Source organism: Dermochelys coriacea, chromosome 5 (assembly GCF_009764565.3).
Source record: "Dermochelys coriacea isolate rDerCor1 chromosome 5, rDerCor1.pri.v4, whole genome shotgun sequence".
Classification (NCBI taxonomy): domain Eukaryota; kingdom Metazoa; phylum Chordata; order Testudines; family Dermochelyidae; genus Dermochelys; species Dermochelys coriacea.
The window spans coordinates 89,701,676-89,829,237 of NC_050072.1; the positions used below are offsets into that span (position 1 = coordinate 89,701,676).

The following is a 127,562-nucleotide window of genomic DNA, read 5'->3' on the forward strand; positions in this document are numbered from 1 at the left end:
TCGCCCCAAGAGCCCGCACCAAATAACTTCCTTCCCAAAATAAAAGCCACTTACCGGGAACCTCTTCTGGTGTCCTTCCCCAAGCATTGGCCGCCACTACTGGCTGCCTTCCTCCTGGCTTGAGAACAGCTCCTGGCTGCATGTATCTAGGGATTCCGGGGTGTCTTCCTCCGCCGGAGTTCCCTCGCTCCCACTTTGCTCCTCCTCCTGCCTTGTTGCACTGGGCTCTGAGGTGTCCATGGTGGTACTTGGTGTGGAGGTGGGGTCCAGCTCTTTGTAGAAATGGCAGATCACAGGAGCAGCACCGGAGCGGCTGTTTGCCTCACGGGCTTTGCGGTAGGCATTCTGCAGCTCCTTCTTATCTCTTTAATCCTGCACTGCAGTGCGTCCCAGTAATGGCCCCTTTCCATCATGTCCCTTGATATCTTCCCAAAGGTATCGTAATTCCTACAGCTGAAGCGCAGCTGGGACTGGGCAGCTTCCTCCCCCCGAATGCTGATGAGGTCCAGCACCTTGCCATTGTTCCATACTGGGGCTTGCCAGGCGCATGGAGGCCTGGTCACCTGGAAAGATTCGCTATGAGCACTCCACGCCTGGCTGAGCAATCAGAAAGGGGATTTTCAAAATTCCCAGAGAATTTAAAGGGCGGGTCTGACGGTTGGTCACCTGAGGGCAGGGCAGTAGAGTTCAAAGTGATGACCGGAGTGGCTAGCACAGGCATTGTGGGACACTTCTGGAGGCCGATCACAGCGCACTATAGGACCAGGGCATCCACACTGGTGCCGCGGCGCTCCCGCAGGGATGCAGGAAACCTTATTCCACTCGCCGAGGTGGAGTAACCGCGGTGCTGTAGTCGCGGAGTCAGAGCGCTCTACGTGCCTTGCCAGTGTGGACGGGTAGCGAGCTGGTGCACCAGGGGCTCCTTTATTGCACTGTAACTCACAAGTACGGCCAAAATAAGTTTAAAAAACGCACCGTAAGTTAAATGGGTGCAATAATTGTGTAGCGAGAGCTTAAATATTCAATCACTGCTTTTCAAATTCCTTACATTTAATTCATGTTTAACACTGGTGAATATGTACATAGTATGTATTTCTAGCCACTCAATTCATCCTCAGAAACAAAAAACTGCCACAAGCGCATACCCTAACAATCACTAAACTCTAGCTTTGCACGTCCTTTTCCATTGTGGGGGTTTGGGTTTGTTTGCTATCATACCTACAGGCCCCATGCTGACATGCACATCGCACACAGACCTAGGAGTCAGAGTAGCAGCCGTGTTAGTCCGTATTCGCAAAAAGAAAAGGAGTACTTGTGGCACCTTAGAGACTAACAAATTTATTAGAGCATAAGCTTTCGTGAGCTACAGCTCACTTCATCGGATGCATTTGGTAGAAAAAACAGAGGAGAGATTTGTATACACACACACAGAGAACATGAAACAATGGGTTTATCATACACACTGTAAGGAGAGGTTTCAGAGTAGCAGCCGTGTTAGTCCGTATTCGCAAAAAGAAAAGGAGGACTTGTGGCGCCTTAGAGACTAACAAATTTATTAGAGCATAAGCTTTCGATGAAGTGAGCTGTAGCTCACGAAAGCTTATGCTCTAATACATTTGTTAGTCTCTAAGGTGCCACAAGTCCTCCTTTTCTTTTTACTGTAAGGAGAGTGATCACTTAAGTACTCCTTTTCTTTTTGCGAATATAGACTAACACGGCTGCTACTCTGAAACCTGTGATCACTTAAGATGAGCCATCACCAGCAGCAGGGGGGGGGAAAGGAGGAAAACCTTTCATGGGGACAAGCAAGGTAGGCTAATTCCAGCAGTTAACAAGACTATCAGAGGAACAGTGGGGGGGGAGAAATAGCAGGGGGCAATAGTTTTACTGTGTGTAATGACTCATCCATTCCCAGTCTCTATTCAAGCCCAGGAGCGGACGTGTGGCGCTGAGAGAGAGGAACGAATTCGGAAGGCAAAGACGCCCACCTGGCTGGGACGCGGGCGGAAACCGCTCAGCTGGCGTCTCTCTCCAGCGCCGGGCCGGGCCCGCGGAGGCGCTAGTCTACCCAACTTTTCCAGGCTCCAGCCTACGCGCTGGAGCTGCTGGGCTCCATCCACGCCGGGGCTCAGCCCGAACCGGGCAAAGGGCCTGGCAGCGCAGCCGGGCGACGGGACCCCGCGCCCGGCCCCAGCCACACGCCTCCGAGGCGTCAGCCGGGCAGAGGCAGAGGCAGCGGCGAGGCGCCCGCGCCTGCGCAGGGAGGGCGGGGACTGGCTGGGCGCGAGCTCTTCCTGTTTCGCCGCCTTGGTGCTGAGGAAGGAGGGGCTGGGCCGGCGGCGCTTGCCCTGGGTCTCTCTCCCCCCCCCCCCCCCCCGGGCCGCGGGCATGTCCGGCGGCGCGGCTCGCCGCTCTCCAGGGGCTGGGGTTTGTCGTCGGCGGCCCAGGCACGTTGCACGGCCGAGGAGATGAGCGCTGGGCAGCCCGAGGAGGAGCCGGCTGCTGCCGCCCAGCCGCCGCTGGCCAGGCTGCTTTCCGCCTTCTTCTATGGAACCTGCTCTTTCCTGATCGTCCTGGTGAACAAGACCGTGCTGACCACTTACCGGTGAGACGAGGGGCCAGGGCTCCGGTCCCTCTGCCCGGCTCCTCCCCAGCTTCACTTCCTCCGCTCCCCCTCGGACAACGCCGCTCACGCCCACGCGCGATTTGCCAGCTGCAAAAGGAATATTTATGCTGGGGCTGGCCCTCCATCCTCCAAAGTGGGCGCGGGAGCCAGCCCCAATCCTAGCTGCTGCTGCTGCCCCCCCTTCCCCCCCCCGGGCTTTCTTAGTTCTCCGTCCTGTCTGCAAATCCGTGGGTAGGACTAGCCGGCTTTTGGAGGGGCCCGAGGAGGGATTCAAGGTGTCTGCACCAAAACATATATATATATATATATATATATATATATATATATATATATAACTAGGGTTAGAGAGACACTTCCTTCGTTCAGGGTGTGCTGGCTCGCTGGATAACTTGCTGTGTTACACACATTATATACCTGTACTTTACATGCTCACTTTCATTCTGAAGGATCCCAAAGCGTACATAAGGACCATGAGTGAAATAATGGAGCCACATCTTGGGTGGAGGTCAGAGGCAACCAGCCAGTGAAGTGCACTACTGTGGAGGGGGGAAAATATACTTGTATATAGAGAAATATATTAAGATTTTACTTATGCCAGACAACTCTGCCTATTTTAATGGGAGACACCAACATCCAGGGTTCCCATAGATTATGTAATTTAGTTGGCCACCTACATCATCTATATCTAATGCTGGTTCTGTACAGAGGATAAATCAGCAGTAAATTACACGTGCTAGGTTGAGGAAAGGTTATGTTCTTTGATTTTCACCTATAAGATAGCATTGGTCAAGTGATACAATTCCAAGTTTGTCTTATCAAGGAATCTCTAGAGTTGCAAAGGAAACACTTTTTCCATTGCAAAGCAGGTTGGTTTACAATATCAGTACTGTCAAACAACGTTCACAGACTTTTTCATCACTGTAAACGATGTCTGTAGTTTTAAGTACAAGGATGTAGTTGTGATGCTGACGGAACAGGTGCCAGCTCATGCCCAGCCTCACTGAACACTTACAAATGCAGAGCTCGAAACCAGTCTTGTTTACTTGTGTGTTAACATCATCAAAATAGATATTAGATATTATGTTGATAAGATATTAGATGTTTTGTGTTTGTATTTCATAAAATGCTTGTAGGATGCTGCATGTATTGATCTCACTTATAATCTCTATAGCCCATGGTGTAAAGCTATATTGAGTGCTTGCATTGTAAACCTCTGTAATTGTATAATTCAACAAATCAGAAAAGAAGCATTGATTACGGTAAAGTGCTCGCCCTGCATACAAGAATGGTCCACTAAAAGCAATTGACATATTCTGTAGCATCAGAGGGCAGAGACTTTGTTGATTGCATTTCTAACTGCCTCCCTGAAGAAGAGAACTCATCCCATCAGTTTTGGGCTCTGGAGAGAAGGGGATAAAAATCCCTGACAAGGAGAAATTGAATCTTTTATGCTGTCTGGACTCTGAGTGGCAAGGATTCCTAAACATAAGTATAGAGATATCCATGCCACTTGGCGTGGGTTAGCCCTGAAAAAAGACATTTTGCATTGACCAATCACTACAACACTGTCATTCTTAGGATTTAGACTGCAACTCATTTGTGTTATATGCTTACTTGCTTGCTTTAACCTGTAAATAACTCTTATTTCTTTTTCTTAATAACCCTTTAGTTAGTTTATTACAGAATTGGCTACAAGGGTTGTCTTGGTGTGAGATCTGAGATACCAATTGACCTGGGATAAGTGACCTGTCTCTTGGGACTGGGAGCAACCTGAATATTTTGTGCTTTTTGGTGTAAGTGACCATTTATCACTAAATCCAGCTTGCCTGGGTGGCAAGATAGACTGGAGAGCCTAAGGAGACTGTCTGTGACTCCATGGTAAGACAGTTATAGTGATTCAGGAGTTCAGATTATATACCAGGTTGGTAAAATCTAATTATAGAAAATACCACCAGTTTGGCGTGTCTGCCCTGTTTTTGACAGTCTGCCCTGAGGTAGGCACTCACAGTCCTGAGCCACTCCAGACAGCTTGTCAATAGTAATAGACTTATAAATGCTCAAGCACTCCCTGAAACTGACATTTACAAAGATCCAGGCCGGGTGTGGTTAATCCATTTAATTTTAGATCAGATTTAGTTCCAATATGCACAAATAATGAAAGCAGTGTGGTAAAAAAATAAGGGTTTTTATTGCTTTTTCCCCTCAACATTTTATCATAATGTTTTTTCAGAAATGTCGACCATCTCCATAGCTGGTCAAAACCCACCTGAAACTGTCAGGAAAAATTTAGGCTCTTTTGAAAATTCCTGCTTAAGTGACTTATTTGCAGTCACAGAGGGAGTCTGAATCCAGATCTCCTGAATTCCAAATCAGATCCTTACACATAAGATCATTCTTCTACCTACGTGCTCACAAAAAACCTCAGGGCAAATTGAAGGCCTATGTCCTACATCGAGGCTCACTAACACAGATCCCTGTGGCCAATGGAATCCCATTGATTTGATTAGAAAACAAAATCAAATACAGAATTAATCCCAGTTCAAGTAATAGAACAAGTCTAATAAAAAATTAGTAAAAAAAGTGAATAAGGTCAACGAGTGAATATGATTATTAGTGTTGTAATCCCATCACCAGTAGCAGCACAGAAGTCAAACAACTACTGTTGTTAAATCTTTCCCTCTTAGGTATGGGAGAAAAATAATAAAGAAGCATTTTCCTGATTTGAAGATTCTTGACAGTTTAGCAGCAAAACCACTGTTCCGTCACATACAAAAGATTGGAATTCCCCAAACACCTGTTTAGCGCCTAATTATCTGTATACCTGAAAGTCCAGCTATTTGTAGGAATCATTGTCTCTCACAGACTGACAGATAAATTCTGCAATCAAGAACCACAACAATGTACAAAACTTTGTGTTTTGAACTAGGGATGGAAGAATTTTTTTTGATATCCTGCATTTTAAGGTATACAAAGGAAAACAGTTGTAAAACTAAAAACAGACTTCTATTAAATTAATAATAAACAAAAGATATTACATCTTTTGGCTTGAAACAATAATCACATTCAGTCACAGTCCTCTTGGCCAGATGTTACTTCTGGGATTCCTCACCCTTAGCTAAAGAATATTGCCGTCTTTACAGAGCCCAGTCTCTCTCTTTAAACTTATTTATTCCAATATTTATCAGAAGCTGAGGAAAAAATGGTATACAATTTCTCCTGCATTTGCTAAAAGCTAGTGCTCTTTGAAACATACGACTATGGTCTATTACGTGTCTCCCAGATCTTCATATAATACAAGCTTTCATTTGTTGTATAGATGGATACAGACCATGTACTCATATAGTGATGAACAGAATATGCTATACATCTATCAGTAAATATCCTGTCTCTTCCTTTCTGTATTTCCAGAATCTCATCTCTATTTCCCAGAAGTTTTCTCTCTTGTGGACCTTTTGGACCCTCTCTTTATATTATGATTTGAATATAGTTATGACATTCTTCCTGCTCTGTTCAGATTGTTTCTACTGCTAACCCTACAGTTCTGGTCTGAGGTCACTCAGCTGAGAAGGGCACTTCCTAGTACTTGCTCAGTTTTTAGTAACCTCTGTGATTCATAATCACACTGTCATGGAGTGCTGGATGCTGGATACTGGCACAGTTAGAAAGCTTGCCAAGAAATCAGATGCTTGCTTCCTTAAGCTACATGCAGACTTGCACCAAAATAGGGTCTAATTCATGTTTTGCTATTGTGGTGAAAGTTTGTGTGCAAAACAACCCTGGTGCTGATCAGTCCTGCGAGATGCTAAGTGCCTCCTGAGAAGCAGTGCCCTATTAAATTCATGGAGAGTTGAGGTCTTTCAGCACTTAACAAGTTTGCACCCACAGATTCTGGCCTGTGTTGCTATGGGATAAGAAGCATCTGCAGGAACTTGTTGCTAGACCCATCTCCTAACATCAAGATACCCATGGAGAATTAGTGCCTTAAATTTTTTTAAAAATTAATTTATTATGGATTAAAAAAAGGTCCTTAGGGGCTTTATGATTCTACAAATATCCTACTCAAACTGCATCCCTTCCTTTGAAGTATCTTTTTGCTTTGGGCTGAAGCCAATCCAGAGGGTGGAGAAATAGGCTTTTTTTTAAGCAGCCAATGTATGTTTCTGCAACATTTATACAGCCTGTGATATATTGTATTTTGGGAGGGTGTGGAGGAGGGAATTGCCTTTGATTAGAATAGTACAAGATTACCTGGGACTTCAGTGACAGATGTCGGTTGCTCAGCACTTTTGAAAATTTGGCCAGTCATGTAGGTATCTAACATGGATTTAGACACCCATTTTTGATAAGCTTGGCGTAAAGGAATAGGTACCCTATTGCTTCCTCACACTTTTGTTGTTGTGGTATGTGTGTTTATAGTTCTCTTTTCTTTTCAGATTCCCATCTCCAATGGTTCTTGGAATTGGACAGGTATGTTCAACAATAACACTTAATATACTGTAGTTAAGATTGATAATAAAATTAAGTGCTTTCATCTTACAGTGCAATACTATTGTTATGGAAGAAATCACTCTTCCTCACAGTTTATTTTATTTTAATGCCCTGGAGGAAATTAGGATCCAATTCAACCCTTATGTGGGAAAACCCATGTAGAGGACTGGAAATGCCACAAACTTTTCTCTTGAAAAATTCAGTCAACAAGATACTCAGCCCTCAAAATCTGCTAGTTCCCCAGATCCATATGGATCCCAGGGGATCCACTGAAGACCTGGAATGTATGTGTGGTGGCACTGTCTCTGCATTCCCTCACAGTTCTGTCTAATTCCCTTGCAGTTTGCTAATAGGGATCCACATAATTTTTATTCTTTGCCTACAGAGGCCGAGGGGACAATAAAACTGAGGACAATGGTGTAGTAGGAGAAAGGGAGAAATCTTTGTTGAAACTGGTAAAAGAAATATCTAACCATTTGTCTACACTGGGAAAGAAAAGAGTTGATTACTCAAAGAAGGAATGGGTGGGGAGAATAGAGCCTTAGGGGGAAGTCTTATTTGTTGTTAATTTAAACAATTTAAGAGAGAGCTGTGATTTTTAAATGAGGGCAAGAAGGTGCTGAGATCAGAGAACAAAAGGGAAACAGTGGGCCACAAGCACCTCTCTGCAAATTGATATAGAGGGAAGCAAAATGGCCAGAAGAGAGCTCAGTTATGTGAAAGAAAAGAGCAGGACTGCAGTGGCATGCTGTCTACCTCCAGAGACTGTGGGAACATCTCCATACAACAAATGCATCTTTGGGGCTCCTCAGCCTTGAAATGGGAGTAGGGAACTCTTGTTCTCCATGGTATATTCTCCTCTGTACCATGCAGATTTCTGCTGGAAAGTTGGTGAGGTGATAATTTCTCCTATGTACGTAGGGTAGTGACTGATCTCCCTGACCTCACTGAGGAGGTTGAAATGTAGAGGTGCTGGTGAAGTCCCAATGGCGCCAGGGCTCCTAAGGGAGTCATGTTGCTGTAAAAGAGCAGAAAAACCAGGGGAGCACTTCAGAGTGAGCCAAGTTCTGCACGGATGCAGCCAGATTTCCTCACAGAACCTAAGAATCCATGGGGTTTCCATGCTTTCTCTCCATACATACATGGATTACTAATTGCTTTGCCACTATATTGGTCCACACACAGCCCTCTCTCTCACACATCATTAGGAAAGCTGTAGGACTGGGTCTTCTTTATTCATCTGCATTCTGATTGGTTGAGAGAATCCACGAGTAATAAGACATTTGCATAGAGCATTGATCATCTGTTTTCTTTGGTCAATTACCCAATGAGCATATACAGTATGTTAAGGTGTCACTAATGTTCTCATGCCAGTAAAGCATGTCATATTTGTATTGTAGTTTCAACCAATATGGTTGGTAAAAAAAAGAAAAATATCCCAACTGTTTCTTTGTACTCTGTTACTGTCCTTTGAAAGTTACACTTAATAGATATGCTGTCTAGTATTGTACTTGTCAAATATGTGTAATGAACTTGTCTTGAAAACGGTTATTATATATGTGGGTTTAAAATAGCTTTTGGCTCTTACATTGTGTCTTGCTTTTCTTTTCTTTTTTCTTAGATGGCAACCACCATACTTATTCTGTATGTGTCAAAATTAAATAAGATTATTCACTTCCCTGATTTGGACAAAAATATCCCTGTGAAGGTATGAAATGTCTGGATTTTGATTTAGAAGGAAATTATACTTTGTCAATAGTCTTCTTACTGTAGTTTTTCAAAAATGTTTTCTTTGGACAGAAGCTACAATGGAAAAATTGCAAACATTCTGACTTTTCCAGATGTTCCATGAAATTTTGATTTTGTGTCTTTATTTTATTAATTTGTTGTAAGTAGATAATTTGATTTTATGATAACAATCTTGCATTTTATAGAGACAGAATTAAAGTGCAGTTTGATTATGTAGTTTGTGTTTGGCATGAGAGAGGATGCGTTTGAGACGGTAGTGTCTAACAATAAAATTATCTTCTCAGATCAGCCCCACAGTTTGACTCCAGTATTCTGCAGTGGGAAAACACTATTATTATTATTATTATTTATTATTTATTATTTAAATATATGCAAATAGGACCCATTGTACTACATGTGCTACATACACATAGTAAGAGTGCTTATAGTCTGAAAAGGCAAGACAAAGAATAGGAGAAAGGATCTAGTATCTCAATTTGTCATACTGGGAACTGAGACACAGAGTGAATAAGGCACTGATCCTGCAGTGACATGCACATAGGCAGACGCTTGCACCACTGCAGAACGCCATGGAAGTCACTGGGACTTTTGATGGGTGCAGAGGTCTGCCCGTGTGCATCTTGATGCAGGATCAGGGCCTAAGTGCTTTGCCCAAAGTCACACAGGAAGTCTGGGTTCAATTCCCAGTTCTTCCATTGATCTCTTCTGTCCCAGCCTGGCACCTTAATTACAGAACTATCCTTCCTATAGGGCCTAAGAAGTTTTAGCATGAACACACCTTACAACTAAAGAGCCTGATCCCAAGAGCCCTATTTACATGGAATTCCCATTGAAATCAATGGCCCTTCTATGTATAGAAGTCTTGCAGGAACACCTATGACCATGGGGGACACCTGTTTTTCTCCTTAATGTGGTCAGGGAAGAAGTCTCAGTGGGTAGGTTGGTACTAAGAGCAGTAGCTCAAATGTCACAAACGTATCGGATCCTTGAGACAAACTTGTTCCCCATGCATACTGCTCCCCCACATACATTCTTTCCTTGCTGTTCCCTCGGTGCGAGGCGTTTTCTTTTATATTTTTCAGTATTAATGCTTTGGAGGTTTTCTGGAACTATATCTTGAGCAATCAGTGTTGCAATATTTCAGCAGCTATGTACCAGCCATAATACCGGATTTTCCTAGTCTCAGCACGTCAGTTGCGTTTATATTTGTTGATTCTTTTAGTTTGTAAAGTGTATTTAGGCTGTAATTAACTGTAGCACAGTTAGACTCCCTTTCACTTTCAAGTTTTCTTACATCACTGTGGCTTCTCATTCCCAGTATAGAGTACTCTAGCATTGCTCTTATCCATCATGCTGAAGGAGAGCCAGAGGCCACAAAATGAAACAAAAAGGCCTCCTGCTAGATGCCAAGCGCTCTCAGCTCCTCTAGAGTTGAGGGTGCTCAGCAGTTGGCATGACTGGACCCACATTTGAGATGGAGAATCTTTAAATTACAGATAAATTTAATCCGAACTTTGAATTTGAGACCTGTGCCTGCAAACTGCTGATTTCAGTGGGAGAAGCTCTCGGTATTTGGCTTTTGTTCGGCAAATTTTTCACTGCCCTCTGGGATTCTGCTAGTTGAGCTGCAGTTGTCTGTGTTTTTTCACCATTACAATAAGTGAAAATATATTCTCTTTTCCATTGCTCTCAGTTCCATTTTCACCCCATATCTAAAGTTCTCTTTCTGGATAAAATACTGCAGCAGGGGGTTGTTATTGCTAAATGTTTGCAGGGTCATTTTATGAGAGATTTGTAGGCTGTAAATATACTGTCGCTCCGTTCCGCTTGCGTCTCCTTTGTTCTTCCCTTCCACTTGAAAGCAAATATGGCATACTTTTAAAAATAAATAAAATGTTCATGTCTATATGCTTTTGTCACATAGAGCTTTAAAAGCACATAATTCAATGTCTCTTGGGGAACACACACAGCAACACCAGGCATGGTTGTGGTATGTCCACTCCCCCCTCCATGCCGGTCCAGGTCTGCTAGCTCATGTAGAGCCAGGCCAGAGCTATGGCTCCTCTCTGTCCCCTCTGGTTCCTCTGTTGGCTTTAGACTCCCATGGTCTTTCTGTGTCAGGGATACATAGCTCCTTGCACGCTCTGTTCAGGCTAGATGCAATCTGTTGTTGTTATTTGTTTGTATCGTGGTAGGGCCCAAAGGCTCCTGTCAGAGTCATAGGGTTGTCAACTTTCTAATCACAGAAAAGTGAACACTCCAGCTCCAAGGCCCCGCCCCCTCTCACTCCATCCCCCCTTCCTCCTTTGCTTGCTCTCCCCACTCCCCCTCACTCACTTTGACTGGGCTGGGGCCGGGGGTTGGGCTGGGGGTCGGGTCGGGTTTGAGGACTGTGGCTGGGGGAGTAGGCTCTGGGGTGGGGTCAGGCATAAGAGTTTTGGGATGCAGGAGGGGGCTCAGGGCTGGGGCAGGGTGTTGGGGTATGCAGAGTGCAGGCTCCGGGAGGGAGTTTTGGTGTGGGAGGGGACTCCGAGCTGGGACGGGGTTGGGGTGTGGAAGGGGCTTGGGGTGCAGAGTCCTGGCAGTGCTTACCATGGCTTTCAGGAAGCGGTCACCAGGTCCCTGCCCTGCAGCCCCTAGGCACGTGGGCGGCGAGGGAGGCTCCGTGCGCTGCCCTCGCGCTCACAGGTGCTGCCTCCGCAGCTCCCATTGGTCGTGGTTCCTGGCCAATGGGCACTGCAGAGCTGACACAAGGGGAGGGGGCGGCACCTGGAGTCTTCCTGGCTGCCCAGGCGCCAAGGGGCCACAAGGACCTGGTGGCCACTTCTGGGAGCCGCGTGGAGCTAGGGCCGAAAACCGGACACCTGGCAATCCTACAGTGTCAGGACCACATTGTTATAGGTGCTGCCCTAAAGGACCTACAATCTAACCTAGCCCTAAACATCTAAATTTTCTTTTCAGCAGTCTGTATAATTTATATGATTGTTCACTAGGACTCCTCAATAGCTGTACTTAAAATAATCTCTTTTTCTATACATAGTAGTATATGCTCTTCTGTGTACTTTACTGTGTCCTTACAGAAGATCACTCGTGCTTTCATTCCACCTGCTCAATTGCTTTCTGTTTTAAATCTAAATAAAAACAGAAGGTCTAGGCTAATCATCAAGTATTAATTTTACAAAAGTGAAACCAGTCAAGTGCTGAGTATTTCTTTTTTAATCTATTATTGAGTCAGATCCTCAGCTAATGTAATTCAGAGTTGCTCTATTGGAGTCAATGGAGCTATGCCAATAAACACCAGTCGAGGATATTGTTTAATAAATTCAGTGGATGTGGGGTTCTTTTCTCCCCCTAAGAAGAATAATCTCTTTTAGGAATTTTACACAAGTAAAATAACTCAAAGTTCCTCAACAGTAGTTTAAAGCTTAGGGTCTAATCCGATTTGTGCTCTGACTTTATTGCAGTTGTTTCCTCTGCCTCTGCTTTATGTTGGAAATCACATAAGTGGATTAACAAGCACCAGCAAACTAAGGTACAGTAAGCGCAGGTCATAGCAGACCATTTGGTTTTTATTATTTTATTCTTGTAGGTACAAAGTTTAAGGTGAAAGGTGAAGATTTTCAAAGCAGTGCTGGGAACTTAGCTGCACATTAATTTTAATAGATGATGTGTGACTAAATCCCCAGCACTGCTTTGAAAATCTCAACCAAAGCCGCTGGTCAGTTTACAATCTCTGTGCTGCCTTTAGGAAGGGTTAGCATGGTTTGTACCAACATAGAGTGTGAACGCAGTTTCACTGCAATAATAAATGTTTGTTAAATGTTTCTTCTCTTCACGTGAATGGCCAGCATTCCATGGATAGCCCAACAAGAGGGGTGAAACCTGTAAGAAAAATGCCTTTACATGCATATGAATAGTTTTGAAATCTATGGTGAAAAGCCATATATAAGAGCTAGGTATTTTTATTTATTTATTTATTTATTTATTTATTTTTCTTTGTAAACAAAAGTCTTGCATGAGTTACGTAGAATGGTACAGGGGATGGATGGAATTCACATGTAGTGGAACCAGCTTGGTTTCACTGGATAGGAAGGGCAGGCTGTGGAGAGGACATACAGAAGGCATACATATTTACATGTTCTGTATGCCCCTGAACACTACTCCATGGTGGTTGCCTTCACACTAGGGCTCCAGGTATAAGGATTATTGACAGGACTGAAATGACTTAGGATCTGCTATATGAATTGAGGGACCAAGCTCCCTGTGGAAAGGGATCATAGGCAGCATGGTTGTAGTAGCACCTGAGGCTGTAGTGGTGCCCATGGAGCAATTTCCAATAATGTTGGAATACTGGAGGGTCCCAAACCGTAGTCTGTGGAAATGGGGCTGATGGTCCTTGTTTCCAGCTGAGAGAAACAGAGTACATGTGAGAGGGAGATGAAATGAAGGAAAAAAGAAGGGCTTAAATTTTCTCCAATAGAACTAAATGCTTAATGCATAGAAGACAACTAAAAACCACAAATACTTTCTTTAATTAACTTTTCCTTGTTTACCCATAAATGGCATTCAGTTGTCACTGGGAGGGGAAGTGGTCTGTGTGAACATAAATGGGCAGGGCAAGTGCTCTGTGAGAGAACCTCTGGTAAAATGTGGACCAAACTTAGAAAAAAACATGAAAACCCCCATCATAAACCTTTCTGTATTTTACAGTGTTTTAATGGTAAATTAAAATAGATTAAAATTAGGAATTAAAAAGGGTTTGGATGTGTGTTTCATATGTTTGAGAGGCTTTGGTGGCGTATATATCTTGTTTTTTTTCTTTTTAAGATAACAAATGAATTTTCTATAATTTAAAGAGAGTGAGGACCTGATTCTGAAACCCTTTACCCATGGTGTATAGCATGTAATCACCAATAGTCCAATTAAAGTCACATGGCAATTTTCCAATGTGACTGATCCTTTTATAACTGTTGTACGGCCGGCAACAATATGGTAGTTAATAATTCATTTGCACATGTGAATTTGGAATTGCTTTCAGCTCAACAAAATCTAACAGTACGTATTGTTGTAGTTTGGTTCACAAATTATTTTGAAATACAAAGGTATTGGTTTATTATAATTCCAAATGCAAGACACCCATCTTCCACTGCAAAAATATACTTTTAGATTTACTCATCACAATTTTTCTCCATGATTTCGTATAATAAATTAAGGAATACTGCAGTGTTTTAATTGTTACTATGTTATTCACCACATGGAATTTTCCACTTCACATCTGGTTTTTGAAAGAATTTGTCCTGAAGACAAGATATAGATGAATAAATCCAAGATTTCAGTGAGTTGTAAGCCTGAAACTAGGATTTGTATAATTTTTTAACATGATCGCTAGTCATTACCTTGTAAAAGGGCTTAATTGGTCCAGATGGCGGAGGTGTCTCATTTCAAAACATCAGCTGCAAAGGCATAATCAATAAACACACAGAATGATGCATTCTGGGGTATTGTGTATCCTAACAATCTGTTGTTCAAATGCCACCATTTTTTTTAATAGATAGGGTTACTACCGACTTACATGTTTCTAGTTCCATCTTTTTGGTTACGTTTCATTTTTTAAACACAAAACCTGTTTGATGTTAAGCACAATCCCTTGAATTATATTTCTTTTATTCATGTACAGAGCCACATTCACTGGTCATCTTTAAACTTTATAATAAAGGCCGTCATTATTTAACATAACCAGGATTTCTACAGAAATCATCAGTTCATAGGGGCTTCATCAGGTAGAATTTGAAAATAACTATTTCTCTTCCTTTTCCTCTTTTCAAACTCTGAGGAGCTTTGTAACAGGTAGCCGGGTTTGGGGTTTTTTTGAAAAATTGGCAGGCCTCTTTATTTGCAGTGATTATGTTATCTAATCTGACTCTGGTGTCAGACTGACATTTTTATGTGTGGTAACAGGCTGAGAATTCATTTTGCTAACTTCTTAATGCTAGTCTATTTAGTTCATCTTCTGCTTAGTGAAGTTAGGTAAGAATTAAACGAATAAAAATGCCTTGCATTTGACACAGTGCTTGGATCATTTTTTTTCTTTTTTCTTTTTTCCTTTTTTTGGACAGTTTGCCGATGTTTACAGTGCTCAGGAAGTTTACCATTCCACTTACATTACTGCTGGAAATCATCATACTTGGGTGATTTTTGTTTATTTGTTTCATTTGCAAAATACCTTTTATTTGATATCATTACCAAGTGGAGGATTTGTCGTATTCAGTCAGGCTGTTGCATGGCTGATTTTCACTGATTAGAGAAACTCAGAGGAAAAAGTATAGAAACTAGTTAGAATTTATTTGTGAAAATAAAAAATATATACATTTTTGTGGATCTAGGACAAAATCCACTCACTTTAATTCATATGAGTGAGTCTAGTGACTTCACTTCACCTGAGTAAGATAAGCAGGGTTTGGTCCAAATTGTTGTTTGTTTGGCTAAGGTCTGCTCTTTTTAGACACCAATCCTGCAAACTGCTCCAAACAGGCAGAGCCTTGTGCCCACATGGAGCCCTGTTGAAGTCAGTGGAGCTATGCAGGAGTTCTGCTCATGCAGATCAGCTTGCTGGGTTGGGCCTTAAAATGTATCTGCTCAATAAGGCAAAGTGGGCATCTACCAATCTGTGTAAACAGCATTCTTTGGCCAAATTAATTAAAAATATATCAGGTGTTTGGTATAAAAGAAATTTGAGTTGTAATAACCAGTCCCAGAATCAACAAACCAAATCATACAGTCAGTTACACAAATGCCACCCTATTGAAGACTGTGGGTGCATCAGTGTACCTGAGGCAGAATTTGTTCCACTGTCACCAGCATTGAAACATATTTTTCTTGGCTTTACTTTGGAAATTATGTAACAGTAGAGGACCTTTGACAATTTGTGACACTGTTTATCAAGCTGTGTTTACAGAACCCAAAGTATTAGAGTATTAGCATTGTTACAATAACAATATCTGAAGAAAAACTATACTTAAATTATGACAAGATTAGCAAAGTAAAACATCAATAAGAATCCTGTCAGACTGCAGATTTTCTTACTTACTGGTTTTATATATTCACAGGGTCAAATCCTGAAGGCCTTACAGGCAGAACTCTCCTTGATGTCAGAAAGAACTTTGCTTGCTTAGGGCCACCAAGATTTGTCCTTCTGTTAGCTATTTTCCAAATACTAATTGTTTTTGAAGCCTTTTAAATGGACTGGAAGCCAATTAGATTCTCTTCTAATATTCTAAATATGAACTTGTCTGATTTTTGTTTACAGGAAACGATATTCTCTGGGTATTATAGTCAGTGTATTTGCCATCATTCTTGGGGCTTTCATAGCTGCTGGGTAAGGCTTTCACTTGATCTCATTAAGTAATGTTTAGAGGGGTTTTTTTGTTTGTTTTTGTTTTGGTTATTCAGGGGCTAATCTGCCCCTAGATGAGTGCAAATCCTATTAAAGAAATAAATTAGAGATCTACTTAAAGTGGATGGCGGGGGGGGGGGGAGGGTCACAATCATATAAGGGCAAAATCTAGATCTAACTGAACAATGTTTGTGTTAGCCACATTTTTACTAAGTTTTGCATATACATGCTAATATAAATAACATCGCAAGCCAAGACTACACAAGGGCAACTGTTTTTCCTTGATAAAATTCTAAATATAATCAAACATAAGAACCCTCCCACCCCAATCCTTGATAGAAAGGGGGTGGTCTGTTGGTTGTCATGTAATTAGAGTAGGCAATGTACATAGTTCATATAATTTTGTACAAGTTTAAATTTGAGATGGATCACTTTGGCGGGGAGGGGGAAGGAGAAGCTGTATTCTGCTGTCTCCTCTGCCTTTCCTGTTAGAAAATTATTTTATTCGGATGGAATTCCATGAGAAATGTAGCATATTTTGGTTAGCTACATACAAAGTATAAAGCAGTTAGATATAGTTGAGTGAATGATTTCCATCTGGCATGAATTTAATGGCTCCACCATCACTTAAACAAATTGCCCTATTTGAGAATAATAATCAAACAAAACAGAAGAGACAGTTATTTCCTGTCGGATTCTACTTATACAAATTGGTATACAGATTCTAATCTGTAGTTACTGCTTGTGTGAAAAAGATCAGTAAGTATTGGACATGTTGTCAGAACTGAGCTAGATGGAAAAACAGGGCAAAAGTAGAATGGAACAGTATTGATAGTCCTTTATTGTATGAATTTCTGTGAAGAGCTGACTTGTTTGTAATATTGACATATTTGTGGAAATGTAAAATAGTTCAGCATACAAAAAAGACTTAAGACAAAACCCTGAATTTGCTGAGGTTTTCAAGGTTTATATTCTTTTGTGTGTGTGTGTGTGTGTGTGTGTGTGTGTGTGTGTATGTATGTGTGTGTGTGTATATATATATATATATATATATATATATATATATAAAAATAATTTTTTTTCCAGATCAGATCTCTCTTTTAATTTGAAAGGCTACACCTTTGTGTTGCTAAATGATATCTTCACGGCAGCAAATGGAGTATACACTAAACAGAAAATGGATCCAAAGGTAATTTTGTGGTGATCAGGTTGCACTTAGTCATTTTGTGTATGTGATAATGGAAAGTCATCTACTGTTATGTGACTTCTTGCGTACGAGCAGGGTAACACCAAATTTAACAAATAGAGTTAATTTCTTTTGCCTTCATTATTCCAGTTAATTTACATACTCTTAATATAGATTGGCTTAGGGAAAAGCTGTTAGGAATTTCTCGGCCTACGCCTGGGTGAGTAACATATTTGATTTTCACCCAATTTAGCCTTTGAGGCAGAGGGTAACATAATCTTGTTTTACTAAAGGAGGAAAAAATAAACTTCACTTTCTCAAAAAGTAATTATATTCAGAAACTAGAGTAAAAGCAAAATGTGTTTGATACCATGCGTATCTAGAAGAGAACAATTTTTTGGCCACAAATGATCTTTATCAAAGCAAAAGATTATATAAAATGATTTGGGAATGATGTTAATCTCAATCCAGTTTTTAGTAGCCAAGTGTTTTATATCACTAAATGTGCCAACTGTTGTGGTGATGCTGGTATAATAGGTGGCATTGGAGAGCCCCGGAACTGAACGTGCATGAAAAATGAACCATCTTGCCCCAGTGGGTGGTTCCACAAGAACATGTCTGAAGCATATAAGTAAGGACTTTGTGGAAGGTTGCCTCTTTCTATGCTGTACTCACCTGGGTGGTATTGTGACTCCATTAAGCAATTTAATCTCACAATCATTTTATATTTTTTTTTCCAAACTAACAAAATCTTTGAATTTTACTCTGTTATTTTTAAAAAGAAGCCATTTTGGAGTTACAATTCTTGTTTTCTTCAGTTTTTCTTGTTTTTTTCTAATGCAGAAATGACCAAAACAAAATGGTGCAAGAATAAACTAACACAAAAAGAACAGATTATGCACTAATCCCTTGTAATTCAAGAAGCAATTTGTTCTTCAAAACAAGAAGTGCTATAAAGCTGGCAGGTTATATAGCCTTAAACACCAAGCATTAAACACCTTGGGTGAAATCCTGGCCCTACCGAAGTCGATGGGAGTTTTCAGGATTTCATCCCTACACCGATTATATGTCCTTTAGTAATCACAGAGGTCAAACTGAATTTATTCTATGCATTGTACTCCATCTATTTCTGCAGAATTTAAGCTTTCATTTTAAAGCAAAAATTAAAACCCAGATATTTGGCTACAGTCAGGGACCACACAGTGTCGCTAAAAGGTGACCTTTGGACTCCACTGATTCTTGGCTTCCCCTGTACCAGGCAAATCTGTCAACAAAATATACAGCAGCCCCAGGATTGCTCTAGGTTACATCAGTTGCCAGTGACTCAAAGCGCTCCATATTACCACCCTGGGATCATCCAGGGTGGTAGATGTGGTGAGTTCTCTCATGGACAGGCTCTATGTCAGGCTAAATTCTTCAGCTGTGTAACACAAAGCAGTTAAAGATTTAGGCCTAACTGAGTTTCTAACTATATGGTTATGGATATGTATGTTTGAATGTGAACTAGTACAGTGTTGCTTTACTGAGTCTGCAGACAGGCTAACTGAAATGGTAGGTCAGCTCAGTGTTTAGTTTTGAAACCTAATGATAACAAATTTGTCATTTAAATTGTATTGCATGAAGTTTTGCACATTCATAAATAGATTGCCTGAAGGGATATTACAAGGATGTTGGTTGTTATCAAATGGTCCAGGTTTCCAAAAGGTGTGTTTCATTTTTCACAGGAGCTGGGAAAATATGGAGTCCTTTTCTATAATGCTTATTTTATGGTGATACCCACAATGATTCTTAGCTTCTCCACTGGAGACCTTCAGCAGGTGAGCAGCACCATTAGACATCTCACACTACTACGCTACCCTAATTATTTCACCCCTTTTAATTATTTTGCTTTATCTACAGTTCCTTGAAACAAAATGCTCTAGCCTCGTTCTCCAAATTTAGGGCCACATTCTGCCCTGAACTACATCCCTAGGCAATCCTGTTAATTTCATTCGGATTGCACATGGTGTTAGTCCAGCTATGTTCTGGCCATGAATTTTTCAGCCAGCTAGGAAGATTTTTTTTTTTTTTCATGTAGTGAAGTTCAATGACATAAAGTGATGAGTAATCACATGGTAAATTCACTTTCTCTCCATGATAAAGAACAAATAAAGCTACCGTAATTAGCACAACAGTCTTTCCTTTTGACCTTTTCCCATTACAGTTAGAATTATGAGATTATTGCTTTCAGTATCTCTCATTTTGACTCTCTGCTTCATGGGTTTTTACAAGGCACCTTCCCCTCTGTATTTGGAGGCCAGCATTTGGATTCCATATAGCTTGGGCTTTCTCTTCACCAGAAAGATCCTGCAAACCCTTACTCTAATTAGTCCTTTTTATATATTACTAGTCCTCTTCCAGTCAGTGTGTAAAACTTACTAATGAATAGCAGCTGGAATTAGTGTGCCCAAAATAAGGTCCCACCTGTGTCATGTGATTTATATGAGCTTTCAGTTTTGCCAAATGCTCTAAAATGAGGCTGAGAGTAGCCAAAGCAAGCAACTTCCATGCCATCTAGTCTTCTATCAAAGAGAGAATATTCAGAGTTAGCTAGACCCCATTTCCACTTGTGACCTACATATCACTTAGTTATAAACCCAGGATAGCTTAGTGGCCCTTCATAGACAATTATAGCACATCAGTGGAGGCAGTGTTGTACAGTGGATAGAGCACTGGAGACCCACATTCTATTCCTGGCTCTGCCACTGGCCTGCTGGATGACCTTGGGTAAGTCACATCGTCACTGCTCTGAGCCTCAGTTTCCCCATCTGTAAAATGGGTTAATGATACTGACCTCCTTTGTAAAGTGCTTTGCGATCTACAGTTGGAAAGTGCTATATAAGAGTTTATGTATTATCATTATTATTTATTATTATTCATTATATTGTTCTTTGCTGCATGTTGGGCACTTAGTTCTTTGTGTCATTCATACTGGTGTGTTCTTAAAATTCTGCAGTTACGTGGAACATTGTCACCCCACTACAGATATATTATGGCTTAGTTCAGTCCTCTGTGCAAAACATCATCTTGTGGCTTCAGTCCAGTGAACCCGTGTCCCCATCACAAAAACACAGCTTACCAGGGCCCTAGTTGGCAGTCTCAGTGGAGCCTAAGCTTATGTGGTTATAGGGATTGAACTGCTCTCTCACTCTTAGATGTGATCCCTGTAAGCAGGGTTGAGGCATTTTGATGGGAATGCATGAGGAAGTCTGCTCTGCTGCAGTCTGCGCTATGCTTGTTCTGCGAATAAATCAAGGATTTCATTGTCCTGGGCTGTTGCTCTGGCACCTTTCACAAGCAATTTCATGCACAGTTTGTTTTTAAAAAGACCCCACCCCACAAATATATCATGGCTATTGAGAACACATATTTGTACCTATTAGAATTAAGTTCTGTTACTATGAATAAGAGACACTTGTATAGCCGACCCAGCATGATGAATATTTACTTCAAATAATGGAAAATGCCATGGTAATGTGGGAACATTGATGAATGATCTGTAGATCAAGGGAGATACCTATTTTTACCTGGTTGTCATGTAACAGAAATTTTTGTTGCTTTGGTGCTACATTACAAGGTTTTCTGCTGTAATCCAACATGGGCACTGTGCAGTCTATGCCCTGTAATGAGAAGAGACAACCACATGCCAACCAAAATATTTGTGTTCAATCTGTGTGGAATGGAAACTGTTCCCACTCCTGCTGACTTATACAGATCTGGTAGAATAAAGCATCTCATAGGCTGCTGTGAGGAAGAGGTAATCTAGGAGTGTCTGTTATTAATTTGTCCTTAACACAGCTGGCTGATTGATTGTTAGTGGAGTATGAACTAACAAAACAGAAATGAAGTCTCTTCAGTAACTGTAACAATCATGATTCCAGTTTATCATCAAAATTAATGCAAATGAATCTTATTGACACATTTAGTAGAGACTGATATGTGAATTTTGTGTTTAGTTGTGTTTCTTCCCAAGGAACAACCTTCAGAGCGATACATGAGCCTTTTGTTTGACTAGATAAATGAAATTTTTGAGATTCAGAGTAGTCCTACCCTTTTGCACACTGGAAACAAATCTTGTTAACATAAGCGAGTGTTTTGATCTCCCCACACAATACACAATTGCATCTTTTTAGGGAGCAGAGTCAGGGCTTCTTTTCACCTCAAAGGCAAAAACGTGTGCACTTCCAAGAAAATATTGCCCAACACCCATTTGTGAAAATGGTAGAAAAATGAGTGTTCAGTATAGCTAGCCCTCCCTTTCATACAGCTGTGCATAATGAGTGTTGAAAGGACAGAAGATCAAATAAATTATTGTTAATTCCCAAAGCAGCTACAGCTAAGAATCCAAACAAGTCACTTGCGGGGTCTGATTTTCAAAATGAAGAGAGGCCAAATTGCAGTCCTTCTTTGCGTGCACATTTACCATCTGTGCCCAGTAACTGGAGAACTGCATGTAAACAAGGCTAGCAGGTGCCTGCCTGCTGGTATGTGAGTAAATTCCTGCTTTGCATGCAACATGCAGTAAGTATGCCTGTAAAAGAAGGTGTGGCTCCACTTATGGAAACCAATCCCTGGTTTACATCTGTAAAAGGTAGCATAAAAGAGGGTGGGCTATTTTAATTGTTGAGGAAGTTTCCAAAGGTTAAGATTTTCTCCCCCCTCTAAATTATATTGTATCTGCATGCTGAATCCTGCAAACACTTTCTCATATGAGTAGTCCCATTGAATTGTCAGTAGTCTTTATGTGGGTTGAGTAGAATGAGTCTAATTAAGTGAATAAGGATGATTTGCATGATTGGGGTAATAATCCCTTCTATCCAAGGATCTCCTCTAGTGCTTTACAAATATTTACATATTTTAGTCACAAAATACCCCTGTAAGATTAAGAATTATCATGTCCAGCTGTACAGGCAGAAATTGAGGCCCAGGCAGGTTAAGTGATTTGCTCTGGGTCACATCAGAAGCCTGTGGCAGAGAGGGGACTAGATCCCAGAGCTGTTTATATCTAATCTCATACTTAAAAACCTTCTAAAGACACACTAGTTTGTAAAATTTCACTGAAAAGAAGGATTAGGGTCTGATCCTGTATCCAGTAATACCTGTAGCAATCCTACCTTTGCTTTCAGTGGATGCAGAATTAGGCCCTAAAGGCTGTAAATATGCAATACATTGATATAGAATAGGTGTCTTTTCTGGAGAAGGTTTAATTCTTTATCCTTTCACTAGTTTAGTGTAAATTCTATTTTGTTGCATATTAATGATATGCACTATAGACGAGCATCCATGAATGAGAGTTCAAACCAAGATTCTGTATAAAGAGTTACTCATTTGTTGCATAGTGTTTGCAACATGCAGTCTAATGTGACTGCTCTGTAAAGATTGCTATAACAGACAAAATTGAAGAATATGTTACAAATCAATTGTACTGTTAGCCTGCTAAATGTATAAAACTATCTCCCATGTGAATATAAACCCTCCATAATACTAGCATGAATTGTAATCAGTTGTTTTTCTTATTTTGAATATTTTCATTTTAACAATGTTTCCATGAAATTATATATTTAATTACACAGTATTTAATTGCATATTTCTTTCTTTTTAATAGGTCATGGATTTCAAGCACTGGACAAATTTTTTATTTCTCTTTCAGTTTCTTCTCTCCTGCTTCTTGGGGTAAGAAGGCAGTGATAAATGAAGAGGTTTTGGCAGCAATTTTATTTCATCTCTCAGAAATGTAGTTAGTTAGGCAGAAAACAGTAAATCCTCAAGATAGTTCTCTGGGAATTTCTAGGAGAATGTACTTCATTGAAATGAAGCTCAGGAGATTTCTAAGAACACGGACTATGATCAGAACACTTGCTGGCATTTTTATATTTATTTTTTATTTTAACTGTGGTGGTCAGAAACATGACTAAAATGTCACCTCTCTCCAAATTATATGAGATTATTTCATTGAGTTTAATAGATTGTATACTCTTTAGGGCAGGAACCATGTTTGTTTATTCTTTAAAGAACCTAGCACAATCTGGGTGCTATAAACATTCTGAATATTAATAAAACACGAGCCTTTGCTACAATTAGCAGAGCAAATAAAAATATAGGAAAGTGAGCAGGATTCTATTGTGTCTCACCTCATCACCAACCAGTGTCAAGTAAGCACACATAACGAAATTGGTACTACTGGTTGTGATTTCAGAGGCAGAGAAGATACAGCCTGACGTGCATCTCGGGTGTGGCTTGTACAGCTGACATTTATAAAAATCAATTTGAGACTTGTAATCTGAAAAAATTTGGTCATTAAAAGAAACTAAACCATAACCCTACCATGTCTTCTTTTAGAGCTGTTTTTTTCAGAATGTTAAATGCACTTTTAAGGAACTGATAAGTTTGAGGACTTCAGTAGGGTGTTGATCATGCAAGGTCCTGAGCACTTCAAAGTGCTCAGGGGCATCCTAGACTCACATTAATGTTAATAAGAGATAAGGATGCTTAGCATCTCTTAGAAGCTGTCAATGCCTTGAAGGATCATTTAGGGGTCTAGGTCAGTTTAGGGGTAGTCCACAAACCTATGAACAGAGCTAGAAACACAATCTCTATAAAAGAAACTATAGCACAATTTAGCACTAGAAGTGCTAATGTAAACCTCACTATCCTGGGTCACACTGAAGTGGGGCTATTCTGTATTGTATTTAATGTAACCCAGTGTCAGTCATATGTTTTTTACTTTAAAAGTCATAAACCTTTTACTTTTGATTATCTGGAATACCATTGTATAATGCTGAATTGTTTAATAGATTCATGTGGAATGAATTTACTAAGATTTGTTTCTTCGCCTTAGGTTTCTCTTAATGTATTCTACGGTCCTGTGCAGCCATTACAATTCTGCACTTACGACATCAGTGGTTGGTGCAATCAAGGTAAGTGGTAGCAGGAAAAAAGAGTGAGAACACTGAAATAGTGAAGAATATTCAGATGGTGAAGAGTATTCAGTCACCAACTGTCTTGCTGATGTTGTGAGTGTCTGTATGTGCTGGAAACTCAACAAATGGCTAATCCATGTCTTGGTGGCAGTGCTACATTTGTCAGTACAGGAGATCCACATTAGAAGAATGAGTATAATTTCTCCCGGAACTAAGTGAAGCTGAGATGTATTGCAGAAATGAACATGACTCAGGCCTTGGCTGCTTGATAAAGCTGCACCAGTATAACTAAAGGCCTGATTTTAAACTGATTTAGTTAATCTGATGCAAGCTCCTGTGTGAATACATTTTATTTCAGTTTGAGTGACTTATTTTGGTTTATCTTAAACTGATTCCTAATTGACTTAAGATAATACAAACAAAGCATTGTTTAACTAAACCAATTTAAAATAACAAAAATGCAAATCCCTCATGTAGATAAGGCCTGAGTGTCCATGAAGGTCACTGACTTCACAAGCACCTCTTACCAGCCAATTCATGGAGGAGAACACGAGTTGTCAAATGAAAGAAGAGTACTGGTTTAAAAAAAAAAAAAAAAAGCCTGGTAAAATGGTTCTCAGTCTGAACAAAGGAGAGAACACCCTAAGCACCTCCTTTAGAATGGCCTTGGTTGGACTGGCGGCAAAAGCTTAGAGAAGCCACAATTGGATGGCTCCAACATGTTTAAATTTGTCAGAGGAAGATTGAAGTTGCTGTCTTCTGAATGTTTTCTTTTCTAATTCTGGCAAGCATTGAAGTGGAAACCTTATCTCTCAGATCTGATCCATGCATTGTTGTTTTAAATTTTGTACATGTGCCCTGAGACATCTGGGTAGGGCACATTACAAATCAGAAAATAAATAATATAAATAAATAAATGCAGATCATTACAGGCACAGTAAAATCAATGCCACAGCCATGGCTTTCCGTACTGGTTCACATATACCCACCCCAAATTTGCAGTGACATAAGAATCCTTTATGCATTCCATTATATTCAAGGAAACAAGGATCTTACAATACATGAAGATGCAAATAATATACCAAAATTCTGACTCAAATCTACTAAATCTTTTTGGCTTGCACTGCAAGAGCTCCGAAGACTTAGATTTTCCCTGGAAAATCACTGGTGTGCAAGGTGGAAGGATGCCAAAGGCCTGAACAAACACTTTATCAAGGACCCAGTGGATTTTTGCTCCCCTAGGAAATATGGTCCACTTTGAATTCCCCTAGGAAATATGGTCCACTTTGAATGACATCCACACATCACAAGGCAGATGCTCCTACCTTCCCCATACATGGGGACTGAGATGCAATCCAATTTGTGACTGTGGAAATGGACTTCAAATTAGGGAACACATAATCAATTAATGTCCCAAATGATCTGATCCTATCTCTGCCATCCATTCCACGTCACGTGAAGCAATTAATTGGATTGCCAGTTGAGACTTGGATAGCTAACATTTCTGTTTTAAGCCACACGAAAGAAGACGACTAAATAAAAATTGCATAACTAATTTCTGAAAGGTTTTTTGAATTTGAAAGGCACTTAGTGACTCTAACTCCCGATAGAAACAAGGTCATTGACCGTACTAGATGCCAAAACTTGTGAAACAAAAGTGTTGGCAAAATGAGCACAGTGCATAATACCTTCCCTTCTGTCTCCAGGAAAAAAATTCATTTTTTGAAACTTAAAATTTTTTTTATTAAAAGATGTGTCCATATTGACCTACAGCCAAACGGTCTGACTGCCTTTTAATTCTTCAGAGCAAAACACTGAACCTTGTAGAACAACAATAAATCATTTTTATTTTATTTTTCAACATTCCTCCCCCCTCCCCGCCCACCCTTTTTTTGGAGGACATGAGACCTATTTTCAGGAAATTGGAGGTGAAATGAATCCTAGAGAATGTCTTCACTGTGAGAAAGAATGTGTGCTTAGGCTACCTAATCCATGTTAGTGAACTTGACTTAAAATGGCAGTGAAAACACGGCGATTTAGCTTTTAACTCAGGTTAGCAGTGCAAGTTAGAGCCTAAAGGGGAGGCTGGCATTGAACTTGAGCGTCTAGCCCAAATTAAAGGCTGAGTTGCTGCTGCATCTTCACTGCTATTTTAACCTGAATTAAGAATACACCATTTTGCTGTGAAGAGGAACCCTCCTTATATCCTTATGTCCCCCATTTTGGGGGGGGCAATTTGTGCCTACAGTTGAATAGCCAGTGCAAATCTGAATACTTGCACTTCTACACAATTGCAAATGTAAATCGAGAAGCTATAGACACAGATGCTGAGATTTTCACCTGAAAAAGAGAGGTTGGGCTCAGCTGAAAATATACCCTGCAAAAAAGGTACATAGCAAAGTATTAAAGAAATAGTCTTTGGAATTTCCAGTCCTTCAAAAACATTCTACCCAAATCAGCTTGTAGTGAATTGTTCATATTTGGGAAAACGATGAATGTTTATTATATAATGTTTTTACATTATCAGTAAACTTGCCACACTGTGAAACTGATTTTAGTAACAGTTTTTGAAGTGACAACAGCTAAACATGTTCAAAAGCAAATTAACTTGATGACATTTAAGATCTCGGAGGCTACGATTGTTTAGTAAATGCATGGCTTTTGATTTCTTTTCAGAATATATCCATCGCTTATATTGGAATGTTGATTGGTGGTGACTACATATTCTCTATATTAAACTTTATAGGGCTAAATATTTGGTAAGTGGAATCTGAATAGTCTTCATTTGGTAAAACTGAGAAACTGTTCCTTAATGAGGACTAGTTTGTTTTCATTTCAGTTGGCCAATTTGGCTGAGATAATTTTGAAACCTGTGGCTGGGCAAGTGCTATATGTTGCCTCAGGATGTAAAATTCATTAGGATCAGTTCTAATTTTTATGTCTATTTATGTTTGTTTCTGTATATTTTGTCATGTTAAGATTGTAATTATGTAGATATGCCTATCATTTTACTACTGGGAGCTGTAGCTCATTAGTTTTTATGAGCAGAGCTGGGTCTTGTCAGTTTGGGGATAAGCCATCTAAGGAAACTCCAAGTATTGCAGGAAATGGGAATGTTGATTCAGTAACAAGTCACAGAAATGAGCACATCTCATTGAATCTGTGTGCCAGGATGGTGTACTTTCAGTAGGAGTGATCATTCATTTCTAGTTCTTAAAATCTGTTGTGTTACCTGCATCCCACCCCATATGGGTGCTATAGAGTGGTTATTTATTGATTTCTCCCATATAGTCAGGGCCAGATTCTCTGCTCATTTAAATCAGTGTAGCTCTAAACTATATACATTTACACCAGCTGAGAATCTGGCTCTCTGTCTGTAAAGCACTTTGAAATCTTTTGCAAGGAAAGTTGTTATATACATATACGATTTTTATCAGCAAGTATCCCTGATCCTGTGTCTGCTCTCTCTTCTTTAGCATGGCAGGAGGACTGAGATATTCATTTTTAACATTACGAGACCACAACAAACCTAAGCAGTCCACAGATGAAGAAAACATGTCTTGATTCAAAGAGCTAGGAAAAATGAATAATGTGAAAGGCAGTGAAGATGCAAGCTCACTAAACAGCACTGCCACAAAGTTAATCAAGCACCTGCTGCAGGAATGTATCTGAAATGAGAAAAATCTACCTCAGTTACCATTACACACACACATCTTATAGCCTCAGAAGTGTTCTTACACACAGTGTCACAACTTATTTTTGTTTTATAACCAAGCTTCACTTATAATATTGGAACATCTATCTAAAGTAATTAGCTAGTTGTGACTGTCTTTATTCTTGCTTCAGAGTAGCAGCCGTGTTAGTCTGTATTTGCAAAAAGAAAAGGAGTACTTGTGGCACCTTAGAGACTAACAAATTTATTAGAGCATAAGCTTTCGTGAGCTACAGCTCACTTCATCAGATGCATTCAGTGGAAAATACAGTGGGGAGATTTATGTATACATCCTCCTTTTCTTTATTCTTGCTAATGACAATATTTGTACTCAGCCAAATCTTAAATTTCTTACTCAGTTTTCATAAATCCTTGTGAGGCAAAACTCCCACAAAGACAATGGGGGCTTGATTCATTTCTGTCCAGTACTGTAGCAGATCACCGGCGTGGTGCCTCTTGTTGGTCATCCAGGAATTAGCTCTCTCAGGACTGGAGCACTATCTATGGGCCGGTGGCTCGCCCTCTGTTACCTATCTCTCTGCAGTCCCTTTATCTCCACCATATATAGGCCTCATGTCCCTCCCAGACCACAGTGCCCCTTATCTTGGGGTGCTACCCCTCATCCAGAGAACCCCACTCCCTTGAGCCCACCTCGTCTGAGTGACCCACTGCCAGTCTTCATCTAGCCCCTTTATGCAGGCGCAAACTGCAGTGTGCAATGGCCAGTCATCATTGGCTAGGGGATTGGACCTGCTCTCTTTCCCTGCAGCCCCTGTACCTCAGGCCTTCCTGTCGGGCCTCAACCTAGGAAGTCACCAGGCCTGAGCTTCCCAGCTCAGCCTGCCCCTTCCCCAGCACGGCTCTGTTGAAGGTACCCTGTGCTTCCAGGCAGCCCGGTCCTTCCCACCCCAAGGCTGCAGTGAGACTGCCTGCCTCCTAGATCACAGTCCTTTTTATACCAGCCCTATGAGGCCCTGACAGCAAGGCCTATGCCTGGGGATTTGCCAAGCTGGAGCTCCCCCAGCTCCTCCTGCCCTTCCCCAGCACTACACTGTCCAGGGTACCCTTTTCCTCTTTCAGACAGCCGGATCCATCTCTCTCCAAGGCTGGAGAAAGACTGACTGCCTTCTGGCCCTTTTATAGGGCCCAGCCTTGCCCTGATTGGCTGCTTTGTAGCCTTTCCTGGTTGGATCTCAGCCCCAGCCCTCTCCAAGGGCTGGCTTTTAACCCTTTCAGGCCCGGAGTGGTGTGACCACCCTGCTACATATACCTTGTGGACTTATTTATACCTACAAAGAGGGTGTACAATGCTACCAAATCAAAATGGTTTTACACCCACTTTGCACTAGTGTAAATGACTACACAACTGGATCCTGGCTCACTACAAAAGCAATTTTTCCTCTCTTGGTATTGACACCTCCTCATCAATTATTGGGAGTGGACCACATCCAACCTGACTGAATTGGCCTTGTCAGCACTGGTTCTCCACTTGTAAGGTAACTCCCTTCTCTTCATGTGCCAATATACTGTATTTATGCCTGTATCTGTAATTTTCACTCCATGCATCTGAAGAAGTAGGGTTTTTTACCCACAAAAGCTTATACCCAAATAAATCTGTTAGTCTTTAAGATGCCACCGGACTTCTCATTGTTTTTGTGGATACAGAGTAACACAGCTACCCCTCTGATACTTGAATCCTGGGTGTTTGTCCTGTATAAGGAGTGATTGAAAACTGAATAAGGAAGTCAGTGTACAGCCCAGAATGTTTTGAAAAAGGAGTTCTCTCTTATCCGACCAATTCTCTGCTTCATTCTTCCAAAGAAGCTATCCTCCTCTGTGGTATCACAGTCTGTTGCCACAATCATGGTTGTTTTGTCATCGATGGATTATTCTGACTTTCTGCTGGATCAAATGAAAGGAAGAGAAGGGCAGTGAGAGAAATATTTATTGTTTAAAGAGAAATACCTTGGCTGATTAGCCAGTACTGCATGGAAAAATCTGAGAGAGACCAGAAAGGGAAATGCATTTCTGTTCAGGTATGCATACTTAGATATCAAAGGTTCCCCTCTGCACATTGTTTGTCAGCGCGTAGCTTGGAACACTACACAGCAAATGCACTTATTATGCGCTGACTGGAGCAGAAAAAAATGAATGGCACACTGAAGACTGACTTTAAGCAATAATGTTTCATTGATGCAGAATTGTTGATGTCCCACGGTGTGCCATAGTACATAATAATAGTTGAAACCACCTAGAATTCATTTAGTTTTGTTCTGTATTCTAAACTCAGACTGTGTTCCCAAAGATTCACTAAGGAGAGGAAGGATAGTCTAGTAGTTGAAGTACAAAACTTGAAATTGGGTGAGCTGGGGTCTGTTCTTACTTCTGCCGTAGATGTTGGACAGTACCGTAACTGCTGTCTGTCTTTTCTTCTCTGAAAAGGCAGAAAATATATATTTACCTACATCATATAGTTAAGTTAAATTCATCAATTATTACAAAGCATTTGAGATCCTCAGATGGTGCCATAGGGGTGTACAGTGATTATTAGGGTTCTCAATTTCAGATACGCACAAGCCAAGTTATGATTTTCTGTTGAAATCATGAGAAGTGTTGAAGTTTCACAAGATTTTGACATGGAACCAGGTAGATCTGGATAGTATTGATTGACTGAGTTTCAGTTTGAGATTTGAGGTTCAAACTCGGCCAAACTTGGAGAGTGCAAACCCATGTGGACCATAGGAAGTAGGCATTGCTGCTGACTCAGAATGCCATCTAGTCCAGTATCCTCTCTGACAGTGGCCAGTATCCAATGTTTCAGAGTAAGTTGTCAGAATTCCACAGTCTGCAAATGTGGGATATCTGCCGGTCTCACCCTGATCTCTAATAGATAGAGGTTGGCTTAAGCACTGAAACACAAAGTTCCTAAATGTTTGTTGTCATTAATTATAACTCTGGATATTCTTGATAGCCATATAATTATCCACTCTCTTTTTGAATCTTAAATTCTTGGCCACAATGACTTCCTGTGGCAAGAAGTTCCATAGCTTAAATCAGGTGTGTGGAAAAAAAGTATTTCCTTTTATTAGTTTGAATTTCCCACCTTTTTAGTTTCATTCACTGTCCCCTTGTTCTCATGTTGTGTTGTGAGATAGGGAGAACAGAAGTCCCCTCTCTACCTTCTTTATACAACTTGCTCTTTTATACAGTATAATTCCAGTTATCCAAATATCGTTTTTCAAAAAATCCTAGTTTATCCAAATCCACAGTGTGGCCCCCCCATGTAGCCCTATCTTAGTGAATCACCCACTGATAAGTTCTCACTTAGCCTCTTAACACCCGCTAGTGCTACTCAACTGCTTTATATCTGTATAGTGGTTCTTAGTGGTTACTGCAGCTAGTGAGATCTAATCTTGTTTGCGCAGCTTGGCAGGACAATGTAATAAAAAAAAATGTGTGTGTTAGGATCTCAAGCAGCAAGTACACATTCTCAAGGTCCTAGGCCTGGCCTACACCTAAAACTTGGTCAACCTAGCGACATTACCAGGGCTGTGAAAATTTTCATGCCTCCAGCACTGTAGTTAGGTTAACCTACCCCCCAATGTGGACGTGGCTAGGTCAACAGAAGGATTCTTCCATCTATCTACCTACTGCTTCTTGGAGGGGTGGATAACTACATAGATGGAAAAAATCCTTCTGTTGATGTAGGAAGCATCCACACTATGGCACTACAGTGGCACAGCTGCAGCATTTCTACCCCTAGAAATATCAGCATTACTCCCTGTGTTCCCTGTATTTCTGAATCTGTGAAACTGCAGCTCAGAATAGCATTTCTGTTTATCTGAATGCCCAGTTATCTGAAAGTTTTGGATGTACCCCAGGCCATTCAAATAAACGGGAATGTATTGTATGCTTCATGCCCCCGTTTATCCATTTCCTTTCTAAGGTCCGTGTGGATCAAACCAAAAATAGTGTTTGTATGAAGCTTTGTAAAGTGAAACCACTGCACTTTGAACAGTTCAAAGAACTGCCTAAGAGCTTGTTTACACAGCTAAGATAATAAGTTTCATATACTGGTATTATTACATTGGCATAGCTATCCCAGTAAATTTCCCTGTGCAGATAAGCCCTAATCCAGAAACCAGTATGTGATCTTTCCATCTCCATTCTGTGAACTATTAAAGAAAAGCAGAACGGGTATTGAAATGCCTTTTTATCATGATGTTCAAACAACACCCTGGTATTTTGTTAGTATTAGAGAGCCATGTATTATGGATGTAGATTTAAAACATCCTGAAGTTTGGGGGGTATTTGTTTCCATGGTTATGTTTCAGCCTAGAAAAATGGAGGCCATTTGCAAAAACCAGAGCCATGTTTGGATTTTAAACCCCAGAGGTTGGGGGTGTTAGATGCAGCATTTGGACTCTGGTCCATCTCTAGTCAGTGAGTTTGCTAACTTAATTTAAAATATAAGCCATAATGCTTGATTGTTGAAATCTTTTTTGCAGGGTATTAACCTGCTGATAGATAGTTTTTAGCATGAAGCTGAAAATTACCTCAAATTCTCACAGGTACTGTATAACCCTTTTCTGCCAGCCCTACATCTAGGGCCAGACTGGAGAGCAAAGAGCCTCTCGCCGCTCAAGATCAAACACAAGAGTTGTCCTTGAGTTCCCAGGACCTGTACTGTCATTAGGGCAAGTTTCTCGAAAGTGAGGAGAGTAGAGACACTGCCCCTTCCCCAAATGTGGCACAGTTGGTCTAGCTTTCTAGCTTTTGCCTGCTAGAGATACAATATCGTTCATCACTCCTGCTGGGTGATGCAGCCCTGCACTTCCACTGTCTGCAGGTGAGGCTGCATGCCATGAGCAAGCCTATATTGTAATTCTACCTTTCATATCCCAATCCAGAAAGCAGCTATGACTAGATTGTTTTCTGGTTGAACTAATTTCCCTTAGGGCTTGTCTACCTGGTAGGTTCCTTTCAGTAAACCAGGGTGTGGATCCACAGTTTCCAAGTTGATTGCATAGTAATGTCCCACATGGACACTCCTACAGTGCACGGAGGTTAAAATTAAAAACCTGTGGCTGGCCCATGCCAGCTGACATGGGCTCAGGCTACGGAACTATTTAACTGCAGTGTAGATCTTTGGGCTCAGGCTGGAACCTGTGCTCTAAGCCCTGTGAATTAAGAGGGTCCTAGAGCTTGGGCTGCAGCCCAAACCTGAATGTCTACTTCACTATTACATAGCCCCTTAGCCTGAGCCCTGTGACCCCGAGTCAGGTGACCCAGGGCAGCCACAGGTTTTCAGTTGCAGTGTAGACATACCCCAAAAGTCCCAGAGTGTGACTTGGTATACTACTACTTGAAAGCATGTTCATCACTTTCACTTTTACTTTCTGGCTATTATGATCCAGTACAATTCTGCCAATTCAGGGAAATACTTTATTTTTTAAAAATGTTTTCTTTTATATTTTAAAAAATTCTTGAACATTTTTCTGTTCCTGGTGTCTAGTAAAACTTCCTTTGCCCCACCACTACCACCAGAATTTTGGGCCTAAACTACCTGACAATTCAACTTTAAGTAGGTGGGCAGGATGGATTTCACCGATAATCAGAGGGTTAGCACAGAAGTGGGATTACAGCATTGCTTGATATATAGCAATTGCACCTACTGAAATGAGGAACACTTAGTTGTTTTCCTTGAGGATCTCTTTCTATGTTCAACTTGGTATGTGGCTTAATTCTGCAATATTGTTTGCTTTATGCTTGTATATAAATAAATGAAATTATTGTTACTATTTTTGTATTTTTATTATTGGGTGCAGAGGGAAGATACTTCTAAGTCACAAGTGAACCCTAGGTCAAATGTATTACAGTAAAAAAAAAAAAACCCCATCATCATAGCTGAAGTAATTTTAATTAGCCAATTATGCATACCAGGCTTCTGATAAAGTCTTTGAATTTTGGGTTGCTTAGCTAAAGTACAAACCTTGATCATTCTTATACATATGTATGTTTTATTAATCAAAGTAGATGTAAAAGATCATTAAGAAATTAAGACAATAATGTAGGATGTCAAAATTTATCAAGAAGAAATCAAATCTCAAATCCAAAGTCTAATCACACAGTGGCAAACAGTAATCTACTATTTTCTTTCTATATAGAAAATTTTTATCCCTAATTCTTGTGCTTATCCATTTGCCAGTCAAGTTTTAGATCAATGAAAGCTACAGGAATGTCAGGGACTGTTCAATCAAATGTAATTCTTAAGTTAGAAATGTAAACAAATATTGAATTATTGAAATGCTAATTAAATTCAGAATTATTTTGACAGATATTGGTAACTTTACATACCTCACCCCAAAGTATCCATTTACTATATCAAAACTACTTTTAATGTCTCTTGCCATACACTAGTTGATAACCCTACTCTTAGTTTTATACAAACTCATAGGTTGTTCTAACCAAGCATTAAGGTGTTTTGTAAACTCTTAGAACTCACTGCTCCAATCTTTCTCTTTTTGTGGACAGGCCAAAATTTTAAAAAATAGGTGCCCAATTTTAGGCTTCTAAGTCCATATTTAGGTACCTAAACAAATGGCCTGATTTTTCCAAAGTGCTAAGCAGCTGTATGCTTAGCACTTCTGAAAATCAGGCCACATGTTTAGGTAACTGTAGGGAAAGATTCAGTACACAGAGCTTGATAAGCAGTGACTGGGTAAGGGGGGACATTATAATTGGACAAATATTTATAGGTTGTAAAGATCAAGGATGGATAAGAATTGATTGTCATAGTATTAGCAGTAATTGGATGAGAGTAAGAAAAGGAAAACTGATGCTGAATATCAGGAGACGCTTTCTGACAGTACAACCTGTAAACAGTTGTAAAGTGAGTCCCAGAAAAGGGAAATCCCCAAGGTCACTGTCAGTCATTGGCAGAAATAGACCCTAAGAGTCCTGAGGCTCATGTTCCAGATCTGACAGCAAGAAAGACAGCATGTTTAAGAAAGATGAATTCAAACTGGAACAGGTACAGAGAAGGCCTACTAAGATGATCTGAGGAATGGAAAACCTGTCTTATGAAAGGAGACTCAAGGAGCTTGGCTTGTTTAGCCTAACCAAAAGAAGGTTGAGGGGAGAGATGATTGGTCTGTATGAATATATCAGAGGGATAAATACCAGAGAGGGAGAGGAATTATTTAAACTCAGTACCAATGTGGACACAAGAACAAATGGATATAAACTGGCCATTGGGAAGTTTAGGCTTGAAATTAGACGAAGGTTTCTAACCATCAGAGTGAAGTTCTGGAACAGCCTTCCAAGGGAAGCAGTGGGGGCAAAAGACCTATCTGGCTTCAAGATTAAACTCGATAAGTTTATGGAGGATATGGTATGATGGGATAACATGATTTTGGCAATTAATTGATCTTTAACTATTCATGGTAAATAGGCCCAATGGCCTGTGATGGGATCTGGGTTTCTACAGAGAATTCTTTCCTGGGTATGTGGCTGGTGAATCTTGCCCACAAGTTCAAGGTTCAGCTGATAGCCATATTTGGGGTCGGGAAGGAATTTTCCTCCAGGGCAAATTGGAAGAGGTCCTGGGAGTTTTTCGCCTTCCTCTGTAGCATAGGACACTGGTCACTTGCTGGAGGATTTTCTGCACCTTGAAGTCTTTAAACCATGATTTGAGGACTTCAATAACTCAGACATAGGTGAGAGGTTTATTGCAGGAGTGGGTGGGTGAGATTCTGTGGCCTGCATTGTGCAGGAGGTCAGACTAGATTATCATAACGGTCCCTTCTGACCTTAAAGTCTATGAGTCATTAGAATATCATAGAATCAAGGGACCTCAGAAGGTCATCTAGTCTAGTCCCCTAAACTCATGGTAGGATTAAGTATTATCTAGACTATCCCTGACAGGTGTTTGTCTAACCTATTCTTACAAATTTCCCATGATGGAGATTCCACAACCTCCCTATGCAATTTATTCCAGTGCTTAACCACCCTGACAGTTAGGAACTTTTTCCTAATGTCCAACTAAACCTCCCTTGCTGCAATTTAAGCCCATTGCGTCTTGTCCTATCCTCAGGGGTTAAGAACAATTCTTCTCCGTCCTCCTTGTAACAACCTTTTATGTACTTGAATATAGTGTAGAAAACAATCTGCTTTGGTAGGGAGATAGTCTTGATAAAAAATTTCCATCTGTTGTTATGGAGGTTCTGGTGGCAACTCCAAAGTCAAAGTTGTATTGAGATTTTGACTTAAAGAAGGGATTCAATCTCCTTGTTATGTATGAAGAACACTTTATCCTCTCCAAACTTACAGCACTCTGAGTACATAGTGAATTTCATGAGAAATTGCAAGTATTTTTTAATAATTTTGAGTTGCAAGTAGTTAAAAAAGGAGTACTTTAGGAAATTTAGCACTCAGATTGTTTTTGAGAATGATCTTAATTGTGGAATAACACAAATATCAAACACTTCAAACTTTCCATTTTGGTAAAACTCACTGGAATCTCATGCACAGTTTACCTTTGAAGAAATCAGGTTGCAATTAAGTGAAATTATTAATTATTGTTATTGTTTTAATTAGAAACTAATAGACAGGGCTTGCAGTAAGACCATTGTGATCAGTCATCACCTTTCCTCTTTAACTAATCTGCATACTGCAATTCTCTTGGGGGAGAGTCAGCAGTGTGAGGGGAACTATGCACATGCTAGGATTCCTCAGCCATAAATTATTTGGCTAAAAGAGTTTTAAAATTTGAAAGTAATCCATGCAAGTTAAAATATGTAAATGCATAGTTCAGATACATAAACAATCTTTATTCTGCTCTGTAATAAGCATATGATTAATGCAGTTTGGTGTTTCTGGTCCCAAATTAGATGAAACTGACATTTAAAGATTGGTTTTTCATTTCTTTTCCCTTCATGTTGCTACAGAGGAGAGTTAACGTTGTCTGAGTGCCTTAAGTGTGTATTTCCATACTTCAACATGTTTGGCTTTATAATAAGTTTAAACGTAACCCTGAATATTCTATGTTTCTAGTGATTCTTCTTGGGATAATTACAACATTCCTGTATATTTCTTATCCTTAAGTTACTCATATATACTCTCAACCTCAAAAGCAATTTAACATAGAGGATTTTGTCTGGGAATTTAGACATAAGTCCAGGCCACAGAGTAGGATCCCAGTTGAACATAAATATGCCTAATATTTTGAGGTGTGTGCATCGAAGATTTTAGTTTGTCTAGCAGCAAAAGATCTGGATGTGAATGTCCCCCAAATTTGAAGGTGTTCTCATCCAGGGTTTTGGGTTAGGCCCATCTTCAGTCTCTATGAAAATTCTTTTTGTTCCTGGATGTTTTCCCAAAAAAGGAACCTTGTCTAAAACAGGTATTAGAAATCCTAGTTTGGTTTTATTTTTTCCAGTAATTTACCAATCTGAGTGTAGTATAGGGAAATTACTTTAATCTAAACCCTTGGCATTCAGTGGGGAAAAAAAAATCACATGACCCAGTGGATTTGATTAGACTGTACACTTCTCTGCCAATGCTCAGAGAGTAGAAGTGCGCTAGAAGGCAGTTAAGGGGAAGATAGTGTCGGTATTTCATCCAAGCTCACTGGATCTATTCACCATGGGAGAGTTCCAACAGCAGCTTTTCACTCTTTTGGGGGGTCTAATTTGTCTGTTTACTCTGGTGAAATGCACTAGATTTTTGAAGTATTTTTTCCCACTTGTATGGAATGCTTTGCCTCAGTCTTTCTTTCAGTCAATGGGAGAATGGGCAGGTAATGGAATTTTCTTCACATTTTTATTGCTATAATTGAGTGATGAATTTCTGTGTTATTAATCATGAGTGGTTCTCCCCCTAACCCTTTTAAGAACTAAGCTTGTAACTTTTGCTGGAAGGGTGGGTTCCACTGATTTTTGTTTTTATGAACCAGAAATTTCAGTGTACTTGGGAATACAAGAAAATAATCAGCATGGTTAAAAAACACAATATGTTCTTTTTTAAAATACATATATATGGAATTTAACTCCCTCCTCATCCTTCCCTATACTGCACACATCCCAGTTCTATCAGCTTTTCTCTGCTGGAAGTGCTTTAGTTTTATAATATTGCCTATATCCTTAGTTTCCTGATGTAGCATTTATGAAGCAACTAATTTACCATGAACATCTGTCCCCATCCTTGGAAGGTAGTTTCCTATGTTCGTGGTAACTTGGTTCTAGTGTAATTTGCCTGAAGTGGCTACCTGTCAATAATAATATCATTGATGTCCACATTTACAGTAGACTCAAAACTTGGCTGCTCCATTTTAAAGGTACCACATGTCCTCTAAAGAAGAATATCAGTGTTTAAAAATAAAACATTTTCTTGATATTTAATGCAGAGATTTTTTTTTAGGGTTGTTAAACTGCTAGCATTAAGCAGGATTGAGGATTTATTGCAGTTTCTGAATTCCTGTATTACAAGTGTAACAGATGAGGTCACTTAATAGCAAGATGCCATCATTAGCATCAAATACCAATTTTAGTGTAAACACTTTCCCCTCCAGATTGCAGTCTCAAGAGCCTGGTCTCATTTACTTTAATGGGAGTAGATCACATCTCACTGTACATCTTACATTTTGTTATTGATGGGTGGCATCCACCGCTTTTCTGAAGGCCAGCACAATGGCCAGGCACTATTGAATAACCTGTAAACCCTATATGGAAGAATTAAGTGGGACTTCAGTGGGGGCACAAGTCTAGTGCTGACTCTCTGTGTAGGGAGTGGATTTCATTAAGTGGAAGTTCTCTGGTTGAAATCCTGACCCCATTTAAGTCAATGGGCTCAGTGAAGATTGGTAGGTTTATTTAAACAGTTCATTGTATTACATGAAGCAGGATATTCTAAGGCACTAGAATTAAAATTGGCAGATCTAGACCTGTCATGTCTGCTGCTTTGCCCAGAAGACTATATGACTTTTTAATTATTGGTCTACTGGGAAACCTAACCCCAATCACTGCTTGTTTTGTTGAAGGGCTCCTGGCTCCATATGAAATAGGGGAGTGATGTGTGTATTAACAGCTAATCTTGGCATTAAAAACTCTCTCTCATAATTCAGGCTACCCAAATCCATATTTTCCAGAGACTCTCATAAAACAAAATCCTTTAATGCTCATATTGCCCATTTCATTCCATTTATTATGAAAACTTCTTGGGGCTGCCTGGGAATTCTTCACTTCGTTCCCTATGGTCAGATTGTTTATATGGCACCCAAAGCATTCTAGTTGCTGTGTCCCTGCCCCAAGGATATTTCAAGCCAAATGAAGAGGGAGAAGGCTTGAAGGTAATGATGGGAGGTTTGAAGACAAAATTGAAGAGAATGGGTAGGAGAGTGGAGGGAGAAGGGTTACACGTACGTGATGGCAAATTTGATTTGGTTGTGGTCTGTGTATGTCCTCCTTGGGGATTGTAGCATCTTTAAAGTTGTTCTCTAAAAATTTAAGATATTGTATTTTAAGGTTTGGTGGGGTAGAAGTGGACTAGATGGGACTGGAGTGGTGTGGAAGGATTTGCCAGAACAAAGGAGCATGGAGGAGAGACTGAAGGGAAGATGGAGACAAAAAGAGAGGGATACAAGGGGACAGGGAGATGAGGATGAGGAACAGGAGAATGAATGGAAAGGGACATAGTACTCAATTGTGCGGTCCATGAGCAGAACGTGATAGTTCAAGAGGGGTGATCCATGACACCAATAGCTCCTCACTGGGCTGTGGGGAATAGTGGGGATTGGCAGGCCTGGATTCACTCCCTGCATCCTCTGCACTAGCTGGAGACTGGGGGAACTACACCTGCTATTGGCACCTTAGAGACTAACAAATTTATTAGAGCATAAGCTTTCGTGAGCTACAGCTCACTTCATCGGATGCATTAGGTGGAAAAAACAGAGGGGAGATTGATATACACACACAGAGAACATGAAACAATGGGTTTATCATACACGCTGTAAGGAGAGTGATCACTTAAGATAAGCCATCACCAGCAGCGGGGGGGGGGGAAGGAGGAAAACCTTTCATGGTGACAAGCAAGGTAGGCTATTTCCAGCAGTTAACAAGAATATCTGAGGAACAGTGGGGGGTGGGGTGGGGTGGGGTAGGGGGGAGAAATAACATGGGGAAATAGTTTTACTTTGTGTAATGACTCATCCATTCCCAGTCTCTATTCAAGCCTAAGTTAATTGTATCCAGTTTGCAAATTAATTCCAATTCAGCAGTCTCTCATTGGAGTCTGTTTCTGAAGCTTTTTTGTTGAAGGATAGCCACTCTTAAGTCTGTAATCGAGTGACCAGAGAGATTGAAGTGTTCTCCAACTGGTTTTTGAATGTTATAATTCTTGACGTCTGATTTGTGTCCATTCATTCTTTTACGTAGAGACTGTCCAGTTTGACCAATGTACATGGCAGAGGGGCATTGCTGGCACATGATGGCATATATCACATTGGTAGATGTGCCGGTGAACGAGCCTCTGATAGTGTGGCTGATGTGATTAGGCCCTATGATGGTATCCCCTGAATAGATATGTGGACAGAGTTTGCAACGGGTTTTGTTGCAAGGATAGGTTCCTGGGTTGGTGGTTATGTTGTGTGGTGTGTGGTTGCTGGTGAGTATTTGCTTCAGATTGGGGGGCTGTCTGTAAGCCAGGACTGGCCTGTCTCCCAAGATCTGTGAGAGTAAACACCACCCTGTATCGGAAACCTACTGACCGCTATTCCTACCTACATGCCTCTAGCTTTCATCCAGATCATACCACACGATCCATTGTCTACAGCCAAGCTCTACAATATAACCGCATTTGCTCCAACCCCTCAGACAGAGACAAACACCTACAAGATCTCTATCATGCATTCCTACAACTACAATACCCACCTGCTGAAGTGAAGAAACAGATTGACAGAGCCAGAAGAGTACCTAGAAGTCACCTACTACAGGACAGGCCCAAGAAAGAAAATAGCAGAACGCCACAAGCCATCACCTTCAGCCCCCAACTAAAACCTCTCCAACGCATCATCAAGGATCTACAACCTATCCTGAAGGACAACCCATCACTCTCTCAGATCTTGGGAGACAGGCCAGTCCTTGCTTACAGACAGCCCCCCAATCTGAAGCAAATACTCACCAGCAAACACACACCACACAACAGAACCACCAACCCAGGAACCTATCCTTGCAACAAAGCCCATTGCAAACTCTGTCCACATATCTATTCAGGGGACACCATCATAGGTCCTAATCACATCAGCCACACTATCAGAGGCTCGTTCACCTGCGCATCTACCAATGTGATATATGCCATCATGTGCCAGCAATGCCCCTCTGCCATGTACATTGGTCAAACTGGACAGTCTCTACGTAAAAGAATGAATGGACACAAATCAGACGTCAAGAATTATAACATTCAAAAACCAGTTGGAGAACACTTCAATCTCTCTGGTCACTCGATTACAGACTTAAGAGTGGCTATCCTTCAACAAAAAAGCTTCAGAAACAGACTCCAATGAGAGACTGCTGAATTGGAATTAATTTGCAAACTGGATACAATTAACTTAGGCTTGAATAGAGACTGGGAATGGATGAGTCATTACACAAAGTAAAACTATTTCCCCATGTTATTTCTCCCCCCTACCCCACCCCACCCCACCCCCCACTGTTCCTCAGATATTCTTGTTAACTGCTGGAAATAGCCTACCTTGCTTGTCACCGTGAAAGGTTTTCCTCCTTTCTCCCCCCGCTGTTGGTGATGGCTTATTTTAAGTGATCACTCTCCTTACAGTGTGTATGATAAACCCATTGTTTCATGTTCTCTGTGTGTGTGTATATAAATCTCTCCTCTGTTTTTTCCACCAAATGCATCCGATGAAGTGAGCTGTAGCTCACGAAAGCTTATGCTCTAATAAATTTGTTAGTCTCTAAGGTGCCACAAGTACTCCTTTTCTTTTTGCGAATACAGACTAACACGGCTGCTACTCTGAAACCTACACCTGCTATTGTGATTTAGAGGCCACCTAGGCAGGGTATGTCTTATTGCAATGAATAATCCACAGCTGGCCTGGGTCAGCTAACTAAGGCTTAGGCTGCTGGGCTATAAAATTGTGCTATAGTCATTCAGGCTTAAACTGGAGTCTGGGCTCTGAGACCCTGCAAGGCGGGACGTGCCGGTGTCCAAACTGCTATAGTGCAACTTTATAGCCCACAGCCTGAGTCCGAATCAGCTGACCCAGGACAGCTGCAGGGTGTTTTATTGCAATGTAAACATACCTGTAGGCTGGTCTGAGCCATGTAGAGTGGGGAAGAGGCAAAGGGCCTGGCATGCTACTCAGCTCCGGCTGTGTCTAGGATGGGGAGAAGTGGAGAGGGGCAGGACCAGATTCATTCATTACACCTTTTGGTTTTGCTACTAGTGGGTGTGAGGAGGAAACCTGTGGCATTTTTATAGGTCACCTGAAGATTCCTCCAGGCTGGTGGTATTCATGACAGGTACTTAAACATGGGATAAGGCTGGAATTTTCAAGAGATCCACCTCCCATTACTTTCAATCAGGTTGTGCTCCTAACTGCCCCATTGTGCCACTGAAAAATCTCTTCCTCAGAGATTAGAACATTTTGCTCAAATTCTTTTGCAGAAAAGAATTTAGTCCATTGGTTTGGTTTGGTATCCTCTCTCCAACTGCTCAGAAACTGATTGTTCAGAAAAAATGCAAAGCCGGCATAATGGACAATTATGCCACAACATGCCTACACAAGAAATTTCTTCCTAACCACAGGCATTTGGTAGTTGGCTTGTCTCTGACTCAGTTTCTCCATCTATAATGGGGATAACAGTTATCTAACTATACCTAATAGGGTTGCTATAAGGATTAATCAGTCAATGTTATTAAAATACCTTGACATTGAAAAGATCTAAATAAGGTGATAATTATACTTAGTTGAAAAAGTCACAATGCCAATAAATGAAATATTTAGAATGAAACACCATTGGTACAAATTATTGTTCTGCTTGCACTTTAAGGGGAATTATAAGCCATACTTTCTGTACAATGTGTTTAATCGCTGATTAGTGGAAGCAGGTTCCTTGGAAAAAAACTAAAAAGAGACTAAAGTTTGCACTTTTAGCCCAGCTCTTTGAGCACTGGACATTAGTGTTTAGGAAATTCTGAAACACAAAGATTGAATAATGAAAGGACGTATAAAAGCAGGTTATAAATTTATTTTTTCCCCCTAGTGGTCACAGGAGCAGGAGATGGAATTGGAAAAGCATATTCCTTTGAGGTAAGTAAAGCCAACTCTCACAGTTTTATTGCAAGTTCCATGCTGGGTTACTTCATGCCCCTGCTCCTGGAAACAAATGTTTATGACAGAATCTCAATTTTAATTGAAATTTTTTTTTCTAGTTTTCATGGTTGCAGAGAAAAGCTTGAAAATGTTATCTGATGGCACAAAAACCATAAGGCATAGAAAAAACATATTAAAAGGATTATTTTTAAGCCAATCTTATGGCATTGAGGGCCTGACGCATGGTTTTGAACATTTGGGGTTGTCAGTATTGTAGTTTGTTTGAACATATAAAGCATAAACAAAAGTGTCTAGTATTTATAATGTAATATTCATTGGTAATTATTATTATTGTGTCCAAACCAGCCCCCGTGACCCATGGATCACACCCTTCTCATGCAGAAGAGTGGGTCAGTTTCATTCTCTGCAGCATTCCTCCCTCCCTTGTCTTTGGTCCAGTTCTCAGTGAGTGGGCGGCTGTGGGGAGGGGATCAGCTAGGAGAAGAATGTGCAGACTAGGAGGCATAAGCATGCATGCCCAACTGTATCTTCAAAGCCACATTTATTAGTGCAAATGCCTACACGTGGAACTTGGGGATCAGTGCATATAAGTGAGTGTTTGGATGACATTTAACCAATGTGTCGTTACAAATGCTGTGTTGCCCACACAAATGTGGGTTTTGTATGCATACAGAGGTGCACATGCAAATGTTATGTGTCAGTCTCAGTGCACACTGCCTGCTTTGTGCTACTTGAGCAATAGAAAGCAACTGTAAACCCAGCTTAACAGGAGAATTAAAACACATTTATGGCTGCTTTGTGTTACTGGGGACGAGGAGAACAGCTTGAGTGTGGTTTTGGAAACTTTGGCTGTTACTGACCAGTTACTGTGGAGCATTTGTTAATTATTTTGGCTTTTGTTGTATGAATAAGAGTCAGATTCTTCCATCTTTATTTATGCTGAATAGGACCTTACTCCACAAGTAGCCTTATTGATTTAAACCCTGCTCAGCTAATCTACAGGACAGATGCCAGGCACAGGCCTCTGTGAGCTCACTGCTCAGCATCTTCATTTGGCTGGCACAGGATTTTGTGAGGCTACTGGTTAAATACCTCTGAACCTTTGAAGTTTCTGGCATGGCTCCTCTGCCTTGCTGTACTGATATCAAACTATAAGTTCCTCTGAGGTTACTGACTCTGTGCCTCATGTTCTCTGGGCAGATGTGAAGGCACAGGTCTCACTGATGTCTCCTCCTCAGCACCTCTAGTTTGTTGGGTTGAAGCCAAAAGGCCTTTATATGGGTATTGGCTCAACACTTCTGCACTTATGGGTTTATAACAGAGGACAGATCTCTGAACATAAGAATGGCCATACTGGGTCAGACCAGAGGTCCATCCAGCCCAGTATCCTGTCTACCGACAGTGGCCAATGCCGGGTGCCCCAGAGGGAGTGAATCTAACAGGTAATGATCGAGTGATCTTTCTCCTGCCATCCATCTCCATCCTCTGACAAACAGAGGCTAGGGACACCATTCCTTACCCATCCTGGCTAATCATTGGCTAATCCTAGCCATTAATGGACTTAACCTCCATGAATTTATCCAGTTCTCTTCTAAACCCTGTTATAGTCCTAGCCTTCACAACCTCCTCAGGCAAGGAGTTCCACAGGTTGACTGTGCGCTGAGTGAAGAAGAACTTCCTTTTATTTGTTTTAAACCTTCTACCCATTAATTTCATTTGGTGACCCCAGTTCTTATATTATGGGAAGAAGTAAATAACTTTTCCTTATTCACTTTATCCACACCACTCATGATTTTATATATCTCTATCATATCCCCCCTTAATCTCCTCTTTTTCAAGCTGAAAAGTCCTAGCCTCTTTAATCTCTCCTCATATGGGACCCATTCCAAACCTCTAATCATTTTAGTTGCCCTTTTCTGAACCTTTTCTAATGCCAGTATATCTTTTTTGAGATGAGGGGACCACATCTGTACTCAGTATTCAAGATGTGGACATACCATGGATTTATATAAGGGCAATAAGATATTCCCTGTCTTATTCTCTATCCCTTTTTTAATGATTCCTAACATCCCGTTTGCTTTTTTGACTGCCGCTGCACATTGCGTGGATGTCTTCAGAGAACTATCCAGGATGACTCCAAGATCTTTCTCCTGATTAGTTGTAGCTAAATTAGCCCCCATCATATTGTATGTATAGTTGGGGTTATTTTTTCCAATGTGCATTATTTTACATTAAATTTCATTTGCCATTTTGTTGCCCAATCACTTAGTTTTGTGAGATCTTTTTGAAGTTCTTCACAGTCTGCTTTGGTCTTAACTATCTTGAGCAGTTTAATATCATCTCTAAACTTTGCCACCTCATTTTTTACCTCTTTCTCCAGATCATTTATGAATAAGTTGAATAGAATTGGTCCTAGGACTGACCCTTGGGGAACACCATTAGTTACCCCTCTCCATTCTGAAAATTTACCATTTATTTCTACCCTTTGTTTCCTGTCTTTTAACCAGTTCTCAATCCATGAAAGGATCTTCCCTCTTATCCCATGACAACTTCATTTACATAAGAGCCTTTGGTGAGGGATCTTTTCAAAGGCTTTCTGGAAATCAAAGTACACTATGTCCACTGGATCCCCCTTGTCCACATGTTTATTGACCCCCTCAAAGAACTCTAATAGATTAGTAAGACGTGATCTTCCTTTACAGAAACCATGTTGACTTTTGCACAACAATTTATGTTCTTCTATATGTCTGAAAATTTTATTCTTTACTATTGTTTCAACTAATTTGCCCGATACTGACATTAAATTTACCAGTCTGTAATTGCCAGGATCACCTCTAGAGCTCTTTTTAAATATTGGCGTTACATTAGCTATCTTCCAGTTATTGGGTACAGGAGCTGATTTAAATGACTGGTTACAAATCATAGTTAATAGTTCCACAATTTCACATTTGAGTTCTTTCAGAACTCTTGGGTGAATGCCATCTGGTCCCAGTGACTTGTTTTTGTTAAGTTTCTCAATTAATTCCAAAACCTCCTCTAGTGACACTTCAATCTGTGACAATTCCTCAGATTTGTCACCTACAAAAGACGGCTCAGGTTTGGCAATCTCCCTAACATCCTCAACCGTGAAGACTGAAGCAAAGAATTCATTTAGATGAATTCATTCATCCATTTCTGCCATGACTTTATCGTCTTTAAGTGCTCCTTTTGTATCTCGATCGTCCAGGGGCCCCACTGGTTGTTTAGCAGGCTTCCTGCTTCTGATGTACTTAAAAAACATTTTGTTATTACCTTTTGAGTTTTTGGCTAGCTGTTCTTCAAACTCCTTTTTGGCTTTTCTTATTACATTTTTACATTTAATTTGGCATTGTTTATGCTCTTTTCTATTTACCTCACTAGGATTTGACTTCCTCTTTTTAAAAGATGCCTTTTTATCTCTCACTGCTTCTTTTACATGGTTGTTAAACCACGGTGACTCTTTTTTAGTTCTTTTACTGTGTTTTTTAATTTGGGGTATACATTTAAGTTGAGCCTTTATTATGGTGTCTTTGAAAAGTGTTCATGAAGCTTGCAGGGATTTCACTCTAGTCACTATCTTTTAATTTCTGTTTAACTAACCTCCTCATTTTTGCATAGTTCCCCTTTCTGAAATTAAATGCCACTGTGTTGGGCTGTTGAGAGGTTCTTCCCACCACAGGAATGTTAAATGTTATTATGTTATGGTCACTATTTCCAAGCGGTCCTGTTATAGTTACCTCTTGGACCAGATCCTGCACTCCACTCAGGACTAGATTGAGAGTTACCTCTCCTCTTGTGGGTTCCTGTACCAGCTGCTCCAAGAAGCAGTCATTTAAAGTATCGAGAAATTTTGTCTTTGCATTTTGTCCTGAGGTGACATGTACCCAGTCAATATGGGGATAATTGAAATCCCCCACTATTATTGAGTTCTTTATTTTGATAGCCTCTCTAATCTCCCTTAGCATTTCATCGTCACTATCGCTGTCCTGCTCACGTGGTCAATAATAGATCCCTACTGTTATATTCTTATTAGAGCATGGACTTACTATCCATAGAGAGTCTATGGAATATGTGGATTCATTTAAGATTTTCATTTCATTTGATTCTACATTTTCTTTCACATATAGTGCCTCCCCCCCCACACCCCTTGCATGACCTGTTCTGTCCTTCGATGCATTTTGTACCCCAGAACGATTGTGTCCCATTGATTGTTCTCACTCCACCAGGTTTCTGTGATGCCTATTATATCAATATCCTCCTTTAACACAAGGCACTTTAGTTCACCCATTTTATTATTTAGACTTCTAGCATTTGTGTACAAGCACTTTAAAAACTTGTTACTATTTATTTGTCTGCCCTTTTCTGATGTGTCAGATTTTTTTATGTGAATGTTTCTTGTCTGATCTGGCCCATCCTTTATCCTCTTTCATCCTCTCCTCCTGACTAAAACCTAGAGAATCTCTATCAATAGACTCTCCTCTAAGAGAAGTCTCTGTCCAATCCACGTGCGCCTCTGCAGCAATCGGCTTTCCCCCATCTCTTAGTTTAAAAACTGCTCTGCAAACTTTTTAATGTTAAGTGTCAGCAGTCTGAATCCACTTTGGTTTAGGTGGAGCCCATCCTTCCTGTATAGGCTCCCCCATCCCAAAAGTTTCCCCAGTTCCTAAACCCCTCCTCTCTACACAATCATCTCATCCACGCATTGAGACTCCGAAGCTCTGCCTGCCTGCCTACCTGGTCCTGCACATGGAACTGGAAGCATTTCTGAGAATGCCACCATAGAGGTCCTGGATTTCAGTCTCTTTCCTAGCTGCCTAAATTTGGCCTCCAGAACGTCTCTCCTACTCTTCACTATGTCATTGTATCTACATGTACCACGAGCACCTGCTCTCCCCAGCACTACACCATAAGTTTATCTAGATGCCTCAAGAGATCCGCAACCTCTGCGAGGGGTGGCCCCTGTGAGGGTTCCTGGCTCAGCACATCTTGTTTTCTGGGTTGATGTAAAGGCATCGTGTTACTGGCATGACAGTTATAGCTTGCTAATGTCACAGGGCTTGTGGAAGCAATTGACTCAGCACTTATAGTTTTCTGGATTTGTATTAAACTTCAGGCCTCTGTGAGTCCACTGGATGAACACTCTAGCGTGTTGGGCTGATGTGAAAGTCCAGACTCCTATGAGGTCTTTGAATCAGCATTTCCAGCTTCTTGGGCCTCTGTAACAATACTGGCTCAGTTCCTCAAGCTGACTAGTCTGATATCAAGGCAGAGACTGCTCTGAGGTTACTTGGCTCTAGCTTGCTGGCTGATTTCATGGAACAGATTTCTGTAAGGTCCTCTAGTTTGGGGGCTGATGTCAAGGCTTCAGACTTGCTAAATTGATCTCAAGGCACAGGTCTCTGAGAATTACTGGCTCAGCAGCCACAGCTTGCTGGGATTATGTCAAGTCTTAGGCCTCTGTGAAGTCACTACGCTGCACTTTTAGCATTGGTACATACATGTACCATTACGCTGCACTTTTAGCATGTCAATGTACTGGCCTTTGGCAATTTACAGTCTTGACACTTCTGTCTTCCTGGAATGATGTCCAGGGACAGACTTCTGTGAGTATTAGTGGCTGAGCACCTCTAGTTTGCTCGGCTAATATGAAGACCCATATTTATGTAAGGCTTGTGGCTCAGCATTTCTAAACACCCTGAACCTGCTGAGCTGAAGTGAAAGCATAGGTCTCTGGAGGTCACTGGCTCAGCTGAACTGGGCAATTTTTGACTACAACTTTCCTTGTTTATTAATAGCTTCATATCTTTAAACATTTAAGGTTGATTTGCTTAAATCAGGGTTTCATTAGATCATTTTTGAGAGTGAGGAATTTCATATAATATAAGCTTTGGTTTTGGGAAAACCTTTGTGTGATTTGTTAAAACTTAGCATATTATTTACAATCTGGTGAAAATTAATTATAGCTTGAGTTGCCCTATTCCAGTTGATTCACTATTTTACAGTGTTGCAGGAGTCTCCCATTACATCCTTCTGCAGACACAAATATTTTAGGTTTGTTTTAGCAGTAGCACCGGAGGAAACATTTTAAAGCATTTTTGCAGAATCCATTTCTCCTTTTGGTGAGCTTCATTTTTGCAATCCTGCTCTCCTATCCTACTTCCTCTGGGCCACATAATTGTTGAGAGATTTGTATCAGACAGGTCTCACAGGGTTGAACCGTGAGAAATTAAAAGAAAAAATAATGAGTGGGGATGGCAGTCCTGCCAAAAATCTCACTGTATAGACCTTAGAGAAAAAAAATATCTAATAGCTTTTAGAAACTTCTAGAAATCTAGAACAACTTTTCCATAAATCATCATAATCCTGCAATTTTAAGTTCTTATGATCTAGTCTGAGTATGGCCAGTTTGTGTGTGCAACGGCAGTAATAACGTGCACAAATGAGGCCCAGAATCTGTGCAGTTTTGCATGTGGCTCTAGCTATTTGAAAACTTGGCTCATTCTGGAAGCTGCAAAAATGCACTATAAGGCATATTGGTTTTTTTACTAGTTTGATGTGTGTGAAGGCCTTTCGTTGCACACTACAATGCGTGCCTAAGCCTTCTATTAACCTGTTTCAACATGCTTAGACATTTGTCACTGCTGGAAGTAGTCATGATGATCTTGCCTTTTAGGAATCCCAGAAGTTCATGAGCATTTAAATCCTTTACCACTGGGAGTCAGGATTTCCTAATACAAACAGGTTTATGTTGCATAATGCTGGAAGCTGGGGCTTGCTCTCATCCGCAGTGGGAAATTCTATTCTCTAGCTGCATCACTGGTCTGTACTAGGAAAATACATTGTCTTAGAAAGTATTTTAACAAAGATGTTTTACTAATAGAATGTTAAACATGACTTTGCCCTTAAACATGACTGATTAAAAATGAATTTTCTCAATACAGAAAAGGCCATAGTATACAAACCCAAGTAGAGTGGTATTTTCCAACTCTCTTTTGCATTAAAAATTGGTCATCATCACATCACATTTCCAGCCTGCTATAGAGAAACTAAAATGATGCCTGCTCTTGTCTAATGATCACTGTTTATTAGGGTTTATTAGCTGGCCATAAACATTTATTCTTGGCTGAAATTTGGCATGCAAGGTCTTAGCAATGAAAATCATTATCATTTACTTTTTTCAGCAAACTGCAATAAAAATCAGTGAAACGCATTTATTAAAACCGAAGCTCAGAAAAATAGCTCAGTTTTTTGATGATGATATTTATATTACTAGCATGGATCTGAATGCTTAAAAAACCCATCTAAATGGTCCCCAAATTACAACTTGGAATGAGTGACCATGGAAACAGCGACCATGTCTCAGTTGCCTTCCGAATGGATTGGAAACAGCTTGAGTCAAGCTTAATGTGGACAAAGGGAAATTTGCCAGTACATAGACAATTAGAGTTCTCTTCCTGAGTACTTCAAATGCAGCCCTTAAAATGAGCTTTCAAAACGCCACAGTGTCTAAGTGTTTGCATGTCTCTTTGTGGCACCGGACAATTATGTAAGAGTCTCCAAAAGCTCAGAACTGTGAGAATGGTCTTTGTGCTTAAAATGCAAATGGTTGTTTCCACTACGTTTAGTGGACAATCTGCCCCTCATACTCTCGATGTAGCAAATTTTTAAACAAAGGTCCTTATTTCTTAACATTCTTTTCATTGTTTCAGGGAAGCTCAATGGAACAAACTGTTTCCCTCAAATAGATTTAGGGGGAAAGCATTGCAGGGAGTCAGTTACAGAAATGAATGCCTTTTCAGTGTGTGGGGTTTGTCAGCTAGTTTCTTACTCTCTAAATAAAGCCTGGTACTTTCAGATGAAGTTGGCCTTATCTTTGTGCACATTCATTTAACTCTGCCTCTCCCTGTTTCTGTGGGCAGCTTTCTAGCTTCAGCTGAACTCTCTCCTCTGATCATGCACCCAAGCTCTAGTGCAACTTCAGCTTGTTAAAAACATACACTCCACAAGCTGGGGCATATTCTCCTTTCAATCTGTGCACAAAGCTCTAATTGGGAGTGGAAATGTTTATGTTCATGGTATATATGTACACACAGAGAGAAGTTAGATAAAAACAAAATACTCTTGCTGGAAGGTTGCAACCTAACACTACTTTATTTCTTAGACTTCAGAATTATAACACACAAGACCTCAAAAACAGAGAGAGAGAGAGAGACAAAACAGGCTGCTCCTTAAAACAGAGAGCTACATATCACCCCACTTTACTCTAGGCTGGCTGCCTGCAAACTGACTGCTGCTAGGCCAAGAGTTACTACAAGAAGCCATAAGAATAAGGGGAGAATATGACTATTTGTTTTGCATTATTTTCACATTACCTCACCAACTATAAACAGACTTATGTTAAGAAGTGTTTGCATCTACAAACCTAAATTCTTGCCAACATTTTTATGGATGTGCTTTTGTGTGCACAAAAACTCTTGCTTGTTTATTTACTTCACTTTACTTAAAAATTCTGTCATTCAAGTTTTGGGGACATGCTATATATATTATATAATATAAATTCTAACCAAAGTCCAAAATATATAATCCTTTTAAAACTCATCCCAAAGTTAGGACCCTCCCACTATTCAATACAGCCCATTTAGCCCCTTTTCTCAGGGCACGGGGGAAAAAGCATGTTGGAAAAAGATGAAATATTATAGAGTGACCTGGAGGTCAACAAATTCAGGTTCTGGTGAATTAATGGGGAAGTCAGTTCTACAGCAGAAGGCCCCTAATTGGAAATATCAGGTGGAATTGCTCTCCTTGTGTCAGTTAATTAGAGCCTTTCAGAGAAGGGCTCAAGGGACATCGTTTTGGTAAATCTTTTGTTTGGCTATAGGTTGATGCTCAGAGGGTTTTGTTATGATGGGTCAGGATCATATAGGGAGGGGGATGTTTGTGCAATTTAACTAATGTGTTGCTTGGTTTTAATTTTTGTCATGTCTCCAGGTAGTACAGCGATGGGTACTTGAAAGTAAATGAAATATTAAATAAAATGCAGAGTCTTGAAAGCTAAAAAAGTCATGTAATGTTCTCATCACCAGAACATCATTGGTTTTAATAATTTTAAACACATCTTTTGTAGCTGGCAAAACGTGGATTAAATATTGTTATGATAAGCAGAACACTTGAAAAACTGCAGAAAGTAGCCACTGAAATTGGTAAGTGTTTAAATCTGAAGAAAACTGAGACAGGCAGCATGGTGTAATAAGGCATTGGATTCAGGAGACACAGGATTCTGTTCCTAAAGTGTTTACAAAACATTAACTCTCATACCGCCCTGTGAAGTAGATGAGTATCATTATCCACAACTGATGGATAGGAACACAACTTTGCGAAGGCACAGAGATTAATTTTTAAACAGTCACATAAATGTGTGGCAGCGCTGGTTATTGAACCTACACCTCCTTATTCTCAGTCCAGTATTTTAACAAATAGCAAACACCTCCTCCTCCAGTATAGGAAGTGAGTTGAAAAGGATTACTCTTTTGACACATACAGCCCCATGAGTTATAGTTGTGCCATAGGAGTTCCCAGAATTGGAATTCAAAATGGGCAGAAATCCAGAATTAAAAAAAACATTTATCTCCAGTGTTGGAATGTAGAGTGAAATTTCCACCTATACAGACAGGAAGGCCTTTAAAAAAATCAAGATAAGATTCGAGAGAAAAAAAAGAGATTGAGTCTGTGAAGAGTAGAGCTCTAACAAGTAGAGCCGTTATGTCTATTAGGCTACTAATGTAACACATTTTGTGTCGTGTGTGTAAAACATTGATCAAACCACAAAACGAAGGCTATGTTTACACTATAAACCATGGGGTGGCAGTGTGTAAAGTATGTATAGCTAGATGTCACATAGGGGTTGCCAACTTTCTAACCACAGAAAATCGAACACCCTTGCCCTGCCTGCCCCTTCCCCGAAGCCCCACCCCTGCCCTGCCCCTTCTCTGAGGTTCCACCCCCCACTCACTCCAAACCCCCTCCCTCTGTCACTCGCTCTCCCCCACTGGGCTGGGGCTGAGGGTTGGGGTGAGGGCTCTGGGGTGGGGCCGGGCGTGAGGGGCTTAGGGTGAGGAGGGGGCTCCAGGCTGGGCCAAGGGGTTTGGAGTGCAGGAGGGAGCTCAAGGCTGAGGTTTGGGGTGTGGGCTCCAGGAGGGAGTTTGGGTGCAGGAGAGGGTTCTGAGCTTAGGCAGGGGGTTGGGGTGCCGGAGGGGATTTGGAGCGCGGGCTCCAGGCAGTGTTTACCTTAGGTGGCTCCCAGACCCTGGGGGCAGAGGCATGTGGAGCCCCCAGGACCGTTCCTGAGCCAGAGGGACATGCCGGTCTCTTCGTGGGAGCTGCGTGGACCCTGGCAGGGAGCCAGCCAGCCCCGCTATGGCCAAATGGACTTTTAATGGCCCTGTCAGCAGTCCTGACCAAAGTTGCCAGGGTCCCTTTCCACACTATGGTGTGCAGCTACATCTGTCAGCGAAAGGTTCTGGAAGAGGGGAGGCAGCAGAGAAAGGCTTTGTCAGCTCCATGCCGCCTGAGACTTTCACTGTAGTGAGGAAAAGTGCTGCTGCTGGAGTCTTTCCCTGTACATTTAGGGCTAAATTCTGCAATTAGCTCAGGCTCCTTTGTGCTGCTCAGTTGCAGGAATTCAGCTGGCATAAACCTGATGGAGCTGGCTCCTGCACCAGCCATTCTCACCCTACAGCATACTGGGCGGGGGCAGGGAGGGAACAGGTTGGAGCTCTGCTCCACTCCATAACACTGGTTCTCTAACTCATGCCAGGCCTGGCACAGTCCGGTCCGCAGAATCACGGAGCCATAACTGGCTTCCTGACAGCCTCCCTGCTGTCCTGCCCCAAGCAGAGCTCAGATATACAGAAGAAGCAATCTCTTGCCAAATCTGAAGATATGCTGATAAATGAAGTGGAATTACAAACTTGCAATTTCTGGGGAAATTAGGGTCTCTCCCTTCTCCCCCCACCAAAAGGCCAAGCTCTGATGACACTAGCGGATGACATAAAAGAAACACATAGGAAAGTTAGATACAAAGTCCAATTCTGTATAGCTATAGAATCAGTTTCAATTTCACTGAAGGAAGCTCCTAGACTTTCTGGAGTCTGTGTGCACCTGAAATGGTCTCTGCATTTCCATTGTTGACAAATGTATGTGTTCAGATCACCATTCAAGAAAGGGAGGAGGAGAAAGCCTTTCAACTAGTCCTAGATTCACTTAGCAAATCTTTCAACAAACCTGGTCGGAGGTTCAAGATGATCATGAAACCTGAAAGCAGGTTTAGTAGTAAATATTTCTCATGTGAGCCCCCTTGTTAGCAGAGTTATAATTTGAGCTCTCCAACGGAGAATTTCAGCTTTCATTTGTGAAGTCAGTCAGTCAGCCTCTCTTCTATGTGAAGACAGCATTGAAAATGTAAACGGGATATAAACCAAACAACTCAAGACGAGATTCTGCAGCTGAATTCCACTTCTGCAGGAGGAGGGGTAGGTGTTGGGCAGAGGGAGAGACTATAGATTCTCCCATTTCCCTTTTATGTAAAATGAGTCAAAGATGAGGTGTTGCCTCAATAATCTTTCCCAAAATCCTTAGGCTGGCCCATCTTACAGTGGTGTAATTATGAATAACACAAATAGGCTATATTTCAGAGGGAGGCAGAAAAATATTGTTTCACAACCTGTCCCCAAAATGCAAAGTCCAGTTCTGCTTGTTAAAATGTTCATCTTACAAAGAAACAAACTTTTTAAATAATTGTATAAAACAGAGTTTACATCAAAGATCTGTCAGCATGTTCTTTTTCAATAAATTGCAACCCTTCTCTTATAAACATCAAAATAATTGGGGGAAATGTTAGAAGTTTTGCATTATTTATAGTTAGGGGGCTAAATTTTGATATTTAGGCAGTGCTCCCACAGATTTCAGGGCAGAAACTGACCCTACATTTTCCTTAAAAAATGTGTTACAAAAAGTGCCTTTTGCTTATATTTTGATTACTGTTAAAAAGCAAGGGAGTTGAAGTAGTATGTAGTATAGAGTGCAATACAAAAGGGTGAACCAAGTTCTTTGGCTCATTCCTCTTGATTGCAATTCTCTCTATTTATATATAAAGACATTTTGTGTTGTTAATTACAGAACAGGCCACAGGTAGAAATGTGAAGATCATACAAGCTGACTTTACAAAAGATTACATATATGAGAATATCGAAGAAAGTCTTCAAGGCTTAGAAATTGGCATTTTGGGTAAGTTAATTAGACCCACTAATTGAAGAGTATTTTGATAATACATTATATAAATACAAATGCATTTAAGTAATTGCAGCTTACTATGGAACTACAAATTGGCATCACTTGTTTTAGAACATGGTGTATATGATACTAACAGCTGTTTTTAACATGCAGATGTTATTAAAACTAAGTGTGCACTTGCTTAATAAACTGATTTTGGTTGTTTATTATACAGGTTGTAGAGGTGAATCAAGGCACTCTCTCTGGGTTCCCTATTTCTCTAATAGGGTACAGTAATTTATTTACCATCTAAGCCAATCTACCACCTGCTGAGTAGTATCCATTTTATGTGGTGACTTTGCCTGTTTAGTCTCAATGAATTCATTTTCAGCATTTGTTTTACAGCTGTGTGGAATTGAACCTGAAAGCCGCTAGAAATGAACTTTTTGTTAAAGCTAACTGGAGTGATATGAATAGGAACAAAGTATTTTTAAGTATCCTTTAATGAATCAAAAAAATCCAGTAATAGCCTGATTTTACTTCTACTGAGATCAATATCAATGGCTATGGTTTCAGTGGGAACAAGATGGGTCACTAACGTAGCATTTCTCTTCACATACAGCTTAAAAGCATTTTAAGGAGAAACCTTTTGTTTAACCAGCTAAACTATGCATTTCATCCAAATATAGTTCTTCTTGTTCTGTTTTCTTCCTGACTAGTTAACAATGTTGGAATGCTTCATAATCCTCTTCCATGCCGTTTCCTTAATGGAGCAGACTCAGATGAGGTAGGATTATGTTGTAGTACTGTTGTTTTTTCTTGCAATGTAACAATTAGGGCCGGAGGTTCCATTTACTAAGGGACAGGTCCTGCATCCATTGAGGTCAGTGGAAGTTGCACTGTTGAATTCAGTGGAAGGAGAACTGGGGCCTAACTAAACATACTTACAAATGAACATACAATGACAAATTGGATAATTGTGCAGGAAAATAGATATTTGCATGTACAATCTTGGTAAATATGCATGCATTTTTGCAGCCTCCTTTTGAATTATTTTTACCCTGGATGTTCTGTTAGAAGTCTTCACAAACTGAATCCTCATGTTATAAATGCCAGCTAAGTGACGCCTCAAAATGTGTTTAAATTTGCATTATTTTCTTGTTTCCAACAGAAACTCATCAATTGCAACATTATCTCTGTTACCAAGGTATGTACAACACACATTCAGTGTATAAAGAAATAAATGTATTTATACCAGAGAAAGATGTTGTTTCAAACAGTGACAATGAGTTTTCTTATCTCCTTGCATTTTGGCTGGCTTCTTAGCTGCTCATCCTGAGCCATAATAGAAGCATTATTTTAGGAGTCTAATTAACATGCTAGGTTCTGCTACGTGTGAAACATTTTGATTAGAGCTGGTCAGAAAGTTCTCAACAAACTATTTTTGGTTGTCTAAATAGGCTGTTGTGGCAAAACCAAAACGTTTTGCAAAAAATGTAGCAATTTTTTGACAATATCTTTGACAGGAAATCTTCTTGTCCACACTGGTCGGATAGAGAGAGAGATTGAAAATCTGATTTTTTGCTTCAAAAATGGATGTGATGCAATTCCACCTTGTGAAAATATTCATTGCAGATTGAGCAAATCTTCTGAAGACAGATTTCAAAACCTCATAAGTTGTTTCAAAACAAAACTGTTCTGTGGCCAGCTCTAATTTTGATTAGCTACTTCCCTTTCAAGCACAGTTAGTATTTCACCACCTCCCCAGCTCTGATTAAGGTTTGTTGCTCTGCTGTTTGGGGCAACATGTTAACCTGAGCTACAACTAAATGCTTCATAGCTCATCTCAACCTTAACTAATATCTTTATAAACATGACAAGAGAGGCCTTTATCGACAGACTTTCCACTTTAATTGTTGAGAGTTTCCTCCCCCTATCTAACATACCTACCTCCCCCAGTTTGACCTGTTTGATCACACCACATACTTTCTCAAAGAATTGCTTTGACTGCTTACCAAAGAATCTCTCTTCTTGAAAGGTGTCTGGATTTTAAAATGCAGCACAAACCCCAAAATAATTCTTGGGGGAGGGGGGGAGCAGCTAAAAGGCTAAATTCAAGTGTGTAGAAGTGGGACAAGCCAAAGTAAGCCGTGTTAGCTGGTTAGGCAAATGATTTCTTCTTCAAGGTTTGATGTATAAATCCTTTCATATTGTTCAACTAAAATAAACTATTTATTTCTGCCATTTCTTTCTATAAAACTTCCATAAAATCTGCCTATTCTTCTCTACCCCTCCACCACAATAATTCCCTTTCTAGGCCTGGATGATGCCTTCCCCTAATTACTGCAACCTCCACCTCTCTGGCCTCTCACAAAGCCACATGCCCCCTTCAGTCTATTCCAAATGCGGGTACAAGAATTAATCATGTCTCTGACTAGATCCATCCTCTCTTCAAATGTTTCTGCTGGTTTCTCATTTTTGTCCTGATCATATGTAAGCTCTTGACCTCCTGCAAGCTCTAAACATCCTGAGGTGAAATCCTGGCTCCAGTGAATTTAATGGAATTTTTGCCATTGTATTGGATAGGGACAGGATGTCCCTTGTGGCATCTGCTTTCATTGATACTGTATCCGAGTAGCAGCCGTGTTAGTCTGTATTCGCAAAAAAAAAAGGAGTACTTGTGGCACCTTAGAGACTAACAAATTTATTTGAGCATAAGCTTTCGTGAGCTACAGCTCACTTCATCGGATGCTATAGTCTCTCTCTTCTGCCCTCCTTGTTCCAGTGAAACTTCATGGCAAATTTCCATATTGATGTCTGCCAACCACTCATCTCTCGACCTTTTTTCACTTTGTCCATTATGACTGGCACCTTCTCCCTTCACCCACTCAGACACGAAATGCTTCCATCCTTTCTTCCATAAATTCCAATTTGAAAATGAGGCTTAAACCCCCGCATGCACATTCTCACCCCCTTCACGCTACTGACCGGAACTAAGCACCAGTATGTTTATCTGCACTAGTTTACAGTGTTAGCCTTTCCTTTCTTTGTAAGTTGTCTATCAAGGCTCTTCTCCTTAAAATCTAAGCACATGTGTAAGTCTTTGAACACTGAGGAGTCCCATTGAGTTCAAAGGGACTCAAGACCATACTTAATGTTAAGCATGTGCATAAGTGCTTCACTAAATAGGGATGGACTTGAGCACATAACTAAGTGCTTTGCTAAAACAGGGTTAGAGTGATAGAGATGGGTGACTGAATATTTAAGATCCAACACAAAGCTTTGAAATTCAAAATGAACCTAAAGCTTTTATGCTGAGGTTTGAAAAAGTTGAAAAGATAAGGAAAAACATTGTGTTTTTGCACTTTCTGATCCTAGTTGGGACCAGAAGTGGAAATGCTGAAATACCAAGAAACAGACTGAGATATTTGATCCAATATTACAGACTCATGAAATTCAGATACTTTGGAGAAGATTTGCATAAGCTGGAGAACGTTGCATATCAAACTGACCCTTGGAAACTTTGGACAACAATTCAACTCAATGTGTTCTAATCTGTGCCAGTAAAATTTGTAGTCTTTCCCCAAAATTTCAAAGTATTTTTTTTAACCTACCTGCTCTGGCTCAGACGCCCTGTGCTTTCAGAACTTAAGGTGTTAGCACATTTTCTCTGTTTAAAAACAACAACAAAACAAAACAAAAACAAAAAAGACACAAAGCACAGGGAGAGGGAATGTAACTCATAGCTCTTTTATTTCTTGTAGATGACACAGATAATTTTGAAACAAATGGAGCCAAGGTAAAACTCCATTTTTTCCCTTAAGCTTTCTGTGGGTTCTAATTCTAGCAAATACTTGCTAGCTCCAATTAGTTCTGAAATAACTACTCAAGTTCTTGGTGTGTCAATGCTCAGTATAATTTATTTCTCCCGTTGCTGTGTGAACAACTGGTAGGAACTGTAACAAAAAAGTAAAATATAGGGCAGATCAGAAGATATAATATACTGGGTTAAGTTTACAAAAAAGATATGCTTGTATAGCATATGTAAACCTGCCTTTTATGAGTCTAATTAAGCATTCAAATGTCTTTACGCACATAAGTATTTTTTAAAGGTAGCTGTAGAGTTTGGAATAGTAAGTATTTAAGTGTTAAAGATAAGTTACAATAACTGGATTTACTAAGAGCAATTAATTCAGCTCCATGAGTAAAGGGTTCCTTTTCTTATCTGTTTCAAGGGAACATATATTTAAGACATAATTTTGATAATTAAATTTCCAGCTGTTAGAATTTAAGAAGGGTGAGGAGAAAATTTTTATTTTAGGATACAGTAAACTTTTTTGTTTCAGCAACAATAAAGACAAGCTTTTATCTTTTACTAGTTTTCCCTTTGGTTATTATGAAAATAGCTGAGAGATGCTTTTTATTGCGTATAGGGAAAATTAAGGCACAAATGAAGGAAGTGGGAAGAGGAATGGTTTGGTTAAGGAGCAGTTATAAGCATAAATTCTTTTCTCTGAATTTTTCAAATATCTGACAATATTCATGCTCAGATGCAAAATCCCCCATGGTTCCAGTTGCACTATTCACTTAAATTACACTTCTACAATCTTCTGTCTAATTAAGCTCTAAAGACTCTCTTTGAGAATGTAGCCTATTCTGTTTGTATAATAGAAAAGTTCTGCCTTCTAGAGGAAAAGACTGCAGTTTTAATCTAGTGCAGGACCCAGATCCTACTGTAATATAGCAAAAGGCAAATTTAATTTAACAATTTAATTTTAATTTCAGACGAAAAGGACTTATTCTGAACCTTTCTTCTGGTTTGGGCACCTTTCCTTGTCCATTATATACTATATATTCGGCTTCTAAAGTAAGTCTTTCATATTGCTTTGTAAATCAGGGTTGCTGAAATGTTCACCCAAAACACCATATCCTCAGCTGGTGTAAATCAGTGTAGCTCCGTTGAAGTCTATGGAAGCAATGCACTAGCTGCGAATCTGACTAATATTGTGATATTTTCAGATACAATTAAACACCACCACTACAATATTCATAGTATCCCTTTAAACTAAAGCAGAGAATAGGGCAATTGTGAACTTCTGTAGGGACAGGCTAACTGGCTTACTCAAGACTGAAGATGCACTAAATGTGACAGATTTTGTGGAGGGTAAAATTTTGTGTAGTGGAAGGATTGAGATCGGAGATGCGTGGGGAGGGACGGCGGGCAGGGTCGGCCCCCCCAGTTTCCATCACTCCGCTGCCCCACCATCAGCAGGTAGGGGTTGCCTTGCCTGTGTTTCATTTGGAGGCTTCACTTTGAGTTAAAACTCCCAAAATTTTAACTTCATACTGATATGATTCACTTTCATGATTTTCATTCAAAACCATAAAATGCTGAAACTCAGCTCTTGTTTGGGTGACATTCCACCCAAGCTCCCTCAAAACCCAGACAAAACTACACAAATCTAGCCCAAGTTTCAGCTACGTTGAAACCTGAATTTTTAGGTGGGGTTTTTTGGTTGCCTAAGTTTCTCATGGCTCTACACAAAAGTGAAATCAAATTCAAATAAAATATTTTTAGATTGAAAAAAACGTGGTCAGCATTATCTAAAAATTTCTGATGACCGACTGGCATGTTTCTTTTTAGGTACTTATTATGGAAACAGAGACCATATATCTGAGAACCTCACACTCCAATATATTAATACTCACAAGACCCTTGTAAGATAGCATTTCCCTATTATCCCCATTTTATAGATGAGAAACTGAGGCACAGAGAGGCTGTGACGTGCCCATTGTTACACGGATGTCTGTGGTGGAGCAGGGACTCGGACCCAGATCAAGTCCTAGGCTAGTATCCTAAAAACCAAACCATCCGTCTTCTCTACTTGCACTTTGCATAGTCATTGATCTGTGCAAAGTGGGTGTAAAAAATGTTACCATTGATGTAAATGAGTGGAGAATTCTGACATGATAGTATTTTACACCCAGTTTTGCTCAGTTTGTACAGGAGTAACATACTATACAAGGTGCAAGGCAGAAATCAGGCCCAAAGTTTCCAGACTAGAGATGGTCCCAACAGGAACAATATTGAACTATGGGTACGTTGGGATCTAGATTCATCTGTGGATCTTAATTTTGCAATTTGGGTCCATGAAATATGGATTTCAATCCAGAGCCACACTTCCAGGCTTGGGTTCTTCTCTACTCCAGAGTTTTTGAATTTGGCTCTTGTCACTGTTACATGATAAAGAGAACTACAATATGTGACAGAAAATGGAGAGGATATCTTTAATTTTCAGGTTTTTTTCGAATCTCTTCTCTTGTTTTTCAGAGGGCCTGTCTACCAGCCTCTACTTGAGAATCACACACACAAAATGCAACCCTTATTCTCTGGTGCCTGGAATGGCTCATTCAGCTATCTAGCCTTTTGGTGATTTTTATTTTTTAAATAAAGTGAACCTCAATTCTATTTAGGGATTAAAATGGCATTATGGGCCAAAAAAAACATACAAATGATTTATCGTCTACCACTATATATAATTAATTCCAGTTTAAAAAGGGACCTTTCCTCTCATGGCTCATAAGTAAATTTTCAGATGCTGGAACGAGAATATTGAGGTGTAAAACACCAGTTGCCCTCTGCATAATATCTAAAAAGCACCATAAAGCATTGTCTTCAACACTGATTTTGTTTATCTAATTACTGATGAACGACTCAGTGTTGCCAAGTCACTTGATATTTGGTGTGTCTCCATGCCCCAGCTCCTGAAATCTTGAGACTACTCTGAAACCTGAGATTATGTGAGACTCTTAACTACTTTTTTTTTTTTTTAAATGAAAGCCAAGTTTCTAGCCCTTCTGGTATGGAGAGAAGCCTGGAAACACTAAAACACTAAAGGATCAAGCAACAGAAAGTATATATCTCTTTCCTCCGCCAAACTTACTATTTTTAAAAGTCTAATTATTTGTAAGCCAGGCTCATGATGTTATGGAGCCTGACTCATGATTTTTGGCAAGACATTTGAACAGCAGCAACACAAATATGTCCAAATTCCAGCCCTGATTCGGATTTCACTCACAACAGTAAATTGGGACTAACTCGAGTGGAAACAGTGATTACTCTACTGTACATGCATTGGCCCAGGGACTGCACTACTCACACTTGGCAGTGCCTCCTTGTGGCTCAGATGGGGAATTAGCTCTGCTATCTGGTCTTAAAACCCTTCCTGTAGTTACTCAGTCAGTCGTTGTTCTCACTCACTCACTAGCCTCTCATGCTCTTGGGCTGCAGCACTTTCCTCTTCATAGCTTAGCCTGCCAGTCAACTCACATTAAAGTTCTCCCCCATCTAAGGTATGGTAAGGCAAACTGTCCCAGGTGCAGTCTGCTCCTTGCTGCCTGTTCTGTGCCACTCCTCCAGTGGCTGGTAGGGGAACCTGGACCTACCCTTTACACTGGGTTCCAGTCCAGGGACCCTCAACCCAGCAGCTCTGGGCTTTTACTCTTCCAGCCCTTACTGCTTCTTCCCTGGACTGCTTCCTACTCTCTCCTTGCAGCTTACCACTCTTCCCCCTTGTATAGGGTTGCCAACTTTCTAATCGCACAAAACCAAACACCCTTGCCCCAACTCCTGCCCTGGGAACTCACCCCTGCCCTGCCCCTTCTCTGAGATCCCACCCCTGCTCACTCCATCCCTTCTCCCTCCATCAATTGCTCTCCCCAACCCTCACAGGGCTGGGATAGGGGGTTGGCTAATAGCCATTAATGGATTTAACCTCCATGAATTTATCCAGTTCTCTTTTAAACCCTGTTATAGTCCTAGCCTTCAAAACCTCCTCAGGCAAGGAGTTCCACAGTGGACTGTGCGCTGAGTGAAGAAGAACTTCCTTTTATTTGTTTTAAACCTGCAGGGTGCAGGAGGGAGTTTGGGTGTGAGACAGGACTCAGGGCTGGGGTTGGGATGCAGAAGAGAGTTCCAAGCTGGGGCAGAGGATTGGAATGCAGGAAGGATTTTTTCAAAGTGGGGGCTCTGGCCAGGCGGCTCCTGAAAATGGCCGGTATATCTGGCTCCTGGGCAGAGAAACCAGGGGGTTCTGCATGCTGCCCATGCCTCCCCCCGCAGCTCCCATTGGTTGCAGTTCCTGGCCAAAGGGAGCTGCAGAGCCGGCTCTTGGGGCAGGAGCAGCATTCAAAGCCACCATGTCTGCCCCTGTGCCTAGAAAGCAGACATGCCGGCTGCTTCTGGGAGCCATGCGGAGCCATGTCAGGCAGCCTGTCTTAGCCCCACTGTGCTGCCGACCAGACTTTTAGCAGTCAGGCATTCCAGTCAAAAACCAGATGCCTGGCAACCCTACCCTTATATCAGGAAACGCAACTGCAGGTTACCCACTCCACCCACCTCCTTCCTTTCTTTATAGATCCTGCCCAGCTCCTCCCCTGAGCTGGACTTATCTGAAAGTAGGCCCTCGTACACCCAAGGTTTCCTCCAGGTGCAGCCTATAGGTTATTGGCCTAATTTCCCCCTGCAGGCCTGATGTGGGGTGGATGTCTCAGCACATGTGTCAAAAGAAGAATGTGTTCTATTCCAGCAATGGTACAAGTGCACCTATGCTAGCAACTGGTGTAAACACAGCCCAGGCTTTTTTACCACTGTGTCCTCAAAACTGCATTTTCATAACCTGGGATACTTTTGAGTCCCTTGTACACTAGCACTTGTTTCATGTCTGACTTGTGCTGGAATATGGGTACAACTTTTTCTGTGTAGAAGATCCTGTGGGATCAGATTCAGGCCCCCCTTTTCTAAATGTGGTACAGCAGGTGGATGCACTAAATAACTCATTGCTAGATTTTGCAGACATATTTGTGCTCTAGCTTGGATGATAGTTGGGTCATTTTGGTAAGAGGTATGTGTTTATATGCATGCATGTTTGCACACAAGTAATTTCAGTTCCTTATGACTAAGTTTATTCAATTTTGTTATTCTAGGCTTTTGTATGCACGTTTTCCAAAGCACTTCAAGCAGAATATAAGGCAAAGGGAATTATCATACAGGTGATATAGTATCTTTGTTAATTGCCGTCATTTTCATGAATATTTGAAGTCCAGTCACAGAGCCCAATCCCAGGAAGTGCTGGACACCCATGTGGAAGCGTTGGGTGGCCCAGTGTCCCTGCTAAAATTTCCTCCTCACTGTTGTGAAACAAAAGCTTCCTCTTCTCACTCCACCTCAGAGGTGGCTGCCCTTTCACTGATGCTCCATGTACCTTCTATAATGTGTTAAGGACCCTTCTAAATGAAAGGCACTAATTATTGTCAATAATGATCTTTTATTTCAGGTGGTGGCTCCTTATGCTGTTTCTACTCCAATGACAATGTACCAAAAACCCAATCTCATAACAAAGACTGCAGAGGAGTTTGTTAGAGAATCACTGATTTATGTAACTGTTGGAGAGGAGACATTTGGTTGTTTAGCCCATGAGATCTTGGTAATTAAATTTAATAATTATTACAGGGCTCCCAGGGACTGATCCCAAAGTCCACTGAAGTCAACTGGAGTTTTCCCATTGATTTCATGGGGTTTTGGGTCAGGCCCCAAATGAAAAATTCTGTACAGGCTTAATGCTGATTGTGAATTGTTGATGCTTATATATGTCAACAATTAACCGTAGTGGGAGTTAGGTACAAGCACTGATATGAGTAGATTCCATCAGTTGGAAACTGAAAAAAAACCCTCCCCCCACTGAAATATTGACTGTAGCAGTATCACAAAAGTTTTCAATGCTAATTATTATAACCTACGTGAACACTGATTTGATTTCTTTATAGCTGCCTGTAATGACTTTTTTTTAAACCATCCCTCCCCTTTTTGTTTGTTTGTTTTGCTTTTTTGTTCCACTGTTTGTAAGGCATGCATCCTGCAGCTCATTCCGTTGTGGGTATTCCACAGTGACAGACTTCAAGAGGTGTTCCTGAACGCATTTTCAACTTACCTGAAAAGGAACTGGAAGAGGCCCTAACAAAATCAACTTTTTAGACCATGTGAAATTGTGAATCCTAGCTTCATACACTATAATTCTGGGGGCTAAATTCAGCTCTGGATGAATTTGGCCCAGCATGCTTACTGAAGAAGTTTACTAAGGGCCTGATCCAAAGGACATTGAAGTCAATGTTTTTCCACTGACTTCAATGGGCTTTGGCTCAGTTACAGAGAGATGGGATGCTACAGCTGCTTTTGCTTCTTTAAACTGAGCTTGCAAATGGTGGATAGCTAGACCTGTTTACTGTTTACAAATAAGACAATTTGCATTATTTCCAAACATAGGTTTGTTTGCTTTGATGCTTTTAGGAAGACTCACCTGATCTGTGAAGGGGCTTTGGATTTTTGTGGTAGGACACAGAGATTTTGCTAGAGACAGAGGAGATAGTGGGAAGAGGTTTTAGAAGATGAAGGGAATCTGTGCATAGGGGTTTTGGAAGTTTGCAGGAACAGAGTTTATTAGTGGAAAGGACTTTAGAGTCCTCCAAAGCATCTTATGTGAATCACTGTCAGAGACAGGATACTGGACTAGTTTGTCCTCCAGTATGGTAACTTTATTCCTGTGTTTATAGGAAGATGAAAGCTGAAGGTGAAGACTTTGAATCTAGATAGTTATTTGGAAAACATTACACATTCAGAATTTCTCTTTATTTTGTGTAGAATTAGGAAGTGAGAATCTTTGCACTTTGCAACGTTGTTTTGTTTGTGCGTTCCAAAAAGCTATTCAATAAAGAAACAATCAAATATCAGAAGTCTTATTTAAACCAGCAGGAGTGAATATATATTTGCATTTGTTGGCCAAATGTGATCTGAGGATGTCCCTGTAGTGTAAGCAAGATAGGAGGTAAAGCTATGCTACCACTTAATTCAACCACTAAATAGATCCTAATGACTCCTGCAGTTCCTTTAAGATGCCATGTGACAAAAAGCTATATAATGACATATGCCAGATACTGCCAACGCACTGACATAGTACAGCATAGCAGCTCCTTTCCATAAAATACAATGTTAAAATCTCATTGAAAGTCTGACTTACATCAGAAGGACGAGACAGGAAAAATCCTAACTCTCCACATATGTCAGCACAGAAACCAAATTATGCACTGTTGTGAATCTTCATTCAAAGGCACAGTAGGGAACACTGCAAAGCATACTACATGTTATGGTGTTTGTGTGCATGTGCGTGTACACACGTGTTTAGAAATAGTTGATTCTGACGTTTACATACTAATATCTATATTCAACCCCTCTCACACTGAACATCATCATTAAAATAATTACTTCAACCTCCAGGAAACAATGAGCATTCTTCACGGTCATGTAATACACACCACACCTCCTGTAAGGTACAACAAACTATGTTCTATGGAAATTGTAAAGCAAGGCCTTACAGAAGCACACTAGTAACTCTGTAAATAAGTCATTCCACTGAGTTCAATGCGGCTATTTCACATGCTTACATTTACGCATGTGCATAAGGGTTTGCAGGATCAGGGGCTAAGGTAGTAATAGGTCACCCAGGTCAGGATTGCCAACTCCAAAGCATTCCAAAAAATCATGAGCCAACCCCCCAAAACCATAGAGGAAACTCCACAATTGTGACACTTGGCAACACTGCTAGGTCCTTCCTACTTTGACTGCTGAAAATGAAACATTGAGAGAAAAGTGAGCCAGATGCCTCAAGGACAGCAGAAACACAGTTAAGGCATGAGAGCACTAGCTATGAATTTTGGCATCTCCCATTGTTTGGACTTCTCTTGAAAGGAATAGTTACATTTCAGTAAGAGATTTGGGGTTAGTAGATTTGAATTCTAACTCCAGAAGAAGTTTTGCCAAAGTTTTAGGAATGCAGATAGCAGTTGTACAAAAGGCACTGTGTATTAAAAGATCACTCTGCTGTTTTGTGAAGAAAAACAAGTGAGAAATTTAATTAAAAACAGTACTGTATGTAGGGTGTTGTATAACTGTTCGAAAAAGTCTAGAGAGACTTTTCCAAAGCACCTACATGACTTAGCTGGTAAGTCCCATTAGGACTTCGAAGTCATTTAGGCCCATATCTTCAAAGGTATGTAGGCTCCTAGCTATTGATTTCAAGGGCAGTTCTATGACCATGTATTCTGTGAGCAGCTCAGTCATAGGAGCATCATTTCATGATGTTTCAATGGGTGATATTATCCTAGCAGTCCCTATCTTCTCTGGGATCCCTTACTGATAGGGAACTAAGGCATAGACAGCCTAAGTGACTTGTCCAACACAGGCAGTCCATGGCAGAGCAAGGAATTAAACATGGGTCTCCTATGTTTCTCCTATGTCTCCCCAACTGCTGGGTCATCCTTTCTCTCCTCAGTGGCAGTTAGGAGCCTAATTACCTCTCAGGAGCTGGGACATAAGTGCTTTTGAAAATGTTACACAATATCATAACACAACCCAAAATGAATATTTCTCCTGTTTATGAAATTCACATACTGTACATTGGAACTGAATACCTTGCCTGTCTTTCTGAGTACCCTGTTATATGGACAATGTTTCCTACATTTTATGCCCATTGAACTTGCTCAGTTTGTAAATTAAACAGTCTGTCTACATTACTTATTTGGTTGTTTCATAGTTGTGTTAAACAATTCATAGAATATAAACTACTGAATATTCACACCCAGTATAAAAAACATCTGCAACTGGCAATGAGACATTGGTATTATACATATTAACTTTGTTTGAAAAAATGAGGAATGGACATGGTTTGGTCATCATTTCATAAATTACCGTTTTATATAGATTAAAAGATATTCTCTAAAGTATGCTACTTGTACAGCTTTACAATAAACCAAACAATACATGATAAATATTACATGTGAGCCAAAGCCTGTAGGCCTTTGGGAAATCCCCTGTTCAATTCAACAATGGAGGGGGACAGACTGACTGATACACTCTCTCTCTTGAGATAAGGAAATAATAATCTTTCTCTAGCCCTACATCCATCTAGAGCCACAAGTAATTATATACATGCTTAGTTTATATACATGCTTAGGACAAAGCCTAAATGCTTGCAGGACTGCAGCCTCAGAGTATGTCTACACTCAGTACAAATAAAACCCTACAGCAAGTCTTGGAGCCCAGGTCAACTGTCTTGTGCTCATACTACAGGGCTAAAAATAGGAGTGTTGACATTTGGGCTTGGGCTGGAGCCCAGGCTCTGAGACCCTGGGAAAGTCTATGCTGCATTATCATTCAGGCCTTCAGTTTCCTCTAGCGATGACAGTGTTTTTTGCTTGTTGGTAAATCAAATACTACCTTATTCAATAACGCACACTCCGCAGCCCCCACACACATGCTGCTGGAAAAGGGTGGGACAGAAATGGATATTTTGGGAAATTGAGTGACCTGTTCAGGAAGTGACTAGAGCATCAATAAAATTAACATATCAAGTTCTCCAGGAGTGTATAATGCAAGAAGAAATATTTGTTTCTAGCAGATAGGATTTAAATTAGAAAAATTTGGATATTTGGCAAATTCCCTATTGAGTTTCAAAAGTGAAAATGATCAGTCTAGTTTTGTTACCCAAGCAGAGCGAAAATAGAAAGCTAGATAAGATGGGCATATGACAAGAAGAAAATAAGGTTTTTTAAAAAAAGGTAGTTTTAAGAAACATGGGTAAACAAGAATGTGTATTTGTATGCACAAACACAAAGTCATTAGTGATCTTGGGTGCCTTAAATTCTGGGTGTCCAAATTGAGGCATTTTAAAGGGCCCTGACTTTCACAGGGTGGGTGCTCAGCACTTGCTGAGAATCAGACCCCATTAAAGTGTCTCAATTTGGACAAAATCAGTCATTTTTGAAAGTCTAGGCCATAATATTTTATCTGGACAGACTTTCCTTAATAGTAAGATTGTGGTCTTTGCTAGCTCATGCTCTCAGTTAATGAGTGAAATGCTGATTGGCTCTACTGAGTCTGGTCTACTGACCTAAAAATGTAATACACAGTCTTGAAAATGTGAACAACCTTTACATACAAAACATTTCAGTTATTAAATTAGCCTCATGCATGTTTGTACAGGCAAAGGGGACATTGTTTCGGTAAAAAAAAAAGTGCAGCCAGTCACCAAGAGTACTACATTAAGGAAAAAAGAAGCAGTTCAGGGCACGATTGCTTTTAACAACAATGTAATCCACTGATTGAATAGATCAGTGGCATAGCACTAAGTCAAAGTCTTACTTTTAAAGAGATTGGCACTGCAAATCTGTCTAGACAAGCCATTTAGAGCACAGTAAAAAAAAATCGAATCTCAGTGTTGTAAACACTATTATCAAGACTGGTAATACTGACAGGACCCTACTGTTCTTAAGGACCACCCACAACAGAAAGAATTTTATGTGGCAGCTTGCCCAAAATATTTATTTGAGATCTATTACTATGTGGCAACAACGTAAAAGAGCTGTAGGAGTGAGGAGTGTTTACTGGGCGAGTAGCTGATGGGGTTGGCCTTGACAATGGCTGCAATACATATTTCAGAAAGTGATACAGTCCTCCCAAAAAAGAAACATTGCAAACACACTCTCTTAGGCTATTCTGACAGATTAGGTTGTCTTCCGATCCCAGCAAAAGGGCAAGGCTCACACATTGATGGGGAAAATGCATGCAGGGGTCAGTTATCCAAATCTTATTGTGAGGAACATCTTTAGTTATAAACACTCTCGCACATTCTATTCATGATCCTTAAATTCTTGCACCACATACACTTGCACTTTTGGGGTGCTGGGAGGGAGGCCAGGCTAAGAGTTCAATACTGTGTCCAGGAGTTTCCAAACAGTGGCAGCTGATGGAGCAGAAGTGAGACATTGGACTACAGCTTGATGCATTAATCAGTACCTTTCTCCCCTCCCTATGGGGAGCTGTGGGACAGTGTCTAAGCCCAGTTTTCAATCTTAGATGCCTAAAGTTATGTACCTAATTCTGCATTTAGAAACCTACATTCTCATTTTATAACTATAGATGGAGTTTAGGGTCAAATTTTTGGCATGCTTGAACAGTGGCACAAGGGATTAAGGGGGCTGCAAGGCATCCGCCTGCCCCCTCCCCCCTGCCTCCCCATGCACTGCATGGCCAGAGACAACTGGAGGCTTGTGGGGGCTTTAGCTTCTCGGAAGATTTAGGGATTGTATTAATAAATAAAGGAAGCGCTGAGTTTGGAACAAAAACTCATTTATCACACTTTAGTAAAACAGAGATTTAGTTATGGTACCAAACAACTCATTAAAGTGCTAGCCCACAGAGAGAGAGAGAGAGAGTGTGTGTATAGTTTAAACTCTAGTCTCCCAAATGAAAAAAGTTGACCAGGCCCTTGCAATAGCTACCCACGTCTTGGAGCACAGAAGAGGAAGCAGGTTCTGCAGAGCTGGTACATGCCATCCCTTCTTTCACAGGGGGAGGCAGGAGAAGGGCCGGAACCTGGATTTCCACATCCATGAGCCCAGCAGTATAGCTGTGCCAACATGCTGAGGATATCTATTATACTGGATATAGACCCAATGTAGTTTACTCCCTCTCCAGAGCAGGAGACAGATGGTTACTTTCCACAAACCTATTCATTTCATCTGCATTAAAATGAGGCAATTATCTAAGATGATAATATGAAAACTATTCCAGTGCAAGCAGAAACTCTATTGCAAGGTTCTCGCCTTGAAGCAAACACTTCTGATGCAAAAAACTTTTGCTACACGTTGCCAGCACTCATGAGAGTTATGATAACCATTCATTGCAGAAGTGCCCTATGTGGAAACCAAATAAATTAACTAAGCAGCTGGATGCCACAGGAGATGTTATACAAAGTATACAAAGTAAGTTGTAGAAACGGTTAGTGGTAAGAGGATATTAATGTAGTAATAATTAGCAAGGAAAGGGAGAAGTCAAAAGGAAGAATTATGTTGGAACAGAATAAGTACCCGAGGTAGAAAGATACTCTGCTGTCTTAGAAGCCTGGAAGTCAGGAGGCCTGGGCTATATTTAACTCTAGCAATGAGTGATGGTCTGACCTTTGATGAGTCCCTTAAGCCTCTCTGGACCTCAGTTTCCCCAGTTTCTCTATTTCATAGGTGAGAGAGAAAAACCCTTCTTCCCCCCCAGTTTGGAGGCTTTTATTAATGTGTCAAGAATTGAGATCCTTGTATAAAAGGTGCTATGTCATTATGAAGCCACATTATTATTACTATTTGATTAGTTAGATTGCAGTAGTACCCCAAAGGCCTGGAACTTTCTAAACAGAAAAGTGTACCCAAAGAATGCACAGTCTAAAAAGAGTACATACTAATATTCTAACTTACTTCCATTCAAGTTAGCAGGCCCTACTGAGACCCCCAACAATGCTACAGGAACTAGTATCAAAACCATTGGCAATTATTTCTGAGACCTCAGAACAAGTGAGGTCTTAAGGAGCAAACCATGTTACCTGTATTTAGAAGGGAACTTGATCCAAAGCCTACTGAAGTCAATGGAAAGACTCCCATTGATTGCAGTGGGCTTTGCACTGGTCCCATAGTAACCAAGGGACTACTTGTGGAAGAAGGAACTGCTCAAGAGGCGTATAGCTGGCAGAATCTGACCCTTGATTTCTATTTATGACAGGCTATAAAGCCTATTCAGTAGTTCTCAGTGTTAACAGAGTATTTGAGATAGTTCCTCATAACTTGCTCAGAGGGAGCCAGGTAAAGGTAGATTCAATGGAACTGCTCTATGATTCAGACCCGTAAGGGTAGTTAAAAGGCAACTGCTTAAAGAAAAACAAAACAGTGCCTCAGTTTCAAGAGAAAGTCAGAGCCACTGGATCATTTTGCTCACACACACAGTTTGGATATTATTCCTGCCTCCTTGGGTGGACCTACAAATAGCTAGAATAATTAAATCCCTGGATCAGGGGTTCTCAAGCTTTTTCTTTCTGACCTCTCTCTCCCTCCCCGCTATAAAAACTCCATGGCCCAGCTGCACCACAATTGTTTTGCTGCATATAAAAACCAGGGCTGGCATTAAGGGGTAGCAAGCAGGGCAGTTGCCCAGGGCCCCACACCATAGGGAGCACTGTGAAGCTAAGTTGCTCAGGCTTTGGCTTCAGCCACACGTTATGGTGCTTGGTGTCCCAGGCTGCAGTCCCATGCAGCAGGACTTCTGCCTTCTGCCCTGAGCCCTAGCGAGTCTAACACTGGCCATGATGGCTCAAAGTAGCAGAATATTGCAGAGAAGGCTTTTGTGCAATAGGTCATGTACAGTAATCTGATTTCTCTGGTGTCATTCTGAAATGTATGAATGTTGCTTGCTGCTCAGAGTCCCCCCGTTGTGTAACAATAACTAAAGGTAAATTCACCACTAAGGGGCTCTAAAGGAGTGCTTAATTATAATATCCCTGCAGCACCTGTTTAGGAGAAATACCAGTAGTGTGTGGATATGAACTGCAGAAAATGACGTCTTAAAGTAATTGAAGATCTGATTTAACTGTAAAAAAACCCAAGAGAATTCAGGATTATGGCTGAAAACTCAGAACTTTTGTGTTGTGTGCTCAGTACTTTAGAGTTATTAACTAATAAATATTATAGCAACAATTGAGAATCATGTTTAGGAGATATTCTAAACACAATGGACTTATTTATACACTTGCTTTTGGCTTGTCTGCCTTTCAATAGCTCCTACACTGCAGATAAAATGAGTTTTCTGCTGGCTGATTGTGGGATTATTTCTGAGATGCCAAAGCATAGCAGTTCCAATCAGCCCAAAGTTTTATGTTCAGGAAGACAGGATTTTCTTATTTTAACATGTTTATTATTTACAAGCTGCATAGTCAGCTGTCTAGATTCACGCTCTCCCCTAAGAGAAAAAGCTATTCTATTAATTTCACGGCACATGTCAGGCTTACTCTTGCAGCTATCCTACTAAAGGAAAAGCAGTATAGCTACTGGTTAATCTTAGAGTGCTGTTAAGGATGTTACAGCAGCATGAATTGGCTTAGATATACTGCACCAAGGCTGTTGTAAGAACCTGACTACAGTAGCGTAGTCTTGTAGAATAGGCACAAGATTAGCAGTCATGAACTGAGTTCTGCTGTAAGGCCTTAGGCTAATAACCTAAACTCTGTAAAATAGGGATAATACTTACCTACTTGGATGGGTGCATTCATTAATAGTTGTAAAATCCTTTGAAAATGTCAACTACTATTTAAGGGTAAGCATGTTACGTTGTTTTCAATAAGACCATTGCCTAAACTAACTAAAGTGAATGTTAGGCTTATATTTTTGAAAATCTCAGTACTGTTTTTTTCATTTGTGGTTAGATGTTTGCCCAATGGAATAGACACTGCAGACATATCATGTTTTAAGGTTTCCTTTGCCTGGCATTATGAATGTAGGTAGATATTCTCCATTCATTCAATACCAGTATGCCTAAATTAGCATGCAGTTACTGCCAATGGTGTACAAATGGCAGTTTGCATGCACAATCACAGTAAATCCATATACAATTCTGTATATATTTTCCATACAGACATTGGGCCTCTGAGAATTTTACCCTAGGAGTGCAAACATCAGCTTCTAGGAGCTAAGTTTTTAATATTTAGCCCTATTAGCTTTAAAACCCAGGGGAAAGCCATGTTTCAACAAACAACAAATAGGTGTAATTCTTTTAACAGATATTTTTATATTTCTCCAAACATTACCAGAAGAGGGCACTATTGCCTCATTCTGACAAATTCCAGTGGGATTTTGTCATCACGATCTATCCCTTCCCTATATGTCAAGCTAACTTTTGTAGGTTCATCTAGCTTATCTTTCTGAGTTCAAGTGTCCAATAGTAGATAAAGTCAAATCTTGACTTTAGTGAGTATTTTGCTTGTATAAGGACAGAGTAAAAACACTGGGATTTGAAATCCAGATTTTATGTCCCGTCTTGTGCAGAACTCAGACATCAGCAGTTTCTGGCACTTTTCAACTCAGTGCTACAGCAGAGTATTAAGTTCTAGCGTTAATATACCTATCAATAGAATTTAGTTCACCCTAATGTCAGAATGAGCCAACTGAGCATGCTCAGACAGAAAGACCACCGATATCAACACAATATTGAGGAATGACCAACACTGCAGGAACTCCACCTGTAGGGAAACACATGGTTCTGGGTTATGTCTGTTCCACTAGCAGGCTCTGGTCTAAATCCCCTATCAGACTTGCTCCTATCTATGGATTACCATGGCTGACTATGCACTTATCTTTCACTATGCTTCACATAAACAGAAGTACTTAAAGATCTGGGAGAACAAACAAAGGTGTAAATGGCATTATATAAATACTGTATCTCTGCCTTTGAACAACATGAAGGAACACTGTATACCTGGGTGTGATCAAATATAGTTATGTTGCCCCTTCTACTGTAGACGTTTTATTATTTACAGTATGTAGTGCTGCTTAAATCCATCTTCTTTCTGGCTCTGGTTTTGGCAGCCTCTGCCCTGATGTGTGGCTAGTCATTGAATATACCACCCGGACATAGTCTAGTCCAGGGGTCTGCAACCTTTCAGAAGTGGTGTGCCGAGTCTTCATTTATGCACTCTAATTTAAGGTTTTGTGTGCCAGTAATACATTTTAAAGTTTTTAGAAGGTTTCTTTCTATAAGTCTATAATATATAACTAAGCTATTGTTGTATATAAAGTAAATAAGGGGTTAAAAATGTTTAAGAAGCTTCATTTAAAATTAAATTAAAATGCAGATTTTTATCAGTTCAGCGTGATCCTTGCCCTTGCTTTTACTTGCTGATTTTTCCAATGTCTGGCACGTATTTGGATACTTTAAGCTGCACACAGGTTTCTGAGTGATCAGTTGTAAACTGGCTCTGAGAAGGACAGAGGACAGATTTCATGTGTGAAAATACCTGTTCACACAGGTATGTGGATCCAAATGCTGAACACATTGCAAATGCAATTTTCATCAAACAGTTAAATTTCACTGGCAGGGATGTCCAGCAGGTCAGAATAGAGGCCCCATGATCTCTCTCAGTAGCTTCAAGTGCACTCTACAGATCTACAAACTTTGATGCCCACAATTCTGAGCTTTTTAACTGAATGAGCTGCATTTCGAAATCTTCAACACCCATCCACTGAAATACAGACAAATCCAAGTCGCTTTCGTTGAACTTTTCAGGTTTAATTAGAAAAGAAAGCGTTGGGCCAAATTGCTGGAAATGTGTCAGAAAATTCTGATTCCAGTTCTTGCATGTACATTCTAATCTCAACATCAAACGCAGTGCGCTGTTCCATGTGGCGTGATAGTGATATAAGCAACAAATCAGGACTTAAAAATATCCTAGTACAGTCGTGCTGGAACAATTTTTAAGGTGGGGGTGCTGACCTGCGCTCCCTCTTGCCCCTGTCTGCACCCCCACTGCCCCAGACTGGGGCCAGTGGGCCACAGCTGGGGGCGGCTGCAGAGCCCCAGACCGTTGGCCAGGACCCGAGGCCGGCAGCGGGCTAAGCGGGGCCGGTGGATGGAACCCTGGCTGGCAGGTGATTGGCGGCCAGTCCCCCAGGCCAGCAACAGAGCCCCCAGGACTGGTGGCCAGGACCCGGGGAGTGTGAGTGCCACTGAAAATCAGCTCATGTGCCGCTTTTGGCATGTGTGCCATAGGTTGCCTACCTCTGGTCTAGTCAAAGGCTGAAATGTTCTCATATGCAACTCCTTTCTCTATATTATGGATGCATTACTAGTAACTTCCATACTTAAGGTTCATTAAACTTTGAGGGATCTCCTTTTCATTTAAAGACATACGGGCAGAGTGGTGTTCCCTGTGGTGAACATGGCAGTGTAGGTGAAGGGCTAGCTGCTGATTGATAGGAGACAGTGCCGAGGCAGCCCACCAGTTGCAGAGCACTATGACAGCTCAGCTAGGCAAGGATAAGGAGGCAGGATGTCAAAGACCTGGGAGCATGGCTTCATCCTGCCCTCTCACTCCCCACCAGCATAGCCTTGAAGGCACAGACTTCAGGGTTCATTTTAGAAATGCCTGGTCTAAATATTCATAATTAAAACTACTGGGCTAGCTGTCTACAAACATGACTCGAGTTACAAGTCTCCGTGAGATCTATAAAACAGGCAAAGTTTGAAGCTTATCACATGAGCCAATTCTGAGTCATTTAAAGGCAAGGTTTCTATTCTGAACATATAGGGGCTGATTTCCCAGTATGCTGGTGCAAAGCAGCCCTAAGGTCAGTTTCACCAGACACAGGAGCATTCCCCCAATGTAAGGACACAGTAGGAGTGGCTACAACTGCTGCTGATTTTGGGCTTATGTGACCCCAGCAACATCCCGGTATAATCAAGCAAAGGGTTTACTGCTACCTGGGAGTCAACTGGCCTGGCCAACTTCAACTGGCCTGGCCAATTCACTGTACCCCAGCTTACTGAAGTTCTGTATCTGAAAGGTGGTATGTAAGATATTACTGGAAAACTAGTAACTCACTGATCACGTATAATCATGCATGATCATGCATAGGCTGTGTACAAGAAAAAAAAGTGGTGCCAAAAATGTGTTTGGCAAGCAATGCATAAGCCCAGTATGCCCTAGCCAAATGGGCCATGTATTGGATTTCTTTATCCAGCCTGGTTCTCAGGCAGACACAATGAAGGTCTATTTACTTATAAAGTAAACAAAGCCATCAAGTAGGGAGGAAGACAGAATTGGTGTCCTCACCTCAGCAAGAGAAACATTATCTGGATTATAAAGACAGCAGGTCTGAACCTCAAATAAGTAATTGAATCAATTGATTGTACACAATATTACTGTATTAGAAAAATTTATCAAGTGAGGTCTTTTCTGAAAGTTAATGGTACACTGGTGATTAATATCTTTGTGAATGTTTTTATTAACACTATATGAGGAAATATGGATACTTAATGATATAATGCTTTAAAGGCTGTGACCAAACACAGGGAGAAATGGGTCTTTCTCCCCACTGTCCCCCCAAACAAGAGGAAATGCAGCTACCTATGTGTCTCCAATGAAATTAAGTCAGATCTGACCAAAAAACAAACAATGGAAACTCCATTTATATACATATCAGGAAGGGAATTGGAAGGAAGAAAAGCATGAGGTCATCCTTAGTCTGGGGACAAAACAATAAGTTTGTGAAGATATAAGAGAGTGGAGAAGCCATCTTGGCATCCATTACCGGGCACACAAAAGGTCAGAGCCAGAGATGAAAATGGGCTGGTACGGGCCGGTACAGCACACTGGTAAGAAGTGGCCGCCGGTACCAGCCCATACACAGCCGATGTTAAATCATTGCCGTGGCAAAGCTTTAACGTTGCTTCCCCTTTTCCCGCCCCCCCGACCGCTGCCAGGGTGGGGGAGGGAGTGAAAAAGTGGCAGCTGCCCTGGGGCCCGTCAATTTAAAAGGGCCCGGCCTCCCAGCCGCCACTACTGCGTCAGCAACCAGAGCCCCGGGTCCTTTTTAATTGCCACCGGAGCCCCGGGCTGCACGGACTGGGCAGCATGGAAGGGCTGGCTGGGTGAGGCTGACCTCCCCAGCCCCGCTCCTTCCACCGGAGGCCCCACCCCTTCCAGGGCCCTGGAGCCAGGCCCCCATCCCAGTAAGTATTTTATCTTACTTTCACCCCTGGTCAGAGCTCTTGCAAGCTGAGAAAGATGGGTCCTTCAACCAAGGAGGCTGAAGTCTCTGGGAAAACAAGATCAGTAAAGAGTAGCAGCCGTCCGATGAAGTGAGCTGTAGCTCACGAAAGCTTATGCTCTAATAAATTTGTTAGTCTCTAAGGTGCCACAAGTACTCCTTTTCTTTTTGCGAAGATCAGTAAAGTTTCAGAGTAGCAGCCATGTTAGTCTGTATTCGCAAAAAGAAAAGGAGTACTTGTGGCACCTTAGAGACTAACAAATTTATTAGAGCATAAGCTTTCGTGAGCTACAGCTCACTTCATCGGATTGCTTTTGTTTGTAACCCTTTCTAACTTTATTCCTTCAACCTGGTATCACTTAACCCAATGTCCTCTGATTAACAAAAATGTCTGATAAACCAACTTAGTGCTGTGTTTGAAGGGAAGTGTGTACTTACCCCACGGGTAACCAGACTGTGGCTGAGGTGTAACAAGCCAGCTGCTGGAATCAGAATTGCTAAGTCATACAGTTGCTTACCTCACAGACACTCAGTGCAGGGTTGTATGCTGGCTGGGAGCATCCAGACAAGAGAACCAGGGCCGCAGAGTCTTATGAAGCACTCAGGGTTATAGGGCCAGTGGTGAAAACTCCTCACCAGCCTGGATTGCACCTCAGAATGTGACAGCGTCTGACTGGGGTAAAGGTTGTTTTGGAGGCCTAAAAGCGGCTTAAGGAGAGGTGTGTATGAAAGGTACTTTATCTGTGTCAGCACTTCTTGGGCATAGCCAGTATGTGAGCCATCATGGGGCTTTTTTGCCTTTTTTTCTTCATGGTCAAATAACTTAAGTGGCTCAAGCTTGCTCTGAAGAGACCACTCTAGGGATGACGGTGTAGTTCAGATCATACATATTTCATCCTTGGTCTTGCAGCTTTGCCAACCAGATTGCCACTTAGTGCCAGTTGCAACACTGGTATTTGTGATGTAGACAACTGTCTACTACTTACCCATTCTAGAAAGACCACCAAACGGTAATGATCAATACTGACCTGGACTGTATTTGAAGTAATGATCAGTAAGTGAAAGACTCCTAAACTGTCCATTCTCCCTCCGTCAGCATTGTCAGTGTGTGACCTCACAATGCATGTGTATTACTTAACATGAACTGCTAGAACTTATCAGTTCTAGAGACAATGGTATTTTTAACTTCTTCACCCACAGAAGCAGAATACAGAGCACAATGGTTATGTATTATTAACATTAGAACTTATTGAAAGTGGTAAGTATTTTCTGCTAAAGATTTCAAGAAAAGAAATTAAAGTATTCTCCTTCCCTCAGATTTTTACAAAAATGTTTCAGCCTTTGGTTTTCATGTTCTATAAACCTTTAAAAAGTTTTGTATTTTGAAAACTTTTTTCATTAAAAACAAAAATTTGAAGAGTTTGCTTGAAGATTTTCACTTTGAAAAAAGGCCATTTTTCATCCAAGATGTTGTTTTGAATAAAACATAACTAACTCTGTTCAAGATGGTTTAATATATTGGACAGTCTGTGACAAATCAAAGTCAGAAGATACAGGGCTAAGCTTAGGATCATGATAGCCATCGTGCACCCATTTGGGAGTGCTTCTGTGCCAACTTTCCCTGTGTTCAGACAGGAGCGTTTCCCACCAGAAAAACACAGTCCTCTAAAATGACATACTGTCACACAGCATGTGCTGAGTAGAGATTGCAAGGGCAGGGATTCCTTTTGAACTTTCAGTCTCCTTACTTTTAATTGTTTATGCTAACCCCTTCTTACTATTAAACGTACCTTTTCATGTGATTCCGGGGTGGTGCCATTTTCATCAATGATTATAACACATCCACAGGTCTTAATTAAAAACTTGTCATTTTTTGGTAAGGAAGTTATTCAGACTCTGGTGATTGAACATAAAAACCTTCAGAAGTTATCACTCTTAATCACTTGCATCCAAATCCAATACATGATCTGTTCTGAATGGGTAAGCAAGGCATTCCACTTAATTTCCAAAGGGAGTGACAAAAGTTTTGAAAGGGATGTTTAATGACATTCTGTACAAAGAAATATCAGAAACCAAGGACTTCTGCTCTAAGTGTTCACAGAGCAGCCTCTAACTACCATCATATGTTGATTATATACATACAGGCTTTAGAAGACAGTTTTCTTCCAAAAAGCCCACCCACCTCATAAATCAATACATAGATCAATAAAGTGACAAAATGTCTCTGCTGCCGCTGCACAGTAGATGCCAATTCTGCTTCATGTTCTATTTGGCAGATCCAAATGAATGGCACTGTGTGGGTGGCCTGTATGATAACACCTTGATTTTCAGAACTGCCTGCCTTACTAAACCATATCACCCATCCCATCCGGATCACAGAAACCAGTGTACTGATGAAATCACAGAGGATGTCAGTAAGAGTTGAATAATATTCTTTTAATACTGAATAACCATGTAGACCTGGCAGAACTTACAACATATGCATATGGCGAGCATATGATCAACATACTCTGAATCAATTGCTTTAGTTTGTTTTCAGCACAATTTCAGTCTGAGCAAATCCATTGCCAGTAAGTGATGTATGACAGTTTGTTGGAAGAAAGATATCACAGTAGAAAGAAGAGAGCTGTAATCAAGTCAATATTAAATAGAGGCTGTACTTTTACACAAACAGATTATAATTAAAAGAAGGCATTTGCATAACAAAACTGAAAATCCATAATGAATTCAAGTGCCTGCAGGACAGTTTACTTGTTAGAACTGGTTGAAAAATTTAGCAGAGATTTTTTTTTGGACAGGGACACATTTTCAGTGACAATTTTTGCCAGAAAAGTGACCCTTTTTTCAAGCCACCTCTGATCTTTTACACTGCCCATAACAGAGTTAGGGGCTTTACAATAACAATGAAATAAAAAAGTTCATTCCCTGGAGTGGTTACATTCTGCCATGGTAGATAAATTACACATGCACACATCAGGAGAGCTGTGCTAAGACTCTGGTCATTCACTACCAAAACCATTTGCCTCCTCTTCTTGAGAAACTGGCCTCTCCCATAACGGAGCAGACCCCTTATCCTCTCTCTGGAGCCGTCACTAGACTATATCATGCTCTCCCCCGCAATGTTTTTGATTATACAGAGGAGACAGTATTTTCAGTTAGGTACGGCCAGAGACTAGGAGACAGAACTATTGCCTGGCGGTAGGAAAGTGGATCCCAGCACAGCTAGATGCTGAGGTTTACCCATCCTACTTTTTCACTTTGTTATTGTGAGGCTTAACAGCCCCATCTCTTTTACCACTACTCACCAGAAAACCTGCCAGTGGGAAATGAGAAGAACAGGTCAGAAGACATCTAGTCTTCTACATAATGATCTTTGGGGAAGTTTGGGGGAGAGGCTGTCGAGGCATCCTCAGACACAATACACACAAGCAGTTAAGTTGGTTAAAGAAAAATAGGTACTTACGTTGTATGCTTCTGTTTCTCCATTTCCATCACATTCGTTACACATTAATGCACAGTCCCATAATTCACCTCTCTCCTCCCCTCAGCTCTTCACTATCCATTCCTTCACTAGGATGGTCATAAGTACAGCAAGCTAGAAATGATTGACCTTGTAGCTGAACATGCACCTTCATTGGCTTTTGCTCTCTCTCCATAAAAATAGCAGTGGGATTAGGGGAGACAATAGGGAAACTGTAGAGTAGAGACTCAAGTTCTTTAGGCTGCTACCACAGGGTAGTCTGGGGGATTCCTGGCTTTCCTCTCTCAGGTATATCCCTGAGTCAGCAGTCAATGCTGACCCTTTGTATAGGAAGAACATGCAGGGGGTTGCAGCAATTTTATCTAACTGGGGTATAAGCTGGTTTAAGGAGGCTAAATCTTGGTTAGTTGTACATTCTTTCCTTCACTTAAGAGTGCAGGGACACCAAGGCTGAATATAGGCTAATCTAGACAAGGCCTCTTCCTATTTCGCTGTCCTCTAAATACCTCTGAAGCCATCACTTCCAGCAGAAAATGGTCCCTCCATACCAGTCAAGCAATCCCCATAGGGCTCTCCATCCCCAGGCTGGCTACAGTGATTTCAGCATGGTTTAGTCATCCAGCATGGACCCATCCATAAAAACTGGCTAAACAGCCACCGAATGCATCCGATGAAGTGAGCTGTAGCTCACGAAAGCTTATGCTCAAATAAATTTGTTAGTCTCTAAGGTGCCACAAGTACTCCTTTTCTTTTTTGCGAATACAGACTAACACGGCTGCTACTCTGAAACCTGGCTAAACAGTATCAGCCATGTCCACTTCAAGACATGCTTGCCTTACAAATAAGAGAAAGGCTTTTAGAAGCTCCATCTATCTCCATTTCAGCTAGTGGTCTGCCTTTCCAGAGGAAGGCCAATTTCAGCTATCTGCACTGGAGATTAGGCTAGGGTTAACTTGGAAGAGGGCAAATGTGTGCCTATGTTTTACCTGGGATGAAACAGCCTCATAAAAGCATTTTTAAAGAGGGTTTCAGGCAAGTGTACCTAAGGAATGAGCTAAGGATTAGAGATGCAGTCCAGATAAGCACTCAAAAGTCTAGATCTGATCCAAAGCTTTCTAAGTGCTCCAGACCTCATCATGGGTCCATAAAACATTGGATGACATTCCCATCACCTGCACTAAGCCCTTGCAACCAGCATGTTGATAAAGCATAGGATGCTGGGAAACAAAATTCACCTCCCCAACCCAGAGCCAGGCTGTGGAGTTCCAGCTCATTCCTTTGGAGCACTACTGCCCACTACGGGCTGGAGAAGTGGTCACAGCCCCTGCATACATTTGCACACTGTGCAAGGAGCATCAGATCTATATAAACATGGATCCCATAGCCCATCCCCTGGCTCTGGAGGAAGTCCATTCTCCACACCATGTGTGGGCTGATGCAGAGGGCCACTCTGCAATGGGCACATACCTATGTGCAACTACTTCACCTACAACTCCCCCCTTCCCTATAGCCCCAATATAGTGCCTAAGTATAGGGTATAGAGGGCCTTGTTCTGACTCTGTGCACCAAAGTGAATTTCACCCACTCTCAAAACAGATTATCTTGTGGTACTGCACTCTATCCCTTCTATACGGGGAAATGGGGGAACCTGGATGTGCAGAGGCATGTAGATATGACACATTGAAAGTCAGTGAAACATATCACTGTCCTCCTGCTAGCTACAAACAGACCAAGCCACTGTTACTGAACCAACTGGGTTAGTGAAAGAGTAATTCAGCCTCCATGCCCCTTCAGACACTGCTATCTGCTGAGGTTGCTAATTGTGGTAGTGTATTGTAATGCTCAGTTACAGACTCAGATGATTTATTGGTATACTGCAAGTACTGACTCCAGCATGCATAGGAAGAACTCAACTTCCTGCTAAAACCCCAGATCAGACAAAATATAAGATACCACTAATGGCTTGTCTGCATGAAAACTTAGTTTACTGCATGTTGGGGGTGAATCTACCTCATGCTAGCCTACCAGGGACTAACTGTCTGTGTGGACCCTGCTGATGTGCATTAACAATTTGGTTTGCTTTGAGCTAGTCCTCATTGCTTTAATCTAGTTCTTTCAAACTAATGAATAGTTAATTCATGGCAAGCTAGTGCAGGGCAGATTCATACCTCAGCTGGCCATGCATTAAGTGTTCATGTAGACAAGCCCTAAGATAAAGGCACAACATCATATAGTGGTGCAGGTGCCATCTGCACTATTGATTGCAGTATTTTGTGATGTAGGGACATATCCACCAGACAGCTGATCTGTCTAATTTAAGGCAGCTAAATCATTTCATGTACCAGTAGGTCAATGAACAGCAATCATCTGGTAATGACTGTTGGTTACTACGTCTGGCAGGCCTGCATTCATAGGAATGAGCCAAAGGTAGTCTTATGCCACCTTTCTCTTTTCAATTCTGGCATAAGTTAGAGCAGCCCCCCGGTGTGTTACTCTCTTTCCTCTTCTGACAGCTCACACACGTGTTGTTGGGGAGTAAATCTCTTAGAATTCACAGGAATAAAGGTGTGAATATGTATTTTACTCCCCTTTTCCCCCTTCTGCCCCCCTCAGCCCATCCACACACACACAGGTTACAATATCCAGAATAAAAGTGAATACTCTGAGGCAGTTTTCTGATGGTGTCAAGTCATTTACAATGCCTTTTGGTATTTATTACTAAACATACACAAAATTATTCCTGTACATATCTTGCATGTTCATAAATGACTTTCAGCTGCTTTAAGGTAATAAAATACTTCCATGCACCTGGTCACAATTACAGTGCCATTCATACTCCATTTGCCTTCCTCCTATCACTTTCTTTAAAAATACAGTGCTGTAAACTTCTAAACTTTGGAAACCAGTATCTAAACAAGCAAGCTCCCCCTCCATCCCCCCCACACAAAAAAAAGACTTAGCCGGAGAAAACTATAAACTCACTTAACAGATCCCACAAACAGCTATCGCTTATTAAAGAATGCTTTAGACTGCTAACCTTTGGGACTCAACTTTTTTTTCCTGTCAGAACTGTCTTATCTCCTTGATTTGATTGTTAGCTATGGGGGCCATCTATACTTATGGCACACCATAATCAATACAATTGCTAGTAATGCTATCAGAAATAAAGACTATAATGCTATAGAATATTTGGAGAAAAAAGTCTTTTGAAATAAGAGAAATTTTCTGACAAAATAAAAGAAGTGCTATCAAAGGAGTTTAAAAAGATGAATGACAAATCCTGCTGATCTGCAGGAGTAAGATTGTGACATAACAGAAAACAAATTTGTAGTCTTGAATTTTTTTTGTTTAAAGTATCCTGCTTGCACAAGAAAAAATTAAGTATAAACACCCTTTCTTTAGGACCACACGTACTGTAGCATTTATCAAATCTAGAATTCAAAAAGAGTAGAATCTGACTTGCAGCTGCAGTATGTGGAGTGATTATATACTGCCACTGTTTACCATTTAGTAACCCAATGAATGCTTCTATGCAAAGTAGTGTCAGTGAATTACAGGTGTCTTTGTTTGAAGCTTCATTTCAACTAGTTCACGTGTTGTTTTTAATGCTTTTAATTAGCTGTTGCTGGAAAGAGAACAACTCATGTTATTCTAACCAAATGTTTTCCATTGTGGCTACTCCAAGGTATGCATGAAGTTTTCAAACAAAAATGAAGTGGCCCTACTGTGGTACCAATACAAGATAACGTATTGTATTCATGACTGTTCAATATTGTACAGTAATTCACAAATGCAGTGCATGTTAAAACTGCCATTTCTCACAGAGGTTTGTTCCTAGCCTCTCTCATCCACTGTGGATTGCATCCTGCATTGTGCGTGGAAGTTAGCTGGGAATTGTGGGCACTCAGCACTGCACAGGAGGCCTCCATGACCTTGCGGTATTGAGCCATGAGTGTCAGACAGGTAGCCTTTTCAATTGGCAAGTTCTGATGCCAGAAAAAAAATGGAGAGAACACATCTTACACCGATACAATTACTAGAGAGTGAAGTAGTACGATCTACTGAGAAAGTTCAAGATATTTCATCTCCCTCATGTCCTTTGCTTTGACTGTAATTACTCTTGGTGTGAACTCTCTTCATTTTTGGATGAAACAATGAGTCTGAAATCATTGCATACATAACCTGGATAACACTTATCAGCAAACAGGAAAGCAGGTCAATTCTGAGAGTATGAATTGTACTCTGAGCTATCAATATCAAACATTTACTCTTGTAGGAAAGGGAAATTTACTTAGCCTCCAACACAGTAAGTCAAAGATACCTTAAAACTGTCAAACTGATTGATATCAAACCTTGTCCCATGTGGGTTAGTCAAGGAGAACAATATTTTAGAAGTGGTATTTGTAAGCTAATATGAGGTGAAGATACAAATCCCTCAATTTATGAGCCTGGATATGAAGACCAAGAATGACCTTTTGGCAGTAACCTAATAGCAAGGAGGATTATGGTGGATTAGAGTAAGAGCTAGAATACCAGTAAGGGTACTTTTGACACCTGCTTTCCTGTCAAGGCCACATCATCCCATTTGCCAGGACGGATGTTGTTAGAAATACTGAACGGCTGTTACTATTCCACCATTGCCATAGTAGGATATTCTAGAAATGGTTCCTGTAGAGGGCGTGGGCCATCCCAATGCAACCCTCATAGGCAGGTGTAGTTCTGCACGTATACCTCACCCTGGTTTATTCCAACTGGGTGACAACAACTGGTCTTGCTCAGATCAGGGCAATAAGAAACCAAACACATTAATTAACGTAAGTACATCTCCCTTTAACAAAGCCATGAAAGGAGCACTTGGAAAACCATTTAAAGGGCCTCACTTCAGGATCCAGGCTCAGAACTCCCACAACGTAAAAGTCCAAAACAAAAGTCTTTGTATCTGGCCAGGACAGCTGTCAGAGAGCTTAAGAGCACTCACCACCCTTGGCCAGCTCTACAGCTTCTTACTCCCTACTCAGCTTCCTCTTCCTGTTTAAATAGGTCAGTCCTAGTGTGGAGCAGGGAGCCTCCTTGATTCTATGCAGGTGGTTCTGACTGTGGCTTTTGGCTGGCTCCTAAAGTGGTAATACACTCTATCACAGTCCTTTTGGAAAGTAACAGCACAGTGTAACTATTCTGTTTGTCCGAAGATATGATGTTACCTTGGAGTGCTCATGCAGCAAGTTATGGTGCATCTGTAGTAAAATCAATATGCACAAAAGTTGATGGCATGAGGCCCAAATATAAAAGAGACCCAATGTATTGAACACCAGAAATGAGATGAAGAGAATACATATGAAAAGACCTAGCTGGAAAAATAAGAATGATCAAGAGACTACCAAAGCTTGTAAATGGAAGGATGTGATGTTACTGACAGGTCAATAGATGTCAATGGTAAATTTAATTAAAACCCTGACTGACTGATCACCATGACATACAAAAGGAAAATGCAGAGACTTGATGAGTTCTGCCATAGTGCTTTACAACACAAATTTACCAAGGGAATGATAAAGTATTAAGGGGAATGAAGGCCAAGGACTGAATGGGAATGGATACTGAACTATCTTCTCTCCATTAGAAATGGTCTCTGCAAAACAGTTCTGAAGCACATTGTGGAGAAGCTGAACTACTGCTGCTAGTACTGTCCCTGTCATGTGGCTGGATGATCTCAGGCTCCACAACTTTAATCTCACACCTTTTTGCCAATACGAATTTGAAAACTGTTGTAAAGAACAGCAACAAAAGCCAAAGCAAAATGACTAAGGCCTTCTAGTTTGCACTGTTTGCCTTCTACATGCTGTGCTCCCAATAATTGCTGTGCTGTTCAATCAATGAACTCCTGGATTATTCACAACTTTTGAATATGAACTAACCACCAATGATCTGATTAGGGGGATTATTTATCATCCATGGTGATTCTCAGGGAGAAGACCATTGGTGTCTGCTCTTACAAAACTCAATTGCAAGATTTTGTCTCCTCCAGCCACAGAGCCACTAATAGAAGCCCAACCCTGAACAGAATGTAGCCTTTTGGCAAGTGATGGAATGAGTGGTGCAACCTAGGGAGGAGAGCAAAAAGCAGGAAAAAAAGAAAAATGAATAAAAACTGAAAGCACATGAAGATTAAAAAAACGGATAAGTGGGAAAGAATGGATACAGGAAAGATACATGATGGTAAGAGAGAATGAAGAGAGACAAGTATAGAGATGGCAACTGTGCAGGGGCCAGGTGCAAGATAGGTATGTGTGGGTGGGACCCATTCACCAACATATTGCAGGAAGAGCTCCATTAAAAAAATTGGCAATCTCTTGCACTATCCAATTCCTCCATGTCTCTCAATATCAACTTGGGAAAAAAAGCCGCCTAGAAAACTGTACTTCTGGGAATGTCATCTTGGGGCAATGGCAAGACTCAGTGGTGATGCATGTATAATTTATGCTTACTCAGCATGGTTCTATCCCCCTTTAGTGTTGAATGGACCACTTAGAAGTTTATGAGTCTGCTACAGCCTTTGAGCCAACAGAATGGGATATTACCACAGCAAGAATCATTGGCAAATACTTTGTGACATTATATTATTTCCAGAGGACATGTCTTGTAGAACCCATGCTCTGCATGTCTATAATCAAGCACAATGACTCAGTGTGGTTTCTGTGGGAGTCTATTGTTTCAGAAGAGTCACATGCAAAACTCTTCAGTCTCTGCATTACAGAGCAGTACAGGGTTAACTGCATATAAGTATTCAGAGTATATTCAACTGCGTTTCACAGCTGTGAATGCTCCAAATGCTGGGGAATTATGTTTATACAAGATATTCTAACCCCCAGGTGTGCTACAAATGCCTTTTAAATAGTTTTCTCAAATACATTCCCAGCTTGATCTCCGAAGAAAGAAACAAATAAAAATATCTGTATCAGCTCTAGATAGGAGATGACGATCTTAAAAATACTCTTTCACCCCAGTCTCACTTTTCTGTAAACACAAAAGGATTTCTAGCTGTTGTATGGACATGCTCTCAGATACTATGGTGATGAGGGTGATGAAAGAACCTGTGTAGAGTAGAATGCCAGGACTAGATTAGTGTGATGTCATTCAAATAAATTCTTGCTGGTTGACTTTTGGAGGGGATGAGACAAATTCTACTGTTACACCAGCTTAATCTGGACAATTCCTCCTAAACCAGTGGTTCCCAAACTGGGGTTTGTGAACCCCTGGGGGTTTGCAGAACGTTACAGGGGGTTCACTAGAAAAATTTCACTAATGGTGGCCAGAGGATCCTGGGCATTGGAGGCAGCAGGTGGGACCAGGTTGCAGGGCAGACAGCCCAAGCCCCAGGTAGAGCGGGGCCTGGCAGTTGGGGCTGGCAGCCCGAGCCCCGGCGATTATTCATAGATATTCATAGAATATCAGGGTTGGAAGGGACCTCAGGAGGTCATCAAGTCCAACCCCCTGCTCAAAGCAGGACCAACCCCCAATTTTTGCCCTGGATCCCTAAATGGCACTCTCAAGGATTGAACTCACAACCCTGTGTTTAGCAGGCCAATGCTCAAGCCACTGATTAGCGGGACCTGCAGCCCGAGCTCAGTGGAGCTCAGTTGACCGGGGCGGTCAACGGAGTCAAGCAGCAGGAGCCCCACGGAGTGCAGAGTATGGAGGAAATTTAAACTTAAATCCCTGGAAATATTCATTTTTAGGAGGGGGTTCACGAGATTTCACAATTTAGTGAAAGGGGTTCGCGGGCTGTTAAAGTTTGAGAACCACTGTCCTATACTGATAGAGTTGGTCCAGTTTTGCACCTGTGTAACTAGGAGCAGATTTTGGACCCCTGGAGCAACTGCCAACCACCCAAGGCCAGGCTGTGGTTGTCCTTTGTGTGACAAGTCTTCCCTATATAGATGCTGATCATAATAATAGATAATACTTAGTCCTGCCTTGAGTGCAGGGGACTGGACTAGAAGACCTCTAGAGATCCTTTCCAGTCCTACAATTGTTACAGCAGCAGCAGGAGAGAGTCCTAACATCTTACTGTGGGGAAAGCCCAACCTGCAGAAGTGAGCAGGCACTGACTTATGTATATGTGGGAACAAATTCAGCCATGGTGTAGCTTAACTGGAGCTTAATGGAACTACTGCACATATGAATTGGGATTTCCCTGATTTCCCAAAATTATATTATAACCATGGGATAATTTCTTCTGGGTCATGTCTCCCCAGCACTCCAGAGCATAAGACTACATATGACAAACAGTATGCACACTTCTAAATTTGCCAATACACCACTGTCCTTATATATATTTCCTTCTGTGGCTTGGTTTTGAAATGTTTAAATAACCCTGACTGCTCCTGTTGAAAGAGTCTGATGCTTTGGATGACTGGCTAATACTAATAGTCTTTTAAAATATCTCTTTACTAAGTTTTCCAAATTAATTAAAACAAAATCAACAGCAAGAAAACTCAGTGTTTGTATCAACTGTTATACTTCTAAAAGACGCTTACAATGGGCCAAATGGGCTGTGCAGGCCTCTTAACCCTACAGATATGAGTTCTGGGGCAGGCCACACCAATCCTGAGGAGGTCAGGCTGCCGCTCCACGTTCAAGCTCCATGAAGGCTTAGCATGAGTTTCCTATGTTTGCCATTCTGTCCCCTCTTTCTCTTCTGCTCAGTATACTGAAGCTGTTGTGGTGCAGCTGGCCCCATGGAGCACTGCCTCCGGTAACATCGCTCCTCGGCAACCTCACTGCCATACACAGTGGCAGCAGGGGGCTGAGTCACAGACTTCACCTGTGGGAGAAGGGTCAATGCTGTACAGCTGCCAGCACCTCCTGAGCAGTGCACCTTGCTGAGAGTGGAGGTGACCCTTTTCCATCAGAATTCCATTGGTTCAGCATCATTCCAGGCTGCAGAACTCTGGCTGGTCTACACACTTCTCAGCAGGAGAGTCAGGATTTGGTCAAATAGTTGTATAAAATATGTTAACATGGAACCTAACCTTGTTTATCCAAACAAACTCTCATTTGCACCTGGGGCTTGATTTCAGCACATAACATTTCTCGTGTCGGGATGACCACTTAATACTGCACAGTATATTACACATACACAAAATACTTTTTCCCGAAAAATTTTATAAACTATGGATCCTTTTTGTTTGCAGAGCTTATGACTCAGTCTCCTGAAACCAAAAAGATCATTGTTACATTAATGTGATTGTCCACAGTAATTTCATATCCCATGTTGGATCATCAAGTTTGTTCTGTATTCTCACAAGTCAAAGGAGTCAGTTTAGAATATGTTTCAGAGTAGCAGCTGTGTTAGTCTGTATCTGCAAAAAAGAAAAGGAGTACTTGTGGCACCTTAGAGACTAACAAATTTATTTGAGCATAAGCTTTCGTGAGCTACAGCTCACTTCATCAGATGCATGAAGCGAGCTGTAGCTCACGAAAGCTTATGCTCAAACAAATTTGTTAGTCTCTAAGGTGCCACAAGTTTAGTTTAGAATATGTAGTCTGAGAAGCAGAGGAAAAGAGGATGAATCCTTAAATCCTAACTCCATGGAAGGAGTCCCACTGACCAAAATTTCGTTTCTGCTTTAAGTTGTATCTGTGTCCTGGTAGTAGCAATAGCAGGAGCTCCAGTGCAGACAAGGTCAGTCAAGGCATTTATATCACTATTATCTAACCCTGCTCAAAACAAGACTAGATGACATGGTGGTGAAAACATGGATGGTCACTAGCGCTTCCTCTATTGTTGGTACCATTAGTGGAATTGCAGCTATGGTAGTGCAATGGTAGGAAATTTTAAGTAAAAGTTCAGACAGGGCTACTGTTTCTGGAGAATGTCCAGACCTACTGAGATGAAATTCTTGATAATGCAACTATTGACAAAGTAGAAGACATTCACTCACCACCAGCAGCTTCTATAAAGTACCTACAAAAGTTAATCAAACTGAGAATTTCTTTCTTTAATTTCTTTTTCCTTTTTAGAACAGCTAAATCCATGCCAAACCTTTTGTTTTTCCAGTACCTGAAAGATGAGAAAGCTTCTTAGAGCACAGCTTAATCTGTGGAGAAATGGGGAACTCAGCTCACCCACTTCATAAAGAAACCTCGAAGGAAACATTCCTTGTTAAAATTCCTCTTGTTAAAAAGCTGTGAAGTCATAAAATTTTACCGAACAATGGCTTCCCATACAAAAGGGCTCTTCAGTCAATAGTTTCCCTCTAAGCTGTTCCAAATCACCCTGGCTTCAATAAACTCAGCTCCTCGAACAATCAATGCAGGAAACAGTGTGGCTTCTATAGGTTTAACAGCTGTTCAACATGCTCTGTTGTGGGTCTGTCTGTCTCTGTGCAATTTTGCCATGTTTTTCCACAGCATTTTATTATCTTGCTTATTAGAAAGAGACAGGAAAAATCAATTTTAAAAATAGGTTTTTTGGACCATTTTAGATTCTCTTTCCTTCTCTATGTAGTATGTTCCTCAAGTTGGAAGTGGCTGATCAGGAGTATGGTGATTTAAAAAAAAGGAGTTTAAGCACTGAACTGAAGAACAGAAGTGATTTGCAATCCAATAGCACTATTTAGATCAGTGTTATTTGTTTATTTCTAGAACACCCCTGTGAATTTCAAAAATGCAACACAGGGTGTTCTATAGAACCTGCCTATGCCTAATTTCTTTCAACAGGAGAAAAAAAATTCCAGAGTGTGTGTGTGTGTGTGTGTGTGTGTGTGTGTGTGTGTGTGTGTGTGTGTGTGTGAGAGAGAGAGAGAGAAGTAGAAATATAGTTGATATGTATTTCCACTGCATACAGTTGCCTTGCTTTCTCAGTGTCCCTAATGAAAAGGGCACGTGCAGTAGATCTGACTAGCATTCTGGCAATCTATGAAATAGGTTATTATTTTTTGCTATGAGTGTAGTCTGATATACTACTACACCAGCAGTTTTATTTCCTAGGGCAACATCCCTTCTATTACATAGGTAGGGTTTTTGTTGTTGCAGTTCAGACGTTTTATTAACATGCAGCATAAGTCATTGCACTCCCATTTTAGATCCATATAGACTCATAGGTTTTAAGGCCAGAAGGGACCATTCTATATAACCAGGCCATATAATTCTCCACAGTAATTCCATCGTCAGTTCCAATATGTTCCCAGGGCTTGAGAATCTTCACTTATAGGGAAAAAAAGATCTGTAAATTACACCTTAACTGTAAGAAGATTCTAGTGTAGTGAGTTAATGATTCTCCACAATTGCTTAAAGATTCACACCACAGAATAGCAAAATAGCTATGGTGAAATGGGGTTTGAGCATACAACAGTTATATATAAATAGTAGAGGTAGGTGGGCTTTGTCTCTGACTGTAGGGGCTTGGAAAAAATGTAATAAGTTTTGCAGCAAATTTTCATGTACTATGGGCCCTGAATACACATGCTATCTCCGTGGTAATGTAGAACAGGTACACCCGGATTATCCAAATGCTGGTTAACCAAATTTCAGGTTATCCAAAATTCAGATATGTCTCTTGACTCGAAAATTCATATGGAGATCAGTTTCATTGTCTGAAACTTTGAGCATTGGATTATTTTGACTGTTTCCTGAGCTATTTGACTCATTGGGATTTACTTGCATTCTAACTATGCTCGTTGCTGGTTCCTATAAGCATTTTGTCTCATGACTAGATGGCAAGTTACATATTAATTTATGTAGCTCTGTTTTGCTCTGAACATGTGAGGATTTAAGCCCTATCTTCTACTTTTCATTACACAGGGGAGGATATGGCTCTTTTAAATGGGTCTGTATCTATGATAATATTTTTCTTCAGATTTCCCACTGTTACACCGGTGCATCTCCACTTTGCTGTCTAACCCAGTTCAGAGAAAATGTAGAAAACATGGGGTTAAAACATCAGAAGACTGTCAACACTGGTTCTCCAACTATTGTTGCCACCAATGGAGCTGTACCAATAGTAATAAAATGGTGAGAAATTTGAAGGAAAATGCTAGTGTAGACAAGGCCACACTGCATTTAGTGGTCTATCCATCTTGGGAGATGAGGGCATGCAGAATCAATAGTTAAGCTTTTGTGTATACAGATTTCCAAGCACTACCTACCTCACTACTCCTTGATAACAGGTATTCACAACACTACTGCAGTTTCTCCTGCACTAGGTCTTGAACTTGGCTCTCCTAATTTGGAGGTTCATTTTTCACTTCAAATTTGTGAACAGAATTCCAGTTGCTCCTCATATGATCACTTTTAGATTGGGCAAAGTTCATCAAGTAAAGCATGAGCCAATTGGTAATTGTTTGGACTCAGTTGTTTTTTGTCTAATATGAGCTTCTTCCCACTGATGCAAAGTGCAGAAGAAATGTCTATTTAAAAAATCTGGACTAGTTTCCTCTTCTGCCAGGGATAATATAATACTCTGATTATAATCCTACCAGGGGAATGTTTGTGCTAAGATTTATTAATGAATCCTAGAAGAGCTTATTTGCCACAGTTCAACTATCTGACCACTTAAGCTGCTTGCATGGTAAGTGCTCAGCGCAGATGTTTTGGGGGGGGGGAGACAAAGTACGGTAATGATGGTTTATAAATGCCCTTTACTCATGCATTTTGAGGGAAGCATTTAGCAGTTGCCTGGTGCTTCACTGATGCTGTGTAGGAGAGAGTATCCATTGCACAACAAACAGTAGCAGTGATGAGAGAAGTTGTAGCAGCAGCATAACCAAAATGCTCTTTGCCTGCTGCAGGTCTGCGTTAGGGCTACATCTCTCAGGCAGACATCTTGGTAATGCAGATAAAATTCTTTGCATGGAGAGAGCAGGAGAGATATATTAACGCAACTAATATTGTAGAAAGAGGGGAAGACAGCAGCTTCAATGCCAAATATCATCCCATTTACTGGCTTCAGTAAGCAAACCAATGAAAATTGGCTGGCATTAAAAATCATGCACCATTCTTAAAAAGCAATCAGCTCTGGGGTGGAAGCAAACCATGAGTGTTCAGCACACTGTGCAACATTGTAGCCTGGAGATATTTTGTCCAGGGTTTTGGAGCAAACCTCTGCTCTTACAAAAAGAGCAAAGGGATCTTTAATGTCCATGCAGAATAGATGGAACCTTGTTGTTCAAGGTCTCATTTGAAAGACCCATATATACTAAACTATAGGGTACTGCATTCTGTCCAGCATCATCTGACAAGAATAATCTTGTCAATAAACATATGGGGTCTGTATGTATATTATTATTATTTTATTTAACATGTATATTACAATAGCAACTACAGCCTTCTACCCAGTTGGGCTCCCATTGTGCTAGGCACTGTAGATTGATATTGACAAGGGACTCCTCATACACACTATGAGGAATCATTACAGACTCCTCCCTTTTTACTTCATACTCTAAAGTCTTTTCAAATGGTTTATCCTCAGCTGAACAGTAACATTTAGTCCTTGGCCATTGTAGCATCACTCCCCTTTGACTGCCCCGTCTTAGAATATGTGCCAACTACCTATGCTAAACAATCTGTTCTACCTTAAATTTAGCTGTGCCGCTCAGAGTACCTTTCTCAGACCTGAAGAAGAGCTTGGTGTAGCTTGAAGGCTTGTCTCTCTCATCAACAGAAGTTGGTCCAATAAAAGATATTACCTTACCCACCTTGTCTCTCTAATATCCTGGGACCAACGCACCTACAACAACACTGTATACAGATAGATATATACATACATGGCCTAGTGAACTAACCACAGTGCTGAGAGTCAGCTCTTATGGGTCTGTTCCCAGTTCTGCCACTGACTGTCACTTTTTCCTTTGCAGGTATATTCATGTGCACAATCGACCAATTTGCACACACAGTTGTAGTAATGATATATACACACATAAGTATGGAAGAATGTGTATGTTTGTGTGCACAGATATCAGATCTTCCTTTCCGAAAATGTGCTATCTGTAGCTCAGATTCACCATCAGTAAAATTGTATAAAAATATTTACCTACGTTACAAGGGTGTTGTGAGAATAAGATGGTTAATCTCTGAAGGTATAAAGCACTATAGAAGTGCTAACTATTTGGGCTGGTCTCCACTTACCATGCATCAACTTTGCGGCAATTGATCCACCAGGGGTCAATTTAGCAAATCTAGTGAAGACCCGCCAATTGACCGCCAATCACTCTCCCATCGACTCTGGTACTTCACCGGAATGAGAAGCATGAGGTAAGTCGATGGGAGAGTTTCTCCTGTCGACCCAGCACGGTGTAGACCCCACAATAAGTCAACCTAAGGTACATTGACTCCAGCTATGTGAATAATGTAGCTGGAGTTGTGTAACTTAGGTTGACTTAGCCCCGTAATGTAGACTTGCCCTTTGTTAGCACTCTGTAATATTTGTTATGGCAGGATAAGACACAATGGTTCCAACTTCAAGAGCTGTTTTCAGACAACCTGTAATGGGGTCAGCATCCACCTCTCGCAAGCAGCCTCTCTGGTTGGGTGTGTCCCCTGTCTTCAAACCAGTCCCAGCCCTACCATCAGACCGTACCCCCAGGTCTTCCTCCCTGGAGGCAATGGTTTTTCCCTCTTCTTCTGTTTTAGACCCAGTCTTCAACTGGGCCTTCTGACAGTTCAGTCCCCTTCTGGGGGTTTACTGATGTCCAGTTGTAGGCCCTTCCCCAGTGGCCTAAGGTGGGAGGAGACCCAGGCCAATCCACTACTCTGGTTCCCAGCCCAGGAACCCTAAGAACAGCATGTCCCTTTTGTATAAACGTCTTCAGTTCCTTGGGCCATTTCCTCATGACCCCAGCCTTCACCAATGCCTCACCCTTATCTCAGTGCTGTTCTAAGGGCCCAGTAGCCAGCCAGGAGCTCTTCCTTGCTCCCTCAGTCCCTACTAGCACTAGGCTGTCCGTTGTGTTGCAGTTCCCTGAGCCATCCACACTCCTCCAGTGCTAGCGAGGCACTGAACTGTCACTGACACTGTAGCTCCTTTTTATAGGGCCCTCCTCAGCCCTGATTGGCTGCTTCCCCGGCAGCCACTCTAGCCTGCTTAGAGGACCTCTCCATTGCTCCTTACCTGGGATGAGTGTGGCAGCACCCTGAGGCCTCCAGCTATTGTCCACACTATCATACAACCCAATGAACTCTATTCTAATGTCACATACAAAGGGTCACTTTCATGGTTCACCCACAAAAATCAAGAATAAATGTGGGCCAGATCTGGTCTAAAGGCTTTCTCAAGAATTGCCTCTGTACGGTGAAAGGGAAGTAATATTTATTTATCAGCACCACAGCTCCCTGAGAATCTGTTATCATACCAATGAAGAGTGGATTGCATCTCTGCATGTGTTCAAATTGCCTGGGCCTATAACTGGTTGTCAGGTGGGTCAGAAGGTTTGTGTCTTGGGGAGTAAGTGTTTAGGGCAGAAAAAGAGCATTAAAAACGATCAAAAATGTCCTGGAAAAGGAGCAGCATGGTGGAAAGTTGTTCTGTTTAGAAGAGTGAGGGAAAAATAAAGTCACTGTGATGCTTGTTAAGTATACATAGTTCTCTTTGATTAAAACTCTAGAGGGAAAAGAGTGTTACGCTTTCTACCCTTTGTCTGTCTTGTTTATTTAGATTATAAATTCTTCAGAATAGCAACTGTCTCTTGCCATATACTTCTACAGTTCCTACCATAGTCAGGCCCTGATCTCAGCTGATGCCTCTACATGCTACAGTTTTCTGGGCAAAAGCAATAGAAATAACCCTTCCACCCTCACTGCCTGCTAGTTCCACAGATTTATCATCTATGGCATTGTTTTAGATGAAACTGTCCATTGCCACTGTGAATTGGGAGCACTGGCTCAACCTCTTGATCTTTTTAAAATATAGGCTTGATTTTTCAAAGGAATCTAAGGAAGCGAGGCTCCAAAATCCTATTGAAATTCACAGGGAGCTGAGTGCCTCATTCCTAAAGATGCTTTTGAAAATCCAAGGCATAGAAGTGAAAGAAAGGTCCCTTCTGCCAGAGACACTAGTGGACTTGAGCAATGGTGGGAACTTAGCCATCCCAACTAAGATGAAGTTTAAAAGACACAGGGCGTGATTCAGTCCTGTTGGTGCAGAGGCAAGGAGTTTGAAACTCCTGTCTTCTCGCACTGTTAGGGACAGTTTCACTGGAGGGGGAAATCACTTCTGGTAATGAGCAAGTGGTCAGCCTGCCTGCATGCACCCTCCCAATATGTTTCTGACAAGAGTGCACGGCTTTAACCTATGACTGCTTTTTTATAGGAGGCCCACTGATGGAGGTGGCCTAGGGGATCCTCTCTGACACAGCACACCTACTGGTACCCTGGTCTGGTCCACTCCCTTAGCTGGTCCTATTCCCTTTCTGGGCTATGTCAGGCAGCTCCAAGACCCAGACAGAATGGAAACTTGCATTACTGTGCCACCTCCAGGCCAACTTGCAGCATGCCCCAGAGGTCAAGAGACCAGAGGTATTTTGGACTGGGCAGCGGGGAGCAGCTTATTCCACAGCCCAGGCCCTTCACAGAAACAGTTCTTGCACCAGCCACCTTTCTTTTAAATGGAGACAGACCTGTCTGGAGCACCTTTGCTGGCATGAGGAGAAAGTCTTTCAAGTAGGAAAGTCGCAAGTCATTTCAGCTTTGTAGGTCAAAACCAACACCTTAAATTCAATCTGGAAAACCAGCAGGCATCAGTGATGATCCTGGAGCACTGGTGTCATGCTTTGCCATTCTGAGGAGCTGTCAGCAGAAATCCCAAATCCAGGGCTCACTAGAAAAACAGTGAAAAGAAAAGGAGTACCCGTGGCACCTTAGAGACTAACAAATTTATTAGAGCATAAGCTTTCGTGAGCTACAGCTCACTTCATCGGATGCATTTGGTGGAAAAAGCAGAGGAGAGATTTATATACACACACACACACAGAGAACATGAAACAATGGGTTTATCATACACACTGTAAGGAGAGTGATCACTTAAGATAAACCATCACCAGCAGCAGGGGGGGGGGAAAGGGGAAAACCTTTCATGGTGACAAGCAAGGTAGGCTAATTCCAGCAGTTAACAAGAATATCAGAGGAACAGTGGGGGGTGGGGTGGGAGGGAGAAATACCTATGGGGAAATAGTTTTACTTTGTGTAATGACTCATCCATTCCCAGTCTCTATTCAAGCCTAAGTTAATTGTATCCAGTTTGCAAATTAATTCCAATTCAGCAGTCTCTCGTTGGAGTCTGCTTTTGAAGCTTTTTTATTGAAGGATAGCCACTCTTAGGTCTGTGATCGAGTGACCAGAGAGATTGAAGTGTTCTCCAACTGGTTTTTGAATGTTATAATTCTTGACGTCTGATTTGTGTCCATTCATTCTTTTACGTAGAGACTGTCCAGTTTGGCCAATGTACATGGCAGAGGGGCATTGCTGGCACATGATGGCATATATCACATTGGTAGATGCGCAGGTGAACGAGCCTCTGATAGTGTGGCTGATGAGATTAGGCCCTATGATGGTATCCCCTGAATAGATATGTGGACAGAGTTGGCAACGGGCTTTGTTGCAAGGATAGGTTCCTGGGTTAGTGGTTCTGTTGTGTGGTGTGTGGTTGCTGGTGAGTATTTGCTTCAGATTGGGGGGCTGTCTGTAAGCAAGGACTGGTCTGTCTCCCAAGATCTGTGAGAGTGATGGGTCATCCTTCAGGATAGGTTGTAGCTCCTTGATGATGCGTTGGAGAGGTTTTAGTTGGGGGCTGAAGGTGATGGCTAGTGGCGTTCTGTTGTTTTCTTTGTTGGGCCTGTCCTGTAGTAGGTGACTTCTGGGTACTCTTCTGGCTCTGTTAATCTGTTTCTTCACTTCAGCAGGTGGGCATTGTAGTTGTAGAAATGCATGATAGAGATCTTGTAGGTGTTTGTCTCTGTCTGAGGGGTTGGAGCAAATGCGGTTATATCGTAGCGCTTGGCTGTAGACAATGGATCGAGTGGTATGATCTGGATGAAAGCTAGAGGCATGTAGGTAGGAATAGCGGTCAGTAGGTTTCCGATATAGGGTGGTGTTTATGTGACCATCGCTTATTAGCACCGTAGTATCCAGGAAGTGGATCTCTTGTGTGGACTGGTCCAGGCTGAGGTTGATGGTGGGATGGAAATTGTTGAAATCCTGGTGGAATTCCTCAAGAGCTTCTTTTCCATGGGTCCAGATGATGAAGATGTCATCAATGTAGCGCAAATAGAGTAGGGGCATTAGGGGACGAGAGCTGAGGAAGCGTTGTTCTAAGTCAGCCATAAAAATGTTGGCATACTGTGGGGCCATGCGGGTACCCATCGCAGTGCCGCTGATTTGAAGGTATACATTGTCACCAAATGTGAAATAGTTATGGGTCAGGACAAAGTCACAAAGTTCAGCCACCAGGTTAGCCGTGACAGTATCGGGGATACTGTTCCTGACGGCTTGTAGTCCATCTTTGTGTGGAATGTTGGTGTAGAGGGCTTCTACATCCATAGTGCTAGGATGGTGTTTTTAGGAAGATCACCAATGGACTGTAGTTTCCTCAGGAAGTCAGTGGTGTCGAAGATAGCTGGGAGTGCTGGTAACGAAGGATCTGAGGAGGGAGTCTACATAGCCAGACAATCCTGCTGTCAGGGTGCCAATGCCTGAGATGATGGGGCATCCAGGATTTCCAGGTTTATGGATCTTGGGTAGCAGATAGAATACCCCAGGTCGGGGCTCCAGGGGTGTGTCTGTGCGGATTTGTTCTTGTGCTTTTTCAGGGAGTTTCTTGAGCAAATGCTGTAGTTTCTTTTGGTAACTCTCAGTGGGATCAGAGGGTAATGGCTTGTAGAAAGTGGTGTTGGAGAGCTGCCTAGTAGCCTCTTGTTCATACTCCGACCTATTCATGATGACGACAGCACCTCCTTTGTCAGCCTTTTTGATTATGATGTCAGAGTTGTTTCTGAGGCTGTGGATGGCACTGTGTTCTGCATGGCTGAGGTTATGGGGTAAGCGATGCTGCTTTTCCACAATTTCAGCTCGTGCACGTCGGCGGAAGCAGTCTATGTAGAAATCCAGGCTGCTGTTTCGACCTTCAGGAGGAGTCCACCCAGAATCCTTCTTTTTGTAGTGTTGGCAGGAAGATCTCTGTGGGTTAATATGTTGGTCAGAGGTGAGTTGGAAATATTCCTTGAGTTTGAGACATCGAAAATAGGATTCTAGGTCACCACAGAACTGTATCATGTTCGTGGGGGTGGAGGGGCAAAAGGAGAGGCCCCGAGATAGGACAGATTATTCTGCTGGGCTAAGAGTATAGTTGGATAGATTAACAACATTGCTGGGTGGGTTACGGGAACCATTGTTGTGGCCCCTTGTGGCATATAGTAGTTTAGATAGCTTAGTGTCCTTTTTATTTTGTAGAGAAGCAAAGTGTGTTTTGTAAATGGTTTGTCTAGTTTTTGTAAAGTCCAGCCACGAGGAAGTTTGTGTGGAACCTATCCTGAAGGAGGACCCATCACTCTCACAGATCTTGGGAGACAGACCAGTCCTTGCTTACAGACAGCCCCCCAATCTGAAGCAAATACTCACCAGCAACCACACACCACACAACAGAACCACTAACCCAGGAACCTATCCTTGCAACAAAGCCCGTTGCCAACTCTGTCCACATATCTATTCAGGGGATACCATCATAGGGCCTAATCACATCAGCCACACTATCAGAGGCTCGTTCACCTGCGCATCTACCAATGTGATATATGCCATCATGTGCCAGCAATGCCCCTCTGCCATGTACATTGGCCAAACTGGACAGTCTCTACGTAAAAGAATGAATGGACACAAATCAGACGTCAAGAATTATAACATTCAAAAACCAGTTGGAGAACACTTCAATCTCTCTGGTCACTCGATCACAGACCTAAGAGTGGCTATCCTTCAACAAAAAAGCTTCAAAAACAGACTCCAAAGAGAGACTGCTGAATTGGAATTAATTTGCAAACTGGATACAATTAACTTAGGCTTGAATAGAGACTGGGAATGGATGAGTCATTACACAAAGTAAAACTATTTCCCCATGTTTCAGAGTAGCAGCCGTGTTAGTCTGTATTCGCAAAAAGAAAAGGAGTACTTGTGGCACCTTAGAGACTAACAAATTTATTAGAGCATAAGCTTTCGTGAGCTACAGCTCACTTCATCGAAATGCATCCGATGAAGTGAGCTGTAGCTCACGAAAGCTTATGCTCTAATAAATTTGTTAGTCTCTAAGGTGCCACAAGTACTCCTTTTCTATTTCCCCATGGTATTTCTCCCTCCCACCCCACCCCCCACTGTTCCTCTGATATTCTTGTTAACTGCTGGAATTAGCCTACCTTGCTTGTCACCATGAAAGGTTTTCCCCTTTTCTCCCCCCTGCTGCTGGTGATGGCTTATCTTAAGTGATCACTCTTCTTACAGTGTGTATGATAAACCCATTGTTTCATGTTCTCTGTGTGTGTGTGTGTGTATATAAATCTCTCCTCTGCTTTTTCCACCAAATGCATCCGATGAAGTGAGCTGTAGCTCACGAAAGCTTATGCTCTAATAAATTTGTTAGTCTCTAAGGTGCCACAAGTACTCCTTTTCTATTTCCCCATGGTATTTCTCCCTCCCACCCCACCCCCACTGTTCCTCTGATATTCTTGTTAACTGCTGGAATTAGCCTACCTTGCTTGTCACCATGAAAGGTTTTCCCCTTTTCTCCCCCCTGCTGCTGGTGATGGCTTATCTTAAGTGATCACTCTTCTTACAGTGTGTATGATAAACCCATTGTTTCATGTTCTCTGTGTGTGTGTGTGTGTGTATATAAATCTCTCCTCTGCTTTTTCCACCAAATGCATCCGATGAAGTGAGCTGTAGCTCACGAAAGCTTATGCTCTAATAAATTTGTTAGTCTCTAAGGTGCCACGGGTACTCCTTTTCTTTTTGCGAATACAGACTAACACGGCTGCTACTCTGAAACCTAGAAAAACAGTGGAATATTAAGGTTATTTTGCTTCAATTACAGCTGGGTTGAGAGGTTAACAGCCTTTGCACAGTGAGGATGATGACTGTGGTATACATTTTTATAGTCCAGCAGAGTTCAGAGCCCTGGTAAAAATCAAGGCCCCGCATGGTCAGCTACACACAGCCACAAGAGTTCAAAGAAAAGGAGTACTTGTGGCACCTTAGAGACTAACAAATTTTCTTTTGCGAATACAGACTAACACGGCTGCTACTCTGAAAAGAGTTCAAAGGTTACTGTTTATCCCCTTCTCATTTCATTTAGTTTCCCAAGAGCCTCTTTGTTAATTTTTGCTATTAAGACAAAAGGCCAGTTTTGATGTTGCTCCTAGAAATGTTCTTGTTGCTTTGTTTGTTTTGTTTATATACTCCCCCCTCCTTTCAAGGAGGAATGCTAGACTCCCCTCTGCTGCTTAGTGCCAGCTGCAAGCAGGATGGTGAGAAGAATGAGTGCTCTAAAGAAGTGGGTGGGAGGAAAGAGGGAGGAGAAAGAGAAATAAAGGAAAATAAGGAGCAGCGTTTTGCCTCTGGCCATTTGCAAACAGCTTGTGGGATCCTCACATCACACACATTGTTGGGCAGCCTGTGACGTTTCTGAACACACAAGCTGTCATTTCCTTGCAAGAAGTCAGCTCTGTTAAACCCTTCAGTCTACGTGGGTGGGCGCCTGCAAAGACACACTGTCTCATCCCATTCAGGAACTGCCCTCTGTCACTGCACTCATGGCAGGCTGGATGTTTGTTGTTTAAGTAAATAAACTGGTCAGTGTCTCAGGCTAGCTGTGAATGTGCTGTCCTCCCACCCACCACTGCTTCCCGGCCACTCTGGGGGAAGAAGAAAAAAAACAACCACCAAAAGCAATAACAAGATGAAAAAGTTCACAGAGAGATCCAATGCCACCCACTAAGCCCTAACCTTCAAATAATCACTGACCAAATGGTGTCAGTGTAGACCCCTGCATCCTGTCAGCACTCAGCTTTCCAATGAGTGCATCATAGAGGTGACTTTTAAAGCATCTTTCCTCAAAAGGGAGACTGGGAAAGTGCAGTCCCAGGACACTTTGATGTTCCTTGTTCCTGTAAAGCCTCCAGGTTTGGATCTGGAGATGAACTTCCCCACAGTTCAGGGGTTTAGTTCAGGTTCCTTGCTGCGCTTGGCCCATGGTCAGTCTGTCTCTCTTCTAGACTAGAGGCCAGATTCAGTCCTGGTGTAAGAAGGTGCAAAACCATGAATCTGCACTTGTTAACACAAGCCTAGACTTGACCCTCAGTACATAAATGAGATTTTAAGTCAATTTATTTCTCATTTATTCTGTTGCATCCACCAAGCCTTTGTTTCCCAACCATGTGCCATTAGGATCACTTTCAGAAGCATCCAGGATGGCTCAGGTCTACATATCGTCAAGTACCTTTCACTGAAGTGGGGAATCAAAATTAAATTTTTGTCTTGCTGGTGCCTGTGACCAGTGTTTCTCAATTCAAACATTATTTTATTATAAATGGCTGAGAATTCATGGTTAAAGCCAGAGTTAATTAGGGTGAGAAATTGAGCATAAAGACACAAATACCACAAGATTCAGCCATAGACACATCCAGATCCCGTCACTTTGCCTACTAACAAAATGCAGCCACCTGTTTTACAGAGAATACACTACAGGCACTGTGAGCCTCAGCTCCAGTGGAGGTAGAACTGTACCACCAGAAACAATGAGGAGTCCTTGTGGCACCTTAGAGATGAACAAATTTATTTGAGCATAAGCTTTCATGGGCTATAATCCACTTCATCAGATGCATGGAGTGAAAAATTCAGTAGGTAGGTATAAATATACAGCACATGTAAAGATGGGAGTTGCCTTGCCAAGTGTGGGGTCAGTGCTAACGAGGCCAGTTCAATCATGGTGGATGTGGCCCATTCCCAACAGTTGACAAGAAGGTGACCCAGCCACTCCCAGTCTTTATTCAGGCCTAATTTGATGGTATCAAGTTTGCAAAGTAATTCCAGTTCTGTAGTTTCTCGATGAAGTCTGCTTCGGTTTTTGAAGTTTTTTTTGTTGAAGAATGAAGTTTACAGACTAACATGGTTACCCCTCTGAAACCTGTATCACAAGAGGCATTATACATGTCGGGGAACACAATCACTCAGACTACCCCACACTCCACACTTGGGAAAGTGCAGTGCTAATGCCCCCTATGTTGACTACAGTCATCTGTCATGGGGCCGGGGGTGGGGGGGAAATCTATGATTTAATACAATTGTTTACATATAATCTGATCTAGAACAAAGACTTTTCCACAGCCCCACACACAAGCTAATTATCATTTGAATAATCTTTCCAATCTTTCTTTACCAAGAATTACCTCGTGTTTAGTGAGACCATCAGGCCCTGCCTGGGTGTCTGGGAGATAACCCTAAAAATACATCATGTCTTTTCAAAGCTCAGATATCCTTTCCTGTTAGTAATGACACAGCAGCTGGCTTTAGGATAATAACAAGTGGTGTGAATTAAGACATTCCATAAAGTGCACATTCTATTTAAAGGCAGGCCTTCTGTCCGAATGATTTATTCTCCCACTTTCCTTAGCTTTCCTGCTCATTTAGGTGTATTTCTGTGTCCCATCTTCAGAGAAGCAACATAAAAGAAAATCAAGTTTATCCCGATTTAGGACACAGTGTAGGAAAGCACACATAGTGACTGAACAGAGGTTTGGCTGCTCAGTAGCAGTCTCTCTGATGGTTTCACTAGGGCTGCACAAACCGTCCATGATGAGATTAGTTTAGAGTTTCATTATGAAACCAAAATTTGACCTGTGTTCACCAAAATGTTCACAAGAGAACCTAAGCTAAATTCCAGGCAAGTTTTGGGTAATGGGGCAAGACGGGAAGAGGAGATTTACAAGGGAAAATGGGACACTTTTATATGGGATTTTGACCTGTCCCAAAACAGGCAAAGCTTAATATTTCAGTTGAGATCAGCTTAATTGAACCAAATTACAAAGCAAAAATGGATCCAGACCAAAAAATGTTTCACCAAATGTCCTGTGAACCAAAACTTCCAAAGTACCTGAACAACTATAGTAGTGCCCAAAGCAAAACTCAGCTCTAGGATTCCCTTTCTCTCAGCTGGCACAATAAGCCACCATTACAGCCCCTATGCACTAATGGAGCAGTACAAATAAGCAACAGCAGACCAGAAACTCTGGCCCAATATAGTTTAAAGTACTTAGAAATAACATGGGCTATAGGAATCAGGATTCCATAGTTGTGGATACAAATAGCTGGAATAGGCTGCCCCTTACTTTGAAACAGGAGTCCATTTTGTTTGGTTTTAAGACAATTTTTATGCTTTATTTTAAGAAATCTGTGTGAAATGAACTGAAATTGACTGTTCAGATGTTTTCTGTCATTTTAGACTGAGTAGCCTACATTACATAGAGTTGTACTGAAGTATGCTGGCCTAGTGGTGCCTCCTGAGGAGCCCCACAAGAATAAGATGCATCGCTCATGAAACTCTTCCAGATAGCAACATTTTAAATCAATCGAGGGAAACCTTCCATAGGACAATTCAGGCTTGCCCAAAGAGAGGAGTTTGTGGAAAGGTAGGTGGTAGATCACTCATATCTCATGTTCAGGGGTTTGTTTCAACCCATGGCTGAATCCTGACAAGAGAGAGAACATAAAAGGAATATTAGGTTCCTGTCTGAGCACCTCAGGATGATTGCCAGCATATGAAGGGCCTTAAAGAAATTAAGAGGTCCCAGTCAATGGGTATATAACCAGGAGTGATGGCAACATCATGTATGGGCCGAGACATCTGGTGCTCTCTGATAGATTGCACTACTAATCCCACAAGAAGAGACTGAAGCTAAAGCTTTGAAAATCTCAAAAATTTTAGAGGTAGCTGCCAGACCCAAATTCAATGCATTTGTGTACCAGATACTAAATGCACAACTGGTTGCAAGTGGCTGGTGACTCTGCTCGCAACAGGATAGATGATTCATTTTATGATGGCTCTATGAGAGCAATCTAAGGGTATGTCTACACTGTACAGTCCGGTCCTGGATGCAGATTTGCACCCAGGCCCCTTCTGTCCACATACAAATCAGCCTGATTCGGGTCAGCAAGCATGTAGGATCTGGGTCCAAGATCCTCTGGGGGGTGGATCAGAGACCAAGTCCTGTTCTGAATCAGATCCAAGCCCTGTTATTTTCCAGTGTGGAAGCAGCTCAAGCCACAGACCTGAGTCAGAAGTTTTGTGTAGTGCAGTATGGATGCATTAACATGGCTGTGAGACCCAGGTCCAGTAACTGTAAACCCAGGTTTACAATACAGTGTGGATGCTCAAGCACAGGCTTGGACATACTGAGTCCACAAGACCTGGGTTTACAAAGCAGTTCCCTGTTCTAATCACTCAGTAACACACTCTGCACAGTAGAAGGATGTTCTTATAAATATAGCACTGTTAGCCATGGCATGGTCATTCAGATTCTCTTCTTTTTCCTTAGTTCAGTAAAGAAACAACATGTTTCTTTGTATGTTTGTGTTACAAGGGAGGTGGTTTTCACTTAAGGTACATCTCTGCTTTGAAAAATGACTGAGAAAATGGCATGGTGGCTGTGCATGTCAAAATCAAATTTGCAGCATCTTTATTACTGCTGATGTCCTCTGAGAAGATCCCCCCCAAAGCACAGATTGGGTTAGCCAAGCAGACATTTAGAAAAATTATCTTATTTATGTGTAAACTGAATAAACTTGGAATAATTTCAAAACATGGAGCCCCCATAATGCCATGTTCACGGAGTCACTTTTCAGAATAGAACTTCTTCAAAGGCAGTGGCAGTGATGTTGAATACTGATGAGTGTTTGGGCTATTCGTCATCTGAACCATAATATTTCAGTAATAAAATGTCAGGTTACAACTGATCCATGGCTCACAGACAGTTTGACTATTTTACTTGTGGTAAATTTCTAATGAAAAAGCTAAGTCACACACGGGACCATTACAAAATATTTTAGCTGGTGTGTTGTCTTTTTGTGACGTGCTCCAAGCACAGTGGTGAGTTCATCTAATAGGGAATAGCATTTAAATTGTGACTTGAAAAATAAAATGAAATGAGCCCCTCCAAAACTCAGCTTTATAGAAAAACCAAACCAGGGCAGAAAGTATGTCTGGGAATCTATTTCAATGTAATTAACATTACACTAGTTACAAATGCAAACAGGTTCCCAAGCATGCTGTTGGCTGCCCTCCGCTCTGTGGACTCAAGTTTGATTCCTTGTTTTGTTCTAAGGGAACAAAGACGGCAAAGAACAATGTGACCCTGACCCGTCTTTACCCCCTCACAGACAAATGAGCCCTTTTAATATGCAGACAAGCTGTGACATGAAGAGAACCCATGAGAACAAACACCTGTCATTTCTCTGGACAGCATTTTGACCAGACACTGCCTATCTAGTTTTTAAACAACTTTTATATTCCTGTGACTATGTTGAAAAGAAGATGTATTTTCTTTCTCGGGACATGGTCTGTAACTCAACATAGACATGCACAAATGCATGTTCCCTTCCCAGCGCACCACACACACATATCCTGCACCTGCAAAATCAGCAGCATTATTTTTCTGCTTGATGAACCCAATGGCAAAAATGAATATTGATGGCCCCAACACTGATGCCCCCAAATCCTAACACATGTATCCACATACGTTTTGGGAGTGTTTGCATGTATGTTAACATATCCAGTCTGTGCTATGTAGTTTTGAATTCCACCCAGATCCAAATACTCACTGCTGCTTCCCTCCCCCTCCGCTTAGGAGGTGCAGGCTATAGTAAGGGTGTGGGGGAGGAAATATGGCTTTCAGCTTCAGTGGATAAGAGGGTGTCTCAGAGGTGTGGGTCTGAATGGGAGAGAGCGTGATGAGGGAATGTATCACAGGTGCAGGCCAGGGTAGGAGGGAGGGTGCGGGGTGACAGGGGCTTCATGAATAGAAAGCTGCTTGTTAGTTTCTTTCATACTCCTGGAGAAAACACAACAATAGGGACTTTGCCAAAGCCAATACATTGTTGCCCAATTCCATCTCTGCTTTGATGTGGTTTCCTCAGGGATCACAAGGAGCATTTTCTGCAGCTCTTCAATCTAGCGTAAGCACTTATTTTCCTTCAAGATTTTTCTCCCAAAAAAGTATTTATGTTGCCACGTTTTACAGGCTGGAGGAGCAGGGGACAGAAGGCCCAAGATGAATACTGACAAAACACTGCAGAGTTACATTCCATTTCCTGTCAGTCAAGGGGAGACACAGTCTAGGGATTTTGAGTGTGAAGCCCTGAGTGGAATGGATTTCTTCTGAGTCCATTTGTTGAGGAAAGCACAGTTGTCCATGTTCAACAATAACCAAACCAAATATTTTATATGATGGTTAAATTTTGCTATTTCTCCTGTTGCTATTAATACTAGCTGCTTCTTCAGGCATGGTTCTCAGCAGGTGATGCAGAAGCCCCAGGCTAGGGGGTGGGAGCAGCAATGACTTATGAGTGGCAAAAGCGATGGTCAGACTGCCTGCATTGCCAGGAGAACAAGGTTCTCACTTGAGGATGGAATGTATGGAGTCTTGTTTAATGGGGCAGCTCATCCACTGCCCTGAGGTGAATGAGCAGATTAACTGTTCACCTCAAAAAAGACGGCAGCCATGTATTTTTGTGAGCTGCCCAGCTAATCAGTTCCAAAGCCCCCCAATCCTGGAGGCAGAGCAGCTGTCAGACAGTCCATCCAAGAAAACCTGCTACCAAGTAAGAAATGTGCATGGGATGAAGGAGGGGATAGGGAGGGTGAATATACTAAGAGATTATAGGGGCCAATTCCTTCTTCCTCATAGTGGGGAACCTCAACCAAACATTTCATAATGTTTGAGGAATAGCATCTGTGGCCTGACTTTGGTCCTTTTGCACCGCTCCAGAGGCCAAAAGGGAGAAATAGGTCTCACATCTTCCCAGCTAGGACGAGTGTTAGTCTCTAAGGTGCCACAAGTACTCCTTTTCTTTCAATCTGACTCCTAGCGTGAATACTTATGCTTACAAAATCAGAATGCGGTCACCACGAATAGTTGGGGAATTTTTTTTAATAAAAATTGTTGCTTCTATGAAAATTCCCACCAATAAACTCATTCTCCAGAATATTTATAGCAAATTGCTATAAAAGGGATGCAAACACATTTGAAACAAATTTGTTTAACAATTCAAAGGACTAGAAGTGGGATTTTTTTTGGCAGTATTCAACAGGGGCTGTTTTGCTTAGTATTTTCTGCTCCCATGCCTGGCTGAAATTGGCAACTATGTCAGAGTGTTTAATACATTTTGTTGACTTTTTAAAACCACAACATTAATGACACTAACACTTAAGAGTTTTAAAGCACTTTATATATTCAAAGTACTGTATTATCTTTACCCAATTTGTTCTCCTATTTCTCATAGCAGCCCTGGCAGGTAGGTCTGAACTATTGTCTTCATTTTACAGATCAGGAAGCTGTGGTGAAGTGAAGTAACTGGCTAAAAAAATCTACATTGGAGACAGGATTAGGACTTACGAGTGCTTGACTCTCATTCCTCTAGACAACAATGCTGTCTCTCAACAAAGGTTCAAGGTCAGATTCACCCTGAGGTTTAGATAGAGTTTTGGGTTGGAATTGTAAATGATTTACTTCTCTGTAGAGTGAGGGTCCTGCTGAGCATCTGAAGATGTGCATCAGTGGGGCATCAAGGAGTTTTGAACTCAGCATGTGTCTCAGATGCTTAAATTCTGGTCTGTGTTCTCAAATGTCCACTAAAATTTGGTTGGGCTACACTCATTCTTTGTGGGGATAATCTGCACCAGACCCTGGGTGGTGTTACAGGCAGTATATACATTCCTTCAGAAATCTAAAACATGTAAATACACTGACAGAAATCGTCAAAGGGATGTGAGAAACTTGTAAATTAACAACAAATGCAGGGAGAGAAAGGCCAGAACAAACACACTGATGTTTTCCACAATGATGGAGGAGTTTAATCCACTGTCTTCAAAAACATGTGGCGCACTAAACACTAGATGGGTAAAAGGTTGAGAGATACTTGGCAGTGAACCATGGAAATATAAATGCATCACATTTTGTTTCATTGTGTTTTTTTCTTTAAATATTTACGTTTTGTGTTTTGCCAGGATACAGTTTTCCATCCCATATGCATGACAGGCAATCTTTCTGAACGGGATTTGGGAGCAGGACTGGATGCTCAGGAGTTTGGCTACGGGACCTGGAACCTTCACCTCTATGTTGCCAGTTTGATTCCAGTCTGGTTTGCTGATGATACTGGCTGATGGCTCTTTGGTGACCTAGGTCTGGAGCCTAACAGCTGTATGTTCCCCTCCCTTTTTTTTTTTTTTTTTTTTTAAAAAAAACAAGGCATGGTGGGAAACTGAAAGGCCTAAATCCTGTGGCAGAGTGCTGAGGGGAGGGCTGTATGGAGTGGAAAGGTAATACTTGTTATGTTCTCTCTTCACCATAGGTTTCAGAGTAGCAGCCGTGTTAGTCTGTATTCGCAAAAAGAAAAGGAGTACTTGTGGCACCTTAGAGACTAACAAATTTATTAGAGCATAAGCTTTCGTGAGCTACAGCTGCTTCTCTGATCTCTGCAGCTGCTAGGATAGAGCTCAGCTTCATAGCTGGAATGTTACAGAGGATAGGAGGTCAAAGGTACTGACTGGCACTTTAAGACATCATGTTCTTCAATCCCATGATGTATAATGCATTATAAATTATAAGTTAACTTTCTAATACTTTAGAAGAGGCCTGGGTGTGCTATGTGGCAATGCTATTGGAGTGAGGTGGGGATGTCAGGAGAGTTGTGGAAGCATTTTACTGCTACAAAAAAAGCCAGGAAGCCACAGGGTTTTCCTCTATAGTTCCAGGACTCCACACTTTTTGATGGCCATTCCCCTTCCCAGACATGCTCTGTGCAGACCTGGGGCTGAATTCATTTTCAGCATATGAGTACAGTTTCAGCTGAGTCACCTGAGTTGTACCTGCCTATGGCAGTAGTAAATATGGCATCACATCACCAAGAGGAAATGGTGCAATGGAGCAGCAGCAGCAGCTTGGGAGCCCCAGATCTCCCTTCTCCGTGTACTCCTTCAAAGTTGTGAATTGGAAGATTTAGCACTTTATGACCATCTCACATCTAGGTTGGTCTCTGCAGGCCACACACGAGACACATGTTTTTTGGTGAGGGGCAGGTGCTGCCTTTGCCCTACTTTTTCTGTGAAAAGTAAAGGACTTCAATCTCCAGGGCTTTCAGCCCTGTCTACATTAAGGAAATACCATAGAACTACACTGAAGTAATTATACTAGGGCAGCAGTTCTGAGGCCCCTTGGGGGGGGCCACAAGCAGGTATCAGGGGATCCGCCAAGCAGAGCCAGCATTAGACTTACGGGAGCCCAGGGCAGAAAGCTGAAGCCCTGCGACCAAGGGCTGAAGCCAAAGCCTAAGCCTGAGCAACTGCTGTAGGGTCATGGGCAACTGCCCAGCTTGCTACCCCCTAATACCGGCCATGGCTTTTATATGCAGGAAAACAGTTGTTGTGGCACAGGTGGTCTGTGGAGTTTTTATAGCATGTTGGCAGGGCCTCAGAAAGAAAAAGGTTGAGAACCCCTGTACTAAGGCAAACCCCCCAAACAGGGCCGGCTCTACCTTTTTTGCCGCCCCAAGCAGTGAAGCAAAAAAAAAGAAAGAAGAAAAAGTGGCGGCCCAAGAAGAAAAAATAAACTGAAGTGCTGCTGCTGCCGCCGAAGTGCCGCCAAGGAAGGGAAAATGGAGAAGTTGCCGCCAAGGAAGGAGTGCGCCCCAAGAACGATCAAAGTGCCGCCCCTTCTGATTTGCCACCCCAGGCACCAGCTTCCTGAGCTGGTGCCTAGAGCCTCAGAGCAGATACGCTGTGCTGACCTAAAGTGGAGCTTACACCAGTGCAGTAGTGGGGGGACAGGAAGCGAGACTACTGACAGGCCATTTATATATATATATATGTGTGTGTGTTATTATAATAGAAGTGTTTTTTTTAAAAAAAACTTAGGAATGGGCAATGCATTGTGCTTGACCCAAAGTATAAACACACCAATCTACTTACTCTCTTCTTAATGTACATTTCCAAACACTTTTCCAAGCAGAAAATTAAGTGTTTACAATAATTGGATATGACCAAGGCACTGTGCACTTCACTTACAGTAAACACACTTTACAATGGACAATCAGTTTTAGCAGAGAAATGCAGATGTCCCAAACCAAGGGCCAGCTCCCCAATGTGCAATCAGCATAGCTCCATAGACTTCAATGAAATTATGTCAGCTTACATCAGATGAGGATCTGGCCCTTGTTGGAAAAGTGTAAAATTCAAGACATTTTAGACTGATTATAATGGAGAGCAATTGTGAATATAACACACTCCAAAGACATTTCTGAAGTTTCCCTATTGCTCTGTGTGAGCAAGTGTTGCAATTAGGATGGAGGAACTTCATTCATTTTCTCCACCAAATGATTCTTTAAGTACTATGCAAACCTTCATTAGTTAACTACATTCTTCTAAAGGACTATTTGACATTTTTCAATGCAATATAGTTTCCTTTGTTTTTTACTGTCCAGGAGGCTTAAACAACATTTAACATTTACATGTTATCCTCTTGTTTCAGCAATAAAATACAACCTGTGCTGTGACTGGGAAGTAAACGGAAGATAAACAAACACAGAAGAAACTGATTTATTAACACTTGCTCTAGCTGTCCTTTAGTCCCCCATCTCATCTATTGCAAGGGCGGGTGAGAAACTAAAAAACTTGTAGAAAATGTTCGCTCTACTGGAGAGGATTTATTCACTCCTATTCCACATTTCAGCTGTATCTCATTTTAAAAAAGTGCAAGATACTCTAGGTTCTTCTTTTATTAAATGTAGGGGCTATTGCAGGGAGAAAAGCAAGAGCAGCTTGGCTGCTGGAGAGTCAAATACTGCATTGTTCAGAAGTTGGTGGGGGGAGCTGGAAGGAACCTACATCCAAGTGACATGCATGAGCACTTATGTATGTGGACATTAAGAGCTCCCTCCTTATTCTTGACTCATCTTCATCCCAGTTCTCTTCCTCACTCAGAAAGCATGCCTACATTCATCATGAATATTTGTGGTAGGATGAACTAACTGATGCACTGATATATTGCATCATTCTGCCTTTAAAATCTCATATGAACTAATAAAACAAACTGACATTTAATAAAACTTTTTAATTCAAACATTTGAAGGGGCCTCTTTCCAAGGACTTGCGTCTGTCTTTTGTTAAGAAAAAGAAAATAACTTGGAAACAGGTATATTTAGTTATATAAATAACAATAACTGTGGTATTGGACCACAGCTTGCACATCTACTGTTCTCTGGTGTGAAGATGGAGTGGGCTTTTACATCCTCACTTCTGTCTAATAAGGCCCCAAACTATGTGCAGAAACATAGCAGGAAAAAAACCCACACACTTGGCTATTACGAAGAAAATAATTTAACCTCTCTAGGCGTCTGTTTTTGCGCAATTGACTTCAATGAGAGTTTTGCCCTATGTGTGTATATATATAAAAAAATAGATATACCTTCCTTGGAAACCATATAAAGGGAATGGTTGGTTGAAGAGTTTTGTACTGGGATTAGAGCCTTCCATGGGTAAACTGCCTATTTTAAACTGGCCCTGATTGGTATGACTTTGTAACAGGCAGTAGTTATCATTTGAAGGCTGCTTGGCTGTATGAGTGAAATAAGTTGAATGTCTCAGTCTAATATCTACAGAGACTGAAGTGCACACCCCTACAACTCACAGTCTCAGCAGGGGCCAGTGATTGAATATGTGTGGGACTGAATTACCCTCTCATATCTTGAGGTGGTCCTTACATCTCAGGGTTGAGACATTTTGGCAGGGTGGGGTGGATAAACTCTCTTATGTGCTCACTTTGGTTACCACCCATCTTGAAATTCACAGGTTCATCATTTGCAGACTTGGCATGATTGCACTGGGGAAACCCTATGTCCTGTAAGCACTGCTTGAGGAATATGAACAAGTCTAAAATTCACTTTCCATGCCCATGGAATATCCTCATGCTACAACACAATGCCATTTTGTCTCAGCATCATTACACTGCCTCTCAGTAGAAAGATGTTGGATTATAATCTCGCAACATGGACAATATGAAAGCACAGTGGAGGTGTCTGTCCCACTGGGATAAACTCAAAACTTGGCAGCTGTTTGGGAGAGACAAGGTGGGTGAGTAATAGCTTTTACTGGACCAACTTCTATTGTTCTGCTGTTAGTGACAGTCCAGCTGCTTTAAAAAATACTAAATTCACTTTGAAAATGTAAACTCTTTAAACAGAGCTACATTCTTAGTATCTTTAAAAACAATTCCACATGGCTTAATTGAATCATTATTCACTCTTATATAAATGACTGAGGTGTAAATTCAAACCATAAAAAGTTGTATTTAGTATGCAAATGATGCAACTTTTAGCACAAATTAAATGTCATTTTTTTCTTTGATCAGCTTTGTTTCTGGAGCTCATTGGGATCATATACAGAGACCCTAAATTTAAACTCATCAGAAAGATTAACACAATATAAATTGTAAAAGGGGGAAGATTGAAGAATATGCCAATAAGGATGAGATGGCTAACCATTGTCATAAGGGCAAGGAATGACTGAAGCACTTACAGAACCAGGCTCATACAGTTTTTTCCCAAAATAAATTGATTCTGTCCCCCAGACTGCCATCAACTTCCACCTTTCTTCATGAGAAACAGTCTCTGGGAAAAGGACTTTCTTAAAGAAACGTATAAAAGACAGAAAAAAATAATTCCACTCCTAGACATCATTGACTGGCAGATGCTTTCTGTGGGGAACTCATGCAGTACTTGTAGATGCTCTTCGCACGCTGCTATTGCCAATCCATCTGCATTCTGATAAGGGCAGCTTGTGAATGTCAGCCTAATTAGCCAAGGCTAATGTCTGGTTTCCTGTAGAGAGCTTTTGTGGAGTAATTACCTTCCTCTAGGTCAAACTGCTGTAATTATAGGTCTTTAACTAATCGAGATAAACAGCCTTTGAATTCTTGCAATAAATAAGCCAATCACAGTGAGGCACTTTCATCTAGACCTACAAGAATACAGGATATTATGACAGGTGATAGCAATGCCATGCATTTCTATACATTTTTGGTTGTGGTCTAGCCATTAACATCTCTTAGTAAAACCTTACAAATGATTAACATATATAAACTTTGTCCCCAGGCTAATAGAGTCATTGTTATGCATTTGTCACAGGGGATATTATTTTTTATAAACAAAAAGTGTATGTTTGAATAGAATTATAAAATATGGAGACATTAAAAATGGGAGAGACCTATTTGGAAGGCTAGCTGCTTACTTCCCATCAACCCCCTGTTTCCCTCCTCTCCACCAAAGTTCCCTCCTCTCCTCCTGGAAGTACAACATCCTGTTCAGTTTAATTAATGAGGCTTCCCTTTGAAGACTGTTTCTCATTCTAATAGATCTCCCTTCAAAGATTTTTTTCCTGATATTTTACATATTTGGTGGGCTAACAAGCTGACTTCTACCATTCATGTTCAATAATAATCTACAGGAATCCTGGAATGTGATCAAGCGTTGAGTCACCATCACACCCATTACCAGTCTTGTTGAGTCTACTAGATGTTATTTCCCCTTCCACAATGGCTCAGGCTAAAGGGAACTCAACTATAAAATCCCTGTTTTATAGTAGTTGTTCTTTGGCATAAGCAAATTTTCATTCGCACAAGAGGATCACTTGTGGCACAGGTACTCCTTTTCTTTTTACTGATACAGACTAACACGGCTGCTACTCTGAAACAAGAGGATCAGAAGACCACAGGGAAACAGAAAACATATATGGAAAAAAGTGTCTTGTACACAGTACATGCACACGTATTGTATATAGTGTGTGAAATTTATTGTAAGAAACATGCTAATAGCTCATTTAGAGGAAAGGAAGTGAGCGACATTTGATATTCATTGACTTCAATAGGCTTTAGATCAGGGTTGCAGAATGTGAACCATGTTTGGGTGACTTAACTCTTCTAGTCTACATTCTACTAAACAATAAGAAAATCATGTAGATCAAGCATGGATTTGCCTATTACAGATCAAAACTGATATTTGGAGCTAATCGCTATCATTCTGTAATCTATCAGCCAATGCCATTGCAGGACAAAGAACAATCCAGAGCTTCCAGGATCTCATACAGCTATTGAGATCTGATTTTTGAGAGACAATCAATAGAAGTTTGCACTAACTCAGAATTGGCATTTGGCTTTTACTATGAATGCCTGGAACTGTGGGTTGAAAATGGCTTTTTTAAAAGCCTGTCTTGCTTGATAATCATTCATTTCTTTCAAAGGTCATTCCGTTACTAAGTGAGTTTGACTTATTTAGCTTTCTCGTTCCTCATTTAGATAGGAAGCTTCTTGGGGCAAGAACCAGATCCTCCTATCTGACTTGCTATTAACATTGTAAGATCTTTTCTCAGACTGTAAACTCTTCAGGGCAGGGACTGTGTCATTATATGTGGTTGTACAGCATTGAGCACAGTGGGGCCTAGTCTCTCATTGGGACCTCAGGATGTCATTGTAATATAAATCTGAAATAATAAAATAACAATTGTAAGAGCATTTAAAGAACTCCGAATGAAAGACTCTTGAATGCAAAGTTCATAAATAAATAATAATCATATGGCTTATTTGTATTACCATCGTACTTCATAGACCTACTTCATAGCCCTACTCATGGACCAGAACCTCATTGCCCTAGGTGCTTTGTATGTTCTTTTAAGCTGCACTGTCTAGCCCTAGTGGGTAAATTCTCCTCTCTGATTCATACTGCAGATCTCTTGCATATACTGAACCACTAACAACTCAATCAAAAACATATTTAGATGTCAAATGGATTTCCATGTTAGGAACTATAATATTTACCAGACACTCACGAATCAAGTTTGTCAGGAACAGTACTTTATTTTTATTAACTCCTTGAACACATAGATCAGTCTGAGTCTGTTCAGGCTTCTGGTAACATCTCTCTCTAATTGGGTATGCTCAAAGGCTTAACAGACCAATGAAAATAGTCATTTTCATATTAACATTACATCACTTCTATTTGTATATTTGTGCCAACTAACTTTGTGGGGGTCTGAGAGCCACTTATGGTAAAATAAGAGCCAACTTATGGCTATATTCAACCCCAGAATCAAACCTGAACCTCTTTTGATTTTTACAAAGAAAAGAGATGAGAAGAGACATACTTCTTGTTGGGAGTGGAAGGAAGAATCTGATTTTTTTTGTCAGCATATTTCTCTGAGATTTACAGACTGACATTTTAGACACAAATATTAATTTAATAAGATCTGGATAAACAACTGAAACATTGGGTACTTATCTGAGCAGAACCTGGGGAGTTTTTGCAGACCTCCCATTCTGACTCAGTGTGTTTCATTATATATAAAGTTCAGGTTCAATTTTGATTAGACAAAATCCTGGGAAACTAGATGAACTGAGACTAGTAGTAGTAGCCTGTAATACCTTTCATATTTAGGCCCTCTTTTGAACTTTGCTGTGTTTGTGGGGGAGAGTGGCATCAGTTTATCTAATAAAGAATCAGGATGGCAGAATCAGGCAGAGTCTACAAGATCAGTTGCATTGATGGAAACATCATTTCAAGATGCTCCTCAGTTGTCTGCCACCTGGAGTCCCTCTTGCATTTGAAGAAGGGCAAGAAGTTCCAGTAGAACCATCTTCCTTCCACCAAGAAAAGATCCAGGTCATAATCCATGAACTGAAGTCCGGGAAGGCATGAGGAGTTTGTAACATGACACCTGAGTTGCTAAAGACAGGTGAGAGTACTGTTGTACTGCAGCTGCATAGGCTTTTCCAGAACATTTGGTGCACTAATATCATCCCCGATGACTGGAAGAAGGGAGTTATTTGGTCTCTGTTCAAAAAAGGTGAGAAGGCCAAATGTAGCAATTATAGAGGTATTATGATGTTGTCAGTCCAATGGAAAGCCTTGGTTTCCATATCAATATCTCAAATCAACCATCTACTTCATGGCTGTGGTGTTAGACTGGTTGTTCTACTGCTGACCAGATCTTTACCTTGAGACAACTTTTTTGACAAGGTAGCTAAATTTAATAAACCAATCACAGCGCTTTTTGTAGACTTCCTTCAGGCCTTTCACTCAGTGCAATGAGCAAGCTTGTGAGGTCTGACAAGGTGACTCAGAGTCTCTGGGAAGGTTTCAGAGTAGCAGCCGTGTTAGTCTGTATTCGCAAAAAAAAAAAAGGAGTACTTGTGGCACCTTAGAGACTAACAAATTTATTAGAGCATAAGCTTTCGTGAGCTACAGCTCACTTCATCGGATGCATTTGGTGGAAAAAACAGAGGAGAGATTTATATACACACACACACAGAGAACATGAAACAATGGGTTTATCATACACACTGTAAGGAGAGTGATCACTTAAGATAAGCCATCACCAGCAGCGGGGGGGGGGGGGAAAGGAGGAAAACCTTTCATGGTGACAAGCAAGGTAGGCTAATTCCAGCAGTTAACAAGAATATCTGAGGAACAGTGAGGGGTGGAGTGGTGGGGGAGAAATACCATGGGAAAATAGTTTTACTTTGTGTAGGTTTCAGAGTAGCAGCCGTGTTAGTCTGTATTCGCAAAAAGAAAAGGAGTACTTGTGGCACCTTAGAGACTAACAAATTTATTAGAGCATAAGCTTTCGTGAGCTACAGCTCACTTCATCGGATGCATTTACTTTGTGTAGTGACTCATCCATTCCCAGTCTCTATTCAAGCCTAAGTTAATTGTATCCAGTTTGCAAATTAATTCCAATTCAGCAGTCTCTCGTTGGAGTCTGTTTTTGAAGCTTTTTTGTTGAAGGATAGCCACTCTTAGGTCTGTGATCGAGTGACCAGAGAGATTGAAGTGTTCTCCAACTGGTTTTGAATGTTATAATTCTTGACGTCTGATTTGTGTCCATTCATTCTTTTACGTAGAGACTGTCCAGTTTGGCCAATGTACATGGCAGAGGGGCATTGCTGGCACATGATGGCATATATCACATTGGTAGATGCGCAGGTGAACGAGCCTCTGATAGTGTGGCTGATGTGATTAGGCCCTATGATGGTATCCCCTGAATAGATATGTGGACAGAGTTGGCAACGGGCTTTGTTGCAAGGATAGGTTCCTGGGTTAGTGGTTCTGTTGTGTGGTGTGTGGTTGCTGGAGAGTATTTGCTTCAGATTGGGGGGCTGTCTGTAAGCAAGGACTGGCCTGTCTCCCAAGATCTGTGAGAGTGATGGCTCGTCCTTCAGGATAGGTTGTAGCTCCTTGATGATGCGTTGGAGAGGTTTTAGTTGGGGGCTGAAGGTGATGGCTAGTGGCGTTCTGTTGTTTTCTTTGTTGGGCCTGTCCTGTAGTAGGTGACTTCTGGGTACTCTTCTGGCTCTGTCAATCTGTTTCTTCACTTCAGCAGGTGGGTATTGTAGTTGTAGGAATGCATGATAGAGATCTTGTAGGTGTTTGTCTCTGTCTGAGGGGTTGGAGCAAATGCGGTTATATCGTAGCGCTTGGCTGTAGACAATGGATTGAGTGGTATGATCTGGATGAAAGCTAGAGGCATGTAGGTAGGAATAGCGGTCAGTAGGTTTCCGATATAGGGTGGTGTTTATGTGACCATCGCTTATTAGCACCGTAGTGTCCAGGAAGTGGATCTCTTGTGTGGACTGGTCCAGGCTGAGGTTGATGGTGGGATGGAAATTGTTGAAATCCTGGTGGAATTCCTCAAGAGCTTCTTTTCCATGGGTCCAGATGATGAAGATGTCATCAATGTAGCGCAAGTAGAGTAGGGGCATTAGGGGACGAGAGCTGAGGAAGCATTGTTCTAAGTCAGCCATAAAAATGTTGGCATACTGTGGGGCCATGCGGGTACCCATCGCAGTGCCGCTGATTTGAAGGTATACATTGTCACCAAATGTGAAATAGTTATGGGAGTATCATTGACAGAAGAGAGAGAATAGACAGAAAGCTGTGTTCGAGTCATGATAGATACACAGCGTGGTTTCTCCACAGAAGCTTAGCAAGGCTGCCTTCTGTCACCATTGTTTTTCAATACAGTCATTGATTGGTTGGTGGATAAGCTTGAAGAGGCAGCTGGTGGTAGTGTTGAGCTGCTTTGAGTTCTCAAATCCACTGATTACATTGTCTTGTTGGCTCAGTTTGGCGAATCACTGCAGCTGATGGCAGACATGGTCAGGAAAGAAGCAGTGTGTATTAGTCTGGTTATTAGTCTGGTTATTAAAACCAAGTCCCTCACCATCACCATCAAGCAGCCTCCAGCTCCAAATTACAACCAGCTCAGTATTAACCTGTCCGCATGGGGCCATCAAGCAGGTGGTAACGGTACAATGTTTGAGCAACGTAACAGACAGTTCTGCAGGACACTCAAAAGATGTAGACACTTGTACAGCACCAGCTACTGTCATGTTTCGGTCTCTTCAGTGGCCTTCATAAGGAAGTTGTGCCATCAAGCTTGATAGGAAGCTGCAGATCGATTGAACAAGGGTTATACCAAGTATTGTACAGAAGTGAAATGTGGCTGCTGAAGCAGGCTGAAGAATAGTAGATTTATGTTTTTGATTTTCCATAATTTTCAGCAGCTGCTCCACATCAAGTAGCAGGGCTAAACCAGAAATGAGGATATTCGAAGCTGAACCCAGAAACCACCTCAATCAGCATTAGTTTGGTTTTGATGTTTCTTGGTTTGGACATATTAGAATGAACAACCCATGAATTCTGAAACATGTTTACCATGGAATGCCGCTACACAGCCAGTGATCACATGGTTGCCAAAAACTTTGGTGGTGCTATTAAATTGACAGTGATGGACGTAAACTGAATATCTAGCCAGACCACCTAAAGGACCTCGCCAGAGATTGATCCAGGTGGCGCTTGATCTATAAAAAGGCCACATCCCTTTGGGGTTTGCCATGATGATGATGATAAAGTGTTGCAATCACTCAGTCCTCTGTTCATTTAGGGTTTTTTTTCCCTTCATCTGCCTTTTATACATTTTATACTCCTTGGGGCAGAGACTCTGAGCTTTAGTCTCATTTACACTAAGCCCCCTTAACACTGTTCTGGCAGAGGAAAGGAGCTTTAAGGTGAATGGAAATTATATTTACACCCGCTTTAAAACCCTTTTATGGCTCCAGAGCAGTGTAAAGGGGCCTTAGGGTAAAGGAGAATCAGTTTTATCTCTATTTTGTGTTTATGCCTAACATGATGAAGCTCATACACTCCTGCTGCCCATGCTGTACCTGCTGTGTTCTTAAATAAAGGCATTCAGTCCACAGCACTATCAATCGTTAGAGCAACTATCCATACAAAAACATTAAAGAAATTAAAAACAGAATGAAAAGGAGTACTTGTGGCACCTTAGAGACTAACAAATTTATTTGAGCGTAAGCTTTCGTGAGCTACAGCTCACTTCATCGGATGCATGCAGTGGAAAATACAGTGGGGAGATTTATATACACAGAGAACATGAAACAATGGGTGTTACCATACACACTGTAACTGATCACTCGTTACGGTGGGACTCTGATCAGAGGGAGCACTTTTAACATGGGAAAGAGTGAAAATTAGTGGTTTCAGCAGCAAACTGGAAGTGAGGTGAACCAGGTTTTATTCTTCATGTCTGCAACTGTCTGTCCTTGGGAATGTAACAGCCTATCTGAGCCTCAGTTTACCATGTGCAACACTTACTTACCTCCCCTAGGGGTGTTGAGGAACTACATTCTCCAGTGACTACTAAGTGCTTTGAGCTTCTCAGATGAAAGGTGGCATATATGCAAAGTATTATAATTGGAAGAAACAAAATTGGTGACTCACTTGCTTTTTAGCTGCAAGAAGTTCTATTGTTTAACACTGAAACAGTGTCTGTGCCATTTTAGGGTAGCAGGTCAGTTTAGTGACATGTTGTGATCGAGAAAAAAGCTTGGACAAACATGCCTTCCTAATTAAACAGAAGTCAAGGGTTGCAATAAAATTTAAAAGATACATATAGTTGCCTTATCTTATTCATACACAGTACTTGGACTTATTAATTTGAAACTTTTTGCATCTGGCTTTAGTGTTCCCCCCCAAATATTTACCTTTTATAACCATGTTTGTTTATGTAAAGAAGGTGGATTTAATGACTGTTTTTTAAAGCCACCAACACTAGAGTTTTTTCCTGTCGTTGGCAAGACTTATCTGTATCTTCCACTTCTTTCTAGCAAGAAATCAATGTCTGATGACATTTTGCAATTAAGACGATATTTTGGTACCCATAATGTTAAAGTATTGATTGTAATTTTAAAAGAAAAGAAATGTATAAAGTAAAAATGTATACCCACAATGTTATCTATGGAACACGTCATACATACAAGTGCTAAACAAACAACACTAATACCCAGAGTGCTCGTATTTTGAGATGATGTAGCAGCCCAAGGTGGAATGTGTGGGGAATGCTTTTGTTCCTTCTAGCTGATACCACAGACCAGCCTCCATTGAGCCACTTCTTATCTGCCCTCCCACTGTGGTCTCTTCCATTTGGACTATGGTCACAGTCCTCTGCTTCCCTCACAGAGGGGTTGTTCAAGCAGTTTCAGTGATTCAGATAGTCCACCGGGGCTTCCCAGCTCCCTTTACAGTGACTTCTCCCTTGTCAGGGAGAAGGAAAGAGAAACAGAGTTCAGGCCTCTGGCTGCCGGGTTGAGCCTTACCAACAGTCTAGTCCTTCCCCTATGGATTCCTCTGTCCCAGAAGGTACTGACTTCCTTCCTGTAGATAGCCTCTCCTTCATTCTCCCCCACTTGATTGCCAGAGTCCTATTTTAAGCAGGTCCTCCCTTTGGATCATGCTTTGCAGCTGCTGAGGGATGGACCTTCTTGGCTCAGCACTGCTCCCTCACCCCTTTAGTTTTGGTCAGGGGTGAACCCCCCCATCATAGATGAGCAAACCAATTTGGGTGAAGTCAGGACCTCCCAGAATCACCTTGTGAAATTCAAATTGAATCTGTCTGAAAGCCTGATAATATTTGGTTAAGGGTTTCCACGTCAATCACCTGGAGTGACAATACTCTTGGACAGGACAATCCTTCTGGTGTCAGGTCTCCTCTTACAACCTGATCCCAGATTAAGCAGTAGATATTTTAGCATAGTGAACAATCCTTTACTGATCCCTAGGAATAGTCCAGTTGGCCTAATAGGTCTTTTCAATTTCTAATTTCTGTGATAAGGTAGCAATTAAAAGTAATGGTCAGTGAATCAACCATCAGAAGCATGGAATCATTTTTCAATGATCACAACTCAGACACAGCATTCAGTTAGGACTGTACGTATATATTGTGACAAAGTTGCTCCTCCTCTACCTTGGTTAGTCTTGCACTTATTGGTTGGATTTGCTTTCCTTGGAGCTTCACAGCAGCCTTCAGTTTGGCCATTTTTCTGAACCCACAGTCCAGGTCAACTCCTCCTGTGTCTGACCAGGAGTTGGGAGATTTGGGGAGAACCCGGGCCCGCCCTCTACTCCAGGTTCCAGCCCAGGGCCCTGTGGAATGCAGCTGTCTAGAGTGCCTCCTGGAACAGCTGTGTGACAGCTACAACTCCCTGGGCTACTTCCCCATGGCCTCCTCCCAACACCTTCTTTATCCTCACCATAGGACCTTCCTCCTGGTGTCTGATAATGCTTGTACTCCTCAGTCCTCCAACAGTCTGCGTTTTCACTCTCAGCTCCTAGCGCCTCTTGCTCCCAGCTCCTCACACACACCACAAACTGAAGTGAGCTCCTTTTTAAACCCAGATGCCCTGATTAGCCTGCCTTAATTGATTCTAGCAGCTTCTTGATTGGCTGCAGGTGTTCTAATCAGCCTGTCTGTCTTAATTGTTTCCAGAAGGTTCCTGATTGTTCTGGAACCTTCCCTGTTACCTTACCCAGGGAAAAGGTACCTACTTAATCTGGGGCTAATATATCTGCCTTCTGTTACTCTCCGGTAGCCATCTGGCCCGACCCTGTCACATAATGATGTATGACACTATGATGTTCCTCGTCCACCTCCACTGGGTAGTTTGGAGTGGGAGTGGGTTGGGAAGAAAACAGTATTGACACAAAGATGGATACTACCATCGCATTTTAACAGTAGTTTACCATGGAGAAGTGCAGGATAGCACCCAAGAAGTATCCAGCTCTCTGAGTGGGCCGCCCAGCACCACACATAGCCTTACTGTGTAGGACTCCAAAGTTCAAAGGAAGCTTTGGGTTCAGAGAACTGTGAATCTCAGTGTTGTGCCCAATATGCTGGACCACACATGGCTAAAGCAGACAGTATCGAGAGAAGGACTTCCCTGAAAGCACAAATGGTGCTGGGGTTACATTTCTATAAATATCCTGAGAAACAGCAATGTTTCCCTTTCTATTGTAGGAGCGACTCCACCTCCTATGATAGCTTGCAAGTGTTCCCTTAGTTTTAATAGTCCCATCATCATGTGTATTACATAGCAAAAAGGATTCATAGCAAAAGAGCAAAACACATGTGGTCAGATCCTGAACAATGGTTGAACCGCTCACAGCCCCGCTGCTATTGTATGCAAGCCAGTTCTCCTACTGCAGATAACAACCCCAAGGGGCTAAAATTGCAGACAGGGATCCACCTGGTATGGGGGCATCCTGACCTAGCCCCTTTTCTTCTGGCTCTGCAACCTTTTCCATGCTATGCAGACATCAGGGAAAAGAAATTATCTAAGAGCCTGTAGGCTGGCTATACACCAGAGGATTTTCATTGCACTGGAATGATCTTCCTAGGGCAGGAAGTGGCCTTTTCGGTCCAGATCATGTTGATGATGGAGCATAAAATGATCACGCTACATAGAATAATCTGGCCCAACATCTCACCAATAATTTTTAGAATGAGCTCAGTAAAACTATATTAGAACTCAACAGCAGTCTGATCTGAAATTAATTTTAAACAATGCAAAGCACCAACAGTGCATGAAATATGAAACAGATTTGCCTACAGATATATGTATGGTTTCTCTCAAATAGAGAGGAAGCCCAGCATCTTTGTTTTTCAATTTTCTTAAAGAGAGGAAAATTCAGTATCCATTTTGCATCTGCAGGAACAAATTTAAATCAGATGGTTAATATGTTAGGACACCGTGAAACAAAGAACAACAAATACTTTGTGGTCTATAAACACACCAATTTATGATCTGTTACTTGAATCAGGCGACAAGTTAGGAGACCCACCACTACACATTTTCATCTGTAATTTGAAATCTTATTTCTACCTGTGTATGACTCAAACATGTTCTTTACCAGTGAATCAACTTTAGGTAACTCCTGAGCTGCATCATGGATAAGGCACCACGGAATGAAGAGATCCAAGTTCTGTTCCTTGTTCAGTTGCAGACATGCTGTGTGACTTCGAGCAAGTCACTTAATCACTTACAGTTTCCACATCTGTAAAAAGATAATATTGATACTTACACAACTTTTTACAGTGCTTTGAGATCTATGGAGAAACACTGATATGTAAGGGCATGCACTACTAACCTGGATCAGTTTTAAACAAAATCACTATATTCCATTGCAGAACATCTGACCCATCCTCTCTATTTATGAAATGTTAGGTTATTATTAGAGGTGGGCTTAAACTGCAAGCCTGAATATGCACCCTATTGAATGTCATCTTGGGAAGGGAGCAGAAAAAACATGCCCTCGTGGAAAAGGTGTCTAAAGAGTAATAGAGGATTTTTAAATCATCCTATAAAACTTATTAGTGAATTATATCCCTGCTACAGAATAGGATGGTTCAAAACACTATGGAAGGAGATCAAACTTTTCCATAGGACTATATCAAATTGATATAGAACCCTACTGCCTTAATTCCTATTGAACTCTATAGGACTTTTCTATAAGAGTTGGATTGGCCTGAGGGGTAGAGAGAGTGGGATGAATCCCTAGATCCGAATCTGACCCATGGTTCTGGGTCACATCCAAAACCTGAAGGGGCCTATTTTTTTCTTTGGGGTTAGGATATAGAGAACATTCCCTGATGATGATGATACTTGTGATATTCTGACCCAAGGCAATGGAAATCTCACAAGAACAACTGTTATCTTGCATGAGATTTCCACTATTAGAAGTTGCAGAAATCTTGCAAGATCAGCAATCTCAAGCTTTCTACACTACTGAGCAGTGAGGGAGATTTCACTGTGACCTTGAATTTGAACATGACTCCAGGCCTCGATTTTGCCTTGAACACAATCCTAACCCTAACTGAAATCTGTATACCATCTCCAAAGTTCACCCCTACCTCTTTAGGCTCCAGTTCTCATGCTTAATTTTACACACCTGGAATAATCCTGTTGAACTCAATGGAACTAGTCACAGTATGTAAAGTTAAGCATGTGTGTA

The 127,562-nt window shown here is 41.3% G+C and overlaps 3 protein-coding genes across 6 annotated transcripts; 2 read left to right on the top strand and 1 right to left on the bottom strand.

Annotated features, from left to right (window-relative positions):
* Positions 1 to 403: 403 nt before the first annotated feature.
* LOC122460469 lies at positions 404 to 6,932 on the bottom strand. Its single transcript, XM_043515469.1, has 3 exons — positions 6,875 to 6,932; positions 1,989 to 2,713; positions 404 to 932 (listed from the first exon to the last, which is right to left on the bottom strand). Exons 1-3 carry the CDS (start codon positions 6,930 to 6,932, stop codon positions 663 to 665), a joined length of 1,053 nt encoding a protein of 350 aa, XP_043371404.1. The 3' UTR covers positions 404 to 662.
* SLC35D2 (solute carrier family 35 member D2) lies at positions 2,469 to 33,911 on the top strand. Of its 3 annotated transcripts, XM_038401972.2 has the most exons (12): positions 2,469 to 2,605; positions 7,060 to 7,093; positions 8,736 to 8,822; positions 12,328 to 12,395; positions 14,980 to 15,051; positions 16,170 to 16,238; positions 17,343 to 17,445; positions 19,167 to 19,259; positions 23,087 to 23,154; positions 24,320 to 24,398; positions 27,078 to 27,160; positions 27,878 to 33,911. In XM_038401972.2, exons 1-12 carry the CDS (start codon positions 2,469 to 2,471, stop codon positions 27,963 to 27,965), a joined length of 981 nt encoding a protein of 326 aa, XP_038257900.1. In that variant the 3' UTR covers positions 27,966 to 33,911. The 3 variants fall into 3 exon arrangements, with proteins under 3 accessions (XP_038257900.1, XP_038257901.1, XP_038257902.1); XM_038401973.2 differs by lacking the exon at positions 14,980 to 15,051 and having other exon boundaries at positions 27,878 to 29,546; XM_038401974.2 differs by lacking the exons at positions 14,980 to 15,051; positions 16,170 to 16,238 and having other exon boundaries at positions 27,878 to 29,546.
* HSD17B3 (hydroxysteroid 17-beta dehydrogenase 3) lies at positions 30,012 to 66,522 on the top strand. 2 transcript variants are annotated; one of them, XM_038401975.1, is made up of 11 exons: positions 30,012 to 30,149; positions 43,392 to 43,438; positions 52,605 to 52,680; positions 55,655 to 55,762; positions 56,467 to 56,534; positions 56,919 to 56,954; positions 59,512 to 59,546; positions 60,533 to 60,614; positions 64,733 to 64,798; positions 65,083 to 65,232; positions 65,653 to 66,522. In XM_038401975.1, the coding sequence occupies exons 1-11, from the start codon at positions 30,134 to 30,136 to the stop codon at positions 65,761 to 65,763; spliced, it is 795 nt and encodes a 264-aa protein (XP_038257903.1). In that variant the 5' UTR covers positions 30,012 to 30,133; the 3' UTR covers positions 65,764 to 66,522. The 2 variants fall into 2 exon arrangements, with proteins under 2 accessions (XP_038257903.1, XP_038257904.1); XM_038401976.1 differs by lacking the exons at positions 59,512 to 59,546; positions 60,533 to 60,614.
* Positions 66,523 to 127,562: the final 61,040 nt, after the last annotated feature.

What these genes read in the sequence shown, in the direction of transcription:
- HSD17B3 (XM_038401975.1), top strand. An exon ending in GAAAAGCATATTCCTTTGAG is followed by an intron (nt 43,439 to 52,604) that starts GTAAGTAAAGCC and finishes CATCTTTTGTAG; the next exon opens with CTGGCAAAACGTGGATTAAA. An exon ending in GAAAGTAGCCACTGAAATTG is followed by an intron (nt 52,681 to 55,654) that starts GTAAGTGTTTAA and finishes TGTTAATTACAG; the next exon opens with AACAGGCCACAGGTAGAAAT.
- SLC35D2 (XM_038401972.2), top strand. Translation starts at nt 2,469, where the DNA reads ATGAGCGCTGGGCAGCCCGAGGAGGAGCCGGCTGCTGCCGCCCAGCCG. An exon ending in CTTCTCTCCTGCTTCTTGGG is followed by an intron (nt 23,155 to 24,319) that starts GTAAGAAGGCAG and finishes TCTTCGCCTTAG; the next exon opens with GTTTCTCTTAATGTATTCTA. An exon ending in CAGTGGTTGGTGCAATCAAG is followed by an intron (nt 24,399 to 27,077) that starts GTAAGTGGTAGC and finishes ATTTCTTTTCAG; the next exon opens with AATATATCCATCGCTTATAT.
- LOC122460469 (XM_043515469.1), bottom strand. Translation starts at nt 6,932, where the DNA reads ATGACTGGCCAAATTTTCAAAAGTGCTGAGCAACCGACATCTGTCACT. An exon ending in ATCTGTCACTGAAGTCCCAG is followed by an intron (nt 2,714 to 6,874) that starts GTAATCTTGTAC and finishes TTCCTTTTGCAG; the next exon opens with CTGGCAAATCGCGCGTGGGC. An exon ending in TCCGCCCGCGTCCCAGCCAG is followed by an intron (nt 933 to 1,988) that starts GTGGGCGTCTTT and finishes TGTGAGTTACAG; the next exon opens with TGCAATAAAGGAGCCCCTGG.